Source organism: Plodia interpunctella, chromosome 11, assembly GCF_027563975.2.
Source record: "Plodia interpunctella isolate USDA-ARS_2022_Savannah chromosome 11, ilPloInte3.2, whole genome shotgun sequence".
NCBI lineage: Eukaryota > Metazoa > Arthropoda > Insecta > Lepidoptera > Pyralidae > Plodia > Plodia interpunctella.
Window position 1 is genome coordinate 4,972,737 of NC_071304.1, and position 144,179 is coordinate 5,116,915.

At 34.0% G+C, this 144,179-nt stretch overlaps 9 protein-coding genes and 1 long non-coding RNA gene across 19 annotated transcripts in view; 3 read left to right on the forward strand and 7 right to left on the reverse strand.

Annotated features, from left to right (window-relative positions):
* Positions 1–8,408: 8,408 nt before the first annotated feature.
* LOC128673636 (uncharacterized) lies at positions 8,409–11,201 on the forward strand. Its single transcript, XR_010370032.1, has 4 exons — positions 8,409–8,621; positions 9,115–9,263; positions 9,714–9,968; positions 10,344–11,201. It is a non-coding gene; the product is annotated as an uncharacterized LOC128673636 (long non-coding RNA).
* Positions 11,202–17,788: 6,587 nt separating this feature from the next.
* LOC128673564 (4-galactosyl-N-acetylglucosaminide 3-alpha-L-fucosyltransferase 9-like) lies at positions 17,789–21,045 on the reverse strand. Of its 4 annotated transcripts, none has more exons than XR_010370025.1 (5): positions 20,358–20,504; positions 20,104–20,249; positions 19,716–19,970; positions 19,363–19,608; positions 17,789–18,935 (listed from the first exon to the last, which is right to left on the reverse strand). XR_010370025.1 is itself a non-coding variant. In XM_053751501.1 (5 exons), the coding sequence occupies exons 1-5, from the start codon at positions 20,892–20,894 to the stop codon at positions 18,482–18,484; spliced, it is 1,344 nt and encodes a 447-aa protein (XP_053607476.1). In that variant the 5' UTR covers positions 20,895–21,045; the 3' UTR covers positions 17,789–18,481. The 4 variants fall into 4 exon arrangements, 1 of the variants encoding a protein (XP_053607476.1); XR_010370026.1 differs by having other exon boundaries at positions 20,316–20,503; XR_010370024.1 differs by having other exon boundaries at positions 20,354–20,501.
* A 93-nt stretch (positions 21,046–21,138) lies between these two features.
* LOC128673563 (uncharacterized) lies at positions 21,139–41,562 on the forward strand. 2 transcript variants are annotated; one of them, XM_053751499.2, is made up of 12 exons: positions 21,139–21,296; positions 22,139–22,200; positions 22,338–22,519; positions 33,622–33,791; positions 34,293–34,471; positions 34,872–35,063; positions 35,919–36,055; positions 36,532–36,786; positions 37,936–38,067; positions 38,373–38,474; positions 38,854–39,026; positions 39,309–41,562. In XM_053751499.2, the coding sequence occupies exons 3-12, from the start codon at positions 22,517–22,519 to the stop codon at positions 40,141–40,143; spliced, it is 2,178 nt and encodes a 725-aa protein (XP_053607474.1). In that variant the 5' UTR covers positions 21,139–21,296; positions 22,139–22,200; positions 22,338–22,516; the 3' UTR covers positions 40,144–41,562. The 2 variants fall into 2 exon arrangements, with proteins under 2 accessions (XP_053607474.1, XP_053607475.1); XM_053751500.1 differs by lacking the exons at positions 21,139–21,296; positions 22,139–22,200; positions 22,338–22,519 and adding an exon at positions 33,164–33,331.
* Positions 26,174–30,101, reverse strand: LOC128673565 (alpha-(1,3)-fucosyltransferase 7-like). 3 transcript variants are annotated; one of them, XM_053751503.1, is made up of 5 exons: positions 29,737–30,101; positions 28,770–28,903; positions 28,161–28,358; positions 27,148–27,390; positions 26,174–26,690 (listed from the first exon to the last, which is right to left on the reverse strand). In XM_053751503.1, exons 1-5 carry the CDS (start codon positions 29,986–29,988, stop codon positions 26,249–26,251), a joined length of 1,269 nt encoding a protein of 422 aa, XP_053607478.1. In that variant the 5' UTR covers positions 29,989–30,101; the 3' UTR covers positions 26,174–26,248. The 3 variants fall into 3 exon arrangements, with proteins under 3 accessions (XP_053607478.1, XP_053607477.1, XP_053607479.1); XM_053751502.1 differs by having other exon boundaries at positions 28,095–28,358; XM_053751504.1 differs by lacking the exon at positions 26,174–26,690 and having other exon boundaries at positions 26,925–27,390; positions 28,095–28,358.
* A 54-nt stretch (positions 41,563–41,616) lies between the features above and the next one.
* LOC128673566 (uncharacterized) lies at positions 41,617–43,986 on the reverse strand. The gene is made up of 5 exons (XM_053751506.2): positions 43,746–43,986; positions 42,990–43,174; positions 42,596–42,698; positions 42,044–42,231; positions 41,617–41,769 (listed from the first exon to the last, which is right to left on the reverse strand). The coding sequence occupies exons 1-5, from the start codon at positions 43,800–43,802 to the stop codon at positions 41,673–41,675; spliced, it is 630 nt and encodes a 209-aa protein (XP_053607481.1). The 5' UTR covers positions 43,803–43,986; the 3' UTR covers positions 41,617–41,672.
* Positions 43,987–45,187: 1,201 nt separating this feature from the next.
* Positions 45,188–47,263, reverse strand: LOC128673567 (uncharacterized). The gene is made up of 3 exons (XM_053751507.2): positions 46,951–47,263; positions 46,155–46,322; positions 45,188–45,397 (listed from the first exon to the last, which is right to left on the reverse strand). Exons 1-3 carry the CDS (start codon positions 47,080–47,082, stop codon positions 45,188–45,190), a joined length of 510 nt encoding a protein of 169 aa, XP_053607482.1. The 5' UTR covers positions 47,083–47,263.
* Positions 47,264–47,853: 590 nt separating this feature from the next.
* Positions 47,854–53,994, reverse strand: LOC128673632 (uncharacterized). 4 transcript variants are annotated; one of them, XM_053751607.2, is made up of 4 exons: positions 53,408–53,994; positions 52,141–52,260; positions 49,765–49,925; positions 47,854–49,458 (listed from the first exon to the last, which is right to left on the reverse strand). In XM_053751607.2, the coding sequence occupies exons 1-4, from the start codon at positions 53,410–53,412 to the stop codon at positions 47,981–47,983; spliced, it is 1,764 nt and encodes a 587-aa protein (XP_053607582.1). In that variant the 5' UTR covers positions 53,413–53,994; the 3' UTR covers positions 47,854–47,980. The 4 variants fall into 4 exon arrangements, with proteins under 4 accessions (XP_053607582.1, XP_053607581.1, XP_053607583.1 ...); XM_053751606.2 differs by having other exon boundaries at positions 52,141–52,353; XM_053751608.2 differs by lacking the exon at positions 52,141–52,260.
* A 543-nt stretch (positions 53,995–54,537) lies between these two features.
* LOC128673631 (mucin-22-like) lies at positions 54,538–81,940 on the reverse strand. Its single transcript, XM_053751605.1, has 5 exons — positions 81,664–81,940; positions 61,127–61,268; positions 60,344–60,516; positions 55,482–59,984; positions 54,538–55,398 (listed from the first exon to the last, which is right to left on the reverse strand). The coding sequence occupies exons 2-5, from the start codon at positions 61,221–61,223 to the stop codon at positions 55,126–55,128; spliced, it is 5,046 nt and encodes a 1,681-aa protein (XP_053607580.1). The 5' UTR covers positions 61,224–61,268; positions 81,664–81,940; the 3' UTR covers positions 54,538–55,125.
* A 4,544-nt stretch (positions 81,941–86,484) lies between these two features.
* LOC128673768 (28 kDa heat- and acid-stable phosphoprotein-like) lies at positions 86,485–89,886 on the forward strand. Its single transcript, XM_053751853.2, has 6 exons — positions 86,485–86,648; positions 86,928–87,018; positions 87,234–87,333; positions 87,843–87,973; positions 88,140–88,325; positions 88,981–89,886. Exons 1-6 carry the CDS (start codon positions 86,639–86,641, stop codon positions 88,982–88,984), a joined length of 522 nt encoding a protein of 173 aa, XP_053607828.1. The 5' UTR covers positions 86,485–86,638; the 3' UTR covers positions 88,985–89,886.
* A 5,827-nt stretch (positions 89,887–95,713) lies between these two features.
* LOC128673602 (uncharacterized protein) overlaps positions 95,714–144,179 on the reverse strand; it is a 99,463-nt gene continuing 50,997 nt past the window's right edge. Inside the window, exons 3-6 of the mRNA XM_053751556.1 lie at positions 101,162–101,358; positions 98,588–98,819; positions 97,544–97,621; positions 95,714–97,283 (exon numbers count right to left, since the gene is read on the reverse strand). Coding sequence (XP_053607531.1) covers positions 96,971–97,283; positions 97,544–97,621; positions 98,588–98,819; positions 101,162–101,358 — 820 coding nt within the window. The 3' untranslated portion in view covers positions 95,714–96,970. The remainder of the gene's footprint in view (positions 97,284–97,543; positions 97,622–98,587; positions 98,820–101,161; positions 101,359–144,179) is intronic.

Genomic DNA, 144,179 nt, shown 5'->3' on the forward strand with positions numbered 1-144,179 from the left:
AATATACTATACCTACCTATAAAGTCAAAAGTATCAAAGACCGGAAAATATATACTTAGATTGTTAGATACCTACCTTCCTAATTTCAAAGTGCTGTCATACTCAAAAATTAAAATCGAAGATCATGGATATTGAATTTTATGTTAGTAAATGATACGGTACTAGTTTATGAATCTGTTTATTATTATGCTAAAAGCGATAATGAAAAAATAGAATAGATGGATATCCCCGGAAAATATTAAAATAAATAAGAGTTTATATAGTTAAGTAGGTACATACCTAGTACTTATCTCAAGATATTTATCTCGTTTTTCAAGATAATTAAATGAACCTCTAATAAGTAGGTAAGTATTATTTATTTCGCCTTGTTCGGTTTCGCTTGAGCCCTGTAAATAAATCTCTTATAAATTACAATGTAAGAACATTTCCAGACCCTTCTTTCAAGAGATCGGTTCCTGGAGGGCCATTTATCAACCTCAGATTATATTTCCGACGTGCCGGCATCCTAAATTTATTTATACCAGTACCTAATTGCGGTTTTAGGTTACCAGCTGTTTTCAGCATAATAAAAAGACATAAGGTTCAGAAGAGTCTTCATGTAATACCCGCTTTATATTCATGAGATCGCAAATAAATTAATGAGATCTCAACATTAGTACACATGCAGCATGTAATAAGTATATCCGGAAAGCTCTTTGAAAATGTAAGTGATTACACTGATATTATTGCGTAATAAAGATAAAATTGTTGTCCCCGGACTTTTCTTATTTTTACTTAGGTGATTTTTACTTTATTTTGGAACTCCCTCTGAGAAATTTGAACGAGTCCAGCGAGTGCCCTTACTGTACGCAAGTAACTACTCTTTATTATATAGTGACGATAATGCATCTCTCATAATCTTCTGCATCCTCTCTATTGTACGTCGTCGTAGACTTTTGGTAATTAATGATTGCACCGTTTGCCGCCGTGATAGCAAGCCTTTTCATTTCCCTTGATTCAAAGAAGGTCGTTTATAAAACTTAGTAACGGTTTATTAAGTGTTTTGTATTTATCTAACACTCGGACTCGAAATACTGCGAGGAAAATGTTCTGCAGGTTTCACAACTAGGGGCTGATCGTGAGTCTGATGCAGGGGCTCCCAAACATTTTCAGTTGTCGGAGTCGGAGTGAATTTAATTAAAAGCATTTTGTTTTAGTATTTTGTTCCGGTCTAGGAAATAATGTACCCGTCCAATGTTTCAATGCCTATATATGTTTGTAGGGTACCTACATTAAATATGATGCTAAATCTTTTTCTGATTGGCCCGGGGCCAATCTGAAAAAGATGTATTTGTTATAAAATATAGTATCGTTGAGTTAGCATCCCATAACACAAGTTTTGAACTTACTTTGGAGCTAGCTCAATCTGTGTGATTTGTGCTAATATATTTATTTATTTAATTATCTATAGTAAGTACCTACCTAAACTTGAAAGAAATATTTCTATGTTTAATTATATGTAGGATACATAAAATATGATGCAAATTTTTAGTACTCGTGAAGATAGGTACGATTTTCCAGGTTTCTATCGCACCGGACGCTGCAGATGAATGGAAATATGAGTAGTATTAAGATATGGATAATAAGATGAAATATCTTTGCATTAAAGTGACACCTTATACTACATATATATCTTTAGTTGTATACTCGTTTTTTAAGAAATGTAACAATTTGGATAAATGCCATAAGTCCCTCTTAAAGCTCAAAAGCTGTTCTTGTTGAAGGTAGGTAAACCGGTTCCATTCGTTTGAGGAGGCAACGGGAGTTGGTAAATTGACATATACAATTGCACACACTGGACTGGCGGATATCTGCGCTACCCAAATTGAAATGCCAATCATTGTCCCCTCGTGAATCCCTGCCATAGAATTTGTAATAAGTCATAATAATAATAATAATAATAAGCCCGCAGGGCAGCTTGTGGCGAGCTGTTGGGGAGTAGCGACCCCACGGACCTGAGTGCTCCCAGGGGAGGCCCCTGTTCCTCACCTCCGCCTTCCTTCCCCAAGGTCGGAGTGGAAACCGAGAGGTAACAGGACCCCTACCTCTGGCTTGCCTTCATCGGCCGGCCAGAGTGGAGTCGCGAGAGCTATATGCTCGAAGGGTGGAAGTGTAAAATGTCATAACGCCGGGGGCGTCTGACTGGATCACCATGATTTCGCGCCCCGCAGACTCACCTCTCTACACCCTTAGCCGCCCACGCCAATGTTGCCCCTTTGTCGCCAATCGCGGCGACTGATTTGAGGGGCCCATCCAGTGAGCGGCGAGTCACCACCTGCCACTGAATAGTCAGTTATCATGATTATGGCAGGTGACCGAACTCTTTGCAATAGCCCATTCTCAATTCATCCAAATTTCATTCTATAGACCAGTACTTCTATCCATTATTCTGCAATAGTTCACACTCCCGCCGAGACCTGCTCATGGGCATATCATTTTATTGATATATCCGCGAGCGGGTTTTGGCGGGAGACCTACACAACATCAAAACTCTCCAAAGGGCCTCTACGTGTTGGATCCATATCCCCACGCAAGCCTCTCAAAGGACCGGACTTAGTGCCGTGAATTCCAAAAGAGGAGAAACAATAATAATAAGTCCACTTTGGTTCTGCCTGGCCTTAAACCCACTCTCCAACCTCCTTAAGGATAGTAATAAAGGTTTTGAGATAAAATCCAGTAACGTCAATCATACCTTGTCTCATTTAATGTACATGGACGACATTAAGCTATTTGCCAGTTCATTAGACGATATACATACTTTAGCACATATAACAGAAACATTCTCATCAGATATCCGAATGGAATTTGGAATTGATAAATGCAAAATTCAATCAGTATACAAAGGAAAAATAGAACACAATACTTGCATACTACAAAATAAAGAACAAATAGACCCAGTTGACCAAACCGTAGGATACAAATATCTTGGCTACCAACAAACACAACAAATTCACCAAAAAGAAACCAAATTTAAGTTAACGAGTGATTTTCAGTCTAGACTCCATAAAATTTTCAATACCCATTTAAATGCCCGTAATACAATAAAAGCTATAAACACATTTGCTATCCCCATACTAACGTACTCCTTTGGTATCATTAACTGGTCTCAAAGTGATTTGAAGAACCTACAACGGAATATTAACACCCTTTTAACTAAATACCGGAAACATCACCCAAGATCTTGTATACAAAGATTAACACTACCCAAATATGAAGGTGGGAGAGGGATTATTGACATACAAAACCTTCATAATAAACAAATAACAGCTCTACGGTCGTTCTTTTATCACAATACACAAACATCACCTTTAATAACGTCAATTATACAAGCTGACAACAGACTGACACCCCTTAATTTGAAAGACTCGTCTCCACAAAAGAAGGAAATAATCACCACAACACAACAGAAAATAGATACTTGGACCCAAAAATCTCTGCATGGCCGACATCGCCTCGATTTGATGAACCCTAATGTTGACAAGGCTGCGTCAAACGCCTGGCTCAAGCGAGGAGAGTTGTTCCCAGAGACGGAGGGTTTTATGTTGGCTATACAAGACCAAATCATAGATACTAAAAACTATAGGAAGCACATAATTAAAGACACCCAAAATGATAACTGCCGTCATTGCCACAGTAGTCCGGAAACCATCCAACACATAACAGGAGCATGTAGATCAATAACACAAACGGATTATAAACACCGACACGACCAGGTTGCGGCCATTATTCACCAGTATCTCGCAAGTAAATACGATTTAATAAAGGATAAAACTGCGTATTACAAATATTCACCTCAAACTGTTTTGGATTCCCCTAACTATAAATTGTATTGGGATAGAACTATAATAACAGATAAAACTATTCATCATAATAGACCAGACATAACATTACACGACAAACGAAATAAAACAGTTTATCTGATTGATATAGCCGTTCCTAACACCCACAACCTCAGCTCCACGTATACAGATAAGTTGACCAAATATACTGATTTAGCAATAGAAATTAAAACACAATGGCGTGCAGGAATCGTTAAAACTATCCCTATAATAATTTCGTCCACTGGTGTCATACCCACATCCTTACACACTAGTCTCAATATATTAGATATACATCCATTAACTTTCACCCTACTACAAAAAGCAGTTATACTAAACACTTGTCGTATAGTTCGCAAATTTCTTTCTTCAGACTCTTAATTTCTTTCTTCTTTTCAATTGGTTACGTTTGGCTACGAGCTCGCGTATCCAATAAAACTCCTCAAAATTAATTTTGAGTGAAATATAAAAATACAAATAATAATAATAATAATAATATATCTTTATTTCTCTCCACAAACAAGATTGCTTAATACTAGTTGACAATATTGAGGTACAATTGAACAACTTGAGTTTGTGGGAGCTGACGCTTGTACTAGGTATAAACCTGTCCTACAAGTCATCAGGCCCCGCCTCTTAATTAGTGAAAAAATATTGAAAGTACCCAACTAAAAACAGTGCTAATACAATATTGAAGTTCCTAAACTAGAAAATATAATAATAGTAGATTGTGAATGCTTATGTAACGCTGTTACGCTAAGTAGGCAGTTTACTTGAAAGGGGCGTGAGATGTCATGTATTGGTGTCAATTTAAATGTAGATGTGAGATTACGATTTCAGAAAGTATTTAAGTGTTACAATTATTTACTGATTTTTATTGTAAAACTTGAAGTAAATTTTCTGTCTCTTCATAATTAAGTTTTTGTAACCATTCCACCAAAATATATTTAATTTTGAAGGTGTTTAAGTGGTGGATAGATAGCGATTTGTGAAGCTTATTGTATAAGTAAGGCCCTAGAAAACACAGAAATCTGTGGCTAAATTTAGTGTTAAAAAGTTTTGATTTTGCTACTAGATGGTTGCGTCTAACATTTTCGCCAATGAGGGGAGTCAAAGAATGTTGCTTATTTACGGTATGAAGTATAAACAGTTGCCGCACAGTCAATAACTTAGTGACTTTGTAAAGCTCTTCTGTTGAGAATTGAAATGGCTTAAACCATGAAACCTTAAGTATAGCTCTTTGTGCTCTTTCAACTCGTAAGAAGTACGTTTTTGCAGCTCCGCCCCATGAGATGATGCAGTACGTCAATATTGATTGGCATAACGCGAAGTAAAACATTTTTATGGTGTCAACATCTGCAACGTGCCTTAACTGTTTAAAAATATAAATGAGCTTACGTACCCGAGAAGATAAAATAACTATGTGTTGTTTAAAATTTAAATTTTTATCTATGATTATCCCGAGATATTTTATGCTATTTGTGTGTTCGATAGTGTAGCTTGATTGTGAATCATTGGCAAATAATTTAAGATCGAGGTTCCTTAGATGACTAGAATCTTGGATGGAGAATTGAATATACTTAGTTTTTTCTAAATTAAGAGTAAGTAAATTGTTGTTTAACCAGTTCCGGACTATATTGAAACCCACCTGTGCATAACCATATGTGTCTGTCCAGGATATTCCAGTAAACAAAAGTACTGTGTCATCGGCGTAAGTGATGATCCTGCCATTCTGAAGGAGTAAATTGCAAAGATCATTTATGTAAGCGAGGAAAAGAGTAGGTCCCAGTATACTACCCTGGGGGACTCCAGAAGTAACGGGTTCGTCCACGCTTACATAAGAGCCAATCTTAACTCGTTATCATAAATGTGACATAGGCATTATTTTGTCATACATGTCTCTCTCTTCTGAAAATTCTGTGGCACGTAACCCTCAGAGGATCAGAGGTCACTCATACTCAGAAATACTCAATCAAAATCAGATTTGTCATATTTGGAAATATTTTTTGATGTATTGGGAAAATTTAGGCGGAAACTTGTATCGATTGTCCGCCACAATCAATCGAATCGAATTCCCGTTTGAAGTTGTATTTTTAATCGTCACATACTTTATATAGGTATATGTACATAGACTTTTTTTGATGAGCGCGATACTTTTTTATAAAAACAACAGATGCCACTTCTATTGCCATATTATTACAAATTCTGATATGCCTGCTTTATAGGCTTTCGCTTCGAATTAACATGTTTCTTTTGTTTTCAGGTACGTACTTGATTGAGCCTTATTTGCTGTTGTGCTGTATATTATGTATGTATACATATACAAACACACATACGCATACACAGTTTGCAAGAAATATTAATTCATTTTGTTTGTTCGTGGTTTTCTGCTAATAAACCGTATCTTAATTAATTTGACGACGCGAAAATTATCCGCAGAGCTCACAATGAAAGTAATTAAGATTATATTAATTCTTAAACGGTTAATTCTTAGACTGAAATTTTCACAATACGCTCAGTGCAATAAGAAAGGTCTAAAATTTCCCTATATATTGTTTGGGAGCTAATTTAATTTATCGGGTCTCATTGAAAAATGGCTCTGCGTCGGGAACATTTTCGCGCTATGATTTTTTATTATTTCAAGTGTCGCCCGCCTGAAACGCCCGTCGCCCGAACGTATCATACGATAGACTTCAAAATTCATAAATAAATGCTATTGAATAATAGTGAATATATGTTGTTACTCATTACAAAATCTGCTAAATAGGTAGTCCTGAAATTATTAGGGGGCAAAGTCACGGGTCCAGTTACCTAATTTTATATTATTACCTTCAGAAGCCAAACATAAAAGCAATGATAACAGGTCTGCCAACATTTCATTATGATAAACTTATTACTACTTCATTACATGCGCCCTCGTAAATCAACCCCACTTTCATAAGCAAGATAAAATGGAGCGATAACAGATGCTTGCTGCCTCAGAAAATTGCTCGACACTGTTATCAGATGTACAGTCACCACCACATCGTAGGTACGACACAAATTCAGGAGGAGAGGGAGGATAAAAGAAATATAACTGATCCCGCTTCAGCAATTTTCAGCGGCTGTAGTTGACAGATTGTAATAGAGTTTTTTGTTTATTAACTGGCTACAGTAGAGGCCCGGGTGAAAATATAACAAATTTTACACTTAAACCTTTTTTAATTGTACACTAAAACACTATCTATTGGTGAAAACTGCATGAAAAGAAAATCCGTTCAGTAGTAACGTAATAAGTTTATCAAACAGACACACATACGCACAGAGGGTTTTATAATATGTAAATAAATAAAGAACAAGAAAGGAAGCAGTATTTTATGTCTTAGTTATAAGTATTTTATTATCTCAGTTATTAGTAATTTTGGTTCTGTTTCACCGCTTTCTGATTAAGCATCAGATAGCCAAAATGTAACTTATCAAATATTACAGTAATAGTTGAATAGGGGCTGATTGGCTAACCACATCAGGCAAATTTATCTAACAGATCACAATATGATATTTTACCAGAAAGTGGTGGAAAACGTGATAAATCTTCTTCGGTCGCCATCGCTACACTTGTTGTTGAAATTAAGTATATAAGTAATGAATTAAGTTGCACTAGTTTAAAACTTCTCATTGTAATACAAATATTTTTTTTAATGAAATATAGGTCTTCTGAAGGAATAAATTACGTTAAATTGGACGAGTTTGGATTGTGGTTGACCTTTGCATAGGAATTTAGGATTATGGGCGTTAGAGGGAACATTGTGGTTTACTTTTGTGACATCAGGATATGTATGGGAAAGAGAACATTGTTCACGGGCTTAACAGATATAACGAGGCCGAACCGAGGTCATTTGGGGGATTATTTTGGCCGTTAAGTTGTGACTTTGTGTTTTGGGTTCAAAATAAATACTTAGTCGCAGGTAAGAGAGTTGCAATATGTTGCTTATGACATTACGTTTCTTATGACGCCCCGGGTCTTAAAAAGAAAATCTCAAAATTTTGAAGATTTAGCTGTGGTTTTACGATCGGCTGCTCTGCCGACATCTACCTGAAGTCTATTTTCTTTAAAAATTATGTTATATATTTGTGTGTAAAATTATGTTATATATTTGTGTGTAATTTGTATTTATACTTAGCTCTTATAAAACCAACTGTAAATGTGGTCTGTTTTATTTTTAAATCATCGTCTTTCCGTACATATATACTCATTATGGAAACCGGGGTAAATACCGCGGACTTCAAGTCTGACGTCAATTGAGCAAGTATGTTATTTTCTTTTGTTATGGAATACAGTCTTGCTGATTCGTTCCAAGTTTGGGAAACAATCTACTGATACATTGTACGCAGAGTAAATAATGACTGGCATAAGAAAGCGTGTGACTGACTGTAAAACACCATTGAGATTTTAAATCTTAACGTCTGAGGTCTTTTTCTATTCTATAAAAAAATTACTTCATCATATTATTCAACGTTTTAAATTTAGTTCAATAATTGACTCTAGAACAACATTTCAAAATACGATTACATTTGAATACTTGGCAAAACAATTAATTTCTTAAGCCAAACTATTGTATATTTGCAATGTTTAATTTAATTATTATTCTAATACTATTATTTGAAAATTCTCGAAATGGAAACAGTATAAATGTATTTCCCTTAAATTATCAATCGATATTATTACCACCGATCTCGTTAAAAGAACATTTTATTATAGTGGCGAAATATTTTTATGATAGACAGGTTACGTATCTCTGTAAATAATTAAAACAACACATTAGGTATATAATGTTAGGTAATAAAATTATTACATAATACATCGGTTTTAAATAATACGTTGATTTTATTGATTTTAAATAATATAATTTTGAGTACCTACTTGTTCTTAATTAAAGCTATAATAAGCTAGATTATGTTGGATTTATAATTTATCAACAAAAAGAAATACAAAAATGAATAATCTAATAAAATACATAATGACTAAATTAAAATAAATCGAGAGTAAAGAGAGAATTTTAAAAGTTAAATTTGGCTAAGAACAAATTGGAATAATTTATAAAACCATACAATGCTACGATGCTCTTAGTAATTATTACACAGTCAGTGTCTTTAAAGAGGTATTTCGTCGCTGTGTTACATAAAAGTTTTAAAATGTTCATCAATCTCTTACCTCGTATACGAATTGATTTCTTTCATTCTTTCGAACCACAACAGACTGACAAATTTATATTTTCAGAAATGGAAGACTTCACATTTAGGAGATGTCATCTTTAAAAACTATAATCAAGACGTATTTGAAAAGAAAAATAGAACCTATGAGATATTAGTGTGGAAACACTGGGATTGGCTCAAAAAACGACATGTTTATAACTTTGGGCGTACAAAGTAAGTACAACAATTCAGCTTAAAATTAACCGAAAATTGAATGTTTGATAATACCTAAGTATATAATATAACGCTTGTAGAATTTAGTGCCTCTATCGCGCCTTTACGATTATAGATAGTATTTTGTGCAATAAAGTTTGCACAAATAAATAAAATAAATCTTATAAGTTTTTATTCTGAAATGAGCACAGTCAGAGACTATATTAGTAAGGAAGTCTAGAAATCATTTCCTACCATACTTGAATTGAAGCTGATAAGTTCGTTATGCGCAATATTAGGATTTTAGGGGACATCCTTCACATGTACATATAGATACATTAACGTAGACCGGTGATTTTTACTTCCAGAAAATATAGTATACCATAATATTTAATAGAATTCGTTCAGTCCTACAAATGCTTGATTTTTAATTTGATTTTGTAAAATTATAGTGCAGTATTTCTTTTGCAGTGACAGTCAAGATATATTTACCGATTGCAGTGTTAGTAATTGCATATTTACAGGAAATGACAGCACAATAAACACGGTTGACATTGTGATTGTGCATCTCATGAAAAGGATCTTCCCCGTGGTCGAGAAACGGAATAAAAAACAGATCTGGGTTTTCCTCAATGACGAGGCACCCACAAACGCTTTCCAAAAAACCAAAAGCCTGCCAATGTTAGAGAAATTGGCGAACATTTTCAACTGGTCCATGACATACAGGTACGTAACTTATAAATGAATTTTCTTTTGGAATTCCATAAAAGAAGACAACATCGGGACTGTTTGCAAAGATAGTATGTATGGTTGATTACGTATTTCGACTAAAAAAGGTTGTTGCAGTAACAAGCAACAACAACCTTTTTCTTTTTCATCGACAGAACTAGAGGTGTACCTAATAAGAAAAATAAATCATCGTCGAGTTCAGGAGAACCCGGTTTCCTACTTTCCCCTCTCCATATCGCATCACGATCTTCGGCACTTTTTTTGTTAGACCATTGGCACATATTTCCTTCTTGACGACAAGCAAGCTAACCTGAAGGAAGTTTTTACAAAGTCACTATTAATAGGTATTTTAATGCGTAATCGTTTTTTCAGAACTGACTCCGACGTCCCCGTGCCATACGGTCGTACTGTGCCATTAAAAAGGCCCAAATCTTTCATAATCACACACGAAAGTATTGCGGAATTGATACCGTACTTAGATGCGGGCGACATAGGGCGGCAAAGAACGCAAATTTGCCTACGAATAACATTTTACCAGTTTTCTGAGAAACATCTGGGAACAAGCAAATAGCACGTACAAAGTAAGCTTTATAAATAATAGCTATGCTCTCTTTGATAAAAGACTTTATTAAGACTTTAAAATTATTGGGACGCCTGATCTAGTTTGGTATATTATATCTATATTACATTCTATCTGCTTAATGTTCTATATGTCCATCAATACTGCTGGTTACCTTTTTACGGAGATCGTGGCGCATCGAAGAACATTGCTGGCTTTTCCTTGCTTGATACGAAAATTGCCGTCGATTACCCGTGATCGTTGCCGTTAATGTATAGTGTCAAAATATTTATAACCGTATACTCGAGCTACTTAGATTAGTCTAATCTAGATCCACGGATTTATATTTTTTTTGTCTAATCATTGGACTAATAATAATAATTCTATTGTGTAGCGTGCCTCAAACCGCTTGTGGAAACGAATTTAATTAACTTTCTTATGAATTATTCCCCTCCATAGCGGTGAGAAGTTCGCAAATCCCCAGTTTAATTATATAAAAGTTTGCTGAAACAGATTTTACTGAAAATACAGGTTTTATTATTTGCATAATTAATTATTATGTTTGATGTACCTATATAGATTTGTATTGTTTTTTCTATCAGTAGTTACCTCACAGCATTTTGGCATCTAATGTTTAAAATTTATTAAATAATACTGCTCTTAAACATGGCTTACACTGCTATTTTGTTTTATTTATAGTCTGAATTTCCTTAACATTTCTCATTTCCACAAACCTCGTAGCACTCCTTTGCATATTTTATCATGTTTGTGATTTGTAGGATTTGTAGTTATACGGTTATAATAAAGGGAATGTACAGATACAAATATTCACTGTACGCTACTTAACATGTGATATATCGATGTGCATTAATATGTAAGTATATGTTACGGCTGAACCTGGCTAAACCTATGGGTATTTAAGAAATACAAAATGTAACACAAAGGTTCTTCACAAAGCTGTTATCGTTCAGACCATTAGCATTGCAGATTGCAACAACATAATAATCTCCATCTCACATGTTTGTTTCACACGACACGTACATTTTAGTTACGTCCCAAATTAGCATGAGGCCTAGAGCTAGCTTAAGTTAATCTGGCATTTCTACTTTATCTACACACTCTATGAACGTTTAGATAAAACGAGTTTTAGTTACGTAAAAGCGTATTAAGGAATCCATACTTTCGTAGGTACTAATATTACGAAGAGAAAAGGTTTGCATTTTTATTTGGTTTATAAATAAGATCAAAATCTACTAGACCGAATTTGATGAAATTTGACACAGATACAGTTTCGTCTCTATATATGTATGTAACATTTTTAAAATATGCGTTATTCTAGGTTATAATCTACCCAAATTATACCAAACATCATAACAATCCGTCCAGTAGATTTATATACATAACATCCACACTCGTTTTTATAATATTAGTAGGATAGTATTTAAATGGTCGAATAATTTTCATGCTTAGGTAATTTCATCATTATCTATAAATATCATAAACTTGTCCTTTAATATATTTGGTGAGGTCACATACATTACGTTATGTACCTATTTCATCTAGATTTCTGATCTTCCAAATGGCATAAAACATTTTCTTCTTTATTCGTCACGGAATAGACAGACTCAAGATCGCGAAACTCCGTGGTTTTGTGAAATACTAACTGTTCGTAAAACCCTGGGGGTATTTATAAATTCAGGCAGCATTTATTTGATAAAATAAATCCCTATATTTTCAATTTTCATTTTAATCACACTAGAAATTACAACGCAAGCAAGTAATGCTTAATTGTGCAAAACAAAACCACTCTGGGTGAAATACTTAAGGGTGAACTAACACCTCCGCGCTCACCTTTCGCCACTAAGCTGATTATTTACTTTGGACAATCTTGTTTTGTCTTTGTTTGGGCCCTTTCTCTATCTTGAGTTTTACATCTGGGTTCTAAGTAACTGCGCACGTAATCTCCTTTCGCAAAAGCCTCGTTAATTTTGTATGAAGTGGCTTTAGCCGAATATAAAATATTTTCTTATAAGTACAATTTTTGGAAGCGATCTTTGCCGAACATAATTCATAATTCAATCTTAAATTTTACTTAGTTACAAGTTAGGGTTACTTAGGTATTAGGTACAGGATTATGTTGAAATACTAAGTTTTTCTAACAAAATGTTATGGAATCAAGCAGAATAAAAGTAACGCTTTCAGTTAGTCCCATACGGTACATTCTTCGATCGTTACAAGAATTTATCGTGACGTTCGTACGAAAATGAAATTCATTGTATTCAAAAATCGTTTTCCGTGCGTCCCGTAAATCACCGGATTAAAAAGCTGAAAATGGAACGGGATCGGGTCAGCTATATATTATCAAGGCGAAGGTTGATCGTCCAAGGGAGAACACGAGGGCTGGAAAATTATCTTGTGGCGCCATCTGCCGCTGTGAATAGGTAGGAAAAATTAATAAAGACTCCAAGAATCTACTTTAAGTTGTTTAAAATTAAATATAATTATACTCGACTCGACAAAGATTTCGAATATGCAAACATACATAAAAAGTGTGGTAAAGTGTTTGCTTCTGAACCAAGAGGTCCCGGGTTCGATCCCCGGTCGAGTCATGATGGAAAATGATCTTTTTCTTGGATCTTGGATGTTTATCTATATATGTATATGTTATAAAATATACTATCGTTGTATTAGTCTCCCATAACATCCCATAACACAAGTCTCGATCTTACTTTGGGACTAGCTCAATCTGTGTGATTTGTCCTATTATAATTATTTATTTATTTACATACTGGTACACCCTGGTACTTTTCATAAACAAAGTTAGTTGCGTGTATATTCGCAATTATCGGCAATTTTGTACTAGTACCAGGCATCAGGCTGATTTAACGATAATTCGTATAACGATAACAGCTACATACTTACGTTACACTTTCGAGAAAAGTGTGCAAAGGTTTCCTCATAATGGTCATGTGTTTCATTCTAAGTACATAATGTTCTTGTAACAGGTAGAATTAATATAGTTGATGAAAACTAACGTGAGATTGAAAGAGACATAGTTATATACCTACATCATTAGGTATTCCCTGGCGTTGACACATAGGGAGTAGCGGGTGGCGGCGCGTGTAGCGGAACCAGCTGACAGTGACTCGTCTTGAGAATGAGCACTTTAGAAACTAAATACATAGAAACTATATTCGTTATCTCTATCAATATAACTCGTAAATATTTTTCAATATAACTAATGTATAAACTTTATTATTATGGGAAGATAAGAAAGTTTCATTTGAAGTTAAACATGAGAACACAGCTAATCATTCGGGCGAATGCCGGTGTAATTTCTGACCCAAACACAGCCAATATAACTTGAACCCGCATGTCAACAGAGTTTAAGGTGCTATTCTGTTGGTTCCCCTTTTTTCGCCCATCCAGATCATCCGCGTTCCCGAGAGTATGTACGGTACGTATAATTATTTTGACAAGATAGTGGTGCCAATTTTAATTTTCGAATTTATGATGTACACTTTTCCAGTACGACGTCTACGAGTACGTTAAAAAGTAAGCAAGAAAGTGCATATTTGTGCATTGTGCCTTGACAAAGACCGTAATGTCTGGAAAGGCTCAGACGTCTCACACTGAATTTTAATGATGGATGAATTTTAATGGTGTGTTTTTATTTTTAGTGTCATCTTCACCATGGAAATAATCTTAGGTGGAATTCGAGTTTCAGTCCTGGGAGAGTCCCGGTTGATGATCATTACTTTTTTTATTCATTATTCAATATAATAAATTTATTTCAGTGTATTTTTATATGTTTTGGTTGTTTATTAAATAGAAAAATCTTCAGATAATAACTTGAATCTAAGTAGTTGAATCAATAATAAGAGTGACGGTTTCCTCACAATATTATGCTTCCCTCTTAACGTGATGATCTTGAATAACGTCTTCTATAATGCATGTATCAGATTGATATACAAACTCATATGGCAGGACAGAAATTGGAATCCTGAACGTTTAGATCGCAAGCAGGAAATACTTTAACCACTTGACTGCCAATGCTTTTCCATGAATTGTGAATTATATTATATCCCTGTTATTCATAAAAAATTTAAGCATATTTTAAGCTAAAATATCTGTTGCCATCTCATTTTAAAATATTTGACTTTGACAGAACGAGACAAAACACACAACCTTAACTAGGTACCTACGCTTTAATTTAGGGTACCTATAACTATAGAATACAGTCAATATTATAGCAATGTCACACACACAATAACCTCAGTAGACGCAGTGAAATTGTGCCTTATGCCTAGACATCGGGAATGAAGCAGATACCTATAGATCTTTTAATTTGGTGAGTTACAACCTTCGTTTCCGAGGCAATAACTATGTAACAGTCTCTTTATTGCATGTACTTAAAGTAAAACAAACATTCAAAGCCCTAATGAAGTAATTAGGTATTTTACTTAGGTATACAATTAGAGCAAGCAACATGGCTATGTTTCTGCTTCATAGTCATGAAAATTTAGGTATACAATCTTTAAAGAATCCACACTAATATTATAAATGCGAAAGTAACTCTGTCTTTCTGTCTGTCTGTCTGTCTGTCTGTTACCTTTTCACGCCTAAACCACCCAACCGATTTTGCTGAAATTTGGTATGTAGATAGTTTGCATTCATGAGAAGGACATAGGCATATTATTTTTTGGAAATTCAACCCCTAAAAGGGTTAAAAGGGGTGGCAAAGTTTGTATGAGAAAAATATTTTTATTGCACATTTTTGCATGAAAATTTGAATTAATGCTTTTTAGTACAAATGATGAAACACGTATTTCATGGTTTTTCGAAATTCACCCCCATTAAAGGGGGTGGCTAAGTTTGTATGGGAAATTTAATTCTATTTAAATATTTTGCGTGACACTAAAATAATGCTCTGCAATACAAATTATGAGATACATATCTAAGCGTTTTTATGAAAATCAACACCTATGGGGGTTAACGGGGGTGGCACAATTTGCGTAGGAAAAATATTTAACAGTAATTTTTACCATAATATTAAGTCCATAACAATGAACCACGTACATCAGTTTATCATTAACGAAAAATACACAAAGAAATTATGATACACATAGTAGCAAAATTGGTTAAAAATAGGAAATAAGTTTTAGAAAGCGCAGCAGCGGCGGCACGGCAGGTGCACGGCGCGCGCGGGCAAGCCACGCCCGCCAGCGACTGTACGTACGCTGCAGCGAGGCGGGTGGGGAGGTCTCATCACTAACTACGCTTACACGAACGTGCAGACACGTGAGGGCAGACGTCGTTGTCGCACGTTTGGAAAATATTAAAATTTCGACATGTGGACTGTCGAATCCTCAGCAATTGTGGGACAAGTACAGAAATGATATGTCAGACGATATATTATATAGATTGCAAGAATTGTGGGACAAGTACAGAAATGATATGTCAGACGATATATTATATAGATTGCAAGAAAATAATCCTAATGTCACATACATTGATTCTATTTATGACGAAGCCCTAACAAAGATTGAAGACCAAGTGATAACTATTACTGGTAAAGATTTATCAGATTTTGGGATGAGTAGACCACGTAGGACAGGGTAAGTTTGTAGTGATGTGTTACGCGAACTAAATTATGACCATGCTTTTTTACAACAGCAAATAACGGAGTCCGTTCCACGTTAAAACCCAGAACAAAGAAATGTCTTTAATAGTGTGGTGCAAAAAATCGAAAACGGCGTAGGTGGTTTGTTTTTTCTTGATGCTCCTGGAGGCACTGGCAAAACATTTCTTTTAAATCTCCTTCTTGCTCAAATCCGAAAAGATAAGGGAGTTGCTGTTGCAGTAGCGTCCTCTGGCATTGCCGCCACACTGCTCAGTGGTGGCCGGACAGCACATTCAGTACTCAAGCTTCCTTTAAACTTAGCTCATGAAGAAATGCCAGTTGCAATATAAGTAAAAATAGTGAGCGCGGAAGAATGTTGCAGCAATGTAAGTTGTTGGTTTGGGATGAATGTACTATGTCTCACAAGAGAGCAGTCGAAGCATTAAACCGGACAATGCAAGACATAAAAAGCAACAGAAGTATTATGGGAGGGATGGTTGTTCTTTTGGCTGGTGATTTCAGACAGATTCTACCCGTGATAACTAGAGGTACACCGGCAGATGAAATAAACGCATGTTTGAAGGCCTCTACGCTATGGGCGCATGTGCAAAAATTTAGTCTGACTACAAATATGAGAGTACAACTGCACAACGATTCACAATCGGGGCTGTATGCGGCCACTCTCCTGAAAATTGGTGAAGATCGTATGGCCACAGACATTAACGGTATGATCACACTAAATCACGAATTCTGTATATATTGTTGGCAGCACTGACGATCTAAAAAACAACGTATATCCTGATCTGCGGACTAATATGGGAGACCAAGAATGGTTGTGTGAAAGGGCAATTTTAGCACCAACGAACGAAATTGCTGGACAGATTAATGAAAATATTATGTCAGAAGTGGAAGGTGACGTCGTGGAATATCTCTCTGTAGATAATGTAATGGATACAGAACACGTAACATCAGTTCAACCCTGTCGAGTTTCTTAACTCTCTAGAATTATCAGGCGTGCCTTCCCATAACCTGAGGTTGAAAGTTGGTGTCCCCGTTCTATTAATGCGTAATCTTGATGCACCTCGGCTATGCAACGGTACTCGATTGCAAATTACGCACTTGGGGAAAAACATCGTTAAAGGAACAATTATGACCGGAACGGCAAAAGGAGAAAATGTTCTGATTCCACGTATTCCCATTATTCCAACAGACTTGCCGTTCCAGTTTAAAAGAGTGCAGTTCCCTTTAAAACCCGCCTTTGCAATGACTATAAATAAAAGTCAAGGGCAGACACTGAAGGTAGCAGGTGTACACTTAGAGAAAAACTGCTTTTCCCATGGGCAATTGTATGTGGCGTGTTCCCGTGTATCTAGCCCCCAAAACCTGTACATATTGTCAAAAGACGGTAAAACAAAAAACGTAGTCTATAGAAACGTATTGTAATAAAATATCGCGTCTATAAACATATGTATATTCCTACAATATACACGTCCTTAGTAAAAAATGACGCGGACGAAGTCGCGGGTAACAGCTAGTAGGTTATATATTAAAGAGGGAGACTGTGTAGGTGGATATTAATTACTTACAGTAATTAATGTCCACCTAACCTCTACAAACTGTATCAAAATAATTGACTAATATCAAGTTAGGTATCAATTTATTCTTAAATTATTTTCCCAGTAAAGTTCGTGTGGTGATAGCTACGTGTTACTCTACTTAGGTAGGCATAAATAAATATAATTGAAATGAACCGTCCCAATGTATAAAATTTTTACTCATCTACTGATTTGTTTCGTCAAGAATCTCAAGGGAACCTTCAAAACTCCCTGGAATAATTTGCGGGTTCAGAGTAATTGTTTGGGCTAAAGGAAATTTCCCTTTTGAGTTGCGTAAATCTTTCACTTAGAAATTACGACTAATTAATGAAACTACAATTCATTAATATTGAGACGATTCTATTCTATAAACAGTGAAACGATGTAAATGCACGAATTGAACACTACAACTGTTTTAATTTGCCCACTATCTTGAGCAGCCTTCTATGTAAAATTTGACATATATCTATACTTTCTTGCACTGTATATCGACCTAGTACTAGAATGACAAAACAACAACAGACAACTTAAATAAATAAAACTTACCAATTAATATTTTTAGTAACAAAAGGGCGGCCTCTGCTTGTTGGCTGAAAGGTCAGCTTTTAGATGTTATTTTGTTATAATATGTAGGTATAATTAAATACCTATGTATATCTACGTCACGAACCCATTGAATTGCAATTAAAATAATTATACATACCTAGCTAGGTACCATTTTTATATCTGCTATTTACAACATACATAAAACATTACTATCTAAAAAGAGGCGCATGTCATCCAATTTATATATCTTTCGCTTGTCGTCATTATAGTTCAACGCTTCACATAATCTACACAAATGGTAAGACTTACTTCCAAAGTATCCATGTTCATTTAAAACTTTAAAATGATTTCTCCAAAGATGATATGACAAGTAATCTTTGACATTGTTGATAATACTTTTGATTTTATCTGCTAGAACCTTGTATGATATGAAATCGTCGGAATGTATGAAGGAATTTGGAGGCAATAATGTTTTACAGTCGTGTAGAGAAGGTCCTAATATAATTGGAATCGCCCCTTTTCCATATGCGAGATGGAATGCTTTTTCTGACAAATATTGGCGGCACATTGAGTTTTCCATAACTAGATAGAAATAGTAGTGATTGATATCTTTGCAGTCTTCTCTAAAGTGACCTTTACATCTGGAAAAAAATACATTTTACTTTATTGCAATTCTTTACTTTATTCAAATCTACGTTGAAGATGTTTGACAAATGACTGATGCTCTCTAAGTAGGTACAACTAAAAATATCTAAGTGTTCGGTTTTGAAATAGCAGGTAGATTTTTTAATTTGTAGGACCTCATATGTAGTATTCGATGCGAAATGGTCCAGCTATTGGAATATAATATTATTAAAAATCCTTATTATTCTAGATATCAAACATTATCTTGAAACAAATGTTACTCAATGTTTTTGACTTTTTATGCAAAACGCCCTTCAAAGCTCTTTTTTTATTGATTAGATCAACACTGGATTGAACACCACATAAATTCTTAAGTATGATATTTTTCAAAAATGAAATTACACTTTCGAATCAAATGGAATAAGTTTATGTATAATTTCTTACCGCTCTTTACGGTCGGGCGAACACAGTCCATAAATATGAATTTTAATATACTTTTGCAGTTCTTCCAAAAACTTCATCCTATGTGATACGTGGCAGTTCGACATAACGACCGCTACAAGAACGTCAGAACGTTTGTACTGCAAGTTAGGAATCAATTCCGCAATGGATTCGTACGTAACGTTTTCTTTTACTGGCACGTCCAAAGCCACTGTGCGACCGTAAGGAACCGGGACGTCCGCATTACTTCTGGAATTTAATTAAAATTATTATTGCTTGAACTTAGTTTTTAATTTTGATTTGATACCTATTACAAGTTATCATCAGTAAACTTCGGCAATCTCAAGTCTTCTTACCTATAGGTCATAGACCAATTAAATACATTAGACCAGTTCTTTAGGTGCTGCACATGTGCGGCCTTAGAGAAAGCGTATTTTGGTGACTCATCATTGAGAAAGACCCACTTCTGATTTATACTTCTATTTTGGACTTTAGGGTAGATCCCATGCATTATGTGCACTAGCACAGCATCGACTGAGTTAATCAAACTGTTGTCTCCTGTGAATACACAGTTTTTAACACTGCATTCCTGTAGTATACTGCGCCCATCCCTAGAATAAAAAATCAATCGTTTAATTTGGTTTATTTATTTATTTTCCACCAATCAATTTAGACGTTAACTATAATCTGCATCTGCAATTTTATCCAAACTAAAATTCACGTGACGTGTTGAAATTTACTTACTTCCGGGGACCATAGAAATTGACATGTCTACTTTTAAGCCATTTCCAATACTTCCACACTAATATTACAAAAGTTTTATTTTGCTCCTGAAGGTCGAAAGTTTCATTTTTGAACAATAACGAGCCAAGTTTTGAAGTCTGCCAATACTGAAAAAAATAGTTTTATGATAGTAAAAAAATACATCGTAACTACTATACATTAGTTTAACCTACATTGATCTCTATAGGTAGGTACTTAGTATAATATATACTTGCAATATCGACTTGTAATTCGGTAAGTCGATTTGCTATCGACTGTAGGTAGGTTCTATACTATATATTTGTTCAAGTAGTTCTCGTAGGCACATACACACACAATCTTGACACATCTTTTTACACTAAAAATCAAATCATGGCAAAACAAATTCGAATATGTAGTAAAATTTATATTACGACAAACGATAACACTTCACTCAACTTACGAGTTGAAGAAATCAATGACTTTACACGTAAAGTAACTGATTTCTTGAGATTAAATAACGTAAAAATATATATTCTTGTAAATCTTACCTTTCTCATTTCATAATACTCAGAAACGAATAATTTGTGATCACTTAAACTGGACACTTTCAATATTTCATTGTTATCAGAATCAAAAGGAAACTTTTTGTTAGCACTGAAGTTATATTTATAAATTACAACACCGATTAAAGCTAAGCAGTAGATAATACAGCCATTAACTAAAGTCTTTCTTAAAATCAATTTTGTAAAAGTTCTTCTAATAACTGACCAATAATTTTTTTTAAACGCCATTCCAAAAAAAAATTTTATAGAAGTTATTTTCCAACGAATAATTATTGTAACTGGCTAAGTATCAATTTGCTATTGCTATCGATCACTGTTTTCAAAACAGCGGAATGGCGGTATCCGAAACAGCTAAAATGATTTCCACAAAGAGCGTGACATAATAGGTGTATAACTCTGACGTAGTAACGTGTACAGTTTACTCTCATTTGTTCATGGTCATTGCGACTTAACAAAGGGCTATTTAGGAGAAACTGCGAATTGTAGGTAATAATCGAAGTGTTTGTGCCACCTGACAAAACGAAGACCATCTAAACAAATGGATACGTCAGATAATAAACCATCAGCGACTTAACGTATACTCGTAAATGTAAATGCATTTTAGCCAATGGACCTATAAAATCATTTCAGGTATGTAATCAAACACACATTTTTGGTCATAAGGGATTTTATTGACTTTTGAGACTGCAAAAGAAAATCGTAAAAATTGCCTTACACTGACGGTTTTATTAATTTTCTTATGAGCGAAATGTTTTAGAGTACTACTATGAAGATGTTTATATACATGGAAGGTACTATGCAGGTATACATATACGTGAATATATTGTAGGATGTTGATGATGAAACAAGAGTTTGTTTCCGAAGAAATCTATGTCAAAATATCATACATTATTTTAATTTCCCACAAAACAAATTGTAAAAAAAAATATTAATCAAATACCTTATAAAATTAAATTAGGTAGTCGTAAATGTCACGTCAGAAGCCTTTCAGACGATTTGAATAAAGTTTGACCCCAGTTGAACGATAACACACTCGATATGAAATAATGATTATAGGTACATACTACGCCATACCTAATATTGTAAGAATACAGGTAAACATAACTCAACCTCCTCCCTCCAACCTCAACCTATATGTACGTACGGCGATAGTTATATTCACGTTACATTAGACAAATTGTAAAGATAAGGGAATTGCACCAGTGAATTTATGCGCGCCTCTTACGTAGACAAAATGACGTACTTTGCGACTTTGTGCACATGTTAAAATTAACGTCAAAGATGACGGTGCAACCCAATCTTAGTTTACAACATAAAATTTAATTATGAACATGGATGGCTACCATATTATATATTATTTTTTAAAGCTACAAACTACTCTCGAAACAACCTCTAGTGCTGAGAAAAAAAAACGAAAGATTACACGTTAAAGATTACAAAAATGTAATGTACCTATTTTTTTTTCTTTTCAGCAAGCAAAACTTGATGTTAAATATTTCAAATATAAAAACACGGAAGAATGTTTCTTTTCTACGTAAGTACTTTTTATATAAATACCAAAATGTACCTAATTAAAACTTTGCTAACAAATGCCCACAAATTACTACCGATTTATTCTTCAAACATTTTCCCAGTGAAGTTGTGTAAAAATACTTTATTATTTTCCTACAGAAGTGGAGAGGAGCACCTCAGGACTCGAAAGTTCGTTGTAAAAGCAATTTTGCAAATCGCTTGAATGAATACGCACACCCAAAAACTTGGGAAGTTTTCCAATGGCGTTTTAATGCCCTTTTAGTGGGAAATTGATTGCAAACGTTTCGCTTTGCTGTTCTTGGTGAATATTTGCTGTTATGGTAATTATGATTTTGAGTAATTTATATTTGTTTGAAAGTGCTGTGGATGCAGCTTCGATCAAACACAATTGAATTACTTACTGTACAATGTACTCATGTTTTTTCGCAAAAATATTTCTTACTTTTCTCTCTTTCTTTCTTGAAATTCACGATAGTTTTCTTTTGAGATATATTTTTAAACTTAGTAGGTACTATAGTACCTAATTATATATAATTAAACACTAACCCAGCTTGGGCATAAGGTCCACCTAACTAAAAGCGGACACAGCATTCATAGAGCAACAATTTGACAACAATGTATGAAAGTCTCCTTGTAATCTATAGAATCTAGAGTGGGTACGTAGTTTAGTTTACATACAACAGATATGGATGGGTAGCACAGATGGGTAGTCATAAAAGTCATATCAGATGCCTTGCGACGACTTGAACATTTGATACCAGTGTTAGCAATAACACACATTCTATAAAAAAAGTGTGGGTATCAATATAGTTCCAAAAAAGAGGTCCAACAATTTGTAGGTAATATAAACATTGTAAGACTGAAAATAAATTAAAAGTATTTATTATGTAATTAAGTCACAATCGCAACAACATTGAAAGAGAAGTTACTATACAGTCTTGTAATTATGTAAGTACCTATAATTTTAACTTAATATTCAGAATGGATGTTACAACTTCAATATCCGCCAGAAGTTTGACTCACGTACTAAATAAATGAACAAGTAGCAAACTTGGAGTTTGTGTCAAATGAGTTACTGTTACTTCGCGGATGAAACGAATAAAGTCGATCAAGAAGGTCTCGTTCCTTCTATACCTCTTTGAGTCGACCTCATGTAGGTACCTACTCTGTACTCCCTCGTCCTTAAAAAAAACGGTCAAGTGCGAGTTGAATTCGTGTGAAGAGGGAATATAATATAATAAATACAATATATAGAGAATTCTTACTTATATGGGTTCCGTTTTTTTATTATTGCACGAAACCCTAGAAACTGATATCCACTGGACCATCTAAAATGTACCTTATCGCCACAGTTATTTTGAGGCTCTAGTGGCACCGTCATAACTCGAGTACTTATAGAGGCATCATTACATAGTATAAAACGAAGTCGCTTCCCATTCCTGCTGTATGTACGCTTAAATCTTTAAAATTACACAACGGATATTGATGCGGGTTTTTTTTATTTAAAAAAAATATAAGAAAAGAAGAAAATAAAAAAAATTTTGATGTGAGAAAATGAAGAAGATGAAAATGAGAAAGGTTTGATACTCCTAAATGATGATCTAAATGGTTTGATGACCCTACTAAATAAACTATATGGCGTCGGTATTAGAGGAATGGCTCATAAATGGTTTAGTTCGTATCTCAAAACCAGAAAACAGTTCGTTGAAATTGAACACCTCAATCACGAAACAAGCTCAGTTCAAATTATTCGATCTAACTGTAAGCCAACCAATTCTTCTATCCCACAAGGAAGTGTTCTTGGGTGTATATAATAACCTTCCAAAAATCATGAAAGAGCATTATGTTCTTTTTGCTGATAACATTTCGATCCCAATGTCCACTAAGGATGATACAAATTTGCGTGAACAACTTACGAACATCCTTATAAGAACATCAAACTGGCTAAATGAGCACAATTTAGAAATTAACAATTTGAAAACAAAATTAATGGTCTTTCACACTTATCAAAAACCACCATTAGAGGTTAAAATTCGCTTCAATGGACTTGGAGGTAGTAAATGAATTTACTCTGCTAGGCGTAAACATCGATAGCCACATAAACTGGAAGTCGTATATCCAAAAGCTATGTTGAAAACTATCGCAGTTTGCGTATGCGCTTAAAGAGATAAAAATACACAAACATTGAAACGGCAATTGTCACCTATTATGCTTGCTTACGCCTACTCATGGCTAAGTTATGGTACTTGTTTATGGGGCAACGGAACCGACTGGGATAGAGTCTTCATCCTGCAAAAAAGACTACTGCGAATAATAGCCAATATAAAAGAGACAGCTGCAAACCTTTTTTAAAAAACACAAAATTCTGACATTGCCATGCATCTACATCCTACAAGTATGCACATTTGTTAGGATATATCCAGAATTTTTTTTAAGAAAAGGAAAGACATAGCAACAAAATATACAGTCAGACACCAAAATAGGCTGCAAATCCCTGTTTCGCGTCTCCAGCTCCATTCATCTAGCCCTCTAGTCATGTCTATAAAACTTTACAACAAACTCCCAAACGCCGTTAAAGATATAGAAGACACTAAATTGTTCCTGCAACATCTTAAAGAATTATTGACTAATAAATGCTACTACACAATCAATGAATATTTAGAAGTCAAATATAATACTTAAACATGAAATACTTACAAAATTTGACATTTATTAACTTATTATTAATTAACTAACTTATTATGACACATATATCGAAATAAATATAATAATATACCTAAATATACACGCGACAACATCTAAAATAAATAATAAATAACATAAACTTGACGAAAATATATAGCCCTTCTCCCATTGCAGGATCCTTAATTGTTACTATTTATTGTAAACAAAGACCTGTATGACATTAAGGAAGCAATAAATGATTTGGTTTGATTTAAAAGTTTCAAAATTAAATTAGGTACCTAATTTTACAAGGATTTCAGAAATATGGAATACCAAGGAAAAGTTGGGTGGATTGCGTCTAGTATATATGTATATATATATATAATATTGCAAGAACGCGGAGTGATCGAATCTCCAGCTGAAGTTTTACCGCGATTGGGGTTTGGTTGCAACAAAGATATCCTCCGATTTATGTAGGAAAACGCACTCTGGAGCTTGAAGCAAACATCGTGAGCCATAAAACAGCCAGATCATATCAAATTTTATCTTTTACTTAACTTGCAATGTTACTATGTACATATGTAAGTCTCTATAGATTCGGGTGGAATCTTCCAACTCAATTATAAAGCGGATGCCTTCAACCGATTGTGCTGTGTTGTATACACGTTTGGTTTTGATGACAATGCATTATTATATTGGTACACCTAGGAACAGCTTCAGAAGTGAGATTTTGCTGCACGGATATGATATTTTTGTCACACATAAGATATCATTAACAACAACAAAAGTTTTTGTCAAAAATTACATTTTTGTAAAAAACTTATTTAAAGACATTATTGTTCTCATTTGATAGAGATTCTTTTCGGCTTCAGTCACGTTTCAAAAAAAAACTGGATGAAAATTGGTTCAACCTGTTTGAGAGCAGCGAACACTTTAAATTAACACCCATCTGTTTGTGACGGGAGTTAAAAATTAACTGCCCCATTAACATTACCGGCTAGAGCATGAAAAATGAATATTCCCTTGTATTGCGGCTTTAAAAAAGCCAGCTCAGCACGTGTTAGCCGTCGTTAAACTTTATTATCCACATTTACATTCAGAATTAATTTCTATGAAGTGCATTCGCTGTATGCTAATATCGGCTTTCACATCGGAAAAATGTAAATGAAAAGACATTTCGATACACGAAAATCAAAAATATTATCTAATGATTTATTGTATTGTCTGTTTAACAAACATTGTTTTTGGTTATACGTTTTAACTAACAGTTCCAAAAAAAATTTAACAGCAATGAATTTTATGAGCAGCCAAGTCGTGTATTTCTCTAAGTAATAATATAATAATCAGTATGTTATGTTTATTTATGAAAGGCAATCCTTGCATGATCATTTCAACCTACACAAAGCTTTACTATCTAACATGTGGCGCATGTCATCCAATTTATATATCTTTCGCTTGTCGTCATTATAGTTCAACGCTTCACATAATCTACACAAATGGTAAGACTTACTTCCAAAGTATCCATGTTCATTTAAAACTTCAAAATGATTTCTCCAAAGATGATATGAGAAAAAGTCATTTTCATTGTGAATAATACTTATGATTTTATCTGCCAGATCCTTGTGTGAGAATAATTTGGCATGTAAGTAAGAATTTGGAGGTAATAAAGTTTTACAGTCGCGAGGAGGAGCTCCCAATATTATGGGGATTGCACCTTTTCCATATGCGAAATGAAATACTTTTTCTGACAAATACTGGCGGCATCTTGAATTTTCCATGACAAGATAGAAATAATATTGATTAATATCTTTGCAGCTATCATTACACCTAAAAGATAATATGTTTTATTAGTAGTCAAATCAAATCCAAGAGTCTTTAAGAGAGGTCGACACTCTCTACATCTTAAAAGATAACAAGAAGTTTAAAATATTTATTTTCTATTTATGTACCTATATTAAATTTGTTTCTCCGAAATACCTCTAAGGATTTTGATGTGTTTATATATATTGTAGAATTTTACTAAATTTTTTTTTCAATATCGAAGACGACGGGTAGCGGCCATCTCTGAGCCTCCCTTTCCCTCCTACCCACACATTTCTCATTGGCTTCCGGACTAGAAATGCTTAGAATTATTTAAGGAATCTTATACAATTGCTCATAGCTGAGTTTTTTTTTGTAAAATGCATAATTGTCTTTAAATTCTTCATTCGGAGCAAAGCTCGCTTGCCCAGCTTTTGAGTGCAAATAATGCTCTTTCCATCAGAAAATCACTATAATGTCTTACCACAAACGGTTTGGCGAACACTTGCCATAAATATCAATTTTGATATACTTTTGCATTTCCTCCAAAAATTTCATTCTGAATGGTACGTGACAATTTGACATGGCAACAGCCACAAGGACGTCAGAACGTTTGTACTGAAAGTTAGGAATCAATTCCGCAATAGATTCGTACGTAACGTTTTCTTTTACTGGCACGTCCAAAGCCACTGTGCGACCGTAAGGAACCGGGACGTCCGCATTACTTCTGGAATTCAAATTAATATATTGGATTTATTAAAGTTGGCTTTATAAACACCAGTTATTTCGGAAGTACTTATAATAGGTATACTATTAAACTTGATAATGTAATTTCATTGAAATAATAACTTTAAAAATATTTAACTGTCTTTCAAGTAAGGAAAGAGTAGGGACCACTCTGGGACCTTAGCGTATTCTTTTTAGTATTATTTATAACTAGCTGATGACCGCAGTTTCACCCGCGGTCTAGTCTATGATTACACTACTCGTACCTATTCCAAATAAGCAACATCGGCCCAGCAGTTTAGCCGTGACAGCGTAACAGACAGCAAGACCGCCAATTATCGAATTTATAATCCACTACTTGTAATATACTTTTCAATGCTAATAACAAATATCATATATACCAGCGGCCCGCCCCGGCTTTGCTCGGGTAGTAATATAATAAATTATACACCTAAACCTTCCTCGGGAATCACACTAACTATTGGTGAAAAGGTTTTTGAGTTTAATGCGAACAGACATACAGACACGGCAGAAGACTTTGTTTTATAATTAACAAGAAAGGATGCGAAAATGGAGATGTGAGGATGTTTATTACTCAATTTCGTAAAATCCACAGGGCAGATTTCCGAGATCGCGAAATTCCCATGTGAACAAAATTCCGAAGCCGAGATAATTCTTCCTATAGCTATTCTTAGCGAATCATACCTGTAGGTCATAGACCAATTAAAAAAATTTGACAAATCAAATATTTTTTTTAGACTTGAGCCATACATGAAAGCATGTTGTGGCGACTCATCATTGAGGAATATCCATTTCTGATTTATACTTCTATTTTGGACCTCAGGGTAAACTTCACGCATTATATGCACAAGAACAACATCAACCGAGTCAATTAGACTATCATTGCCAGTAAATACGCAGTTTTTAACATCGCAGCTGAGTAAAGTTGCCTTATCTTTGCTTTGATTCCTAGAATAAAAAAATATTAGATTAGTGAAAGATAGATAGAGATAAAAAACTTTATTTGTTACTATAATTTAACATAATAAATATACCTAAAAGAAATGAAATACAGAAGAGAAAGTAAAATTGGAAAAATATATATTTTTTAACTTTTTCAAATAATTTGAATTTTCCATCAAATTCTTCCATATATGGTATTCCATATCAGATATGATATATTTCTAATATCATATATACCCAAAATATGAGTATTTTTTACATCTCATTCACTTTTTATAACCTTACTTTCTTTGAGTAGGTAGGTCAGTTTTTATTTTCTGGCAGGTCTGTATAGTATAATAGTGCTTTTGTGAACTCTGTCATCTATTGATTAAGCTGCTTCAAAAAGACATCTTCGGCCTTAAGAAATCTACTTACATCAGTCGACCATGTCGTTGTCGAAGCCAATTCCAATATTTCCATACTAATATTATGAATGTTTTGTTTTGCTTGTGAAGGTCGAAAGTTTCATTTTTGAACAACAAAGATCCAAGTTTTGATGTCTTCCAAGACTGAAAATTACATTATCTACAAAATATAAGGGTATCTACTTATAACATTTATAGCTAAGTTCAGGTATTTCAAGTACCTGAGAATCTGTGCTGAGCATCTGCTTTATCTAAGCCAAGTAAGCGACTAGTAGACCATCTTTACAAAATTGGACTGTTTGATTTGGTAGGTCAAAAGACTTCATTCAAAACTAGCTACTCCCTGAGGCTTTGCTCCCGGGGAATTTCGGAATAAAATTACCCTATGTGTTATTCCAGGTTTTATTCTACCCATTTTACAAATTTTACTACAATCCGTCAATAGATTTTGCGTGAAACAGTAACAATTATACATACACACACATACATCCTCACAAACTTTGGCTTTATAATATTAGTAGGATTTATTTGTAGCATACTAGCTTTTAGTATAGTACCGACGATATGAAAACAGGCCTCATTCTCAACACTGAAAACTTTGGCTACAAATTCCTAGAGTCTTAACTTAACACTTTAGCGGACACTCGACGAACATAATTAATTTTTATTGTTATATCTACTGTCCGCCACAGTCTCTCTCTTAAGTTTAAGTGCTCACAGCTGCATACGGGGCTGAGAAGCCCAGATTCTGCGTAAAAAATAAACCTTAAAATGCTAAGCACTGGTTGTGATTTTATAAACGGACGCCTGCTTGTTGCAAACTCTCCTTGGGTATACTATTATTGCATGTTAACCTGCCAGGCTATGTATCCCTTAGTCTCCTCGTACGATATACCTACACGGGAGATATGGAGTGGCCTATTCTATGATGGAACTATGGAACCACAAGCCAAAGTGTTAGTTAATAACTATCTTACCTTTCTCATTTCATAATATTGAGATACGATCGACATGTGATCACTCAGATTCGACATTTTCAATATTTTTTTACCATCAAAATTAAGCAACTTTTTTTCCACACTGAAGTAATAAATTACGACACTGATTAATAATAAGCTGCAGAAAACACGACCATTAACTGAAGTTCTTCTTAGGACACACTTAAAAAGGTTTTTTCTTATAACAGAATAAAGATGTTTTAATGATTCTAAAAACCGTTTAGTCAACATATTGAAACTTTATTTTAATCACAAATTATCTATACACAATTTCATTTCAAACTGCTCGTACCATTACTAATTAGTTCTATAAATTTATTTTTATTCTAACTACGTAAGGCACCTCAGCGGTGTACCTAATAGTAAGTAGTTCTTTCCCAATTGTGTTCACAGACATAGCGTTTCTTTTATTGAAGTAGATACCACGTAATATTGTTGTAAGTATTGTACATAATAGTACCTATTCAAAATAATACCTAAACATATTTCAGTAGATAGGTGTGCATATGTATAAAAAGTGGGTTATATTATTGGATCACCTCGTACTTATATTCTGCAATCTTAGCATACTTAGTAAATGTACTTAGTAGTACTTACATACTTACAATACCTACTTCATTTCAGGTAGGCAAATGGGCAAAGAAATAAATTGAATTAATGATTAACAATTACATTTAATAGGTCGTTCACATTTTATGAACGCGAACTAACTATAGTGTGGATAGTTTGCGTCTTTCCGAAATATAAAAGTCCAATCTTTTCAGATCAATCACTAGTAATTTGATCTGAGTATCTAATTCCATGAGCGCATCTCTTTCTTGTTACCATGGATACATTAATACACCACATTGCTTAATACACACTAGCATTTGCCCACGGCAAAACAGACATGATTTTCATACAAACTCTCTTTCATAAAAACCCTCATAACAGTAATTTTAGGGTTGATTTTAGAAAAAAAGTAGCCTATTTGAATGGGGCTCTTTAACTATACGCATACCAAATGTCATAAAAATCGGTAAAGCAGTTTAGCCGTAAAGGCGAACAGATCGACAGACTGACTTTCGCTTTTGTAATACGTATTAGTGATGTACCAGCTAAAAATGCATCAGGCTGATCTAGTAGTAGTCTTTTCGACTGACTACTGACTGTTTTGTATCGTGTTATAAAATATGATACCGTTTGCGTCTTGTCAAATAAACAGTTCTTTTTTTTATTTTTAGTAGGAAAATACTATTAGAACTAAGTACATTGTCGGTTAAACCGATATGATAATCATATCGGTATGTATTGAAACCATACGTAATAACGTATGGTTTCAATACATACCTACTCAGTTATATCCACATCCAAACAAATTTAAATACTTACAATTGAAGTGTTCATATCAAAATGACCTACTGCATTTTTAAAATTGCGTAGGTACTCGTATAAGTAGACATGAAGTGAACATTTCATTTTTAGATTTTTTGCCTATCTCTGTATGTTCAAGGAAATCTTTGAAACGGTTAATCCGATTTTGATGGGATTTTCACTGGAAGGACGTCATGAACCGCAACGTATGGTACTTAAGTAGGTAGTTTTGGTCTTAGGTTAGGATAGATATCTTTGGTCGAGTACCTAAATAATAACGCATTAATTGAAATTTGATAATTTTTACATGATGGCATAAAATGGGTGCTAAGTAATTTATATGAAACATGTCATTTGTGGAATGATACGCACGAGTGGTTAGTAAAAATATATAATCATATAATATAAGTTTAAACCATGGACATAGTAGGTACCTACTCCGGAAGTACTTACAAAATCCATGGTTTAAACTTAAATTAATAAAGACTAGATATGTAGTATTCTAAATTTTGTGTGTATAAATTGGATTTAGAAAATTGTACCCTTAGGGAATGAAATGGGGCTGCGTAAGTAATTATGTATGATACTTCGACATTTTTGAAGTGAGACGGTCGTTTTTTAAATTTAGACACTTAATCTGAAATGAAATTTTTGTTTGAAGTTAAGTAAGTACCTACCTACTTAAAAAACATTTATTATGTTATTTACCACAGATTTATTATATTATTTACCTTGTTATACTATGGCATGATTGATTTACATAACTACGTGGCTATTACGTAAATGTTTGTTGTACGGGTCCTTAAATATTGCGTTTACAAATAGAATTTGCTATTACAAATACATACAAATAGTACAATATTTTGTTGTTATGAAGGCAACAGAAATACAACTGTGAAAAATTCATCTCTAACTAGGTGTCACGGTAAGAACCGGTGACATACCTAATGGTTTTGTTATATTTTTAATTAAAATATTTATTTTTAACCACCATCTCAAATAGGAGGTGTTATAAGATTGACCGCTAAGTGTGTCTGTCTGTCTATGTGATGGCTGGCTGTCATCATAGCTCATCAACGGGTGAACCGATTGGATGGCTGGATGCGGTTTTTTTTGTTTTATAGCAAATTTTTATGCGGTGGTTTTTAGATGTAGCGAAATGAATATTGAAAGTCGGCGTTTTTTTAATTTGTCTAACAAATAAACTTGTATTTTGTGAGTTTCTTTACATATGGCATTCGCGGAAGATCAACGTCGTGGCTCACACCATGACATCATGCTTAGCGAAGACTATTTTAGTACAATATTTAATACTATTACAATTAAATGCATCTCGTATATAAGAATGCTTTTTTTTTCATTTTGTTGATACTTCGTACAACGAGTACCTAGTTACCTACTAATTCCATGGTACTTAGGTACTTACTAGAGAGTTATTTAGATATAGGTAGCTAATTACATTGATCCAGCGAATGTATCCAGTAATTAAATTCAGTGGCAATAGATCCAGTGTTAGTGTTTTAATAAAAATGTGTCATAAAAACATTAGTAGGTAGGTACCTACTCCGTACAACCTATTAATTCTATGGTCACATACAAACCAACATAAATTTTCGTCGTCAGACTATTTGACATTATAAAATGACCAGGTGCATTACATGTAAATAGGACCAAATTTTCTTTTAACGTCACAATAAAATAATGTAAGTAGGTAAGTAAACACATGTTTGACACATAAATAATCTTTCTCTTTGTCAGCAAACAAACATGCATGGTCACCCAACGATTACGCACTGGCAACGACTGGATCATGGCTCGTTTGCATTTTTACACGCTTTCAGTGTCACTGGCATGGGATGCGCAGTGTGCTCCGTTTACCGGTCACAAGATGATGAATAGAAATATATCGAATAATATAATTATATTGCGATCCAGCGCTGGATCCTGAATGCTCCGGACAAACGTGTAACACGGATCAATGTAAATTGACCGGACTGTCAGCTGTCACTGTCAAACTGTCAAGAATGTTTATGGTCTTTTCTTGTCGGTCCAATCCAAGTCTATGTTGTGTACTTTCCGTAGTTTCCGTTTTCATTTTTCCATTACGCATTATTCATTGCTGTGTAGGTACCTACCTAGTTTGAGACAGAAATAGATGTACCGTTTTTCTGTTTGATCGATACTTAGGAAGCCAGAAAATAAATTTCGTCGCTCGCTTGCTGTAAGTGAAAAATTATTTACAAAATATAGACATAGGCACAACATAAACCCCAGATATTACAATGAGTTTCTTTGTTACAACTATCTGCATAACATCTATATAATTTTGTTTATCTGCTAATGATAACTAACAGCATAGTAGTTCTTGTAACACATTTGCACAACATGTTGTATTTGTGTCATCATAATTTCACTTAGCTTTACTTTTCTCAAATTCATTGTTTGTACCAAAATAAAAATTAAAACATTTAAAAAATACTTTATGTACCTACATTTTTTTTCAAATTTCAGATAATGGATCCCAATCAAGACTGCATTGGAATGCTGGCGTCCCCACATGCAGCATTGATACCGGGAGATAACAGTCCAATGGAGGAGTTGCCACCCATAACTCTTGCTCTAACTCCAGTACAAATACAACAGGAATATTATGAAAACCTGCCAGACTGTGATTGGGTCAAGTAAGTCATTATATAATTGACATTTTACTTGAAATGTTTATGGTACCATCCTAAAATATTGTCCCACTGTAACCAGAAAATAAGGGCTAAAAGGGTTGGCTTTATAGAGTAGTATAATTATAAAAAAAACTGAAATTAATAGATTAGTTTCTAGTCAGTTAGGTCAGGGTTAGCTTGTCACCATACCAAAATGAGTGCAAAACAAACCACAATTTTGTAATTTATATAAAAGTAAGGGCCACTCCATACAAAGGCAACAATATAGGTAGGTACTAATCATAATTTTCTTTCACTGTAATTATTTTAAAAGTATTATTGTTTTAAAAGTATTACAATGATATTCTTATTTTGGAACAATTGACCAAATCCTGATATATTGCTAGATGTTAATCTGTAACATAGATATTCATAGTTATTGCTCAAATTTTAGATTTTATGTAGAAGTGAGAAAGGCATAGGAGTGGACTAAATTATTAAATTTGTTACTGTTCTCCTTCACAGATATGAGAAATCAAACAGAAATCATTTGATGCAAAATATAGCATTTGCCCTATTTGGTGGGCCTAGTACAGAAGGCGAACTAGTCGAACTAAAAGGAAATCAGAATGCTCATTTAGAAGGTTACACTACTAGGCAGATGGAAAGGGTTATGAAAGTATATGATAAGTTGTGTGAGCAGAGTAAGTTGAACGTCTAATAATGTAATTTTCATGTGACAAACAGTAAACATAAGTACCCCAGTACCCCTATAAGATCACATCATTATTTTTTCTGTCAAGACTCTTTTTTTCTGGAATATATTGTTACTAATAAGACCATCAAGGTAAATTATTTTAAGCAAGTCACTATTTCATGATTCTGTCGGTCCACGGGAATTAGCTTACAAGTTTTGATTCCCTTGTAAAATCACAAAAATGGGACAAAATGTCCATTTATGACTGATAATTTTCCGTAACTTTGTAATAAATGGATTTACATATTAGCCACAGTACACAGAAGTTTTATATTGCGAGGTTACTAACAAATCAGCCCAGAAATAAGCAAATAGTGATTTTTATTTATAATTTCTATAACTTTCAGGTAAATATTCACAGAATGATGAAGACATTGTAATGTCTGTACTCCTCATAGTATGTGCAAAACCAAAACCAGTAAAGTTCTACCAGTTTGAACCATCTGATTATTGGGTAGATCTACACCTAAAAAACGACATTGATATTTGGTGCACTCCAGTTTTTAGACTTCGAAAATGCATCCCCACCACTGTTGGAGGTATGTTAGCTCAAATTTTACTTCCTAATTATTATCATCTAGTTTTAAAACTAGGCTTCCAATATTGGAATTGCATATTTTATCAAAGCATAGAAAATAAAACCAGTAAATTAAAAATATATATTAGATGTACATTTATTCTTTTTTGTAACATCCTAATTTTAGCTCTGAATTTGTATGTGTATTAGGAGACAGTGTATTATGATGATATACTATGCTAATTAAATTAGCGTCATGGTCACTAAAATTATCTTGATAACACCATATCTACTACCAGATTTATAGGCTCTCTTATCTTTGATAACTGATTCTATGACATTATGTGTGCAACATGAAGGTACTGTAATATATTTCTAGAATTACGTTTCTAGAATTCCACCTTATTTCAGTATTTCTATACATTAAAATATGTCATAAATTTTCTCTCATTTGAGCTTTTCACGGTTTCTTCCTCAGCCGTTAATTGTTGGAGCCCCGGGCCTTACATCATAAAGTTTAAATAGGTGCCTACTCATATTCTCTAGTCAAAATATGTGGCTATCTTGACATGGATAGAAAGTGAAGACTGTTTATTACTTTTATACTTTAGTTCTTGTAAACGAAATGGCCACATTGTTTTATTTTGACTAAGGTGTAGAGTTTGTGAAATTTGGACTTGTAGAGGAGTTGATTTAGAAGCTACTATACTTGCAATATGATAACTATTTGATTGTGTGTAAAACTTAGCTCATCTTAGCAATTTTATATTAGTTTGAGCCTGGCTATTAAGTGATAAAAATGTGATAACGGCTCCTTTCTAAATATTTTTTATTGCTGAAGTTCCCTTTTCTTCCTAAATATTTTCTTATTTCACAGCTAACTCATGCAAAGTGTATATAGATGAAAATGCTCGAGTTTATCATGACTGGCAATCTTATTTGACTAATAACACACTACCGAAATGTGTGCTGGTCGTGCCAGAAAATGGAGAATACAATGGAACTATTATTGAGGTTAGTAATTACTATAGTATAAAACAAAGTCACTTCTAGCTGTTTGTCTGTTTTATGTATCCTTGGGTCTTTAAAACTATGCTACGGATTTGATACTTACTTAATAGTCATTGTTTACGCTGACCCCATGCCCCCACCCCAAAGCCGAGAAAGGTCTTCAAACTGATACAACAATACTGCTGTTGATTACTTTTGTACCAAGATCTCTTCTATACAAAACTAGCTTTTGCCCGCGGCTTCGCCCGCGTGATTTTTCTTTCAGTGAAATATCTTACTAATCTGTTTTCTCCATGCAAACTTTGAACCCCGTTTTTACCCCCTTAGAGGATTAATTTTGAAAAATCCTTTCTTAGTACACCACTAGTTCATAAGGAACCTACGTGCTTGTTTCTAGACTTAGTAGTTTGGGCTGTGCGTTGATATGTCAGTCATTCAGTAGTAATACATAACGTAAAATATACAAATGTAATTCTCAGGGGGAAGAAGCGTTCGCAGTGAAGCTAACAGTGGTCCCGTCGCCCACGTTGGGTCTAAAGGCGCGGGTGCTCAGTTCCGCGGACACGGTGAGCACTGTGGCGTCGCTGGGCGCGCTGGGCGTGCTGGGCGTGGCCGCGTTCACGCCGGTGGGGCCCGCGGTGCTGGCGGGCGCGGCCGTCGCCTCCGTCACCACCGGCGTCTACGGCCTCGTCCGGTCGTCCATGCATCTCAAGGACAGAAGCGTACACGAACAGGTATGTTGGATTTTATAGACTAGCTGTTTCCGCGACCCGCGTGATTTCATTTATAATATTAATTAGGATACAACCTTTTAGTTTCACAACTCCAATGTTTGTCTGTAATCCGCTTGTAACAGAGTTAACCCTTTCACCGCCAGAGTCGGATTAATCCGACCAATGTTATCGTGTCCATTTCGCCTAGGTCGTATATATCCGACAAAATAGCTGTGTTTGTTTTTAGTGGCTTTTCCGACTCGTCATGTTTTATATTGTTAATATATGAAGATATATTACATAAAGCAATCATTTGTAATGTCGTACACTTTTGGCTCGTATTAAAAAGCCATAAAATTAAGTAAGAAGTTAGGTGAAATAGCTGATAATATTCTCTTGTAATTGCATAGGTGCCATACGCCCGCGTCGGAAAAATCCGACACTAGTGTCGGGACATTCTTCAAAGAGTAACATGTAAAAAATATGTACATCAAAGCAGTTCTCTTAATATTGACTTATTCAGAGAACAAGAAATAAATTAATTACTAATAAATATTCTACATAGTTTTATTAAATTCTTTTGAAAATAAGCAAATAAGTTGTCAAATGTCGACAATTTTTATATTGAGAATTAATAAATCATTAACAATATTCAATGGCTTTGCATTCAATTCTTTCTACTACCAAAAGTAAAAAAAAAATTTGCCCTGGGTTTAAGCACAGATTGTTAATTAACATCGCGCTGCAACAAATTTCGATATTATTTATCGATATTTAAATAGGTAAATTACATACAACCCTCTTTGTAGTAGGTATTTTTTTCTGTTGTACTGAGCTGGGCGCTGGGGGCACGACAGCTGATAAAATGCCAAGCGGTTAATAGGTTAAACTATTCCATATCGCTTCAATTTTTATGACAATGCATTATTGTCAATGATAAGCATGATCGCGCACTCACGCTGCCAATGAGGGAACTCATCAACGGTATACTGCTCTGACATGATTATAGATTTTTGCGTAAAAGCATATTTAAAATCCTTCCTCAAATTACAAAATTGAAAAACCGATAGTATATAATAAGAAGGTGGTTTACGTAATACATTTTGACTTTTTACATATATACAAACAAAAATTTGATACTGGTTTCATACGTAAATGTGTTGTTTTCAGAGCATAAGCCCTACAGACGCGGAGGCCCGAGGCAGCTGGCTGAACATAGCGGCGTCCAGCGTGGGGCTGGCGGCGGGCGCGGCCAGCTCTCTGCTGTCGCGCTCGGCCGCCGCGGGCTCCAACCTCACTAAGGTAATGTTGCCGAGCAGCAGCACTCACGTGAAACCCGAAACTGGTTGTCTCGGTCGTCTGCCTCGCTTCAGCGTACCTCAGCCCGAGCTAAATGAGGCGGTGTCATAAATATACGTATTTCTTTATGAACCTGAATTTGAGATCACTACATTGGCTTGATATCTGATTTCTAGTTGGAAATTAGCTAGTCAGTCAGAAAGGGATTGCAGACGATTTCCATTCGCACATTGTGATAGTGACGTTAGTGAGCAGGTAGGCTCAGTTTTAATATAAAAGCCATTGATTTATAACATATTTGTTTACAGACGGGTCAAGCTCTGGCCGTGTCCGTGGAGGTGCTGCGCCGGGCCAACATAATTACGGGCGGGGCCGGCGTTGTCAACAGTTTGGTGCACATTATACTCAAGGTATGTGTAGAGACACTTATGTAATTATACATACATATTGTTTTTTTTTTTGCAATATTCAATATCCCAATTAATATTATAAATGCGAAAGTAAGTTTGTTTGTTTGTTACCTCTTCACGCAATATCTACTGGACCGATTGTTATGAAATTTGGTGCACTGGTAGAAAATAACCTGGAATGGCGCAGCTAGTTATTAAATAATATGCATTAGTTGTAATATATGTATAACCCACATTTGTTAATTGACTTCTTTGAAAAAAGTCTGCTGTGAAGATTTTGCGCCACTTCACTTGCGCTCTGAAGTCGGCAGCAAAAAGCATCTATCATAGCAGACTTTAAAAAATCTATATAGTGAAAATATATAATTTATTTTTCCAGTATCGTAAGCACGGCGAGAAACCAACAAAACTAGAGCTGTTCCAATTCACGGCCGCCACATTGTTCTTCTGCAACGCGGTGATGTCCAACAGAACAGCTCAGAACATCATCGAGGAAGCTCAGGCCACCACCATCAATAGTTACCGAACTACGCTGAGGAGCAACCGCCACAGGTATTGTATTGTTGATACTTATATGGTAAGGCGATGTCCAATTGAACTGCTCAGGAAATATTTCGTTGTGTACTACTAGCAGGAGTATTTTTGATACTTCTCTCATGTTGTGTATTTTGTATTCATGTCCAATTTTATGACTCTTATCCTATTCCAGTTTACATTCGCGATTGCTGCGATAACCCAAGCGGGTATTGACCCGCTTGAAAAAATGTACACATTATTTAAGATTTGAGTTTTAGAATTGGTTTTTCAATAAACAGAAAATGCTTCTCTTTTCAGGAAAATCTTTGACAAACTCAGCGCAGAATCTCGAAGAATCCAAGGCAACGTTCAAGGTAACACCGAAGTCATCCGGGGCATCAAAAACATCGGCAACAAAGACCAGTACTTCGCTGACGTTCTGAGGATCAACAAGGACGTCAACCAACACAAGTTGAGGATATCCATCACTGCGGATGGCGAAGTTAATCTGAACGCACAACATAAGTTTAATCCTTCAGAGTTATCTAGCCTTGGGAAGGAAGGTAGGTCTCAACTGTTCAGTACACTAGGACCAGCTTCGCTAGCAACTAGGAACGTGCCCACTCGGCTAACAGCGTCCTCGCCGGCTGTGGGTCGATACGAAGAGGAAGACCGCAGCAGCATCATGGTTGGCATACACCCTGGAGAAATACTACGTATCGGAACCCTTCTTGTACGAGTCAGCGCATCTGGAGCAGAGAACGTGGCTCTGATGTTAGAAAACTTAAGCCAAGATGTTTACGCCAATTTAATGACGGTCACTTTCAATATGCTATCCAAAATGCTCCCAGACGAGATATCGAGGCTGAGGCTGCTTAGTCCTGATGAAGATTTGATTGTCCAGATTGTAAAATTCGTTTTCAATTACATGAAACATGAAAGGCCGCTAGGAGAAACCTCTCGCGATGATAACGGCATTATGTTGGTACTTAAAGAGTTTTTCCATGATGGAGTTGTACGCCAAGATACTATATTAATGTTGAAAGACCAGCTTATGATGTGGATTGACGGGGAAATCGATCGCAGGAGGGTTCTGTACCCTAACAAATGTCAAATTATTTGCACGACATGCCAAGGAGTCAGGTTTGCTTAGTTTACCTATTGGTATTATTATTATTATAATATACTTGCAGTATATTAACCCTTGCATTTCATGCCGAACCATGAACATTTTGATATTGCCATGTATATTATAGGTATATTTATGATCATATAGTGGTTGCAAATACTAACAGAGATGGGTTTCGCCCAATATTTTCCCAGTTTCTTCCCAAACAGTCAACAGGCGTAAACCCATCTATGTATCCACTGGAACCGCGCGCGGGGCCCTTTCTACATCTATGGTATACACTTACTTATTTTCAAATCCACTATCTACTAATAACTTTTTAGAAGAATGTATCAAGAAATGCCAACTATAAACAGACATATCAGCATGTTACTTTATAGTATGTACCTACTTAGTATGTAAGTAAAAAACTATATATATAATTATATATATTTTTATTAAAATTTAATAATATAGATGAATCTTCAGTCAAAAAAGTCAAAATTATTGTCACTACAACACAATACTTATTATTGTATTATGACAAATATTTGACCACACTTTTATATACTTCAGTGCAAAATGTTAATTATTAATTCATTTTAGTAATATAATAAGTTATGTGTAAGTAATATTATGATTTCAAGATATTTTATTCGGATTGTTTATATTTTGTATTTTTCTTGCAATGCCTTTTCGAAAAATTCGGGCATAATGTATCATTTAAATATTTTTACAAAATCCGTGCAAGTCAAATATTTTAGTTATGATTAATGATATTATCTTGATTAATGTTTTAGACTAATATTTAAAAAAATGTTATTGACTGAGGCAGATAATAAAAAAAAATATAATCTATTCACTAATTTACACAAAATTAGAGAAGTTAGCTTTGGTGCACAAAACTGTGATATTGTTAGATCATTGAGTAAAATTTTTGAATCTAATCTTATGCAATATATGGGCCAAAACCTAAAAAATGTTGTAATATTTTGTAATATATTTAATTTCATGCACTATATCGTGACATCCTAGTAGGTCACATGTAAAAATTCCTGTTTAATACTGTGGGGCCGCATTATCGCATTAATGTGCGCACAAATTACTTCGTGCAACGCAATGTCTTACAATGAATGGCCATAGCTTAGAGCGTTTTGATTAAAACTTATAAAATGAACATACCACTATGTAAAAGACTGGTTTACAAGGATAAAATAATATCAAGGATTTAAAAATTTGGCAACAAACATATTGTGCATTTGTGACGCAATAATGCGGCCTCAGGAAAATACTTCGTAGTCGTAGTCGTAGTCATAGAATGGTAAACTTTTGGAATAAACACCTTTATGAGACTTGAATATGTATCGCATTAAATGCATAATTATTTTTAATTTATAATACTGTATAATTTTACAACGTGCCTTGTATTTTGTTAAAAAGCTACACTAAATTTATTTTTATCAATCAGTGTGTTTTATTACAAACCCAAAACAATATGACAAAGTTTCAGCCGAAAAATAAACTTTAGAGAATTATGTATTTATTCAATAATTACTAAATATTTTAATAAAAAATCAATGGTCTAGAGTTTTAATATAGGCTTCTTTTTGTGCTGTTCGCTGGTCCGGGAGCGGCGGTGGATTGTACTCGAAGAATTTCGCTATAAAGTACCTGCAAACAAGATATAACAATGAAACAGTCTGCTAAATTCACAAAACGGTGAGTTTTTTAACAATATGCTCAATAATTGTAGCGCTGAAATACATTTGGCTAGGATTTATGAAAAACTTGGTCATTCAATTTCGTAATATTTTTTATTACTATTTAGAAAATAACTAACATAGCAGCTGCCTTTTCCCACCTGTCCGTCGGTCATCATTGAAGCAGTCTTTGCCCAATAGTGGGCAACACAAACCAGCACTTAGGTATTAGAAAAATAAATTACCAAACAAGGATCTCGACAGTGACGAGCACGGCCGCGGCGATGGTTTGAATGGCGACCTTCGCGGGCTCAGTGGTGCCTCTGAGCGCGGCGGCCAGCATCGCATCGCCCGCGTCCGAAGCTGCCTCCAACGCAGCCACCAGCAGCGCCGGCGCAGCTAACCAGCGCGCGCCGCGTCTCCACCATGATTGCTGGAAAATTAAGACGAGGGTATAGGGTAGTTTCAGTTTAAAAAAACATCTAGAAAATACATTTACGCAATCGCAGCATCATTTTCAAGAATCACGAAAAAAAGGGGTTACGACGGCTTGCAGTAGTGCAACAGCCTTGATACTGTCTGTTGATCTGTCTATGACCTCCTGAATTTTTATAGTCCAAAAATAAGTCTTGTTAAAAAAATTGTACATTGCAAGTGTAGGTCAAACTGAAAGTATACCAATATGTCGTGGTCATATGCTCATAGGGAAATTCAACTGGCATTAGACTTGAAGCCGTCTGTCGGTTTCCCAATTCTAATCTAGGATGTGGATACCTAACTAAGACAATAAAAAATACCTTGGACATAACGGCTACGAGAAGAAGCAATGAGCTGACTGCAGTAACGAAAGCGCTCAATTTTCCGTAGCCCATCACAAGGCGTATGGTTGGTTTGGTGATGCTGCAGTTATAAAGTTAAATTAAATCTTCAATTGCAAGTAGAAGACTAAGTACAATTTAAAAATAAGTGTATTCAAGGGTATCGGCGAGGGAGGCAAGGAGCAACAACAGCATTTCCAAAGAGGGTTGAATTTAGATCGTTCAAATTACAGTTTAATCATAAAACTAGAAATGTTTTGCGAGCTTTGGATAGGCACTGCCCCTGAGAAGGGGTGACACTCCAACTCGACGGGATGCGAATGCGCAAGAGCCCTCAGATGATAGAGAGAGAAGGGAGATACAGGTGATTTACCGTCGAGCAAAGCTGACATTGCTAAGTTTCTGTGCCACCTCGTCATCTTCCAGCTCGAGCTCGACGGGCTGCGACGCGAACGCACACGCAGACATCGACACTCCTAGCAAGGCCACCAGAAGGGCGCGCAGTTTCATACGTACGCCGTCACTGGTATCTTCTAAACTATCTATTGCGCTAATTTGCTGTTAAAATCAAATAAATCCTTTATACTTAAGTAGTAACACTAATAGCGGTTTAATTGCTACACGCGACTTTAAAAAACAAACCAAGTTTCGGGTAGAACTTTTACTGTGATAATATTCCTCGGTAGGACATCATGTGTCATTATCATTCATATTTTCTATTATTTAAATATGAAGAAACAACAGATCCAGGGAGACCGAGGAAAAACCAACTAAAAGAAGGCATAGTTGTCGTGTTGCGACCTTAAAACGTTATTCTATTCTGTTATACTTCTTCTAAAAGTAGACGAGGATAGAAATGAGGCCATAGTGTGGCGAATAGGTAGGTACCTACACCGACAAGAGCGTAGCTCTTAAGACAATTAATACTAACCTACTTGTAAATGATTCCGGGAGGATTCTGTCCGCTGACCTTTACGATCCTTCATCCTTTTTAACCAAGCCAAGAATCAATTTTAATTACCCGACTTTATAAAATTACTTCAAGGAAACTTGAAAAAAGGCGGTTGATACACTCCCGGAAATATCTAGATACTTATAACAATTAATTTTAAAGTGTGAAAATTATTGCCTGATATTCATGCTTAAAACGGAGTTTATCTAGGAAATTTGCGCTCTCCGTTTCCATCTTCTCACAATCTAAGTAGGTACCTTTAACCTTATGACATCGTGGTTGCTGGTTCCACCTGCATTTGGGTATCAAACATAAATGTTTCAATAATCTTGTTTTGTTTGGGAATATTTGAACCTTAATTTAATTCACACTACATGGTAGACCCGTAGACGCGATATCGCAACTGTGTCAATCAAAAAGTTTATTTTTATTTTGAAAAAAGTATCTAATGGTGATTTCTAATGTGGAAGTCATCGATGTAACGAGTTCCAATCAAAATTTTATGAACACAACAAGATATTTACTTTGAGGTCCCAGCCGCACTGCGATTTTCATCGTACGCTTTATTTCTAGAAATTCTGAACATCACCATCAGTGTCAAAGGTCTAGTGCTAAGAATAAGTGATCTACCTTCGGTCTCCGTGAGTTCCCTAATTTTTTTTGTTATGTACAATCAAAAGCACATCAAGTTACCATGCATTAACCTTTATGGCGCGCTAATAGCGGCAAGTTTGCAATTTGAGTAGGTTGATGTGCTGTTGACTGTACCTACATAATAAAAAAAGTACACATTTAGAGTATTACGGATTTTTTCCTTGCCTTGCCAAATTTCATAATTCTAGATCAACCTCTCTCAAATCTTCGCACGTTCCCGGTTACATACGCGTTCGGCCCATGACGTCCTCGGCCTTATGGGCCAGTCAGCGTAAAAAAATATTCTGTCATGTCACAACACAGGTCACAACCACGGGCCTGATATCAACCCTCCTTGAAAATGCTATAAGTAGTATCCCTTAGTTGCCTCGTACACAGTCATCCACTGAAAGATATGGTCCTATCTAGGACGGAACCACAGGACAGGACAGGACAGGCGGAACCTAGATTCTAGATTAACTGACACCAGGCTTTTAATTCGTTTGTAAAAGCAAATATGCGACGTTGATTTATGGTTAAGTATTTTTCAGCTAAAAGAGACCGCACATCAGAGTGATGCTCTACCCGTTCTTGATAAAAAAAATGTATTGATAGACGGACAGATACCTGGGTTCCGTTATTATCTTTTGAGGATACCCTAAAAATTTGAATATAATTGTCCCTTAATTTGCGCATTAAGAACCTGGAACACCTACATCCGTATTATAGGTAGGTAATTCAGAAGTAAATCAGAAGTTGTCAAATTATTTTTGTAAGAAAATGTCAAGATGTTATGTCGCGATGGTCGCCTTGCAAGTAACCGGACCTAAGAAACTTCTGTGTTCATTGCCAAATGCAAATTATTTTTTTCAAAATGTTGACTGCCCCTAACTTAAATATTTATAGAAAACATTCTTATTGGCACAGGGTTAAAGAAAAAAGTTGAAAAAAAAAACATTTTATTTCATGAAATCCGACCGTAATCATTACAAATCACATATGCATAAAAACCTGCGGAAAACACAGAATTCTTGAAGCCAGTTGAATGTCATCAGTATTAAGGCAGGAACCCTGCGCTTGAGTTGGCACAGCGACTTGACGTTCAGCTGTGCTATTATGAGAAAGACATTTACTAACTCTATGGTGACCAGAAAAGCTTGTCCTGCTATATGTGGCAAAAATAACGCTGGATTTTCCTGTAATAGGAATATTTATTAAGAGGGCGCCCGCTGCTCACATAGCGTCACTATCACATTTTTATCAATTTCGTATAATCAATAGGGAAAACTAAAAAATGGGTGCCACATGAGACTAAATTTATGCTTTATTATTTAGGATTTTATTAAAATATTATATTATATTTAAGATTTTATTAAAATATTATATTTTTCCTTTATACTAAACTAGTTTTTATACACGGCTTCGCCCACGTTAATTTTCCGAGCTAAAAGGTACCCTATGTCATTCTCCATACTTCAAACGACATGTACTTACTTATGCAAAATTTCAAGAAGATTGTTTGAGTAGATAGAGCGTGAAGAGGTAACAAACTTACAAATAAATAAACAAACTTACTTTGGCATTTATAATATTAATTAGGATAGTTAGGATTAGGATGAAACAACGATTTCAGTGGTCGCTGTTTTCTTTTTAGTAAATTGCGGCAACTATATCTAATATAAAATTTCTAATAAAACTCTAACAATTTCAAGTGGTAAGTACTTTTTTTTTAATGTGATGATTGCGCTAGTGTCCGCGGCCGAGTATTATTCCTGTCCCATAATTACATAATTCAGTCAATTCTTCTTCATCTTCGGACCAAATAGAGAAGCTTCCGGTGACTAGACAATTTCAGCGGTTTATTGCATGGGCATTATTCTTTGTCACATGTTTAAGGCAATAAGAAATGTTTATTTAACTTACTACTAACTTACTACGGATATGGGCACTTACCGTAAAACAGCCTATAAACATACAAGAGTATTGAACTAATCCCATAGAAGCAGCTATGATCTTCAAATCATGAACAAGCATGAAATGGTCACAGTCACAGTCGGCAATGTCTGCTGTCTTCATCGGGATTTCTCCGAGATGCAGTCTCAGATGGTGTAAACTTAATACCTAAAAAAATACTTTGTTGGTAAAAAACCACTCTTTATATTATGTGAATAGGTAAGTAATGTAGTTGATAATTTTGTCATCTACTGAGTGAAATGGAGAAGGCAATAGCAAACTACTCCATTAATATTGCCAAGAAAAATCGTTGTGTATTTCATTTCTCTTCATGGCCACGATCCTCAGCTATGAGGATCATACGATTGTAAGGAGGGAAATTCAAGAAAGAATTACTCACAAGTTGTAATTATTTCTATGAACATATTGGCATGTCTTTGAATTGAGTTGTGAGTCATACATCATCATAAGGCAAGCAAATCCTAGGCTCCTACGTTCTATGGTTGTGAAAGTAACTGGGAATACTCTCAATAAGAGTGATTTATACCAAACGAGCGAATCCTCATCAAAAGCTACTCTGGCTGATCCATACCAATGACAGGACATAGTCTGTGGCCAGATATTGGTGGACAGCCAGAGTACAGGTATTTACGTGCCTTTGAGGATTGGCCAATATAGCCAATATGACCATAACCAACACGCGAGCAAGCTTAATGCGGATTGGTGGGCTTAAACTGCAATCACAGCAGGCAGAGGAACTTGCGTTGTCATAGGAATATAAAAATATATTACTTACAAAACCAAGAATTCCATAGAAATAAATATAATATATGCAGCCCATGAACGCGGGATGCTGACAAAAATTCCTAGTTGTTACCATATGTGGTTTAAGAACTGTTGATATCACCCCGTTAAATGGTAGTTTCATGGCTTCAAATTTTTCATCAACCGGGCATTTTGAATCTTAACATAGAATTACGTCAAATGTGCTGTTTGAAATAGCTACGCCATGGAATTCGGCCAGCAGAATTATAATCAATATTTTTCGTAGGTTTTGGAGTTATATTTACTTTTAAGTGACGGTGATTTCGATGACATAATATATATTTTTTAAATTCCAAATTTTTATCTATGAGTGTAGGATTAGATCGTGGAATTAGTATGTACTCCGGTTGTACGTAGTACCCATGGAATTAGCAGGTATTCCGTGTACGAAGTACTTACTAAATCCATGGTAGTAGGTACCTACTAATTACATGGATGAAATTAAAATCGACTTAAAACCATAGATTTAGAAAGGGCCCCGCGCGCATATCTCTGAATCTATGCATAGATTTAGAAAGGTCCAATCTATGCCTACCATAAATACACAGATATTAGAACATTACATTGAAGCATACATCAAATAAAGAAGTACCTGCATACTTAAACCTATCGACAAAAGTGGGATGAGACCTCAGAACAATTATGCTAAAATTTAAATTCAAGAAAATGTGATTAAAAATGGGCTCCCAAGCACCTGTTCCTATACTATTGGAAATGTACAATTAAAAAGGTATTTTATTAATGTGCGGTCCAGGTCTTTTGGACTACACACATCAGACAGGTGAACACTGGATTAAAACTGTAGATAGCAATGCTGCATTTGGTAGTGTTCAATGCTACCTAGGTAGTTGGAAAATTAAATATTATAAAAACATTGCATTTTAAAAATTATATTTGATACCAAAAATACGAATCCCGATAAAAACAAATACTGACTAAATCTAATAACAAGACAGATTAAAGAAAATAATAACGAATAAATACCGTAATTTTAAAAATAATTAAACTAAATTAAGTAAATAAATATTATCACAATAGACATCATTCTTAGGTGAATCAGCACACTGACTTAGGAATGCTTCTTGAATAGCTAATTTAGGAGTAATTTTTTTACACCCACTAGATAGTAAATGGCCCAGTAATGGGTGCATAACTGATGTTGAAGCCACAAATGAGCCCTCTGTAGATAATGTTAGGAAGTTAGGGATATTTTGATGTGGCTTGTTCATATTGATTGCGTTTTCACGATCAACAATTTTTAATTGCTGATTTGCAATTTCAGATGTTGGATAACCAAGATACATCAAACCTAAATCGTCAGAGAGAAGTGATATTTGATAACTCATAAACATATTAGGTGCAACATAGTCAAATTCATCAATGCGGTCAGTCGAAATATTATACCTCTCATCTAATTTCAAAGTCTCATTTTGTTTATTTGTAATAATTTCTTTCTTTTCCACGCCTAAAAGCATCTTGATAAGATTGTTTTCCGTCGTATTTGTTTTATTTGACAACTTATTATAATCTGTTATATGTTCAAAATTATTGGTGGAGTTTAAGTTGTGAACAGTCGCAAGTTTATCTATATTTTTATTATCGTTGTTACTTGTATCAATAATAATTCCTTTGTCGCTCGCGTCGCGTTTATCTCTGTGTGTCCTCACGATGGAATTACTTGTATTTGATTCTTTTTGTGATGCAAACGGAAACCAATTGGAACTGTTAAAGAAATCTGCAGTATCTTTCACCATTTGATTGACTATTCCACAGATTACAGAAATGAACTCGCTTTCTTCATTTCTCTCAATTGTTTCCAGTACTCTTCTATAATCTTCCACTTTTATGCCATCGTTGTGTTGTTTCAAAATCATCTCTACTCTTTTATCAGGAAAGTAGAGCTGATGGCTGTGTCTGTTACTGAATATAGGCATACCTATGCCGATTCCTCCGGTTTGCCAAACAGAAGATATTCTAGCATAAAATGACAAGTAAAACAATGGAAGAGTTCTCCATTTATATTTCAATTGCGTACGTGACATATACTCGCTGAGAGGTATTATTGTTACATTGACATTCTGATATTTATGTACAAATTCTCTTATTTTCAAACTATTGTGATTTTGAAAATTATTTACTTCTCTTCTAAGATGAAATGGAATTAATCTGCCATAAACGTTAACATGAGGAAAACCTCTTCTATTAGTTTGTAAAGTATCGTCTATCATGAAAATCATGTTGAAATGTAAAGCAGGATATGTTGTAGCCATTTTTGCTAAATAATCTTCATATAAGGAAAATGATGGGGGTGTCTGTCTTTGGATTATTTGATGATAGTAGACCTCGCTGCTAGGCTTCGAAGCATTGCATTTGAGGATAACTACTGGTTGCCTCTTCACAGTGCCGATTGTCAATACGTACATCATTAAAAAGGATATGGCTAGTAAAATTCCAGTCATCCAACATGCTGTCAAAAATTCTGGAAAATATAGAAGTGAAAGGTAAATAAATGATTGCCTCTTACTTCGAGTTAAAGAGTCACAATTAAATTAACTAAATGGTGTGACGATATTAGCACAGGTCAATGGAATACATTGTCCGCAGGTTTCTTCTATAAGGCATGTCCAACATTCGATATTAATAAAAGACGCAACATATGCCATCAATGATACGCGATCTGCCCGCGTTTCTACACGGTGATAAGGGCGTTGTGTCCGAGACGATTACAAGATATAGCTTTAAAAAATATTTAAAAGCAATTTAATTAGGAAACATATACCCATACCAGGCCAGCGGTCGAACCAGCATCGCTTGGTGCAGGTAACGGTCCAGGCCGAGTCGATAGGCGGCACCGGCCGGCCATCCCCACTGCCTCCTTCCACCTTCAAAAGCGGTCGCTCCTCCTGGTTTTTAGTTTGTGGAGCAAGCTCCACCATTTCCCTATAACTGCGAAAAACGATTCATTAGATGTAAAGGTTTAGGTAAATTACTTATGTGCATTTATTCGCACAACATTAGATATTTAATACGAATAAATGGGGGGCGCTGGTCTTGAGTAAACAGCAAAATAGAAGAACATGTGTGAGTATAAGAAATCGTAAGCGAATTATTTTTTCTTCTGTCTTAGATTCCATCATACACAAAAAGGACTTTATCGCATGTGAATGTGATGAAGTTCTGGCGGGAATATAAAAAACATACAAATATTACCTACAAAACCGTCACCATATCATAAACCCACAAAACTTGACATTCTATGACATCGTAACAAAAATAATTCTACTCATTAGAAATATACTTGCAGGAGAGTTTCAGACCTCACACCAATATATGTTATGAAGAAGACCTCCACTGTCATGTCTAAAAATATTACATTAGTACCTATTTACTAAGTTTTATTTTATTGCAATTTACTTACCTTCCAAATACGATTTATTATGTATTTGATTTTTGATGTTTTGGATACCTCGGATACCTATTAAAAATTGTGACATAAAATTTTAATCAATGACAGCTGTTCTAATTTTGAAAATTAAAATGTGTTGAACAATATTTTTTATGGATGATCCCCTGATTATTTTTTAGATTCATACTCACCTATTCATAAGGCTACCTTTACACTAGCATCTTCCAAAGTTTCTTCATAAAACTAATTAACTAGCTTTAAAGATGGCCTATTATCAAACTGTACGTGCATTTACAGAGGAAATGCATCAAATCATATTGACAATGAAAGTAGGTAGACACGAAAAATAGAATGGGATTTTTTGAAAAGGAACCATTTCTGAATCCGCGTTAGCAAAATTGAAATTTAATCCCAGTAGAAAAATTGAATGTTCCTAAGGATGATAGCAGTCAGGATGGATGCAGCGGTTTTCAGGCGGTTCCCTTAGTTACATGTCTCATTGTATGACGAGGTGAAACTTCTAGGCTGATAATTAAAAAAGCATATAAAAATCTGTTGTGTGGTTTTAAAGATCTAAGTAAGTATACATAAGGTCATGCAGACAGCGGGAAGCAACTTTGTTCTCTACTACATACGTAATGATTTTAATGTAAACGTTTATGGATCGTATAATGTGAAATACTTATTTATTTATTGTGGACGCTTATACACTGACGGTTGACACTTTAAATTAATAACAACTTAACCTTGACATGAATATTAAAGAAACAGCAGAATTACAAAAACTACGATTAATACTTACTCTTGAAGTCAATACGTGAGACGAATGTTATGTTGATTCAACAAAATTAATACCGGTGAGATATACTTACGTGCTTCTCGGTTGAAAATTTCTTTCTCCATTGTTCAGTTTAGTATTAGTCATAATGCTAAGTATATCGAGATCATGTGCAGTGAATTAGTGTCAAAAAAACAAAATATAGGAAAATAAATTAAAAAAAGTAAGGTAAGTATGTAAAAAAATCTTATCCATTATAATACTGAATTTTACGAAAAGGTAAAAACGAAATTCTTATTCCTCATATGCGTCTGTCCATCCGTTGTGAAGATTCTATTTTTAAGAAACTCGTGGAAGTTTCGGATTACGGCGTCTATTAGGTGTGAAAAAACTAACTTCAATGCACGTTAATCAACGTATTATTACCATTCATGTTGCATATTTTGCGTTTTCACAAGTGAATCAAAACTTATAAGGTACTTTCCGTTGACCTAGAATCATAAAATTAAGAATCTAACAAAGGCTTACACAAATAAGGAAAATAATCTGAAAACTGTAAATATGTAATATAACATAAAATATATTTAACTTATCAATTCCTGCGCGCGGACTGATCTGACGCGATTTATTCAATTGTTTTTATTATCTCCAGGATAAAGAGTTATTAATAAGTCTTGTGCCCAGAGAGTTCCGTAGAAATTCCGGGATAAAAAGTACTCTGCTATCACTATAATCCAGGTTGAATTTTACCCGTTTCATATATTCATCGAAATTCGACCAACAGATTTATCGTGATTGAGTATCTAATAAATACACACGCTTTTGCGATACTACTTTCAAAATTATAAAAATAATCCACAATTACCTAATGTTTATTGCTGGTGCTCTATGGTTTTTTTTACTTTTGACACTCATGACATTTTTTGACGAGATCATTATTTTTGAGTGATATTCCAATCAAAGAATTCAGATATTACCATTTAGATATAATTGTGTGTCCAGGCATGACTGCGTCGTGTCGAGAGCAGTTTCCTTTGTTGCACGACGATCTTTCTGAAGAGGAGCACTTTACTCTGCAGAGGCGTGGGCGCATGGCACTAAGGAACCGAGTGAGACATAAAGTCAAAGGAGCTGCATTCATCTTCAGGCGTTGGCCAGGTACTAGTTAGAAACCTCTCTGGTCTAGAAAGCTGACATCATGGGTAAAGTTACCATATGCTAGAATTTTAATTGTTAGAGTTAATGTGAGTAGACCTACGAAATTGCTGTATACTTCTTGTGTTACTGTAACCATATTTGAGAATAATTATTGGGTTCATGCCCGCGATTTCGTTCGCGTGAACTCTTCCATAAGATGCCAAGAGAGCTTTTGCTCTTTAATAATTCGTATTGTTGTTCGTAACACATTGTTATGATTCTCAGATTAAAAATTGAACTATCCAATTTTTTTTCAGGTTATTGGTCTACAGCTCTAACGTACATGTGGATAGCTTTAGGAATGATTGCAATTGTTACATTGTTGACATATAACGGAATAACTGTTTTTGCAATGATACCATCCGAAACTGAAAGTCCTTTTTACAGTGTGAACAAAAATATTGAGAAATTCTCTGTTGAACGTACTTCACCTTTACCAGATATATTTATGCATGTACACATGAAAAAAGGCGATACATTTGATATAAACAAATACCTACCATATATCGAAATTTTATCAAAACAATACAAAAATTATAATTATCATTTAGTTATTGTTATAAATGACAAGTATATCTTAAATGATGATGTACCTTTTCCTGAAGACAGCAAATTTAATGAGATTGCTCTTAACACTATCTTAGGCAATTCAAATGGCCGTCAAAAAAAAATAAATGGCTTGAACATCGAACAAATTTATCTTACTGAGTATTTAGATTCATCACCCATAAAAAAACATTGGAGGCATATACCAGATATTTTTATTGAATTTTTCGTAAGAGCTGTATCGATATGGGATAAAGGAGGTATAGCTTTCAATCCTATCATATTAACTCCATACTCTCCGCAAGCTTTTTACATAGATAAAATAAAAGCCATTTTAAAATCATACCCAAATGACACTTATTCCAAAAACGAAGAAAATGATTCAAAACATAATGTTATTAAAGACAATGGAAAACGAAAATTAAACAATATCCGTGATATTATTGATGCCATGGAGCAAAATGATGAAAATGATGTAATGAAAAAAGATGTGGAACTTACTTCATTGGAAACAGCAGAGACTAGATTTCTCAATCCTGTTATTCTTAATTTATTAAATGACACTAAAATGGTTTTAAATAAAATATCCAGCTCCCTTTTACACAACAAAGATGACCAAAAACTAAATGATACTGAAAAACTAATTTCTCAAGAATCCGAAACATCCGAAAAACAGGCAATTAATTCTCAAAGCTACGAAATTGTTCGCGTGGGTGCGATATCAGAAACAAGCACTACGTCAACAAAGAGTGGATTGCCTTTAGTTTTGAAAAAAATATTAAATGAAAAGAAATTAAATGAGAATACGACAGGCAAAAATACAAGAAATCGTAAGAGTGTCATAAATATAAATCAAAGAAATACTCATAATAAACATGTAATCAAAGATGATGTAATTATGAATGCTGAATTTGTAAATGACACGTACAAACCATTGATTGTTCCCGCAAATATCACTAGTAATAATTTGTTAACTGTTACAAAGAGTTATATAACTAGTGAAACTAAAAATTATCCAGATCAGTTAACAATAGATATAAAAGGAAATATTTTAGCTACAAAGACGCCTTGCCATGCTTTTATTGGTACTTTATTTAGCGATGTGGTTCATTTCGACCCTGATGAAAGTGTAACTATGTTTTTAATACGTGAATTATCTGTGTTTTGTAATGGACTACTTTCTTCTTGTAACGGAATTGATGTAATATTTCTATAATTTGTTGTTTTTTTTAATGTTAATATATATAGCAAGTAAAATAAAAAGATTTGACATTGTTTAAAGAAATATTTGTTATTTTTTGTTGTACCTGCTTTTGCTTACTACCTACAAGTTAAAACCCGTTTATTACGATTTCCCAGGGAACCCATCAAATATAGGTACGTCGCTGGATGGGAAAAATGGTCTCACACTCGCTGGATTGTTAACGTTTCAGCACTCAAGCGCAGTTGCAGAAATAGTCCCAAAATTCAGGTTTTGATAAAAATCCCACAAGAGGCAAATTCCCACCAATCCTGTCTAACTGGAAGAATTACATAATCTGTGCCCATGTCCTTCTTCGTACTCCTGTATAATATGTATGCGAAAGAAGATTGGACATGTATAAATAAAGCGTGAAAAAGTAAGAAATAAATTTACTTTTTATTTTTCATATTTATTTGTTAGGAATAGAATACAATTTTGACATAACTGTAAATATACTGAATTTTTAATTCAACTTCTAATTTTACCACTGTGCTTTGCAGGCGTAGAAGAAAATATGTCTTAACGACTGACGTAAAATAGCCTAATATGCAAAAAATCCTAATAAGCGTGATTCTATTGTACTTACTACTTAAATAGGTACCTTATAATATCGTATTTTTTATATCTATAGTATCTTATGATTTATTAAGTCGTGATCAAAATATTGTTCTTATTTTTTGCAATATCTTGTTCACAAGTTACCTATATAAACTTCTTAAGAGTATTTTAGACCATATGGCAGCGTAAATTACTGTCTCATTAAATGATACTTGAGAAGACTAGATTATATTACTATTTAAACTAATTACATTGTTTTTCACGTTCGTGCCATGATAAATACCAAAATATCTTAATAATATTAACATATGGTAGTGTTTTGCGGTAGCATTGGTTCGGCTTGGAGTTGCAGTAGTCGATTCTTATCAAAAATTTGTTCTTAACTAGTATATACCTAGATTTACATTAAGAACAAATTTTATAATGCTATATTTTTACGTTCTACGGGTATTTCCCATCTTCTGCTCCAATCATTGGACGAAGTCTTGCAGTCTTTTAAATTTTCCTTCCTTTCACATCTCTTACTGATACTCCAGTACAAATAGCCTTCAGGACATTTATGAACATATCCACGCAAATGACCAGATTTTGCTTTTTGGCACTTAAAGAAAGCTGGTGAACATTCACTAGTTTTCTCAAATGGGTAGTTACCCGTAGTCGAGCAAGAAAACCTTTCCTTTCCAACCACAATCTGAAACAAATAATACAAATGTTAAATGCTATTTAATAAATGTGTAGATCAAAGAAACAATAAAAAAATAAAAAATATCTTACTGGTTCTTTGTAATATTTTTCAAATCGTTTTATTCTTCGACGTTGTGCTATTTGTCCTTTGCATTTCTTTTCCGCCTTACTTTCTTCAACACATTGTGTTTGACTTTCGTCATATATAGTATTATTTGGACAAGTAAATACTGCAATTTTCGGCTCGTGATTTTCATCATCCTCTGTACATTGATAAAACATGTTGCAATATTTAGGATGCCTTCTGAAAGATGTAGGACATACATATAAATATTGATCTTCATCAGTGTCAGGACATTCTTGTTCTGAAGATGTTCCTTCAGTGCTACTACTCTCTGTAGTTGACTCATCTTCTTTCTGTTCAGTTGTTGACGTAGTCTCTGTAGTAGATGAAGGATTTTCAGTAGTTTCATCTGTGCTCGTACTACTTTCAGTAGTTTCAGAAGAATCTGTTGTACTTGTCTGACTTGTAGTTGACTGTTGCGTAGTACTTTCTTCAGTCGTGGATTGCTCAGTAGAAGTCGTACTTTCAGTCGTACTGTCAGTAGTCGTCGTTTGCTGCGTTGTTGAACTCTCAGTAGTTGTCGGTTGAGTACTTTTTTCGGTAGTTGTAGTTTGTTGTGTTTCTTCAGTTGTGGTACTACCTTCAGTAGTTGTCGACGTAGTGGTCTCTTCTGTTGTCGTAGTTTGCTGAGTTGTAGTACTTTCTGTTGTAACAGGTTGTTGAGTTGTAGTGCTATCAGTAGTTGTCTGTTTTTCAGTTGTCGTACTTTCTTTTGTGGTAGATTCTTGAGTTGTTGTTCCTTCTGTTGTCATTTGTTCCGTAGTTGTCGACTGTTCTGTTGTAGATTCTGTTGTTTGTTGCGATGTAGAATTTTCTTGAACATTATTTTCATTTTGAGATTGAGTACCACTGCAATCTCGTGGAGGATATACAGACTCTTCGTGATTGCAAGTATCTAAATTTGGATCCCATATAGTTCCTTCTCCACATTCAAAATGATAAACAGAAAATTTTTCACCATTTCCATCCCAATCTACGCATCTGTAGAATTTCTTGCAGTCATTTGGATTAGCATAATAACCCGCTTTTTCACAAGTAACATTTTGATTATCTGGTTTTTTAGTTGTATTTTCTTGGGAGCAATTTGTCGGTGACTGACTTGTACTATCAGCATTACTAGATTGCGTCGATGAAGAAGATGGTGCCGATGATGAACTCGCTCCAGATTGTTGTTTACAAGATGGGTTAACAACATCTTGTGGATGATTACAAGTTGTTATATCTTGATCCCATATTGTTCCTTCACCACAATCAAAGTCGTATTTTGTGTAACCTCCATTACCATTGTCGACACATCGATAGAATTTTTTACAGTCTTGTTTGTTCCCAAAATAACCTTCAGATTCACAGGAATCTGTACTTGATATCCCATTGCTTTCTGATGATTCTGTAGTCGTTTTATCAGTTGTTGGAGCATTACTTTCTGAATTTGGAGATACACCTTCATCTTGCATGGGTTTATTTTGAGTTTCTTCTTGGCCCCCACTAAGACATCTCTCTACTTCACTAATATGATTACATGTTTGAATATCATTATCCCAAGCTGTGCCTTCGCCACAGCTAAAATCATATTTTGTAAAACTTCCTTGCCCATTGTCAACACATCTATAAAACTTCTTGCAATCGTTCCTGTTTGGATAAAATCCTTCTGATGAACAATTGTCATTTTCTTGTATCGGTTTACTTGATTTGTTTTCTTGGTATTCATCATGAGGTTTTTCAGTATAATCTGTCGTCGATGCTTCAGTAGAGATGGATGACGATTGTTGTCCTGTAGTTGAATGATTATCTTCAGATTGCGGGGGTTTAGAAGTATAACTTGAACAATTTGAATCAGCATCTATATGATCACATGCCTGTATATCCTGAACCCACATCGTTCCATCTCCACAAGTAAACTCATATTTAGTAAATCCTCCTTTTCCATTATCAACACACCTATAAATTTTTTTACAATCCATAGAATTCGCATAAAAACCTTCTGAGATACACGTATCATTGTTAGAATCTGCAGGAGATGATTGAATTTGTGTTGATTCTGTAAAAGAAGACATTGTCGTAGTTTTAACAGAGTTCGTAGTAGATGACAATTCATTTACATTTTCAGTTTCATTACTATATTCTGGTTCTTTGGTATTAGACTCATGATTTTGTTCGGTACATGAGCGACCATTGTCGTGATTACAAGCTTGTATTTCTTGATCCCATATAGTTCCTTCGCCACAAATAAATTCATATCTTATATAACCACCGTTTCCGTTATCAACGCACCTATAAAACTTTTTACAGTTTTTCTTGTCAGCCATAAAGCCACTGTCTTTACATTCACTTGTTGATACTTCATATACTTGGGATGGACGTTCAGTTGATGATGCTATGGTTGACTGACTGGAAGACTGCCCATAGCCTGTATCGATCTCATTATCGTGGCTTGTAGTTGTTGTAGTTGTAGAATAAGTCGTTGTTACAGAACTAGTTGTTACTTCTTCTTTATTAATATCATTGTTCATATTCCCCCCACAATTTTCAACAGCCCAAGCATGATTGCAGGATTGTATATTTGAATCCCAAACAGTGCCTTCTCCGCACGTAAATTCATAACGCGTAAATCCACCATAACCATTGTCAACACATCTGTAAAACTTTTTACAGTCAGATTTGTCTCCAATAAAACCAGTAGATGTACAGTTATTGCTAGAATTCTGCGGTTGTTTTGTTGTTGTGATAGACGTAGACGATGATAATGAATCTTCTGGCGGTGAAGAACTTTCGTCATGTTGTATACCGTAACTAGCATCAGATTCATCATTTTGTGTTACTTCTATGGACTGAGTTGTGTAAATTTCTTTTATTGTAGTTGATGATGGTTTCGTTCTTTCTGTTGTTATTGAAGAACTACCACCACACTTTTGAACCGCCCAAGGATGGTTACATGCTTCTATTTCAGAATCCCATACAGTTCCTTCACCGCAAGAAAAATCATAGCGAGTGTAATGACCATCGCCGTTATCTACACACCTATAGAATTTTTTGCAGTCATATTCATCTCCCATAAATCCACTAGATGTACAATCATTTCCTGGTTTATTAATAAGCGTCGTTGTACTGATAGAAGATGGTGGTTCTGTCTTTGTTGATTCTGTTTCTTGATTTTGATTTCCATATCCATTATTATCATTTTCCTCTATTGTAGTTTGCGCTATAGATATATAATTTGGAGTAGATTGCGTAGATGTAGAAGTAGTGTTACCTGGTTTTGATGTTATTGCCGTAGTGCCTTGAATAGGAACTTTTGTACCTTTTTCTCCACATTCTTTAACAGCCCAAGCATGATTACAAGATTCTATACTAGTATCCCAAACTGTGCCTTCTCCACAAGAAAATTCATATTTAGTATAACTTCCCCTACCATTATCAACACATCGATAGAATTTCTTGCAATCATTTTTATCTCCCATAAATCCATTTTCAGAACATTCGATGGAACTAGATGATTCATCGTGTTGCCCTTTCCTATTATAATAACCAACATCATCTCTTTCATTTTGAGTCGAAGTTCGTTTGTCAGTACTAGACACAAATTCTTGACTTTGCCTTATGTTAAAAAGGTGATTCGGCGTTATTGGATTTTTAGTTGTAGTAGTTGTTGTTGTAGCCGAATTCATGACAATAAGTAATGGGTTATTTGTACTATAACTACTGCTTCCTTGAGTTTGTAACGTTGAAAAGGTTTGTTGTACCAGATTGATATTTGGTGTTACTCTGCTTGTTAAGTCATCATTATGTATATCTTGGTTTTTATTTGTTTCGTCAGAAACATCATTTATATTGCCTCGACCACAACGTCTTTTTTTAACAGCCCATGCATGGTTACAAGATTGTATATCATCGTCCCAAATAGTAGATTCAGTGCACATAAACTCATACCTAATATAACCTCCACGTAAGTTACTTATACACCTGTAGAATTTGCGACAGTTTTCGCTATCTCCCATAAATCCTTCAGAGGAACACAAATCACCAATCTGTGCGCTAGGTATATGAGAGAGTGGAGACATTCTAGGAGTAGTCGATCTTTGTTTCCGAGTCTGTTGCTGTCCTGAAACAGTATTTTGTCTTCTGATTATATCATTGGATGTTTTATGCGTTGATTGCTCCGATGAAATAGTGTTAATCTGGTTATGATTATGCGCAGAAGTAAGCCATGGGATAGAAGTTGATAAATCTTGTCGCTGCGAAGAGGTTAACCATAGAGGTGCTGCAGAACTACCAAATAAATTTGTATTAAGTGGTAACTTTGTAGTAATTGGTGATGGAAGTTCTTGTTTGATGTCTTCTATCGCATTGTCATGTATTTGTTCGTGTATTGATACGACATTATCAATTCCACAATTAGATCTTTTAACAGCAGATGGATGGTTGCAACCTTGAGTATCTGGATCAAATATTGTTCCCGGTGCACATTGGAACTGCAAACGTGAAATTATAAGATTATCGAATTGTTCATTATTTTATAACATACAAACTATTTAGATTTATATATAGTATTTTATAAATGTTACAACCTAGAACTTGATTAAATTTATTTAAATATTTTACTGTATGTAACTAACACGATATGGTCTTTTAAACAAAATAAATGAATATTTTTTTCCTACTGATACTATAAACGTGAAAGTATTTTACTCTTTCGCGCAAAAACAGCTTGACGGATTTTAATCAATTATCGAGTCAAAGTATACCTGGAATCCGTACTTTGTAACCAGAAATTCCCATGAGAGCAAATTCTCAGAGTGCAAATAGTATTAGCGAATCATTACAATCGTACCTTAAATGACATATATCTTCCTCTGCCGGACTTCATACACCGATAGAAAACTGCGCAGTTGACTGGGTCTGATTGCAAACCTTCGCCGAGACAGGCTATAGGCTCAGGCCTCATTCCAGAATAGAGCCTGACCACTCTTCGGCTGCTCCGTGGAGCGCGACTGGATTCTGTCTCTGGAATCATTGAATCAAATCAGTCCATTATTAAGAAATTAGACCTTCACTAGCACTTTTCCACGTCATACTCCAAATTGAATAATATTTACAGAAGCTATAGACTACTAGCATTTCAGAACGACCACTGCTAAGAAGAAATGCCGAAAGAGTAAAAGGTAAAAATAAAGGGTTTACCAATTTTTTTATAAACATATATTTTATTCTCAGCACTCGTACATTCATTACAAATACTCTCATTCATTTTTTTTAGTGATATTGATGCGTAACAATATTACATATTTTTTTGTTTCTGTAAGTTAAATGTAAAAAGCACTTTTTAATGTGTAAAAATGTAAATATAATGTTTTTTGCATTTGCATCGTTAATTTGAAAGTGTTATCAAAACAAGATATAATATACATATAACAAGATGCATGGCTTTTATAATTAGGCAAGTGAATATCTGTTTCTGTTTAACTATGAAATATCAATATATCTTTATTATAAGTACATGTTAAACAAAAATAGAGAAACATAACTGTATTTTTTTATTCGAAAACAAATATTTTATAAATAAACATCTTCATATTTATAGGCATTATTCTAGTTTTTCGCAAATCGTACTTACCACTAGTATTCAATTCGAAGGCTTCTACGGCTAAAAGAACCAGCAGAAGAGGCAAGTAGTGCATTATGACGTGAAGTTCCATGTTGGCCATGTACATGTTTCTGTAATAGATGTTCTTCTATGACGAATGCATTTTTTCAACCTGTAAATAAGTAAATATGGTTTCTTGACAAATGTATAAAGATAAAAGAGATGTCGTTAAAAAACCTCGTTGGTAACAAATCGAAATATAAGATTGTTTTTTTTTGGGTCTATAGCCAATAGATGGAGTCGGTCGATTGTTTATAATAATCATAATTTTATTAATTTCCTCTCACAAAAAAAATACAATTAACAAATAGTTATGACTAAAGGATAAATAAAATAATTAAATTTATTTATATCCCTACGGATGAGCACTTTATACAAAACTAGCGACTGACTCCGGCTTCGCACGAGTAAAACCATAATAAAAACTAGCCTATGTGTCACTCTTGAAGGTCTCGCCTATCTCTGGGTCAAATTTCTTCAAAATCGGCCCAGTAGTTTTTGAGTTTATTCATACAAACAAAAATACATATATTTCCTCTTTATAATATTAGTATGGAGTAGCGACTTGGCCCGGCTGTGTGGTTTCAAGATGAAAGCTTAGCAACAGATGCGGTGGGCGACTTTGTTTTACACTATGTAGGTAACTATTCGGACCGAAATAAAGTACAGTAGGTCAGGCGATTAGTAAATCGACACTTGTCAATTACCCTGTACAGTAACAGAATCATCTCACGTGCCGAGTACGGTACAGCTTCGGGATTTCTGCCAAGATTGTTGTCTTAGTGTTCGCATTTCACTTGCACATGGTCGATAATGACCCGTTTACGGTTTTGTTTATAGAGGCCTTAACAACGGCCTCGGATTATAACTAATATATTTTTTTTAATAATGTATTCAAATTTATAATATAAATATTATTCCACAAAATTACAAAAAAAAATTACAAATGGTGTACTTAACGCCTTATGCCATTCTCTACCCAACAGATAATACTTTAATTATAGCAAAATTTTAGGATGATTCAAATTTAAAAATATCCATGTTTTCATTTCCATAAGTTTTATTTTTCTTCTTTTTTTCCAAAAGCATTGTTCTGTCGTTGTAAGTAATTGCAGCATTAACACTTTTTCAAAATCAGTATTAAAAACATTGGATAATGTGCCTTTTTTCATGATAACAAATATATAAATAGCTCTATTTTCGAAAAGTTAATGTTGTATATGTCCCTTTTACTTATAACGGCAGTTTTAGTTAAATGTCAGACGTGCTTACACTTAACACCCGTAAAACTTCATATTATAGGTACGTTCAACCCTTCCCAACATGTATGTATGTAAAACTGTACAACAGATATGTAAAGCTTTTTATTTATTCAGATAAATATCGTATTTACAAAAAATTACACTGTACTTATTGCAGTGTTTGTAAAAAGTAAAGTGATTTGTGTTATTGTATTTTCATATTTCACATTTTCATATTTTTTTTTCTTTCTACAAACAAGTCGAGTAGGTTCGAGAGACCATTCCACAATGCAAAGCGTTTCAACATGATTGCTTATGCTATTATGCATTTCATTACATCTATTTATTTTACAGACAAAGTACTGTCGACCACATATCAAGTTACCCTTCAGCGGATCTTTACGTCGCGGTAATAGGTACGAATATGCAATACATTTGGGTGGCTTTATGTGTTGTTGTACTAAAGGGCCAACCAAACAAACTTTATTTATTTTCACACGAACAACAAATAATAATCGTTGTTTCATAATATATTACCGAGATAGCGAGCTTGTAGGTCACGATCATGGCCGATGGTAACGACCTCAATTGGCCTTTTGTTATTTAAGCCGAAATTGAAACTTTACAATGTAGGTGCGCTCGTATTTATTTGCGTCACTAACAATGTATGCTTATAATGCATTTACTTTCGTGTGAGTTCTTTTAAAAATTACTTAATGCATTTATGTTCGTGTATCTTCTTATGGTTATCCTATAATATTAAGAAAATTATATAATAATAACAAGTAAAAGTTTAAGCTGAAAGATGTGACGGCTTAAAGTTACAACCACCAAGTTTATATATATATATATATATATATATATATATATATATATATATATATATATATATATATATATATATATATAATAATTTTTTTTAGTTATGCAAATAGAATATCTAGGCATAGACTGTATTCCCTTGTGTTTCTCACATTTGTATATATCCAGACTCTAAACAATTTCGTTTACTTATAGTTGACATAGATAAGTCCCATATTTGGTTACATTTGTTATTCCTTATATTCACCGAAACATTTTACAAAAATGACCTGACCAGATATTCTATGTTTATAAGTCGAGAATATCAATGATTTATATAACACGTATGTGATTAATTACTAATGGTATTCTCTAACTATATAGCAAACGAGCCGTGCATGATAGATAAGAATTAACATTTATTTAGATCATACATACCTATGTTATCGGTATGTACAAAGAAAAATCTTAGGACATCTAATAAGTATTTTTATATGCTCGTTTTATTACTACTAATTGCTTACATAAATTATTATGTCATCAATTTGTAATGATAATTATCTTATTACAATTATAAAAATATTTTGTAGTAATACAAAAGATACAGTGCATGGTCATTGTCGCTTACAATGCAATAAAAACAAAAAGGTAAATAATCATTGTGTCAAATGTTTTAACTACCCATCCAAAAACGCAGTTCTCGCTAAAAAAAAGTGAATAACAGTTTTCCTACAGGTTGATATTTGGACTCCGATGTTTAACGAATGAGGACTTAATCGGTGAAATGCTCAGATAAGGCAGAGAATATTTTCCTTACACCAAAGAATTATAAATTTCAGAAGTAAGTCCGCGGCGTTATACATAGGTACATGTGTCTCATATCAATTCACCTAGGTGAAATGAGGATACCCAAAATTCCATTTTGTTCACCCAGGTTATATTACCCAGGTGCACAAAGTACCATAGCTATAATCTATAATAACCGGCCGTAACCATAACTACAATATTTGTTTTAACAAGTTCGTATCGGAGCAAATTGAGATAAGTAAAAGTAATAAGTCACGTAAAATATTTATGCGACTTGAAAGAATGCCTAATGACTGACGATGTAGCTAACAGTGTAGCTAACTAACATTACATCGCCAGTCAAAATTAGGTTTTATATTACTTATTTAAAAAAAATAGTGCCAAAAATTAGTCTTATACAAGTAACAAATTCAAGACTACAGTTTAAATGACAAAATTCCAATTCCAAATAAAAAAAAAATATTAAATTACTTTTAATTTACATAAGTATTCATTATTTTATAAACAACCGCCAATAATAAAGCTACGCGATATTTGCGGTTGATTTGTGTAATTTTTGATACAAATACTTATTATTAATTTTAATTCTCCTATATTTACTGTGTATAAGTTATTAACATTAAAATAAAGGGACACATCAATCACTTTTTATGGTAGTTCGTCTACAAATTAAAACTTGACGCGTAAAGTATCTTCGACGTTCAATTACACTTAGTAACGCAATCTTCATGTCCCTTACAAAAATAGCCGCATCTTATTCTGTAAAAGCTATAAAATACAAAAAGCGAAAATTGAGCGTACAGAGTCATCTTGACCGTATCCTATGAATTCCCTGCGCATCTTCGGGTTATTTTCAAAAGGTCATACGTGAATAACCACGCAAGCTTCGTAAGAAAAAATCGATACGCAAGCCTTCTGGTTCAATGCCACGAATAATTACAACTCTTGGACCACAAATAGGACAAAACCGAAGCTGGTTTGCGGAGACCCTAGGACTGTTCGTTATGTATGTTATGTGAAACTAAACGGACTTGTAGCTATTTGTTATACGAGATTGTTGCTAGTATCGCCGGTGTATCTATCTGTTAAAGAATAAGTATGTTAGTTTATTTTTATTCGCACGATACTAGAAATAGAAGTTGTGTAACATTATACATTTATTTATCTATTTTTTATTTATATTTATATAACAAATTATTATTAATCTTGCCATAATTTTCTTTACATTCTCCATATCTAAATAACCTTATATTTTCAGATCGATTGATAAAATGAGCATGATAAAAATGTATTTATCTATTTAACTGTGCATAATTTAAAAAATCTAATAAAATGTGGCATTATTCGTTGAGCGGACAATCCACTTTATGAATATCGCAAGTGAAATATATGATGACTCTATTACCTTATAACTATATAGTATCAAGTAATTGCATGTCATTATCTGGTAGCGATAGACCCATTCATGGGAATATAGTAAAAGCACTTTTACTATCAGAAGTGAGTCTCATAGGCAGGTGATAAAGACTGGACGCTTATAACAGGTTCTAGAAGATTCCCTTTTCAGAAGTAGCTGGAAGCGGCGGCGTAACTATCGGAAGGCTGGACAGTCGCGTGTACCCAGGCTCGCAAGCACAGGGGCCCTTGATTTTTTTTTTGTCGTACACTCATGATTATAATAAAACTTAATTTAGCTTTGTTAGGGTGATGCCTGGGATCTTTTTTGCCCCAAACCTGTGAATATACTAATATACTATATAATAATTCTTAAGACTAAACTTAAAAGGCTCAATGGGGCATAGGGGATCGAAACTCACGAAAAAAGTCATTTCAAAAATGTTCTTTAATTTTATAGTGATTTTAAAAATCATAATAGAAAAAGCTCTAAACACGAGTGTAGTTTTGTCTATTGTGAATTTGCAAACCCTTCGAAAAAAGTCGAGAAATTGTTAAAGTGAATTTAGGCATGAAATTGCAAGAAAATAGGGCCCCAGGTTTAATTATCACCAAGGCTTGTGTAGGTAGGCAAGTGAGCTAGGTACGCCACTGCTGGGAGGACGGCATTCTTGTGGTTGTTTGTGATGACTCCTGATAATGCCTCCTAGGAATAAATTGCACTCCTGCAGAGCCGACGACTGGTCATTTTACATAATTGCAAAAAAGTCAAGCGTGACTCGTTTTCTCAACTTTTTATTTGCAGACAAAAATGCGAAAATAAGAACTAGTTCTCTTATTATGTAAGCAGTTACGATTAAAGTTTTTTAAAATAAAAATATGCGACTCTTAATAGTGCATCAAAATATGCCCCAATTACTGGAATGTGGTAAACAATGAATGAATAAGACACGTACGCCAAGATTATACAACACCTAACTACTTATACTTAGGTAAGTAAATTAGAACTTTTTTGAAACAACAAATATTTCTAACGAAATGAACTCTGAATAATAGTTCGAATACTACTCGTATGACATGAGTTTGTATATCGATCTGATTGTTGGTAGTTTTGATTCCCCTCGCTTGCTTCCGATGAAGGAAAACATCATGAGGAAACTGGGTGAAAATTTAAGTTCACTAGTGTGTTTACGACTATATTGCCAATAGATGTCGTAAAAGTCATATCAGGTGACTTTAGGAGGTTTGTATAAAATCTGACACCAGTTTTAGCAATAATACAATTAAAAAGAAGTCTGAAAATACAATGTATACAATTTCTAAATGGAACGATGGGCAAAAAATATAATCACGTCTAGGGACCAAAAACCGAGATCACAGGCGACAAACGAACTTCAATAACGAAATAAACACTTTCCCCACATAGTTTATCTTTTTGTTTATTTCTGGAACGAAAAACCGTATTTTAAAAAGCTATTTGCGTTCGACAGCTCAATTATTGAGATAATGGCTACTAGCTGTGCCCCGCGGGTATTCTCATTCAATATGCGGCATGAAAATCTATTATAGTACTACTCATTAAATTACAATTACCACAAATCCTTTTAATCGATTGGTATTTAAAATAATACGATGAAATAAATGCTCTGTTCATAAAACTAAGGAGTGTTTTAATTTTTATTTTAACTCGATTTTATTTCACCTGTTTTTTACATCTGTGGCGAATAGATAACATCACAGGAACAATTTGTGCAAAACCGCGTATTTTCCCTGTGGTTTCCTGGGGATCTGAACTAAAATGAGACCTAAGTACATTTACATCTATCTCGATTTCTTTGGCCACGTTCCCGTGGGAATTTCACGTAATAAGTTTCATAGTACTTAGATCCTATGATAAATCTAATTTCATGCTATCGGTGTATTGTCCATATTATTATTATTATTATTTGTATTTTTATATTTCACTCAAAATTAATTTTGAGGAGTTTTATTGGATACGCGAGCTCGTGGCCAAACGTAACCAATTGAAAAGAAAAAACAAATTAAGACTCTGAAGAAAGAAATTTGCGAACTATACGACAAGTGTTTTAGTATAACTGCTTTTTATAGTAGGGTGAAAGGAGAGAGACTTGTGTGTGAGGATGAGGGTATGACACCAGTGGACGAAATTATTATAGGGATAGTTTTAACGATTCCTGCACGCCATTGTGTTTTAATTATCATTATATGTATTTTTTGTTTCGATAATAAATGTGAGCTTTTTATTGGCAGTTGCATTTAGGCATTATAATAATAGATATAACTTAAAAAAAGGTCAAAAGGGTGAAAATATTTAGCTTATCTAAGTAAACAAATACAACTGACATATGTATATATATATATATACATTTTATTAACTTTAGCAATCTAAGTTATTTATTACGACATTTATGTTATCGCATGCGTTAACTCAGTGTTCCTATTCTTAATAATCATTACTAGAGTAATAAAAATATCAACTAAGTTACCACAGGAAACCAGTAATATGAACATAATCATCCGTAATTGGTTTAATTGTTACAGATAAATATCACTGTGTCACTTCATCATACTTCTTATTAAGTATCCTCTATATTAATACTTGTTATAAACATTTTTCTTGCTATTTATCAAGGCAAAGATTTGGTCCTCCCCCCTACTCTGTTATTCTGAAAAGTTTAAATATACTTTAAGTTAAAGTATATGTTTTGTCTCTTTTTGTCAATGGAAAATATTATAAAGTGCCATAGTTACAAAATAAATTTTAGCTCAAATTAATAAATAAAACAAATATATTAGGACAAATCACACAAATTGAGATAGCCCCAAAGTAAGTTCGAGATTTGTGTCAAATTCAAATTCAAAATTCAAATTCAAATCATTTACGAGTATGTGTTATCGGATACTAACTCAACGATACTATATTTTATAACAAATACATATATAAACATCCAAGACCCTCATAATGACCGGGATCGAACCCGGGACCTCTCGGTTCAGTGGCACGAACTTCACCACTGCGCCACCGAGGTCGTCAAAAAAAACACAAAATTTATTGATATGTATCGCTTATTTTCCGATTTGGGAAGCAAAAGGGAAAATAGATTGTGCCAGCTGCTTCTCCTCCCGGGCAGTTTATATTAACCAATCAAAGGAAGGAATTATGAACTTGATATACTCTTCATAGCAAGCTATTACTATTTCAGAACCTTAATTTCGACGGCTATGTCTGCCCCTACGTCTGCCCCGTAAGAGAAAAAGACGTGTATTTAAGCCTTAAAAAAAAACCTAAGGGACATATTTATGAAGTTACATTTATGCATTTATTCATGTATTCGTATCTTTATTTTTATAAATCTCATCAAAGAAGCTCATCCTGCAAGTGATTGATGATAGATGTAATCTACTTACCCATTTATAGCGTATGCCTTATATAATATTCCTACTATGAAACAAACTACAAAAAAATGTATAACAAAGGAATGATTTACCTCGGTGGCGCAGTGGTAAAGTTCTTGCCACTGAACCGAGAGGTGCCGGGTTCGATCCCCGGTCGGGTCATGACGGAAAACGATCTTTTTCTGATTGGCCCGGGTCTTGGATGTTTATCTATATATGTATTTGTTATAAAATATAGTATCGTTGAGTTAGTATCCCATAACACAAGTCTCGAACTTACTTTGGGGCTAGCTCAATATGTGTGGTTTGTCCTCATTTATTTATTTATTTTATTTATTTATTTATTTACTGTAACGTTCTATTTGCAAGTACAAAACGCATAATTTAATTGAGTCATACACTTATGTATTTTTTGCAATAAAATATGGTCTTTATTCTGTCGAGAAAAACACAAGAACATATAATTTACTTATATCCGTTTAATTTCCTGTCAATTGTTATTTATAATCAAACTGAATTGTTTTTTCATATGTACCTAGTCAATAAAGTACATCTACCAATTTTTTATTTTTATTAATTTACATAGATCACAGAAATTTGATTTATTTCTTGCCCCTTAAAATAAGAATAGAAATCTGGAATATTCATATATGTATAGGTACCTTATAATGATTATATGTTTACTGTTCCAATTTTGGTTGTTTTTTTTTTCTTAGCAATTTTAGAAATCTCCTACAACCAGTTCGGAATATTACGGACTAATAATCGGCTAAATAATATTACTTGAGTCTTATATAATTACGCATCTAAATCCTCCGGATTCCGCAGTGAAGTCATCGCTTATATTTCCTCACGATGCGATGGGCGTGCATGAAAATCGTGATTTCAAAATATAGGAAAATTGACTGACACCTCAATCATAATCCTGCGCAGAAGCTCGACCATGGCGGCCAAGGTGAAGCAAAATTGTCTGGCTAATTGTTTTCCCAGAACACCCTACTAAAGCAAAACCATGCGGTGATTTTCACCCGCCTCCAAGTGATATAAAATAAGCGTAGCATTCATTATATTATAAAATATATATTGATTATAATATTTGTTTTATTATTATAAGAGCATATAAGTTGGCTATTTGAGAGTAAGGTACACAACAAAGGTATTTAAAGAATCTTACAGGATAAATTAAAGCCACTTTAATTCATAAATCGATTTAGTATTATTTTTTGTTCTGAAAAGTATCATATACATTTTTTAAAGTATCTGATTTGACTATAAAAAGGTCATTTGGAAAGTAATCAATTAAAAATAAAAATATTTTTAAGTAAGTATATTCGCGAAATTTGTTATTGCCTAATTTGACAGAGCTAACCGACTCTACCTTAACATGAATCATGATTGATATATACCTTGTTTTATCATCTAAATAAGTTTATAAATCTTGCAAGTATGTAGTTTATAAAATTATTCAAAAAAATAATCTTCACAGGAAAAGCCTTTACCAACAACTGTTATATCATGAGTGTTCTGTGTCCAATTGATTTTCAGTAATACAAGATAATATATAATGACTTCCTTTGTATTCCAAGATTTACATTCTTTTAGCTACTATTAAGATAAAATAATAAATCACGTCTCCATAAATCCTTTGGTTTGGCAACGATCGTCACGGGCCGTTTCCAGCTGATGATATCGGGTCATCCGGCGATTCTCGAGTCTTATCATTGCGCAATCGATATCTCACTTTCTTATTGTTTCGTCTTAATTATATGGAGTGCTTAGACAAATTTGGTTCAATGGCAATAGAAGGCCATGTCATAAACAATTCACTAGCTAATCCAGCTGAAAATCACTATAAGTAATTATACATGTAAACAATAGATAATTACCTTTAATTTGGAAGGCTAAGTCCTGGGATGATTTGTGCTTAAGACTTACACGCTTAGAATGAATTTGATAATGCTTAGTTGAAACTTAAATAACTTATGTGAAATGTCAGGCCTTGCAAAGACCATTGCTCTTATTAAAACTTATTGCATGGAAAACACATTTGATTTTTAACTGTAATAAATTAAACATAAAATAAAAAGATCAATAAACTGTCTTTGGGTCTGGGCAAATTATTTTGTTAATAAAGTAAAAGGCCCATTAAATGTAATAAAATTGGAATTCCTTGCGGTACTTATTCTAACATCTTCGTTCGAAGGTGCGGCTTTCAAGTTTAATAGGTGTTTCTTTTCAATTTGTTTTTATATTTAGATGATGTTTGGATATGCAATACGATACTGTACATCACAGACCATAGATCTCTCTTTATTATATACATATATTTTTTAAATTTTTTGCTGATTATTATATATATGACTATTATAACTGCGACTAAATACTGATTCCTAGACCATCTTTTCATTTGATACAATACTGAGAAGCATTATCTATAATGGGATATAATTACTTGTATGGATGTATGTATGTATAATCAAACAAAGCTGTCTTGATTGTTCTTATATTGCCTAATTAAGCAGAGGACAAAAAACACGTTACATGTACATTGTTGTGCGCCATATGAAATAAGCCATCCTCATTCGGTGTTCCGATAGTGATCTAAGTGTAATTATATTTTGGAATTACTGCCAGGTCACTGAACTGTATCTGGATAAACAAAGCGTGTTATTATATCATGATGACGTGAAATTGTGGTCCTTCGTCCTCAAGACTGGTAGCAAGAGCGGCCAGGATCTTTAATACTGTAATTAGAGACGATTGGACCAAAACGTGGTACAATTTTTACCGAGATACGATGATAGGCATACAAATGGGTCAAGTCCCATGGATGCAGAAAATTCATCAGCATATATAATTAGAGTTAAAACTCTGAGAATGGCCAAAGATAACTGGGTTCACTTTAATCCTGTAGTATGTTTATTCTTTATTTTTAGTGCAGTCCTAACCGATCTGCCTAGCAACTTCTCAGTATTTATATATCCCTTTTCCCACCTGCCCACTATGCCTGTTGGCAGTTTCTTGATTATATCGACGTAGGTAATCATAATTTTGCAGCTTGTAAGTACTATGGAGAGCGGGGCTAGTCTCTCCGCCAAGTTAAATAAATTATTTTTGACGACTTTTTGTATGTTGTTTACAAACAACCGGAGATTCTTTTGGATATTTATTTATAGGTATTAAAGAAGAAGTTTATAACGTCTCTATATTTATATCTTTCTAGACAGTATATTGTCATAGTTGCCAGTATGTATAATAAAAATAAAATACATGAAATATAATATAAATGAATTCACACAATGAAACACTATAAACAAATATCACTTTAATATATAAAATTTATTTATAGTAACTTTTCGATTTTTTTGTTTGTATAACTAAAATAATAAACTATGATATCAGTTTATTATCGTAAGAAGATATACTGGTTATATGTCTGACTGTATCTACATGATCAAGTCTGTCCGAATCTTAAGTGCCACAAGTACAATACAATTCACAGAATGCCACTTAATTAGGCCTAAATGTGCAAGTAAAAAATCCATAAAACTTGTTTCGTATTTCATAATTAGGATAATAACTTGTCCGACTCCCAACAACGGTGAGGAATTACGGATTGTAAAATGCTGTTCGAGTTATATAATTATTGGAAAAGAAAAACACATTAGTTTTTTACTTGTAAAGTTCAATAATCACATCACTGTCAGTCTTGAAGTAAACTTGTTGAAATAAACTTATACCGGTGGGGGGAGTTTTATATTATCTATAGGTTGGTGATAACTATGGTACCGTCAACGCTCCAACATCTTCAGATTGGCAAAGTCCATAATATTAAGACCATACCATTTTTATGACTTTCTTTTTCTCTTGTCTGTAGGCATTGAGTGCATGTTAGCGTAAGCACATAACTGACTGGGAATATCTTTTGTACCAATTAGATAAATAATTTGAATAAATAAATCCGATGAAAGAAAACATCATCGTGAGATAGTAGGTTCCTACTGTAATTGATGAAGTGTATCAGCTTGTAATTGAGTTTTAGTTGTTATTTTTTTGCTACAACATAAAATAAATAGTGTGTGAAATGGAGAAGGCAATGGCAATCACTATTGCCGTGGAAGTAACGCATAATATACTCATAATCTAATTATTCACTAATATTGAAAAGCAGTATTTATATCCATAATTAATATATTGAAGGAATTAGCTTAATTTTTCTCGTACCTAATGGTCCTACCCGTTACTTTTTAATTGGCTACCATTAAACCAGAGAGCCACTGATTGCTACCAAAATTGCGAATTTGAACCTGTAAATAAAGCTGTGTAGATACCAATCTGTGGTTTTGATACTTGGCATGCGGTACAGACATGAAAACATGTAGAATGTAGTGTACGAGTACTCATTGTTGATTTACTCTATCCTTGTTTGAATAAATCAAAATTATTTCTGAAAATATTCATAGCACTAATTTGAAAAAAAATCGGTACTATTCTAATTATTATCCTTTCTCGTCTAAATTTATATATTTTTTTAAATGAAATATGTATATTTATTACATAGTTTTTTAAAAATATTTTTTCATGCTTTGGATTATGGATATAGTATTTAGAAACAAGTTTATATAAAATAGCAACATATAGAAATGGAACTAGCACTTTCGAGTAAATCAACGTGAACACAGCCTTACAATCACGACAATGACCCACGATCGATCAGTGACAAGGGAAGTATCAATGTGTGACACCGCCCTGCATGTACCGTTGGCTTGCTGTCTGATTGTGCTTCCATAATCGCGGAATTTTTGATCAAACCCGTTCCCAGAGCTGTAATAAATCGTTTTGTTAAGCTATTTATAACCGTCGCTGTAATGGATAAAAAAGACTTAAAAGGTTTATCTTTTAATAGCTTGTTCAATTAAGACGATATATACATACAAGTAGTAGTATTATATTCTTATTAGTAGGTAAGTAACAAGCTTTTTTAAATCGTGCGTACGATGTTCATAATAGTAACAATTATAAAGAAAGAGAATATTAGTGTTTTGCAGGAGTTCATTGTACAGTGATGTTTTTGCCAACTCTACTGTAGAAGCAAATTCTTGGCATTGAACTTGAGAGTTGAGAGAGACCCACTTGGCCCTCGCGCCAAATGTGCCTTGTGTCGCTCACAAATCGACACGCAAACATGTCGACATCACCAATCTTCAATGCAATATAGTTTATCAGGAAACTTCGGTGAGATTTTGAGATTAGAATCATAAAATAATTATTTTCATGTGCATGTCTCATAAATTTGATTGTGTTGCAATGCAATTGGCATTACTGTATAGGTTTAGCCAACATTCTTTCACATGAAACTGAACAATATTTATGGTGCAAATAAAGGCTAGAATTCTGAAAAAAAAATTAATATTCCTGTACAGTCAACCCAAGACAGTACATTTTATTTGTTGCCATAAGTTACGCGTTTTATGATATGGCTAATTAATTAACGTGTATAACAATTTAATCATGAGCCTTCGTATTTGCTTACAGGGAAGTGTTCATCTAAACAAAACCCTTCCTTATATCTTTTACGTGATCAATTTAGGAAAAGGTAGTTACCAAACTGTTTAATTGCTGATGAACCGTTTAATTTATATTTATCGATTGATTCTTTTTTAACTCTCAATAAATTTTATTTATAATTATAGATGTCAGATAAGTACAATCGTGTACCTTAAAATAAGTAAGTATAGTTACTTCTTCTTGGAGTCCCTTTTTTGCATAATTTATTTTGTCCAATTGTACTTTGGCTTACCGATTTTGGCATAATATGTCTGAGACATATTTTATTTTTGGCATACGGGCATTAATTCACTTTTAGGTTAGGTTAGTCATGCGAAAACCGTTATGTGTAAGAACGTTATGCTTAAAAATTATTATGCCATAATATAGTATACTATTACGTTTTTAAATTGTAGATACCCTTTCTTCTTCTTCGTGTGATGGTGAATGCGTAATCGTCTTGTAGGTGAATGTGTAATCGTCTTAGCTCTTATCAATCAGTTTAGATTACCATAAACACAAATGTTAGATGTTAATTCCAAAATGATTAAATAGATCCATTTATATATTTTATCTAAAAAAATTCTGAAACGGCAATCTGGAAGTAATAAATTGTATTATAGCGTATTGTTGACGAACTATGATATATTTCCCCTTTGACACGCCTACGAGTTAGATCGACCGATAGCCTCAGAACTATAATTTAAATCATCATAGTGTGAATAGCAGTAATTTGCATAAGCCAGGTGCGTCAGCGCAAAAACGCTTGAGATAACTCGAATTAGATAGAGGGAGATATGTAAAAAATAAATAGTACTTCGTATCGAATAGTTGTATCCTTGTAGGGGACTCCTATGCGTGGAATGTAGAGTCGTGAGGAGCGAACTGGATATTCTATTGTTTTAGTCTGGAATATTATCCTATCTGATTTACTACCTACATTTTATGTTATGATACTGTTAACATTCCTATGAAAACACTGATACATACTTGTATCATATATACTTGTAAAATAAAGATAAAATGAAAATGAATAAAGGTACTCCTTTATTCATTTTCATTTTATCTTTATTTTCAACTGTCGTCCAAAAACGGAAGTGGTTCTATGTTCGAGCATACATATTTATGTATGTTCGCCGATTTTTCAGTGAAATTATTATTTATTTTTTATACTGGTTATTTTTACTGTCAGTTCATGAAAGAGGTCAGTCTCCTGTAAGTACGAGTGGATGATATACAATATACATATACGTATCGTCCAAAGGTATTACATATACACACAAATATCTCTACTTATTCCTTAATTCATATTTTCTTTATTTATACTTTTATCAACAACATTCTTAGATATTACAATAGTCAAATGACGAGCTAGAAGTTCTACGATCGAATGGCTAATGTGGCAAAAGTTCTAAAAATACCTTGGTCATAAGTTAAAATCAATGTATTGCTCTCTGGGTAACAGTACAACTGAGTTGTGTTAAAAAAATGTTATCTAAAGTCCCCTGCCATGCCAGCTTTATTGACATAAAAGACCACCACTTGCCCACGGTGAAGGAAAACATCGAGCGAAAAAATGCACTTTAGTTATACCTACGATACAACGACAGCTGACGTGAATATAATAGCAGAAAAATATATCAAATATCCGCTAAGTTCTCCAGTTTTAATCTAAATCTTGAATGGCACTAATCGAAAAAGTGCTACCTAATTTTGTTTTGCACACTCAGAGACGAGATGCCTGCATTAAGATACAATCTCACGTCCTCACTGAACGGCTGAGAGTTGCACGATACGATAACATGCTATGCGTGTATTACAGATTACTGCGACAAACATGACAAGTTCACAAGTTATGCGTAAAAAGATACATACAATCATTGCGCAGCGTCGTCCTGCTTTGTCGCTAAGTTATAGCTAAGCTATGACGCCGGGTAATCTGAAGACAACAGCGACCAACCGAGCGACCTATCCCATGCCACACCCGCCTCTAATTGGATTACGTTGACAGTAATCTTACAAAATCTGCACATGCCTACCTAATTGACATTTTAGTCAACCAAAAAGTTCATTTCGATTTTTATAGCATATATAGTTTTTGAAGGGCAACCATTTTTTTGAAGTGTTAAAATATAATACAGTTATTATAGGACAACAAATATATTTAAAATATAATATAGTTATTATAGTATAAAACAATGTTGCTTCACGCCATCTGTCCGTATGTATACTTAGATCTCTAGATTTTTTAGCAGATAGTGTGATTTTTGAAAAAGGTTTAGGTGCATAATTTATTAAGGTTTTACCCGAACGAAGCTGCTGCTAGTGACGGGCTAGTATTAGATAAAACATATAACTTGATAGAAACATAAAAAAGTGTAAAATTAAGTAAAGATTGACAAACTTCATAATTTCTCAACAAAAAGATTTCAACGAGCGCGTTTTCAATAAATCACTTCTATTCAACATTTTTCTGAAGCTGCAAATATGTATACGTTTATTTGGGAGTTTCACTCACTTGAACACAAAACCTGTACTTTTTGTTATTTATTTATGTATAACTCTTATACTACATACAAAAAGCCTTACAGGTTTTGTATGTACCTCTGTTATGTCAGTGAACTGATTTTGATGAAATTTAGATATGTAATCCAAAGTTACATTAGTACATCTCTTAACTCAAGTTCCAACGTTAGGGTTATTGTGTGAATGATCTTCCATTCTAGACTAAAAGTTATTGAAGTGTTTACTACAGTAATAATTCACGCGTGTTATACCTATTAAGAAATTAATTTGGCACAATTCAGCATATCGTTAAAATTACTGACGATGCACGATTGTTCACATAACTGAACTATCAAATAGGAACTAATAAATAAATACACACCGCAACACCTTTTTATTTCAATTTGTTCGGTCATTGACTTTTATATTATGTTTATGGGGTTCCGTATTTGAAACAGTTACATTTTATATGATATTTCGTAAGCATTTTAAATGGATAATATACCTCATGAATATCGTTATAATTCAATTATTATTATTTTAAAATCATCACATACAATGATATACCTATTTTCCAGGATAAATTATAATTTTTACTTAAGCTTTTGCTACGGACCCCTAATATATGTTTCATCTAACACTTCATAATTCACACTTTTTTCTGTGCACATTTGACACAATCTATAAATTGCAGTGGACATAAAAATTAGCATTAATATTAACTTGCCTGTGATGCCACTGAACTTAGATTTAGTCTTATTCTTTTTATACTTTCGGAAAATATATTATTTGGCTGGATAATTTATTGTTACTATACCCAAAAACCTCTGGAGCGGAACCTAGAGCGCAACTAGTGAAATATTGCGCCTTTAACACCGACCTCATATTATCTCCAAGAGGACACAATCACCTTGTGTCCAGTGGCGTGGCTATCACAGAACTAGACGGTGCGGTGTAGCAGGGCCCATAATTCAGAACGCCCATTTCTAATATATTATCGACTACCTGCCACTAGATGGCGGTAAGTAGCCGTCAAAGTTATGTCAGGTGCCTTTAGGCGACTTGAATAAAATCTGACACCAGTGTTAGCAATAACACACTCGATCTGATGATGATAATATATTATCTGCTTTTATAGTTCCATTTCTCGACGAAGATTGGCAACCATCATAGCTGACTTTTCAAACTGCTGTCATGAGTTATCACAGCTTATTTGGATTCGGGTTGGGATCCCCGTTTTTTTTTCACTTGGACATACTCATAATGTTACATAATATACAACAGACGCGGTGTTCAAGGTACCCGCTTGTAAATCGAGAAGTCCCAGGTTACAATCCTGTTCGTGCAACATGAGTTTATACACCAATATGACTCGTTAATAGACTATCACTTGCTTCTGGTGAAAAAAAGCATCGAGAGGAAATCTGCACTCTTGTAAATAATTTATTAGTTAGCATGTGTAATGGAGCAGGCAATAATAAACCATTCCATTAATACTGCCGAGAAGGTCGTTGTTATTGTGAAGTAACTGTTACATTCTACATAATTGACACGTAGACACCGTAGACACGAGGAATACGACTATAAGAAAGTAAGAATGAAAAAATAGCTTGGGTGCAGCCCCAGATTTTTTCGTACCAGGGTATAAGGTACCTATAGCTACGCCACTGCCCGTGGCATCTTATAAACGCAGAGACAGTTATGTCATTGAGATCTTGATCACACCAGAGTGACAATACCGATGCAAATCGAACAGATCAATCAATCTTACAATTCCCAGCGCACCGCTACCTGACCGTGAATCACACATATTACTGACGCGTGCATTTTTGGTCACCATTACGTGTAATTTATAAAATGAAGTGGTGTTGATAACATCGTATGGCATCACAGAGACTCGTACGGCACTCGTGTGGTGCGTATGGCAAACAGAGAGGGATCTAGACTCCTGCGAGAACATTTATAGCAATTTTTGTTTTATTTACTACTAGCGCCCCATCCCGGCTTCGCTCAGATATAACATAATAAATAATACATCTAAACCTTCCTGAATCACACTATCTATTTCTGCATACCAAATGAAAATTCGTGCAGTAGTTTTTGAGTTTATCGCGAACAGACAAACAGACTTTGTTTTATAATATGTAAGCATAAGGTAAGACTATTTCAAAGTAAGACTATACATATATCATATTATTTACTATATATAATTTCATTCGTATTCGTGTTATATAATTTCATATGTTAGGTATATTTTAATAGAATATCCGACATTTTCAGTCCTAAAATATATGAATAGTGCCCCGTTTTACCTTTGTTGAAGTTTGTCAATCTTTACTTAATTTTACATTTTTTTATGTTTCTATCAAGTTATATGTTTTATCTAATACTAGTGGCCCGCTCCGGCTTCGCTCGGGTAAAACCATAACAAATTATACACCTAAATCTTTGAATTTACTAGAAATGGAATGACTGTGACAATGATAGTCATAGTCATTCCATTTCTAGTAAATTCATCACATTCGCCCTTCGTCCACTTTAAAATAATTTCAAGCAATCGGTAATACCATGCCCACTTTTTGGAACCTCCGAATATAAGATCTAGATATTATACCTCTAGAGATAGACTACATAATACTTCCAATACTCAAATAATAAAAAAGGACGAGACAAATAGCTATGAAAGAATAGAAAGTATGTAACTTACTAAATTTAAATAATACTTAATTAGTTTGTCTTTATATTTTAAGAAAATTATTTAATAATAACCTTATTGTAAACCCGTGTAGTTTTCAGTGCGTGCCTAAAATTTTATAACAAAAAATATAACATCAGACGATCCGACCCTAGATGGTAATTACGTTTGATACATGTAATCAAATGTTATTACATATTTATTATGTGCTTTAATATGTAAGATGCTTAGTAATTTAAACGTGAAGCTACAATTTGCGAGTATTTTGTGACTCACTGATGTTTAGTTTGTAAGGAAAATAATAATTAGAAGATTTATTGCGTTTTCTTTTAGTTATTAATGAATCTATAAAACTAAAGAATTATCACATTTGTTACATTGTATATTTTTGGATTTTTTAATGGAATTTATGTAAAAAATAAGTTTTGTACATACATTTATTAAATTAGTCGCCAGTGCAACGTTTACTTTACTCTCTCTGCATTATTGTGTATTTATGTTTTTATAGACATTATTATGAAGTAATCAAATTCATTATATTTTATAACATAAACTTCTGTGCTAAAATAATGATCAGAATTTTATTTTTGTTTTTTATGTTGTTTTGTATCAAATTTTAAGTGAAAACTGAAGTTAGATCTAAGTACGAAATTAATCAGCAAATTATACCTTAATAACACTTTGTACCTTAAAAAAACAAGTAACATCTCAAAGGAATACAATATAAAATGGTAAAATGGTAGTCGTTTGCGGTGTAGATAACCATGTAGAGGTTAGCCACCGGTCTTGTTCTAGGGTTACCAATCATTGTTTTCTGATATTCCCGGAAGTTTATTATATTCCTTTCGGATTACCCACAGCTTCACCCGTATTTATATCCCTAGGGAGCAGTTGAAATCATTGTCTTTCAAGCGTTCAGGAAAACTGAATAATAATCGAGACTAAAACTTTCTTTTTAAAACTTCTTCTTTTAAAAAGAGCGAATACGTATGTAACACAAAAAGTAACATACTTATTTAACATTTAATATTCGAACTATGCTAATATTAGCCCACGAATAGGTAAAATAAGGCTTTAATATTATTCATATCATTTTTTTAAACAGATTTCCAATTTACAGTTTTTTTACCTACAAGTATACGTTTAGATTATTTGATCGATTCAGTACGAGGTTTGTCTGCGCCCGCGCAGCTCTGTGCCGCAGCTATCTGAGCATCTTCGGTAGTGTACGCTACTTGTACTCGTAAAAGCAGTCTTAATTCAATCCGATTGAATAACAAATTAGGATGAAACAGGGAACAACAAAGATTTTCTCGCTAAATATTTTGTTTACTGTTAGAATTTGTTGTAGTACCTAAATAGTTTAATAATTGTGCATACATAATGAAACTGTATATTTTTGCTCAAAAAAAATTATATTATACATAATAATTATTAGAATATATTTTTATAAAAACTTTGATTATGAATTCATAAGGGATATCTTTAACTAAGTGTGTTAGTTAATTTTATTATTTATTATTTTGTCTAAGCGAGTAGGAATAAGATCAAAATCCGTTTATGGTTTTTAAAAAAGAAAGCTTAAAAAGATACAGACGCAGAGGGCGAATTTGTTTTATATGTGTAATTATTAGTATTATTTATACTTAGGTACAAGTTACGTAATAAAAATAAGTAAGATACCTATAAGGTAAATTGAACTATTTACTTACAATAAGTGTAATAAGACTTATTGTAAATAGAAATAAAATTGGATAATATACTCGTATCTATACATCAATAAGTACATCCAAAAACCACAAATGACTGATTTGTATCATCGACATGCTATCAACACTTGCCTTGTGGCTTGCTAATTCCAACAATGCTTACCCAGTTCTTTCAGGCATGTTACTTAACTAAGTACATTTCTTAGCCAATATTTAAAATTCATACTCGAAAGGATTTCACTTTTTATGTTAATTTTTATTAGAATCGATATGTAGGTAGGTACTCGTAGTTGTTGGTAATTTTGTTCCATATTTTTTGTGCAAAAAATAATATTATAATAATAAAAATATTTGTTAAATCTTACACTATGTTATATAATAAAAACTTACCAATCTGAAGTTTCACAAACAATTTTCCATATCACTTAAACACTTTAGAATTAGAATTTTTTTTTTATTAAGTTTAATCTATTGGGAGAACTTTCTTGCCGGCCAGTCAGTTTGAAAATGGCGGGAGGTTTTTCGCGTAGGGGCTGCGATGTCCGTGTCCTTGCGTGGTATACAAGGTCTCGGCGAGGTTATATGTGGACGCGGTGCGCGGTTCCTTCGCCTCTTATAGGCATTCTTTGTAGGTACAGGCTTTTTCGCAGACGTATAGTAACGGACTACCATCGTAAGGATTTATCAAAGTGGACGCCATCTGCTAGGTCTCTGTTTTAACCCCAGAAACATAATTACGCCTTTATTGTGGATATTATTTGTACTATCTAAAATGCAGTTCGTTCATATCTGATTTCTCGGGTAGTCATGTGTGTGTATTTTTATAGATAAATAGAGCTCCATCTATCCCGGTGATTCTCTATCATTTGAACGATTTCTCTCTTTCTACGGCAGCCATAAAACATCATAGCCCAACGTCTTATTCTTTCGTCTCCACTTCGCACGGCCTTCAGCATAAATCATTGTTACACATATCCTAACAAGCATGCTCTGGATTTTCCCTTTCTGCAACAAGTAGGCGAAGTGGTATAGCTTGTTGTCTAAGTTAATTTACTGTCATCTGTGTACATGTCGGTGTATTCTAATATTTAAGTATAGCTGAATTTAAATTAGGTAGATGACACTGCGATGTGATCACTGCTAATGGTGTCAGTAGTTAGTCTAATAAAACCTCTTATAGAACGCCGTACCTACCCTGAACGAAAAGTATCGTTACATTCATTTTGAATTAAGTAACGATTCTCATCAATATGCTATAATTTAAAAAAAGAAGTAGGTACCAATTAAAATGCAAATTTCTGTTATCCCAATTTTTCTCTTCCGATGCTCGAGCAAGCGTGTAACCAATTCCACACTATAGTAAGTGAAATGCAGTTATATTTTGATCCAATCCAATCCACACAATTAAATTTTGATCCAATCAAAAAAGTAAGAAAAAACAAAGAAATCTAGCATAAAATATTATTTTTTCCTCGCTCATACTGATCGATTAGCGTTGTTTTTCATGTACTGCTAAAAAGGCTGGTGATCTTTACAAATTGAATTAAGTAAGTCATCATCATAGTCGTATTCTCATGGCTGAGTGTCAGCACCAGTACCTGTGACTCTCTCGAATAGGTTCGTCCGGGCCATACGATCTTGTGCCTGCTTTAAGTTCTAAGTGAATAATTATTTAAGATTCGCCAATAGTTTATAAAACATTTATCCTGTGACATTCTTTTTCGGCCATCTACAGCAAAAATTCAAACTCCAAGTTGACATTTTATATTGATAACAGATGTCTTTCGCCTTTCGACAACTTTTATTACTTTAAAATTACCGAATTTGCCAGTTTTAACCATCCCTAAGATTTACGTTTATTGGAGTGATACCGTTATAATGCGGTTTATCGTGACCTTCGAAGAACATTAAGTATCTGCATAAGTCAAAAACAGTGATATTATTTCCAATAATTGCTTGAAATTTTTCTCTGCATACTTGTTTGACCGAGCTTTAACGCCCCTTGAAGTTATTTATATTCCTTAGTTTTATATCGATGTGTTCGATACCTGCCTTATACCTATCAAATTTTTATCAGATAAGAAAGAAACTAATAAGATTTTTTTTGCAAGCTGACTGGTTAACGGTGGCTATTTTGTTTTTACATCATATACTTTTAGTAACTTGTTTTGTTATTTTATGGACATGATAATTTTACTATTCTGTACGCGATGAAAACAAAGTTACTTATTTAGTATGTTATGTTTGTCAGGTTACCCAATATTAAATTTCATAAGATGAAACTTAGACAAGTTTATAACAAGAATTGTTTTGTTTACAGGAAGATCAGTACATATTAGGAATGTATCCCAAATATAAATGAAAAAATAGTTAAATACTAAAAGATAATTCAGGATTATCAGGTCCTTTTTTGCAAACAACCCAAAAAATCAATTAAAAAATTTGGCATCATGTTTTTTCTAAGAAATCATCATGCTTTTTCTAAGAAATCACATTTAAAATTCACAGTGCAGGAAAGAGACCTACCTAAGGCGTCTCATTTAGGTGAAGCGATTGTGATCCGCATACTTTCGTGTGACAAAAGAAATTTTCCTTTACAAGTAAGATATTAAAAAATATGGTAAATCTCAGATTATTCTGAAGGTAAATAATTTATGATCTGTACGTTTAGGAAGTATAAAGGAAGAAATCATTTAACTGTTTAAAAATTCAGGCTTAATTACCTACATAATAACTATCCGTCCTCCGTTGTCGCTTAACTAGTATCTCGGTTCGACTATCATAATAGGTATTTCCCTATTTTTGTAATTTACAACGGCAACTACTAAGAATTTTTGGCATCATCATCTTTTTGTATAATTTTCTCTTCCTTCTGGTGCTATTCGTGATGTTATCACGATACCATTACATTTTAAAAACCTTTTCGGAAAAAATACGATTGCCCTCACCTCATCCAAAGAATTGATTATAAGGCGCATCGTTTCATACTCTGGTTTTTATTCGATTTCGCAGACAGTTTGTTCGACACCATGTTTTCGATTTGTATTGTTTTCTAAAATATGTGTCAGTGGACCAGAGATGGGCATTGTTTACATTAAAAGTGAGTGTCCTCATGACGCATATGGGTAACAATTCGTCAAAAACACCCGCTTTCCGTGCCGCAAGTGTGTTGTACATAGTAATCAGACGATTAGCTTTGTCTCCATAGTAACCTCTTCGATATTGAGGTGAATGATCTCATTAAGAATTAGGTGTATTCCTCGTAACTGGATGATCTCTGGCCAACCTAAATAATTCAGCAATACAAACTGGCAGGTAATCACAGGATAAACTCAGTTCGGGTTTTGGGCATCAGTTCTCACCGAGAACTGATGCCCAAAACCCTGAAAGCATACCGATGCTTTGACACATTCTCAGCCTTACCTAAATGTACCTAATATTAAATCTAGGGGCAAACCGCGGATGACTCTTAATAACCAATTATTTGTGGACAGCTCAGCATGTTATACTCCATCACTCATTTCGGGTTTATGTCATCTGCTTTTTACAGCCACATACTAATATGTTTATCGTATCTAAGTTATTATTATTTAATTACACTGTCTTAGAACTGGGCGTAGCTTTCTCCCTCTTCCACGCTCGGTCTGCTACTGTTCTATATCGCAGTTCATCACTCCAGCGCTACCGTGGTTCTGTTGTTGTTCGGAGGAAACCAATCTGTCGTCGAAAGTACCTAAGAATAAAATAAGAAAGAAATAGAAAGAAGAAAAAAATAAGAAAGAAGAAGAAAAATCGAGCATGTGTAATTTTTCATTTTATATCTACTATAATCATATACCTATGTTATAACCTTTGGTCCGTCAGTTTTCGTGGCTTATTTACGCGTCTTGAGAATGGCATTTATTTTACGTCGATTTAGGTATTTCATCTAACTCAGATTTATCTAAATGACCTAACTTACGAGAAATTCCTACTTACAGTATACTTCAGCTGTCAAAAAGTACGAAAAATATGCTACTTAGTTAATCGTAAACACGATAAATCAAGTGAGAATTAATCATCCATTTGTGCTTATTTAAGTGTAGTTTAAGTTATCTTATCTGAGTAAGTAGGTGGGGATTCCATGCTTAAAAGAAATCGTGACCGTCGTGCAAAATCTTCTTATTCACGAGACATCTTAAAGGTAAGCTTTTGTACCTTCCATTGGGTTGACGTTGACAGCCATTTTACGATGACGATCCTAAATAAATTACATACCTATATTTTTTTCACATATGCTTTTCACAACCATCCCATACCCTTAGGTAATGTTTAAGCGTGATATTACAAGTTTATATTTAACTTGTAACTTCTGGTGAAATCTTGTAACTCAATAAATTATGAAGCAGATATCTTCAACCGATTGAGCTGGTTTATTTTGTACACAAATTTAGTTTAGATGACAATGTATTATTATGATAAGCATGACCTGAAACCGAGGAAGGGCTCCCGATGAGGAAACTCCTCAACGGTTACTGCACGGTCAGAATGTTTTGGCACGCATTGTCTGTAGGTACCTACAGACTGCACCTATGTACGTAATGTGTGTACTACGTAAGTAGTGTGTAAGTCTGTATGTTATTATTTATATATTATGATATCCTCTTAACTGTTTTACCTTTTAAAAGTTATTTTGTATAAGTAGTAGTAGTAGTAAAACTTCACCATGGAATTAGTAGGTACCTACTCCGTACAACGTACCTACTAATTCCATGAAATACACACATGTTCGTTCGTCTATATGACACATTATGGTAGGCTCCACACTATCGCCGAACTTGGACAGATGCCGACGCGAATGCATGAACATTGCGTTGTTTGTATAAATACAATAAAAAATCAGCAATGTATGCTGGATGCGCTAAAGTCTGGCGAACTGTATCGCGATAATGTATTGCCGGCATTAGACATCAGCGCCATCTAGTGCCGGTGCTGGCCGATAGATGTTTACTTTCATTTGCGCCATCTTTCGGCGAGGTTAACTTTAGTACCTACCATTTACTTTTTTTTTCAGTGTATGTTTCATCGATATATCATCGATCTCTTGATTAATTTATTTCTTGAATAATATTTACCCATATAATATAGAAAACAAATAATAAAGAAATACAGAGTTATTAGAAGGGCAATACTTTATTGCAGTTTGAGTTTGACATTTATTTATGATCTGTATTCAGGTTTCCGGCTGTATACGTCAATGCCAAATTTATCCGATTTTTACAATATATTTTGCTGACTGCTGGCCTAACTAAAATCTAGGCATTCGATCACCCAAAAATTTATTCTAATTAATTAATTTACGCACCTTCACATATCTGAATTCACAATGCCTCGTGGTAAGCACCTTTTTGTATTTCTTTTTCTCAATGTCGACCAATGTTATGAGAATGTGCTTTGTTGCAAATCACTATAGAATATTGGTATTTTTCACCCATTGGTGTATAAATTCACATATATTTTATATAATTTCAGTAAATTATTGTACTAAATAGTTAGATTAGTTAAAATTCTAAGTTTTTAAAGCGATGTGAAACGCGTTTTAGGTACGTACATACATCCAATCTAACCTGTTGTTTGTCTTGCACTGTTTGATTGGTATACTGTTTCTGTTTTAGGTAAATACACGAATCACAAAGGTCGCAACCGTAAATTTACCAGTCCCGAAGAGCTCGAAGAGCAGCGAAAGCAGGAAGAACTAAAACAGAAGTAAGATTCTTGTATTTTTTCTTGGTGTTATGCTTTATTTTACCACTGCTTGTCAACAACGTCATACCTATTTAGGTTAACTTCATAAATGTTTCAAATTTAAGTATATTAAATTATAACTAATTACTAAAAAGAGCAAAAATAATGATATCCTAAATCAGTAATATAGAAACAAAAAAATTTTTTTGAATTGTGTGATGTGAATGCTTTTTTAGATGGAGAAAAGAGCATGGCGGAGAAAGTTCAAGCGAGGAGGAATCTGCCGATGACAAATCAGGATCTGGTAGTAGTGAAGACAGTGATTCAGAAGGAGACGTAAGTTTACTAAGGGTGTCTTTTCACAATAAAAATATCTTTCAATCAATGACTAGTTTCGAACCAGAGTGATTTAGATGCTATACACAACAGATATTGCTGCAGGTTTTTTAAATAGATAGTGATTTGAGAAGAATGTATTTAATATGCATAATTTTGCATCTGTGCGAAGCCAGGGCGGCTCGCTAGTTATTGACAAAAATGTAATTCTGGTTTCAGCATTATCAAAGGATCCTTTAATAAATAAAGTTGACTAATAAACATTTGGAAAATATGTATGTTAACTCTTCAATCACATAATTTCTTTTAAATGATCATTGGACAGGTGAAATCAAGTTTCCAACTATTTAGTTATGAAGAGAATATTAGATATTGTTCTATTATAATGGGCCTACATAGTGGATTCATACTCCTTATCCATTCATAAGGAAGGCCAATGCTCCAACAGTGGAAACATTAAAATGGCTGATGATGATAAATTAAAATTACTTTCTATTTATCAATTTCAGCATCCAGTAAAAGCAAAAGGTGTATCCGGACTAATTGAAGTAGAAAATCCCAATCGGGTAGTAAAGAAAAATAAGAAACTCACTACTTTGAATACTTTAGGTGGAGAGGGTGAAAAACCTCAGTTGTCAAGGTAATTTTGAAATGTATTTTCACTACGACTTAATGGTCAAAATTTCAAATAGATGATTCTCAAAGCAACTTTATATTAAACACAGCGTCTCGATTCTGAGCGATAGACGGTCTAATCTAACCCGTGGCACGTCACATACAATACAATAAGCTTGTATGTCGTCCAGACGCGAGCGCGAGGAGATCGAGCGCCAGCGCGCGGCGGCCGCGTACCAGCGCGCGCACGCGGAGGGCCGCACGGAGCAGGCGCGCGCGGACCTGGCGCGCCTCGCCATCATCCGCCAGCAGCGCGAGGAGGCCGCCAAGCGCCGCGAGCTGGAGAAGAAGGCTAAAGACGACGTGCCCAAGAAGAGGTCAGTTTAGATGCTGTCTGCCAACTGACGCTTCACATTTTTGTCAGTTCACTAGCTGCGCCCCGAGGCTTCGCCCCCCTATGTTTTATTCAGGTTATATTCTACCCTAGTAGATATTGCGTGTAAGAGTAACAAACATCCTCACAATCTTTCGCATTTATAATATTAGTAGGATAGTAGGATTTTAATTATTAATAGCGAATACGTAAGGCGTCGCTAGTTCCATCTGTTTATGTTCTGCAGGTTGGCTCAGTAGCAAATTATTACATACTTGAGCCTAATTCGTGATATTAATGACGCAATAATTTCGTTCATCAATAATTTCACATATCAATCAAGTTTTACACTGCATATGCACTGCATGAAATTTTTCATTGGCACTTGAAATTTTTGACCAATTTAATCTATATATAATCTATCGTAACGAATTCTAGCCAGTTTAAATCACAGAACACAAACTAGTTATGCACACGGTCAATGTTACACATTTTCTTACTTCAATGGCTCACCGAACCAAAGTGAATCTTGGCTTCCTTAAACCAAAATCAGAAATCATTTAATGACCTAGTAAATAGAACTTGTGTTAAAATTTTCCACACTACTATTCATTTCATATGAATTGCAAATCTAATAATTAATATTTATATTGTTTCAGGTAGACAAATGTCCAAAATACAGACTGCAAGAATATTCATATTTTACTGTTTACAAGCTCGTTATGTGGGCTAGGTTTGGTTTTCAAAATCACTGATTCACTAATAACCGCGCAAATAAAAACTGTTAAGCTATGCATAATAAAAACATTTCAGCAAACGATTTTGTTAAAGCTCTCCTAGCTACAAATGACATTTAAAACCTGTTTTTCATGACGATTTTTACGAATTTACTTGGGTCTAAAGAGCTATAATTCAGATTTATAATTAAAAAATTCGAAACTACCTATATTCAAGATTCATATTTTTTTCTAAGTTATTCATATTAAGTCCAACAGCTCCATTACTAATGTAATTAGTTTGATAGATAGAATTATTCACATAATATCTACTTTTAATAATTTTATCTGTTGCAATATTACCTTTGGTACGCAACATAGCAATATTTGTGCATGATTTGTTTGTAACTACATATGCTTAGATAATTTTATGAGTCTTCTAAGGACTATTATAAAATGACCGTTTGTGGAGTATAAACATTCTTTACGTACTTTATACAAAATGACGTTTGCCATATTAGCTAAAAATACAACATTGGGTTTATAATTCAAATAATGATAATATCCACTTTTAAATTCCATCGGAAACCTCCTCTACCTGAGATACAGTCATAATTTTTAAATAATTATTATGTAATGAATTATTATACAATGTAAAATGATAATTAAATGAGCAAATACGTTAAAAAGGTATATTGTAACTATTTTCAATTCCACCAGATGTACCTAAATAATAAAATTTATGTATGAATCTAGGTCTAATTTATTAGATAGTATCACTCTCATATTTTATATGCCAATGTGTACCTATCTATAAATAAAAATTGGAAATGTTTTCTCAAAAATGTATTTACTTGTCATTTATTATTTCATCGTCTGAAATGTCTAAGATAATGTAAGTTTCCATAGTCAAAAAAAGTGGTCCAATTTTAAAGCGGAAGTAGCGCCAGGTTTCGCTGCGAAACCACATAACCCAAACCCAATAAATAACAGTGGCTACCTATAAATTTTGCTACTTACTACAGCACCTAGGTACGTAATACTTTCTTCTAAGCAACGGCGGCAACCTAACCTTTATATTAACAACATAAATTCTGGCCGTTGTCGCAGCTTCTCCCAGATTTGTCATAGATATGACGTCATTAATTTGATATGCGCATACATGAAAGTTTCTCTGCTGAATTGCTAACTATATGCTATACTATTGCAGTGGACTTTATTTAAATCTAAGTTATCTACTACACTATTTATCTACACTGTTTTATTATTTATATCCATATAAGAACCACTCGTAATCAATTTTAGTAATTTGAGAGTGAATTCATGAGGTCGAAATTAAGAGTACAAAACAAACCTTCCTAACAAACATTCTGTCATTCCACTTTAACTAGCCCAACGTTTTTCCAAACTTCCACATATTTCATATTATTACTGTTTATAACCTACCTTAGTACATAGGAAATTGTTAGAATCTCCGTGACTCCCGTTGGGAACGTCAAAGTTTCAACCAGGATAGCGGCTGTTTTAAAAATAGGTATATTGTCCTTGCTAATTTCAATACCAAATGATGACGAGTGGACGAACTCGCACACTTCTAGTTGCATGCTAGCATTTCATCGTAAACCCATGGATTTTGTAAGTACTGCGGAGTACCTACTAATTCCATGCGTAAACCCTCTTAATCATTACATTAGCTAGTACTTTCCAACTAGTCAATATAAATACTTTTTTCTAATGTCAAAAACATTATATGGAGCTTGTACGACGGTAACGTATTGTGACGTCACGGATTTCGAAGTCAAACTATTTCTATGGTACTTAAATGAGACCGGAAGTAAGGGAAATCTCGTAAATAATAAAATATTTTGTAGCCAACATAAGTATGCTTAACTTTTTTATGAATAAGGAGCTTCCCTTTTATCTAGTTTTTAGTCTAGTAGTACAAATGGTCGGAATTCCCAGCTGGATTTATTTTATAGCCGGCGATATTCTGTGGCATCAGGGTGTGCGGTCAGCTTAGCTAACCGTACGATTTACTTATCGGGCATGTCGTATTCGCAGATTTAGATAGAGCAGTATTTTGCTAACTCCTGGCTCTCGAAAGCGGAGCACATCCTTGGGGATTCTGGGGAATTCACGTCTGAAATGTTTGGAAGTCTCAAATTGTGTATGTCGGTAGCTACCTAACGTACGTACGTTATACCGTAAATTTACAGTACACAAAATTGATTATAATATTTTGATTATCGTCTTCACCTTTTTTTAGTAGTAGATAGTAGATTTTATTCAAGTCGCCTAAAGGCATCTGATTTTTACGACCATTTAGATTAAGTACATAATACTTACTTAAATATCAGATCATCTGAAACTCATTTAACTTTGTACAGAATTTTGGAAATTCTCTGAAACTGAGAGCAAATCACTGTTTACCTAACTAAACACAACAAAGTACCTAACGTGACATGACGAGCAGTAAAAGCTCAGAGCAAACAGTGTAAATTATGATTTCCGTACTATATACAGGATCAAATAAGTACGTGCCCGAATATTTTAGAATGCGTTGGAGACGTCCGTGCGAGCCGTAAATCCTCATTACGCTGCCCTGCACAGCCCGCGGCGCCCGAACTCAAACTATGCTAATTTAACATACACCTCCCCTGCCGACCTGCTGGCGTGGGCAGCTTCATGCTTTTCAATTTTGGTAGGTATGATTGGTAACCCGGAGCCGCTTGGCGTAATTATAAGGTATCTAACCGTCGAAAAGCAATGTCCCCAAAAATACAAGGTCTACTTCCAAGTAATTTCTCTGAAATTGTTGGTGTCGTATCATCATATCGGCCACCAAAAACAAGTCAAAATGTTACAGCTCATCTTAAACGTAATTTCTTTTAGTACCTATAGGTATGTAAGGTGATAAAATAAATATAAACACTCTTATTAATTTTATCTATGATATGTACCTAATTTGCGAGTTTAGAAAAAAATGTAATGGATGGGTCTAAAGATTGCTTACCTACTCCTTTAGAATTGTTAAAAATGTACCTACGTACTTACATGTACCTAAGTATGTTACCTACATTAATTTTTTAAAGATATGATACGAGTGAACTGCTTATAACGATTAAAGAAATATTTAATTCAGGTAAATAAGCTAAAAACAAAACAAGCCAATAAAAGGAGCTCCTAACTTGGCGGAGTACGATAATAAATAATAGATAAATGAAATGGCCTGAAGCGCGCCAAATAAAATTAAAAGTTTCCGGTGGCCCCACCTAAATCACATCACGCTGATTTATTTCACAGCATCCGACCGAGACTGCGATTCCTGACTCGTCTGAAGCGAACGGCTTATGGAAATTATGTTGTTTGGTGCAGCCATTTCAATTATATATGTGTATGTTGAATTTTCAGATCGAATAAATAAATTCAACGTGAAACTTTTAAAAAATGTTAGACAAATTACTTACAAAGTACTTCCACTGCCTACTATACCGACTACACACAATCGCCGAACAGATAAGTAGATACCGATGCGAAGGAATGAACATTGCTTGAATATTGTATGAGAATTTTTATTAACCGCAATGAAAAGCCAGCAATTTGACCTGTTTGGTTTACCTAAATGTAACTCATTTGTGCAAATGTTCATCTAGGTACCTACTTCTAGTTACGTAAACTCAGCAACGTTGTCGTACCTATGCAGGCTTGTATACGAAATTGAATAAAGCATTATTAATGGAATTTCGCTTTAATTTCATAACATTCCGGTTCATTTGAGCCCTATAACTCTCAGATAGTCTGAGAATGCACACAAGATCTTGTTTGTTCGAAAACTCGCGAACTAGAGAACTAATTGAGCTTTGATTTGACTTCCACTCGCTGTTAGCATAATGAAATGTTGGAACGTTGTGAAGGAAATAATTTCTGCAATTCATCTCTTTAAATTAGTTACGTAACAATTTGCCTTTTTGGAAATGATGTCGCTTTTCGTTGTACAATCTAGATTTGACTGTCCTTAATGGTTATAAACGTACCTAACAGTCGACTGTGAATCCCTATTAGTTTCTGGATGCCCCCCCCTCTCTCGGATGAAAATATAAAACATAATTTATATTATATGCTTAATTATTTCAATTATATAGTGAGTACCTTCCCTTCACTCATTGTTCAACTTCTAGTTTTACATGTTTGTCAACTTAATGAACATAATATTTAAATACCTTCTCTCTCTCTTTCATCTGAACGTCTCCGTTGCTGCCACAACCGTCGGAGTCCTCCGTTTTCCTACTTTTTCATCTCCACTTTACGGTTACAAGTCGAACAAACACCTTCTACTACTACCTTCTGCAATCTTCTTCCGAAACGAACAGCTTACCTACCGTTTTTCCATTTTGAAGTCTGTTTTCTCAAACTCTATGAAATGAAATAATTCCACATTGTAACAATCTTGTAAATAAGTAGGATTATTATGTAACGCCAACAGCTACTTTTAACACCATTTCCGATTTTCTCTTGCACGATTATATTTGCAGGCGTCAATAAGATTAAAAAGAAAAACATCCCGCGCTTATTCAGCAGCCATTAGCGATCCGAGTCGAGTCAATAAATCATTTCTCGCATCTCATCGATTCAGCTCAATAGATATAGGGTTGATGTCCACCAAAGCGGGGAAGAGAATTAAGAGACGGTATATATAAAACAGTAAGTAGTATATTGTTAACATTTTCAACTTGTTTAAGAAGTGGCCAATGCTCTTACCATCATGTTCTTCCTGCCCTTAGGCAGGAAGAAGACTCGAAAAAGACTCTCTCTCGTCTTAACGAGAGAGAGTCTTTTTCGCCCAGAGTTGCATTTTAGCCCAGTGACCACTTTTTTACTTTTTCTTCTTCCCCTCCTTTCCCCCTTTACTAAGTAGTTTATTTCCCTTTTCAAAACGCACAGCTTCGGTTGCACCCTAGAAAATAAATCGTACGATGTCGCTTCACACATCCTCTCTGCGCTCTATTGAGAGATCAGCCCTTATTCGAGTAAGCTCTTTGGATATGAGAACTATGAGTAGGCAATAATCGATGCGATTCGTCTTGGAAAAAATGCTTGTAATCTCACGTAACAATTCTATTGTTTGAGAGGATATATCGACCCTCTCACACAATAGACTGTTTGATATTTTCATTCCATAAGTATCTATCTAGGTAGTCAATAATTTATGGAATGAACATAACATGGAAATAATATCTACTTTAATTATAATTGCTTTGCAGTACTCTATTATTATTTTAGGTTTATTTTGGTCATGTCCTTAGATCAAAATTAACTTAATACGTACTTACCTCTATTATAAGTTACCTATACGTGCTAGTACCTCCTCCTACGAAAACAAAAATATCATGTCACTCTCCAGCTTTCCCACGTACTTATATCCACACCAGACATTACTTCAATCCGATGCTGTTTTGACGTGAATGAAGGACAAACAGCCACACTTTCACATGTATAACACAGGTCAACAAGAAAAAAAAAACAAGTATAAACTTTGTTCGTTTCGTTTTTTAATTTTCTTACTTTTATTATTAGTACGTAAGTATGAACTAGTAGCGTATTAGGTATCACTATTACATATAGGCATGTACTAAATTTATACTGGTAGGTAAACTACACATATTGAGAAGGCTAGTGAATTGCGATATGGCGACGGGTTCCGCAAAGGAAAGAAGACCTTCATCAATCACCGATATCGTAGCCCGTATGTCTCTACACGATAAGTACACGTGTGCTGGGTGAAACTGAACCGTTGTTGAATAGAATAATATTAGATATATGAATTTATTTTTTTAATCATCCTATTCAATTATCATAGTAACATCATACAGATCACCATATCCACATTGAAATATATGTACTTTTGACCAACACCCTGTATAACGAAAGTTTTATTAAATTTGTTTTAAATTGGCATAATATAATAATAACTTCGACACAATTAACGTATTAATTTTCTGATTTTAAGGCGGCAAAAAAATTAAAAGTTGGAAAGTTTGTGTCATAAATTTATGTTTCATTGCGGTACACTCTCCGTTTGCAAAGCGTTTTATTAGTCCGACGCGATTTTCATTTGTACGGAACCCTGGGACTCAGGGACGGAGGCAAATTGCTTCCCAATATAATTATGGACGAGCATAGTCGGATCGCTTGATCCGATTTACATTTTTGAGAAAAGAACTTATCAAAATCTCATTTTCTGGTATGTCTCTCATATCGATGGATTTTCTCGGATATTTCATATTCTCTATATGTCTACTTGTATCGGAATATATAAATACCATTACTTAATTAAAATATCATAAAGGACACTTTTATTATTCTTTTTTTTTAATAAGTAACTTTTTCGTTTTTGGCATAAAATTGCATAGTGATGTTACAGACAGAACTGAACAAGTAAAATTAAGAATAACAAGTATACCGTTTTTAGATTCGATCGTTGGTTCTTACTGATATACACAGCTTGGCCCAGCAGCGATCAAAATTGTTGGAAAGTTTCAAAGACATTTTGAATGTACCTATTCTTCTTCAATAGAAAAACAACAGCAATGCCATCATCAACTTGTGCTATGGTCACATCTGTTTTCTGAGAGGGTAGACGGATAAATCAATATATTAAATACAAAAACACCACCAATATATTTTCACTAAACTCTTTATTGATTTCTTATAATACAAATAACGTTATGTACATTTAATTACACTATTGTTACATCTATTAACAGTACCTATGTTTTATAAAACTATAATCACTGACAACATGTGAGTATATAATACAGATCGTAGTTGTTAAATTTATACACAGCTTTATGTACCTATAGAAACAAGTTCTTTGACGAAATGAAAACGATTGTAATTTTATTTTTAGATAGGTACAAAAAAAAGTAGCTCTCATTTTTCTACCAAAAAATTGAGCATGTAAGTAGTAGATAGATAATTATAATTTTAATAGAATAGTGGAATTTATATCATTATAACCACCTTAGTTATCACAAATAACTATCAAAATAATAGGGAACTGAATATTCTTCCAGGATGGTTAATAAAATTAGAAACAAAAAGAAAGGACATTTCAAAAACTAGTTTACACCTAGGTACTTAGACCCCGCATAAACAGTTTTTTTTTTAATTAGAACAGTAGGTATGTAATGTATTAAACATGTTACAAATTATATTTACATGAATTAAGTATATTTATAAAAAATCATTGGCACTATATAAATTAATAACAAGGATACGTTGTACATCTCGGCGAAAGATTTGGTTTAAATAAATCAGCATTCGTTGCTAAATCCGAAAAAATAACTAAAATTTCTACATTTATTTTGTATTTTACTCGTATGTACACGGCACATTTTTGTTAATTTAATACCTAAGCAAACGAAATACTTCAGTGCTTTAAAATATTTACACAAACTTATCTACATTAATAAAATAAGGTACTCGATGATCTGAAAATATTTGATATACAAGAGACTGTAAGTCTATTCCCGCCATTTTAAATTGCGTTATGGCGCGGCGGAAATTTAATAAATTTTAACTTTTTATTCCGTGTCGGAATTACCTAGTTGCTGCAAATTGAACTCTGTTCTAGTTTTTAACTATCAACATTTCGTTTTGTTTGCATTCATGACTGAATAGTGCGCTGTTTCGACAACATTTATCGATGATTGAATTTGTGAAATTCAATTTATTTTCGTATTGCCAACAACTCTTGCCTAGTCTAGTAACAGTCATTTCCATCGATTTTATGTTGAAATATGCGGATCTGTTTTACATCGAAGAAGAAAGCTATATTTATTTTCTGGCGTATTAATTAGTCAATTCTGCAGACACCGATCCAGAGATCGTAATATTTTTGGAAAATTCATAATATAAATACGTAGTTAATTCGTTATAAGTGCGCCAAAATGTCGATTTCAGAAGGCGGTTGGGTGTGCGTCTCATTCAGGGCAGGGGATCCAGAGACTGTGACGATGACAGGTTGGGCGTCAGTGTGCACTATGGTCACTAGATGTTCGTCTGGGTCTTTTTCCTGCTCTGTGGGTTTGGGAAGTGCTTCGATGGCGTCACCGGCGTACTTCAGGTCGAGTGGTGTGAGCGAAGGGAGAGCGTCCGTGACGGTGACAGGTGGATCCACGCGCGGGGCGCGGTAGGACGGTGGACCGCTGTATTCGGAACCGCACCAAGCAGCCCCCGTCGTACCTCTGTTGGGGAAAAACGATTTTTTTAGTAACCTAAATTAAGCAATTCAGAGACATTGCAAAATAACTTTCTTCGAATATATACAGTATAGCTTTAAAAAATTACGATATAAGATATTTGTTCTGATAAGAAAAAACTATATAAAATGTCTTTCGTCTGTTAGTTTTCTCTGTTTTTTTTTAATCTACGTAAGCCACACGGTTAACTCAATCACTTAGCTTTGATCAAAACATTGAATAAAGTAGATTAAGTAAGTATCTACCTGACTAGACTGGCTGCATTTGATCTGTACGTGGGGGGTGGGGACACCGCGGGCGCACTTCTGTCTAAGAGAAGTAACCTGAAAAAAATACAAAATTTATATAAAAGCTAAATACAAACAATATAATATAATATACTTATGGTACTTTTTATTCCAAAATTCCCGGGGCGCAGCTAGTATATTATAATTTTATACTTCAAATTGTAAATACATAAATATTTAATTAATTTATTAATAATCGAGATGCGTCGTAGGTAATACTACATATGTAGTGTGTTGCCGAATCGACTCATTTTCAGTTTTTCCTTGCGTAGTTACCTAAGTTAAGCTCACATTAGCAACCTAAAGACACTGATTCAAGTCTGTCTTTGCGAAACTATCCGAAAGATGCAGACAAAGGCGTATAATGTAATAAAATATTTACTAAAAGCAACTGAACATTCTGTCACCACAGATAGGCTCAGCACAGCATTGGATTGGATCTCACTTCACTGGATTTTCATACGGAAGATTTTCCTGCCACGATCCTTGGCGTATTATAAAAGCCAGTGCAAAATGCCTTAGGGACGTTTGCTGCAAAGTTAGGAGTCGAATATTTAAAGAGAGTTGGGTGTCCCTAAGCATTTTTCAGCATTTGCTTAACATAACTTGTTACTTTGTTGATAACGTATTTACGCAAATAAAGCGTGGAAAATGGAAATAAGGAAGTATTTGAGTTTTTTACCACCTACCATCGTTTGATTGGGGAAAGAGGAAGAATGAAATAAAAGATTCGGAGAAGCTGATCTTATGGTGTCTCATTGATTTTATACAAGCAAGAAGGGTTTATCCGGGTGAATATTTAATGTTTTTATAAAATACTGCTGTATGTGTATATATAGATGCGAATAATTTTATTATATTCATTTAAAAACATGAAAAATATCTTGACTGAAAAATGACTTAACTTGATACAAAACATCTGAATCAAAATCAGGTTTACGTACGACATTCATGGGTGGATATTAAGTCCTAAAGCTTGACCGTACGCAAAGATACACGTACCTGAGTCTATACTCTTGCATAGAAGCTTGATAAGTTGGAGGCGGTGGTCTATAATGGAACTCTGGATACAGCATGGCCGCGTACGGATGGTGAGGCCTGGCGTAGCTGGGGGGCAGCCTCGGAACCAGACGGCGACAGGACGCCCTCCGCAGGCCCAGCAACGCGCAGGGTGTGTCCCGGGCCCCTAGTCGCCATGCCAGCCCGGCTGCCGTCACTAACACCACTCCTATACCTGGAACAGATGATTTATACAGATATTAATGTGTGCATAATATTTTCCATGTGAGTGATCGTGGTTAAACTACTAAGGAGAGAGAAGGAGAAGAACAAGAAAATGTAGGAAAGCGGTCCTTAAGATCCGATGCTTTGCGTCTGATGAAGAAATCTAGAAAACGCTCAAATAAGAGAATACAGCTGATAATACTTAAATTTTCAAAAATATATAACGAAAATTGCCTCATTAAATTTGTTATCTACATTATTTCCGATAGCAGATACAATAAATACCTACATATTCTTCTTAACCGTCGCTCAGATTTATCTAATACATGAACGAAAATTGGATTCCGCAAATACGAAAGTTTTCCGGTAATAGAAAAGACCGGTTCGCTCGTTCGAAATTTTCCAGATTTTAAATTTTTCGTTATGAATCTAACATTTTCCATTGACTCATAGTTTCAACATAATAAATAACAATAAAAATATAAAGAACATAATAATATATGTACATTAACACAAATTCTTTAATATTGGTACTTAGTTATGTTAATTAAAATTTCACCACGGATTTTCAGCGAACTAAGTATAAAAATCGCGTCATTGTTTTCAATTCGATCAAAGAAAATATGTTACTTCAGTTACTAATCCATTTTTGATAGCATTATATCTTGTAGATAGTGTCTGATATTTTTTATTTTATGTCATACCGATGGATAAGTCGATGATGACGGATTTTATTTTACTTTTCGAGGTATGATGAACCCCGAAAAATAATGGTATTATTTCAAATATGTGCAATGTTTTCATAATGTCAATACGTAATATCTAGTGATATATTAAATTTATATTTATATTGTAACTAATGGTGAAGTTAACAAATTATCTTAAGGTACTAACAATAGATTGTATACAACAACATCATTTGTCCCTAACGTAATGAAATCCAATTAATTCTACTCCGAAACTCATTTGAAGTTTAATTGAAAACTTCGGGCGGACACGGCTTCGTGAATGATGTAATGAAAATTTGGACAGTCTTGTTATTGTCATATGCATAACGAATACCCAATGAGAAAGCAATAACGAAAGTACAGAAAATCTCTGATAAAACTCTTAGTCTCAGTTCCAGTTTAACGTTAACTTTAACCTGCCGTGCGAATTAAATAAGGGTGAACTTTGCATTGTTGTGCGGAGGTTAAAGTTATGTGTGAGGTTTAGGTAGTTATGATACGACCAGATAACAGGCACATTCGTTACGATTTTTTTTTCTGAGAGAACATTCCCTATCTATCTTATATCTTCAAAATTATACCATAGAAAATTGTAGATGTAGGGATTTATAAACCCTAACTAAAGGGTTTTGGTATCCTAATGTCGTATAAATTAGCGACTAGACTAGACCGACTGATATAGTACTTTTCAGAGTGAATGAAACGTAATATCTGTACCTTTTTATTTTGTGGCATGAACGACCCCGCAGTTTCATGCCTAATTGCCACCATCTGTTACACATAATGCCGTTTTGGTCGGATTTATGAATATTAGAATGCCAGGATAACATTTTTTTAATGTTCACCGCATGTGCTTACTGTACATACAAAATCTAACCTTGTTATAATATAGAAATTTATGGAAATTAATTAATGAAGAAAAATTATTTTTATAGCTTGATGTATGGAAAGTACGTAATTAATAGGAAAAAGTACGTAATTAACTTCGATATGTTTCCGATTTTCCTATCGCTATCAAAAGTCATAATGTTATTGAAAAAATTAATGATTATAGGAATCTGTGTATTAAATAATCTTGACCGTAATATTAACTTTAATTATTAACAATAAATAAACGATAACCGGTAGATTTTCCTAATAGGAATGGAAATGTGAAGTTTTTAATCGATAGGTACACTCGATGCACAAAATTATAAAATTGTTTCATACTTTAAAATTAGGTATATATTCGCTAATTAGACCGTGTTACTAGGTAGAAACTCCATCAGGTTTAAAAAATAATGTTGAACATGAAATGTGTCGTAAATAAATTCTCACCATCAAAGCTTCTTTGGAAATGTTATCAGAACGTTTTAGTTTTTTATGTCTACTGTTCGATTGACCAATTCTGGATAATCTAGATCTAATTTCTAAACATATTTTACATATATATATTTATATATTGTTTCCTTTTCTTGCCTGCAGATAAAGCATAACGAACATTTTTGAAGGCATACTAGCGTACCTTTATACGATACATATGGCACATGCGCCTCGTGGGTGATCCCTGAATGCATCCTATAATTACCACACTAACAATATTAAGCGTCCGAGAGCCGTGTCGAGAACAATGGACAATGCTTACCTATCATGAGCAGTAACAGCGTGAGAGGGGCCCTGGGGTGCGGCCTGAGGGCCCCTAGGACTGCTCCGGCGGCCACGAGGCAGGCCCCCACCACGCCAAGGAACAGCACACATAGCCTCAGGGGGGGTCGGCCACAGCACGACTTGGGGGCGTTCCCTTCGCCTTCTGAACATGCGTACGCTGCCCCGCGACCCGATCTGTAATGGAAAATTCGTGAGTGTAAGACAATGAATATTTTTGTGTTAATAGCCAGTACTAGCCTGACTTTATTTTTTTGATGAATTTTTAATGATGGATCATTTAGGTTTAAATTTGAATATTAAAATCTAAAAGTGAAATATTTTTAATGAAACTCATATCGCGAAAAAAGAGATATTCTTTATAGACATTCATAATAATACTAACAACGTGGCCCATATTATTTATTCGTAAAAATACTTTATCATCACCATCATCATCAACCAGTACCGGAAAGTAACACCTTAATAATATTGCAATATTACAAATTGTAATGTTATTAACGTCATAAAAGTACGTTTAACCCAGTTGAAAATCGACATCTAAGGAGAGTGTATTCAACTCGGGTTTATATTCAAAATTTTATGAGGTTGCATGCTCTACAAAGGAGTTCAAATTTAGGTAACCGTTTGCGCAGGCAATCGACTGTATACTGTAATACAGTTTGCTAAAATGTGATCGTATTTGCAACGAGGACGACGCGCGTTTATGTTATGATCCCGTTGTTTTGAACGACCTTTATGTATTAGACATAGATGTCCTTAGTACTTACTTATACATATATGATCAGCGTCTTTAATAAAATTAGGTTTAACGTCTACATTTATTTTGCGTCCTAATCTGTTTTATGATAGTATTTTTTCGTAAATACTTATTTCGGTCTTGCTCCAGCTATAGGTTGAACGTTTTGGTAATATCTACATTTCACAGATCATATTAGCAACGGTCTAATTCTACGCTTGAGTTGTGTTTCCATGTGATATGCAGCTTATTACTTATCTAAATCCTATTAAAGCCGTGCCGTCTGTCTGTACAGGGTCTGTTAATTGGATGAGCAGTGTCAAACCATTTTAAACCATAGGATCGAAGGTTTATTACAATTAAACTTATTGTTGGTAATGTTTATTCAAATAACTTGATAGTACTGTAGTATTTTATACAAACTTTATGCTGAATTAACCTAAAGCGTTTATACAAAACTAAAAGAAAAGAGACATTTTAAGTCAACAAAAGCATTCAGTAAAAACTCTTGTACTTCAAAACTTTGATATTTCATGGAAATTTAGTTTTTCTCATGATGTTTGCAATTGAATGTTAAATAGTATTGACATTCACAAATAATCTTGTAGGATTTCCAGAATATCTGACATAAAAAACGATTGCTCCGTAAATAAAACTCAGAGGTTTCATAATGACACTCGAGAGGTTGAACCTCGCTAATTGAAATTAACTTTTTTCATGAGTGATCGCGGCGTTTGGTTAACCAGAGCGTCCGACATTGTGCATAATGCGGGGACCACATCAATTTGTCTGGCTACCCGCATGTTATGCTAATGCTCTTTCTGTGTTCCCCACATTTTTGCTCGTCCTGCGACGTCCTGGGTCACTTTTTATCATTTTAATTTTCATCTAGCATTCTGGAGAGCTTTTAGTATTTTAAATAATCACGTTCTGAGTCCAGACGGGTTTTAACATTGTATTTTTAATGCTAATTGCATTATTACACTAATTTTAATTTTATGGACGTATATCGAATTATATACCAAATCTTATTTAACATATTTACTTTGGTGTTAAATCACATTTGGTTATAAGTATTCGTTTTATAGTTAGTTTTCTTTGTGAAGTGTTACTCTTATTCAGTTTTAATTTGGTCTGTTAAAAAAAAATAAACAGATATGTGTAGTAAATGCTAGTGATTTTAATATTCAGTCACAAATCGACTTGTCCCGTATTCGATCGCTCTGGTACGGCTGAATGCACTCGAGTTTGTCGACCCCATATCAACTGACCCCCAAAGGAAGAGGGTTCTTATAATGTTAATGGCTAATGCTCTACACACGGACAGACAAAACGCACACGCTTTTATCTGTGTCACGCTCCAAGTCTTTTCAAACTATTCATTAGGAACATTACTGCTTTCTGAGACCCTTTCCTTATTGGATTTTATTAAGAGTTGGAAAGTCAATATTAGTATTCCAGTCGGGATTTCATTCATTTCACATACTATATACAAAGATCTATTTAAATTTGAGATTAAATGTTTATTGAGTTAAAGATATCCAGTATTAATATTTTAAGTTAGGTGGCTACATAAAACCATGCTTAGTATAATTATATTTGTTATTCCGATGAAATAAGCATATGTTTTGAAATAAACGTACAACATATAATAATAGCTATAAGTTAAGTGTAAATCGACACATAACATAAGTAAGTAGGCGATGAGAGATAAAAATAATCTCGTTATTATAAAAACTTACATGGGGAGAAAAAGAGAACAAAAACTACAATAAAGGCCATTAAACCATTTACTCATCATCATCGTATTGTAATAGATTAGTATCTCGGCTCCGAGTGGAGCGGCTCTCAGGCGAGTTTCGTTTACGACTGGTATGGTCGTCAGACTTAACACTGACGTTTTGATAAATTACTCCGACTATAATATCATTCGTTACATACTCTCTCGATTTTATACTTTTTTTGTGATCGTTTATTTACGTCTGGACCCATAATATTGTCCCGAATTTTGCTCTATCATCTAAACATACGTATTATTGATTATTGAATCAAATACTATAAGATATTGAAATTACAGCAATACTTTTCACCTGGTATAAATTCAATAATAGCTAAAATACGTGCATATTTTAAAAAACTGTACAAACTATAAACTGAAAATACATTGGAGTTACTTATTAGTGAGGTAGGTAGGTGATTAAAAAACCTACCTCTGAATGTAAACCGGACGACTATCAGAAATAGAACTTGGCGAAAAACCGAAATGCAATAATAAAGGTTTTGGGTCACGTTATAAATGATAAAATATGAGGAGTCATCGCGACCTCGGCGCTAAGTTTTAAAACTCTTTCTACATCAGTGGAGGCCTTTCAAGAGTTTTTGTCGTTGTACTACCATTCTCCGGGGATTCTGTAGTTGTAATTACCTACGTTTATTTCCTGGCTTAATGAACTGAAACTGCATCCAATAAAATAAACAAATTGCTGATTGTAAAAGATCTCGTATGTATACGTATGTCTATTTTCTAGAATCTTCGAGTGAATGTTATGAAATTCATAACACGTACATGTTTTCCATTTCAGTATAAAATCATAATATTTATGTAAACGATTCGTGCAACGGTAAACTGTATTTATATTTTTGCTTCATGCGTCTTTGGTTTTGTTTGAAAATGTTTGATCAGTAGAATCAGTTACGTAGTCAATAGGTATTGCATTTAATTTATTAAAATCAATACATTTAAAAAAAATTAAATTAAATTTAAATGAAATATGTCTTAATTGTGTAATTACGTCGCAACGAAGTTGTGTTTGACAATCTGTGAGCGATCACACCCATTCGCCCCACGTGTTGCGTCACTCAAAAGTAATAAATGTGATAGTGCATCGTATGCCATCTGCGTTTGCGATCAGCGATAAGGGAGGGATGCGCTCGATGACTCACATTCGTGCCTCGAATCACACGCGAGGTGAGGCTGATTGATACTGAAACATATCCAGGACTGGATTATAAACAATAAAGGATTAAAATATTATTACCGTTTGAGAGTTATTTTTATTTTCTCTGGAAATGTTGATACAAGTCAGGATGTTGACATCCTCTGTTTTAGCTCTTGACTTAGTAACATATACGTCTATGAAAGGATGGATTCCCTTTCATAGATGTATATACTTTACCTATTTATTATACAATTTAAATTAACATATAATATCTATTTATCATCTATGAATATATCAAAATTTCTTTACACTTTTCTTTCACGAGTGGGTAGCACTTTTTGTTCAGATATTCCTACGAAAGTGAAGCCCCAGGAGTTAGTAGTTACTCGTAGGTAGGTATACCTACGAGTATTTATAGTCTTATTGATAGTTGACATTTCTTTGCTAAATTCTATTAATTCCAAAGATTTTGCTGAATACACAGTAGGCCACGAACTTAATCCGCCCCTGTACAGAACTGCCTTCCACATGACTACCTTTTATGTTATTACTTATGCGCAGCTCCCGATCAACTAATCGACTGCATTCGAATGAGAATTTCCAGTACATTGCTTTCTAGGTCATCGGGGAAACTTGCCAATTGAAATATGAAGTAGGTACATTAGGTACTTACAATTGTAGCTATACTCTTTATTTATGTACTCACAAAAATTGTAGAATGTATATAAAAAATAACTGGGAATGCTATTGTAGCCTACCAGTTGCCAAAACATCGTCATTGAGGTCAATCTCTATCTAGCCTGATGGAAAGCAAAGATGAAATCTAAGATCTTGACTACACGCAAGCTCAAAAATGCTTTAGGTACACTTGCGGCCTTTATAGTGTAGTAGTAGCAGATCCTTAAATTGTAGGATTCGGGAAATATTTTCCCTTACACGCCTCGTAATTAGGGCGGAAGTAAATGCCGCAAGCTGAATCGTCTCTAAGTCAATTATTTATGAATTAATCTGAGACAAAGCCGTGACACATGCCTAGCAACCCCACATATGATTCAGTCTTATCATAAACGTTACGGCTCTTTAAAGCGGGGGTCTCTTTTCAATTATGCATTTGCATAACGTAAACAAGGACCGTGGATTTTCAACGCCTTGTCCTCACCCGCAATAGCTACATTTGGGGACCCACAATACCCACATACAAACGCTTTTATCCTGAGTATCACCGCGCGTTATGGGCATGGCGGCATGTACAATGTACAACACTTCAAGCTACCAAAAATCACTATAAATCACTCGTATTACCACCGCACAGTGGTTACCATGACGTGCACTCGACTGTACCAGATCAAAGATCAACCTTTCTATAGAGAAAACAATGGCACAGTACTTTCAGTTCCTAACTAAAGTGTAATATATATTTTTATTAGAATTTGTCATTCTTATGGTTTTTATAAAGCTATAAACGATTAAATAGACGTGGCTACAAAATAATTTCAAAGCAATTAAGTATGTTCTATTATGTTTAGTTTTTCTAATCAATAATTTATTTAGTAAACACAGATTTTTTATAGCTTGAAAAGCTGAGATTGGTGGCTTGCATCGTGCACCTTATCATTCTACTGATTTCTTCCGCAGCCGTTGAGCGTTAGAGCCCAAGGTCCGCTTTCCTACTTTTTCTTCTCTATTTCACACGTTCGTCGGAATCTAGCTGTAAGATCATTATTGACACACATATCTTCTCATAACAGTAGATTTCTAGTTTACATTATCATATTCATAGCCCTTTAAAACATGTGCCAATCAATAAATTATATAGTAATACATATTTGAATTCATAGTTTGAACCAGTCGACGATGGTAATAGGACTTTGTTTTTTAACATGGGAAGATATTTTCGAAGAGGCTATATTATAACACAACTTTGTAGTCTATTCCCGTATGACGTCAATACAATGCGCATATTAAACCCACATCGGTGTGTTGCGGAGCGCGAAATTTATGTCGTTAATAAGGGCTAGGAGGGTTAATTAGCTGATTTATGTAGCCCATATTGCGGTGCTCTAGCACACGCGTAGTTATGACCTGTCATTGACAGTTTAATAGGCCCTTGCGGTAGGGCTGTCATAAAGTTAGTAATAAAAGGGCCGCTGATTATAAACACTCACAATTGATTATATTCATTCATATTTTCTGCATTATCGTACTTTTATCTAGCCAAATAGGTTCCTTGATATTATTATTTCTTTACTGAATTTTAGGTATAAGTAAAAGCATATTTGTACAAGTCCTTCCCATAGGACATAAATATACTTTTGACTTGTTATATACAGATTGTTACATTGTTACAAACATTAAAGTCTTAATCACAACTTAATATAAACTTGACATTGAGGCGTGAAAATTGTAAAAACTTTAATAATAGTGCGCAGTTCATACGACTTAACAATGCGAATGATGAAGTCAAAGCCACGATAATATTACACATCATTAAATCATAAAAATGGCAATTTGAGAACAAACAATCGTGCCCCTATCCTTAGCAGTGCCAGGCAGGAGGAAATGCATGCTCCATAAACTTTGAAACGCAAAGTAGAGTACGTGGAAGTTTGTAGACTGGATGTCGAAAGAAAAATTTGACTATAAATTACTATAGTGGTGACTACGGGGCATAAAATATCCAGTAGGAAAACCACAAATATGCGATGGAAGAACGACATCAGAAAGACGGCGGGAAGCAAATGGATTTTAACAACCATAGGGATAACAGGGAAAAGTCCTTTTTGCCTTGCTGCAGCACACTAGTTCTTTTAGCATTATGCTTGTATGTACATGTAATATCAATATTGTTTAAATACTTTGTATGTTATTGCTGTTAGTGTCTGTGGCAACACAAATAAACATTTTCTATGTCTATGTCTAAAAGTGGCGGGAACTGCAGGAGGTATACGACACATATTTAGGTAAGCAATATCATCATCATCATTATTTCATCATTTACAGCCTACATCTACCCACTGCTGTGTATAAGGCCTCCCTTTTTTACGCCTTTTTTCGGTCCTGTGTCATTTGTAAATCCTAGCCTAGAATATGACCACTCCATATCCTCCTGTGGATCGACTATGGAATAAAAAACTTTACCAGATGTTTGGTGACATTACTAAACAGGGTTGAAGTCCGGCAGACGACCTAATCACCAAGCCAACAGAGAATGAAAATGGGAATATTATGAAAGACATAATTTTTTCCTATAGTTACCAAACGTCTCTACGATTCTGCTTTAAAAGACATTCTTAAACTTTTCTACCACATTAGACCACATTATAATGACATAATGAGTAATTACCAAGCCGCGACCGCAATCCTTTTCACACCAAGTTCTGGGCTAATTGAGCTTCCTCACAAGGTAATTGATGGCATATTTCTCCATAGTAATGTTAGTACTTACCTACTTGTTTTATAAGTTTTTGTCCTCATGTTGGTGCAATTTACTGTTTTTTTATAAGGCCATAACAATTGAGACAAAAACTGTGGACAAAAACGTCCCGTCCAAGTGTCAAATATTTATCTAATACATCAAAATGCTGACTGCCATTCGAAGCTGCCTGAGTTTTACTGAACACTATAACTACAAGCGGCCCGTCAGGGCTTCGCTTGTGTAAAAATATAACAAATTATACACCTAAACCTTCCTCAGGAATCACACTAACTATTGGTAAAAACCGCATGAAATTACGTGCAGTAGTTTTTGAGTTTATCGCGAACAGACAGACAGACGCGGTAGAAGACTTTGTTTTATAATATGTAAGGATAAGCATATTTGTGTTATTTGAATTTCGAACATTTTAATGCTCTTCGAAATTCAAACAAGCCGGGGTCCAGAATCGAGTATTATTATTAGGTAAATATTTGAATTTTGAATCGAACCTCCGTCAAAACGGAATACAACTAATATATGTTACCACAAATTACAATAATAATTCCAGGTTTGGGCAGTTTTTATCCCAAAGACAGATGGTTATGACATTTAATTTTTCCTTCCAGTAAGTTAAGTCTTTGTATTCAAGTCAAGCTACAATGTGGAACGGTACCGCTCCGTCTGGCATTGGCGCTGCGCCCTCAGCATCCTGTGTCGACAGTCTTCATTGTGTGCCTAAGAGATACCATTAGATACTGCCTCCAAGCGATGTCACAACATGGAGACTGATCTGCTTCAACTGAGATTTAATTGCAATTACATATGTGAACAAATTTATGTGATCTAATCCCATCATATCTCTCTGATACTCGCGTGTCTCTCAGAGGATATGGGGTGGTTCTATTTTAGGGCGGAACTACACACCAGTCACATGTGAATCTACGACTATAGATAATATACGGTATGAGGTAATATATATTTTTTAATCTAATAAATCAACCGATTAATTTGCTTTACGCAATCTCATATTCAGCGTCCTTGTCTTTACACAATCCTGTAACGTATATTCGTCGTCGTAGTCCTTACACGAGCCTGCGGCATATTCCTTTCAGACACATGAAGAGAGATCGAATATCAATATGGTAGCAATTACAAAGGCTACATCGTACAGCTATGATATATATATATGTCTGTGTGCCATGAATACATAAGGGCCTTTTGCAGATGGACACTTCGGCTTGTTAAGTAAATATCACCTACAGAGTTTAAATTTTCATAGTCTTTGTAGTTTCCCTAATGTTCATGTTCAATATTATCGAATAAAACGACAAATCACGCACTAGAGTTAGCAATAAATAATACACTCGATATGAAAGAAATACTTAAAATATATTGTATGGTACAAGCCAAGTTATTGTCAGCATATACGTCGTTCACTCAATTTAGACCTCTGTGTTTTCTAGACGCATACGAATTGGACATAAAATCAAGATATGAAATAATTTACCACAAAAAATATTAGAAGTACCCACACCTATATTATAAATTCCACTTGTACACCTGGGTGATATCAAGAGAACATTGTCATTTACGGAATTCCTTCGAACGTCAGTCGTCGATTGGTTTAATTCCACAAATATGTTCTACTCTATGAACGATATCGTCTCTGATCACAGCACCGTCAAAGATTAATTGTCATCAAATCCATGATGAAAGTACTTAGAACTTCTCGAATTCTGAAGTAAGTTAAGCAATGATATTGCCTAAGAATCATTATCGTTTAACCCTCTATGCATTCTCGTATGGATGTATAGATGTAGCAATTGAACTTGGCATTGTTGGCAGTGTTATTGTCGTAGAGCTAGCAATAACCCACTGATTTGTATGCGGAGTTCACACGCGTGGGCCTCTGGTGGCGAAGGGCACTTTTTATTCAATTTTCTAACAGGTGTGCGTATGTAAGGTTGCATACTCAATACACACTATAAAATATATCGGGTAGGTATTTTAAAGTATTTGAAAAAGTGGGATTGTAATTGTGGTCGATCCAATTACCATTGTTGTCATTCGCATTTTATGTACAAAATTACTAGTTGATTTAGATTGGATTAACGACAACGATTAATCGTTGTCGTTAATCCAAGTTTAGGTCCTATTGAGCCCTCGCGAAGTTTCTGCTGTAATCTAGCAATAATTAAAAAACTTACACAGCTAATTATCTACGCATTGGAGACACATCTCAAATAGACTGGTATTATGCCGAAGTAGGAAGAGGAAGCGAGCAGATCACGACTACTCACGACTCATATCAACGGTCGTTCTCACGCGTGCCCGCACTATTAGTTACACTATGACAACGCATTGTACGAGGTAATACAGCAAACAAAACACTGTACATTTGTTCTGTATATTAAGCTGTATAATTTGCGTATTACTTTGTTTTCTTACATCACTTCAAGCGTTTCTGCTTGAGGACAACGTATCTTATGTCACAAAAAAACTTTTATATTTAATAATTTGTCTGTTTTGTGTTGTGGTGTTTAAATTTTTATTACTTGAGATTATTTATTTATAAAGATACAGATACAGACAAATTACAATGTTGCATTTTTATACTTCAGAGCTATACATTACTGAACAAGTAAAGTGTCCAAATTTAGTGTACATGAAATTATTCGTATTGATCATTGATATCTGGCCATGAATTCACCTTTAAAATACCACTGAGTTCGGTTAGGTCTATTTTTACATGTATATTATTTATTTGATATTAAAAATAATACTATTAAGCTTTTATAATATCTTTATTTCAAAGCTATGTAACAATGTCATTTACTCTACGAACACTTTAAAGCACAAACAGTAATTTATTTCAAAGTGTCGATCAACTATCTGCTCGATAAAGTCAATAAAACCAAAGCTGAGACTTCTAAATGTTAATTGAAGTAAGTTAAGCAATTTAAATCGGGAATAGCGCGGTAACCAGGATCATCCATCTCGGACTTCAATTTATCTTATATTAAAGGATACTTAGAGTTTACCGACATTAAAGTCTAACAAATAAACAAAAAGAAGTAAAAAGTTCTGCTCATCAACAAGTGAAATCTAAGGCACACCTTACAAGGAAATTAAATATTAGCACTTAAGTTCACACGAAAAATTTTCATTTTGACATTCCATTAAAATTTATAATTTAGATTCAGCTCTTAAATGTAAGATGAAAGTGTTTTTCAGACTTTGATGGTAACTTTTGTTTTACAACCAATCAATTCCCATCATACATTACACGAGAAGCATTGGAAAACTTAGTATCAAACTTCAGATAACACTGAACATGTCAGTCAATACTGGAGTTGTTTTGGAAACAATGCGTCTGTGGGAAGAACTCGAAGGATCAGAAATATTTATTAAAACAAAGATATTTGAATCTAGAAAACCGCTGGAAATTACAGTAATGGTTGTATATATGAAAAAGATAAAAAATTATGACAAAAATCTTGTAGTTTGGGTTTTAAACAGGAATCATTGTCCCACTATCGCTCACCTAGAAAGATGAAACACCAAAGCTAGGTTTACTGAACTATGAAACTTCATCCATCATCAATCTGTATAGACATGGTCTCGCCACATATCGGAAACCCTTGCAAAGGTCCAATCTCCCGGTTTATTGATGCGTATCCCTATAATTTGTCCGGGATCCAGCGTGTGGCGATGTAATGACACGGCTATGACAGTGTCACGTGGAAATCCCGTGGAAATAAATTGGGAGAGGCGATAAGCGCTCCCTTTGACGAGCCCTGTCTTCGGATTAGGCCGTGAAAAATGATAGCTTACATCGTACAAGGGCTTGGGCTTGCAAAACGGGATAATAAGAACATACGAGGCGTCTTTTAAAGTTCATATGTTCATGAGGTGTGTTATACGTCATTTGTTTCTTGTTTTATCTGCACGCATATACTATTTTTGTGATATACCTATGTACATGCAGATCTGCCTATACGTAGAATGAAACGGTAATTAGGCTATGTATGTACGTACATAGAAGATATTATATATAGAAAAATAATTATGGTACTAATTTAATCCTAAACAATCTTTATTAGAATTTTTGTCTGTCTGTATATTTGTTCGCGCATCATGCAAAATCTACTGAATGGAATTCAAATTATATATTAATATGTATTGTGTAAGTACAGTCTATAAATAAAAATTATTCTCCGAGTGGAAAAGAGCTATACGTAGCTTTTTTTCGTTTTGAACGTGAAATAGGGCTAAATAAAAATACAAAGCCGGCTAAATCACCACACACCGTGAATTTTACTGAATCCGAAAACCAAGAGGACATATACGAATTGTGACATGTGTCAAATACCGAGTTTTTAGGCTTTGGTCTAAATTTATGATTCAGCGAGAATTCTATCATCAAAAATTTTGATAAGCTGTTTTGAAAGTTCATTATTATGAGTTTGTATTACGTATTGTCAAACAAACCCGAGTACTTTATTAATATACTGCCGGAGAGTGCAACTGTGTCGTAACATTTATTTGAATTTACATTTATGTGTAGGTGATTTATCTCAATTTCATATGTCCTTAAATTTATGTTTATTTATAGAATCGTGGCGAACTGTGCGTTAACAAAATTGGACCGGGCCCAAGAACGAGAAAGACAGAAGTATCTATCAATCTTGAGTACAAACGTCCCTAAGATTCCCAACTTAGTTTGATCATCGTATTTGAAGAACTCTGAGGTAAATATTGTACACAATTGATAAAATGCAGCATCTGTTTTGTCTTGAAGCGCTTTATTAGTGACAGGATGTTTACATGGGAGGTTGTTTACGTTCAGTATTAGAGATATTGCTTTGAATAAAATGCGTGTAGAACAAACAGGTCTAGCTAAATCTGCGATGATAAACACCTGAATCATGGCGTAAAAAATTTAAATACAAAATAAAAAATATATTTTTCAGGGAATCAATTGAATATTAATGCAACCGATCACGTCAAAATTGTTCCTTAAATGTTTATGTAAATTAAATATTCAAAGTTGTGTTAACAGAAAGCCGATAAAGCCCGTACCTTATAAGAAACTTTGTAACAGTCTGATTCTTTATTCATTCAGCGATTTCCATAGGAAACAGGTCGAGCGATATTTGAATTTCTTATAGGAAATATTCTCTATGATACGAATATTTGTTTTCTGCTCAATTCGAAGTTCCCAAATCACAGGGGATACATTTACAAACAAGCGTTGAACGTTTACGAGTTCACTTTTCGGTGCTCGCACATGTTGATAGCAATGAAAAATAAACTTTACTCCACAATAAAGTCCTATTGACCGACTGAATTTAATTAGACAAGTAATTAGTTATATAATTCCAACACTAAAGAATATTGTGGAGATACATTTTTTCTTCTTCGCCTGCTTTTTGGAAGTCGGCAATAGACTTAGTAAATGTAAGTGATGTATTTCTTCCTAAGATGAACAACGAATTTTGAATTTAGTGTAGTACTTGTATTCCAGAGAAATCGTCATATTTCAATAATCTGACTGTCTATATTCGTACATACAACAAGTTAACAATAGTGAACAAAACAAAATTGTTCATTTGATAGAAGCAAACAAAGTACAATCACGCACAATGCTGCAAGATGACAGTTTATTTTTGTCCTAAAAAGACTCAAAGCGTGTCAACTGTAATGTGTCGCATGAAACATTATAACTTTGAGTTCCCTCGACTTCACAACCTCTAAAACATTTTGCTTTTTTACATCTTTAATTCTAAAATTTCCATATCCTTTTGTGTTATTACAATTACGTAGTAGGTACTAAAAATCACAATAATCATAGAATTAGGTGGGATGATTGTGTAATGTTTCATTGCTTCTCTCCAAAATCTGTGACCATTTTGACTTCGTATGGTCGGTTTTGAGCAGTTTCAATGGCAGTTAGTTTTGGACATTATTTATGTAGTTTCTGTAACTTTTTTACTTCGGATCAGGTAAAATTCTATAGTAAAGCTATCTGTATGAACGAGAGCAGCGAATGGAGTCAGTTCTGCCGACCCGAGAGCCCTATTCACCTTTACAATTTGGTTTTTGCTTGCATCCATCTGTTCAAATTACGAAAACCAGATGTCCCACGTTTATAAAAAAGAATATTTGTCTTCAAGCATTATTATAGATCCTAGTATTGCAGATGTCTTATTATTGGAATATTTTAAATTGGTAATTGTTATACTATCGCCTATTTATGGTAGTTTTAATTTATCTTATTGTGTAATAAAACCATATGGATTCTATAATTGTTTTACACAAAGTAATATAAAGTCATAAAAACACTGAATAGCTGCAATTAACTTTATGAACAGCTTGCAATATAAATTTTCATTATTAAACATTACGTGATAAGAATTATAAAGTACAATAGGCGAGAGAAATTTACGACATAATTAAATTGATGAAGCGCGTGACAACGGTATCAAATTCATAATTTGAAAGGGAAATTTTTCATCACCCTGAAGCGTTATGCCAAATTGAATTGAGAGTCACGAATATCCCGACAGGCGTCACTTCACGTGGAATTACTTTAGGCGATGTTTTCTCGAATAAATTCGTCTGAGAAACAAAATAAGGAGAACTTGGAAACAAAATCAAAAATAACCAGTGAGATGGCCAAAAATTGAAATATGTAACTGCATATGCCGTTTTGAAAAACCACACTACATTGATACAACGGAATACATATTCACGAGGTTTATCGATGAATTGATCACAAATGATGCGTATTTCTACACATCATGAATTCAGTACATTGGCGTACTGTATTCATGAAGTGATAAATTCTAACATATAACCATCAGATATTTTTTTATTAAACAACTAAGCCTACAGACTTTAAATAGGTATGTTTAATATTTTTGCCAAGTGTTCAAACGACGTTTGACGACATTATTAAATCATCCTTCTGCACTTGCTTTATTTTGTGTTGTAAAAAAATCGAAGTCGCTGAAATTCGAGATGAAATTATTGTCCTACTCTGCGGTTGGAGCTCCAGTTTATTAGGTTATTATTTTTACAGCAAATATTTTTTCAGCCGAAGCTACCTCATTTAGATGGATAATATTAACTCAGTACAAATTGCTACCGGCAATGGGTTAACTACTAGATTAGAGAGTCGGGTTGTGGTTATGAGGGATTTTATTAAATTATATAAGTTAGTTAATATTGTACTTACCTGTTTATTAGAGTATACATGGAGTATGCTTATTTCACAATCGTTTTGTATTTTATTGATATCACGTATTTTGGTTCGATAACTAGCCAGTAAGGAACCAAAAACAAATTTGTTTAATATATTTTTTTAATATGTTGTTCAGAGGAACAATACACGATTAAAAATATGTATCAAACAAGTTATCAGCCTTCTACACGAAATCAACATGCACAATTTAAACTTGACTAATTACGTAATAATCTGCACATTAAATTTAAAGATCAAATTTTTGTCAAAAATTCAAGTACTGTTTATTTACGTCCTTTCCCTCGGCTAGCCCTTTCCACAGATAAAGTAGGAAAGGCGTATAAACGTCGGCAAATTGGGCTACCCTCGTCTAGTCCCCGCTAATGCGATCCCAGCGAAACATCCCTGGAGCCTCGGAGCCCTACGCTGCGATACGGGATCGAACTCAAAATTAGTTGGGAAATATTGGTTAAACGATACTCATATCCTTTTTAAAAAAGTAAAAAAGACTTTACTCAACGACTTTTTTGACAATATTAATGGAGTGGGCATGGCCATTGCCTTCTCCATAGACTAAACTCTAGGTAGGTACACAGATTTTAAATACAGACTACGATAAACATGGCGTTAATCCACCCTATTTAGGAAATAGATGTCACAGTCGATCCAATTAAACAATCTACACCAGAGCGAGATAATAAATCATACATACTAGCAACAGATTATTATATTATTAAATACTACATAGACAATGTGACATTTATTACTTTCAGGCTATTTTTTTACGATTAATGTTGATAGTCACGGCAGGCTCCAGACCACTTGAGAAGTAAAATTAGTGGAAAGCCATCCAAAGAGCTACAGTGGCAGCTAATTGGCAGGCAATGGCAGCCCAAATCGGGATTATTCTGACGCAATCCACTCAATTACGATACAAAAGGGCCACTACGAAGCGCTGGCGCAATATTGATCCAATCCGTGTACAATATTAAATTGATTAGGCGAATTCATTGCGATCTTAAGTTGATTTCGTTTTAAGTTTGGTTGGAAAAGATTTAGCAATAAGCCTGCCATTGGTAAATTAGTATACACTAGCTGGGCCTCCAACTTCGTTAAGTAAAAATTTACATGAAATCCCTAAACAATCTCTTCAAATGAAAGTTTATTTTGAACTTATCTCTGGAAGACATAGTACTTAATAGATACATTATTGTATTATTTTTTTATGTTCTTATTTTATGGGCAATAAAGATATGTTGTATTGTATTTTTACAACTCCCACAAAATACGTTGAAGTTGTGAAATACAATTCGAAAATAAAATGATTCTATTACTGACGAAGAAATCTTATTACAGTTCAAATATGTGATTTATCATAAAGTTGGAAACTTGGTAAATATGTGTAAAAATATACCTATTCTTAAATGAAATTCTCCAAACCGCGTCTAATATTTTAATGCATTTTCCAATGAAAGAGAAAAATAGACGTCTCAGCAAACCGTAGGCAGGGTCCTGTGGGATTATCTGAAAGCTATTAATCATCCCTAGGTATTGACGCCGCGGGTTCCCGGCCTGTTATCCAGTGGATTACACCCTTATACCTATAGGAAGGTAATTATTTCCGAGCAGCCATAATTCCTCACAATTTATTGCATATTGGCTATTATTATACTCATGTTACATAAAGACTAAATAACCGTTTTGTTGTCACAGACTAACGAAAACGAAGAAATTACGAAATGTGTCAGAAACCTAAGTCTCATGAATATAAGCAATATCCATATAGGAAATTTACACAGTTTAAACAATATCTACGTAGTTAAAAAATAAACAGAAAAATAATCATATTCTCAAGCAAACGTTTATATTTTGACGTAAACAAAGATGCGTGCACATCAAGATAACAAATTGAGATGTAAATATTAACAAACTAGATGCGGAGATAACGTTTAAAAACCAAAACATTCATATTCATTGGCAACATCATTATGAATTATAATGGCGGCCCGCACGCGGATTAACAGTGTTAATTATTTACGTACACGTAAGGCCTAATGAGAACATTATGAGCTGTTACGTGGACGAAAACAAAGACCTATTAACGTTGTAGACAACGTAGCTACAACTCGTAACCTAGATATGAAATTACCTATATAGGCGTCTAAGGCGTCATATAAAAAAAAATCTGAAACTTTTTCAAAAACGTACATGTATGTACGTTATTCGGAATTATAAAAAATACAATTGAGTTTATTAAATACTATAATAATTATTTATACAAATATTCTTTATTTATCAATTTCACAAATTGTATTATAAGATAATAGTTTTCACAGCTTAAGTAAAACTTGTACTTCACTTAACTTGAATATTTCCTATGTAGTATTTTAAAAAGGAAAAATCTCCGAAGAAATTAAAGATTAAGTACTACAAATTTCAATATCTTTCTCGATTGAGACGCATTTCCACCACACTATCTCCTATGAACTCTCGAACGGAGTTTACTGAACAGTAGCAACGATCTATGATTATGAAATTTCCGTAGAAGATTTATAACAGTTGTAACGGTACAATTACTATTATGAAATACTTCAGTTTCAACTATAAATCATAAGCAAGCTGTAAATGACAAGGACTTACTATATCATACTGATTTTACTAGCAAAGATCAAATAGTTAAATGTGATATAGAAAATATCAGTTATACATATTTATACTTGCATATTATAAAACAAAGTCCTTTGATGCGTATGTCTGAGGAAAAAAAGAGATACCCTTTGCCCAGCTATTATTGGACACACAGACTAGAATTTTTAAAATCATATAAATCCTACATAGATATTGAAATAGAAAATTATGTGCCTAATCGTACAAAACCTGCCATAAAGAGTATGCGTTTGTTTACAAAAGATGGCCTAAACTCTTATCATTTGGAACAAGGCTTTTTGTTTCACAATAACTTTCAAACAGTTTTTGAAAGCATAATGTACCTTAATGTGACCTCAATGTAAGATGAGATTCAAATAAAATTTAATTTTATCGTTTTATTTCGAATATATTGATATATATCTTAACAAAAATGGTATCTGTCTGATTTTTCGGGCGGGCACTGAAGAAATACATGTCATCCACAGAGACAAATAGGGATAATGCTGATATCTATGTTTATATCCATAATTACATGTAATTTTCCGAAGCTAATATTTAAATAATGGACTTGTGCCGGGCCGACAAAGCATACATCCTGCGGGCAGTTTGCGCAGGCGCAGTCACCGCAACCAGGGCACCACTTCCCGGCACACTGGGCGCGGATGTCCCATCAACTCAATAAATGTCCATAACTGGGTTAAAATTTATGGTATTATTAAGTTTTTGATTCATTATGATTTGATGCGTTGCTTATAAGGCTTAGGTTGCTACTTGTGCGAGTTTTAAGGCCACAATGTTATTTAAAATTTTAGATTATAATACCTATAGCAAACCGTATCTACATTCATCTTAGCCACAAAAAGTTTACTTTTCGACAGAGTCTTTTGTGTAGGTACCTAAAATATATGTAGTGTGTATCTACTGATTACACATTCATTCAGCAATTTTAAAAATTGTTAGGACACCATACCAACTATAGCTTTTGTAAACATCGACACATAATTTAAATATGAAAAACTATAAAAAGTAAACGAATCAAAGGCTGTTGTTTGGTGACTGACCAAATACAAAAGGCGCGCGTTTTGCACATTGGACTTGACAAAAAATCGATATTCTCCACGGTACATGGAGCCATGTGTTTGACATTCGGCCCTTGAAAGACAAAAGCAGGCTATTCCATTGATCTTGACACCAATATACAACCTATAGACCATGGGCGAGACATTATTTTGTTAAATTTTTCCATCGACTCGTGACAATGGACAATGGATCTACACTCAACGCCAGAAAATGACAACAAATGCTCAAGTTCACTGAAAAATAATATTGTTCTAAAAATAATGATGCATTGTCATTAAATTCATAATAGCGGAACCGATAAAACCTTGATTATATGTAAAGCAAGCCATTCTAATACAAAAAGAGATTTATGATGTAAACAACATAATTCTTGTGTCATCATCCCTAAATGAAAAAAAAATATTTAGAAAAATATTATTTTATCAATAGAGTAGTAATTTTAGCAGGATATTCAGTAAGTAATGAAAAGAGACATTATTTCAAATGACGTGCACGAGCAAATTTGGTATGTCACGATTATATTAATTATATAACCACATATAGTTAACAATAACCCATTTTTGTTGTAATTTAAAATTGAATATGATCTAAACACTGCTACAACAAGAAATATACAAATCTGTGCTACGACTTACCCACCATTTTTAGATGACTGTCCCTAAAATTTATTTCGGTTTTATTTTTTGGGTTCATTATTTAAGTATAGTTTATAATAAAATACTCTACCTAACTCTAAGTCACAAAACAACAATTCTAAAATCCTAGTTCGTTTTTATGTATGTCTAATATAATTATACTCTGCCTAGGTGCTGCGCTTCAATAGCCACGTGACCGTGGACTTTTCTTAACATTGACAATGATCTTGATGATTTTTTTCTAAATTGATCTCGATGACAATGGCTTTGTCAGTAAATAATAACAAACAAGTCTGGTGAGATTTTTATAATTATTGCAAAAAAGTAGGAATTAACGTCTCAATTCGCTGATGAATATTGAAGGTGTACTTAATAAAAAATGAAGGTTATTATTATGAAATTAGTAAGTAATTCCTGCCTTGAAAATGGATTGAAAATGAATATTTGACAATTGATTTAAAATAAAGTGAGTTAAATGTTTTAGCTATTATTACGGGAAAATGCTATTAAACCACTTAATAATTCCAAAAAAAATGTGTTTTATTAGGACTTTCAACCTACAATGTAGTCAAGAAACTTAATTTTCCCTAATAAGTTTTAGCACCTGCCGACATTTCGCAATAAATTGCTCATCTTATCGACCGCGTGTTATTACGTTGTAAGTAAAAATCATCCAGAATGGCTTAATGTTACTAGAACGTGTGACTGTCTGTCTATATCAGGGTTACCATAAAATCTAGTAACTAATACAGGACATTTTCGTTACAAGGCTGGAATTTTTTAATATCTATTTTTTGAGGTCACACAAGACTACAGAGTCGGGTTGGATACGTAAGTTTGTTGTTGCAAAGGAGAATATTTTAAGTTACAACGTCAAAGTTCGGGACAAATACAGGACCGAAAGGCCGTATAGGTGACAGTCCCGAATATATATGGGACGTATGGCAACCCTATCTAAAATTCATTTCAATTTTCTCATGTAGTGTAGCGTGGCCATTGAGAGTGACTTGCCGGCGGGCCGCACCGTGCGACCGACTCGACCTTGCTTTTATTAGTCTGCGCACTTTGTACTAGTTTTTCCTTAAATCCTTGTACTTGGCTGAAGTATACTAATTATGCTTCAATTTGAACGAATTGTAATTGTTACTAATTTATCAACATGGTACTACAATTACCTACTGTGAATATTTAAAATGGATTTAAATGCTGGTATGGACTTCATAAAATTCCCATAAAATTAGAGTAAAAATTTAAAGCTAATGAAATTAGAGTAAAAATATATCTAAAAAAAACTGTAGTCTATCTGTCCTATTGAAATAATATTTGACTATATATATTTTTACATTCATTTCATATTCATACACTTTACCACAATTCGTACCTACATTAAATTACGCTACTTATAAGCATAGTAAATTAGTTGCTAAGCAATATTTATCCGTTAGTAAAATAAGTACTTACCTACCCACTAAAAAATTTGCATAATAAGTAGATGTAGTAATAAATACAATATATTGAATCAGTTTAGTACAAATTAACTTTGACCTAAGTATACTATTTTGCACACGCACACAAATTAACCTTGGCCTCCCTTTGATTCGTGTTAGCAGTTTACCATTACTTGGTCTAATAGGTAAACAACATCTAATTATAATAACGTATTTATTTCGTTACTATAATACATACTATGTCATCTCACCGCTTACCCAGCTATTTCCTCAGCCACAAAGCATCGTAGCCGAGAATCTGCTTTTATTTCCTCCGTATCACACGACTAATTATACTTCTCAATTATTATCTGCCCATATGTACTAAGTGTACATGCCTATATGTAATGATTTTCTGACAAATACGTTCTTGAGAATTAAGGTTTGACTAGCAGAGAATGCTTTATGGCATTAAGTCCAACGATTGATAAATTTTATATTGTGCTATGAAGTTTAAATAAATAAATAAATAAAAATGAACTCGAATTTAGCTTAAATCGATATTTGAGCGCGCTTATGAACGTGGATTATACTTGACGACATCAAGTTAGACGAAATAATAACTATTGTTTATGTAAGTGAATTATTTTATTTTTTCTTTTTGTCTTACAGACAAAAAGAACTACATATACTATTTGTCTTCTTAACTACATATACTATTATTGTGTAATGGTACTTAACGGTCACTCAGACTCGCTCCTTTCGAAACTTTAAAACGAACATTGGTGACACACACTAATGTTCTATTAAACTGCAACCTTTCTAAAAATGAGAATGATATCATCGTCATTATTTTTATAGCTTTCAATAAATTGTACTTTTAGATAGAGTTCCCTCTTAAATAATTGCAAGCAGAAGATTTACTGTTTTTATTTCTTAAGCGGTCTGCTGAACCCCAGTCGTGTTTAAGTATCACACAAAATATATTAAGCTGCAGAGCTCACTATGTAAGTACATAAATGCTTTTTACCCGCTGAAATCAGAGGCAAAAATCTTCATTTATTGGCTATTCACAAAAACGGCCAGATTCTGGCCGAAACGCCATTAAACGCCGTCCGAAATCCCATAAAATTTATGTTCGCACATGACGTCGTAAATGCACCCGAAGTGTGGAGAAATAAAGCAGTCTATAAAAAAGAAAGGAAATTTCTTTCGAATACAGGACTCAAGCGATATCGTTGTCTACGTACCTATGTATTTTGTTACAAATTAAGTACTATGAAAAACCTTTTTGGTTATTTGTAGAGTTGTTTATGATGATCACAAATGTACTTACAACATATTGTAAGTTTTATTTGTCCCTAATTTGCTATTGAGCTCAATTTTTCAAGCAATGCAACTATGACTATGATCACCTACTTACTTATTATACTTATTAAAAAGAGACGAATAATGAAGTATAAAATAATAAAACTATATAAAATTATAATCACGCTGTTGTATGGAAACCCTAGAAAACTCTACCAGTCTTTGGGGCGAATGTATTTCTTGCGGGACACTTTTTATTAGTGTTGGATCTTGGAATTAAAACGTACATTTATAATTGAAGAAGAAACTAAATGAAGTGGTTATGTTTCTCAACAGGCAGTATAGGAACAAAGACAGTCCGTATCCGACCGTATTGCAAGATATTGGGAGGATTGCGACACACTCGTGACCACTGCTCGCGCGTGCAGTTGCTACATAGCGATAGACCTAGCCTAGCACCATAGACCTGTGATTTCTCAATTGTGACCTATATAACTTTACTAATACGACTTATTTGTTATCATGTGACACTAAAATGTAACAATTGACAGTATATTCTAATGACACATGATAAAAACATATTTTAGCGTAAAACAATCTTTAACTTTTTTATGAATTAGAAGAGAGTATGTATTCAAGGACATAGTCTTGCATACTTACTTACCTTCATCTATTGTTATCTAAGACGTTAATATTTATTCACAAATGTTACAAAATACAAAAGCTTTGTCCAAAATTTAGACCTAATGCCATATGGCAATTATGTGGGAAATCTACTTGATTTATAAATACTTATATATTGAGCCGATTTTTTATAAGATTAGCATGTTGATTTCAGGAGCTACTTACTACTACAATAAACTACTTATACTGATTTATAAAGCTAACGGACAAATCGCAAAATTGCAAGTCCATAATAGGTTATGAGAGCACTGACGCAATATGCATGCGTTTAGTCAATCAGAACGTTTTGAGTACATAATCACAGGGAGCTGATTAGATCGTCCACAGGCTGAATCCGAAATGACGGCTATTAAGCAAACAAAGCTGTTTGCAATCATCACAGCTGCAAGCGTGGTTCCGTACTGCAGCGGCTCATTGACAACTCAGGTCACTGACACTAAGTCAGTTCAAGTACCTTTCATTATCGACTTTCGTTGGATTCGATGATGATTGATAGAGCATAACAATCTGAATCTGTACGCAGTGCATCAAGGAATGAGAGAAATAAGTTATGATTTTTTTACGATCTTTATCAATTCTTTCTACCTTTTCGAGTCTGTTATTACTAACAGATTTTATTAAAGTCTCCTGAAGGCATCTGACGATTACCTACCACTAGTAAACATAAACTATCAAGTGTTCAGGATTCCTCACGATGTTTTCCTTCACCGGAAGCATGTGATAGTCAATCAAAACTACTACGTACGTGATGGTATGGTATAAAAACTCATGCGGCACGAGCAGAATTCGAACCTGGGAAGCCTCTTGGGGACGGTCTTAACCAAACACCGCTATTACCCACCACCTATTTTATAACGTTATTAAATAAGATTTTTAAGAATTATTTATATAATATTTGAACATTCAAAACAAGACAAGCAAAATTTAATCAATTTTGACTCACGTTGTCGATAAAATGAAAGCTTCATACTGTTTTCATTGTTTCATATTTCCTATATGAATTATTATTGGATTACACAAACATTACCACAGAAACTGTAGATTAAGCCTGAATCACCGTTTTTTAAATTACCCAACTAAAATTACGAAGCAAATAAATTTATCTACCTAGAATTTAATAATCTATTAATGCAGATTTTTGCGTAACAAAAATGCATAGAAAGCATGACGCTAATTGCAAATATATTGTATAAAATTATGTAATCGAAACTAATTTTGCAAAGTAAGTAAGTAAGAAATTCGGAACTCGTTACATCTAAATGTAAGAATTCTAAAACGTAATGTTCTGCATCTGCAATTGATAATATAATTTATATATTTTTTTAAAATAACTATTTCGAAAAAAAAAGTTGGAAATAGCGAAAATGTATTAACTAAATATGGTGCATTTAAGATATCCGATGCACAAACAAAAACATGGATAACTTATTCCGACACTGTTCTGCGAGATTTCAACTTATGGGAAGTTAAATCCATTTTATAAAAATATTTTGTCCTTAGCGACAATGTATAAAAGGCCAATTGAACTATTGCGCATTTTTGTTAACAGTTTTGACAGCGCAATGAAACACCACATACAAATTTCATGTTAGTGTTTTGTTTTTATCAAACTGTGAAATAATCTCCATGGTAAAAACCGCATTATTTATTGTTAACGTGCGATCGATAGGGCTGCCATGCGCTCAGTTTACACTGTCACGGTGACAGTCCCGTGACCATATTACGATTACAAGTGGATGTTCCGTATTTGGGCATTACGGTTGCTACCTATTCTGTCGACCTAAAAACATCCGCCTAAATAATAACATTTATCTGGAGAATAATCAACACACATTATGGAGACATCACATGGAAAATCACACATTATGGAGTGCAAGTGTGGAGTCGAGTTGAGACGTTGTTGTATATGGCTACAACCCGAGGCAAGACCTAGATTTAACCGGCTAGACCTACCTGCTGGTTGCAGGTGACTAAAATTAGGTATAGCCTATTTATCTTCAGCTAAACCTAGATTTTTGTCGTCACCACCCCGGCTAGACCTAAGTGGACTCAAATGGTTACACCTAGGTCTAACCGGATTGCTAAATTCTGTACCTGAGCATAGCCGAAGATAAGAAGGCTACACTACACTACTACTCACTGCAGTAGTTGGTCTTGCGTTTATAAATCCCAACAGTTTAAATTTAACCTAAAATTTTATCTAAAAAAATTAACCAAAATTCCTGCTTTTTATTCAAATATTTGGGGTGTGGGCATCGAAAACATAAACCGTACTGGTTACTATATTGGTTACTACTCGTATGGCATGGCAACCCTAGCGATCGGACCTAATTGCTGTAAATTGAACGGCCATGAAACACATTATTACGATACAGGCCAACCATGAGAACGTAAATAACGCAGATTAGACGCATCAAGCTTTATTTTTGGTGGAAGTTATAAGTCATACGAAATATTATGGACAATCTTTACAGTTATAACGATTGAAGGAGGCTGTAGAAAAACACTGATACAACTTGACGTTAATCAATTATGTCACTAATTTATATTATAAACAATATTTCCTGTGTAAATCTTCGAGCTACAGTTGCATTTTGTGTGAATGCAGTCACACACAATCATCCCAATAGCCTATATAAGAATGAAGACAATCGATAAAAAATATTTAAGTATTTTTTATATCTATAAAAAATAATAAAATAAATAATATTAAATTTTGTTTATTACATCTGTTATACTCGTTTGAAACTAGAGTTAACTTATACTCACAGCTAGCTCCGCTCAATAATTTGTCCAACTTAATTGTTTGTTATTATTGTTTTATTTCTTCCTAGAATTAATAGTATCATTGTTACACCATTAAAATAAACACGCATCTTGACTAACTATAATTACAGTATTGTCACGTTCTATTTGAAATACATCGTATAAACCTTCACCTATAAGATTGTCCTCACACCATATTGGGCCGCAGCCTATCAGTGGCATCCTAATGTGATTGCAATGTAAGAATGAGGACGAGGTTTAGTACACTTAATTGTAATTTACTTAGGTATCTATATAAATTTTATGTATAACAATTTAAGGCTCAAAATATTTCAGTTATCTAGTTAACATAATACCTAAATGCACATACATAACATATATTTTAATTATGCGCGGTTTCCATTACTATTAAATTTTCATATATTTTATAACTATATTTTCATATTTGAATTCGAAAATTCCTTAGACCCATATAGATTTCCAGACCTAGTTTAAAAATAAAAATAGTAATGGCATATAGGCAATTAATTAAATAAGTATAACAAAGGTATGGATTGTTTAAAAATGTTCATGTTTTGGATTGTTAAAAAATGGTAATTATCACCATAACACTTACACAAACTAATTCAAAGGCAGATAACATCGAACTTGGATTTACCTGTAACAAAAAAGAAATAAATTATTATCTTTATGGAAAATATTTTAAACATCAATCACTCACATGGTTTTGACGTGAAGGTGATTTATCAAATCGAATCTTCTCGGTTTGCCCAGGCTAAAACACCGGTGTCTCTTTATTGGAAGACTAAGCTACCCATACCCATCCATGCTTCGCCCAGTTGTAAAATACACCACTAAGAAGAAATTATCAAAATAATTAAATCCATTTTTTACATTTTGCAATTTAAATCTCAACAAAAAGGCTGCTTTGGTGTTTCAACAGTACCACCACAATTTCCACGAAAACTCTTAATTAAAATACTCTGAATACTGCATAGTAATTAATATTCTGAAAAAACATACATAGCAATATAAAGTATATTCCCTATTTAATTAATCAGTTGATTTCAATTCCATTTTCTTAGAAGGCAGATTCCATTTTCTTGGATGGCTGACGAAGAAATCGGGAGTGCGCACAGATGAGAGAGAGCTAACCAAACTCTTCAAAATTTGAAACATCAATTTCTAGTCAATGATAACCTTGCCCTGTAGAGTGGACACCTGATTGCGGTGTAATTAGTTTGGGATAGACTACACACGTATACGGGGCACGTACTGTTACCTACGTGTTACGCAGTGCAAGTGACCGATCTGAATGATAACCATGATTAGTCTAATTGATACGGGCTCGGTTCGTTTGACGAGCAAAACTTTATTTTCCAAAAACATATAGTTAGGTATTTAAATATTTCTTGGTACATATGTTGTTACTTGGGCACTTTTGACCGAAGCACAGGATACTTTTATTTTATTTTTCTGGCAATATGTGAAGTGTAACAAGCAAAGTCACGCAAATCTGAACTATTCAATTGATTATTAAATAAAAAAATCAAATGTCTAATCTCAAAACTTTTAGCAATTTTCAGCCTGTATAGAGACAAAGAGATGTTCAACAAACCCGGGCTTGAGAGAATTCAGGTCAAGTGTGTGGCGTGTATAAGCGGTGCAGCAATTACTCAAACAAGTTTACACCAAATTGTGACGCGACTGATGAGAGCTGACCTTTCACCTCTACGTGATGTTGAATGCTAGCTGTGATTATATACCTCAGTCTTATATACTGTCTTTAAACAGGGAATATATGATTTTTAAGATTTGACCTTGTCATGTGGTGTTTTGCATAGAAAATCCTTTTTAAGTGTGTACTTTACCTTAGAATTTGATACCCGTAACATATAAATAATGTTGTAGAAAATAATAAATACAATTAGAAGATATTACTTTCCCATTGGAAATTTTCATACGCAGTTTAATTTCTATTTAACATTACTTATCTTAATCTATGTACTACCACATAATTTACCTCCAAATCAGTTACTACTATTGATGAACACCAATAGCCAAAGGAAAAAAATATCCTCATAACAGAAAAAACACGGGATTCTCTTTGGTAGAACACGATGTTTTCCAGATAAGAAAATTTTAATCCTTATTAGGCAAAGTTTATGTTGTATTGTTTCGATTCAATAACTCTAAACGAACGAACTAGAGAGATTACGTACCAGTACACATTGTGACTAACAATAAACAGGGCTATCTCCTGGGAAATCTAATGCCTTCTTGCGGTCCGGAAAAGTATCAGGAGAGAGCCGAACCGGAATAGATAAATAATGATCAACAACTCACATTTACGTCTTCATATGACATATTCTCTATTCTATATTCTCACACTATTGCACATGGTTACAATTTTATGATATCATTATTTTGTTTTAAACTTTTTTATAAATAAAATAGTTAACTGCAAGAAATCCTTTTCTGGGATAAGTGCGCCTCATGGATTTAGTAAGTACTGTTGTACGGAGTACCTACTAATTCCACGGTCCGCCTTTGTACGTGTCTCTTTTTTTATTGCTTTCTCTGTGTATCTTGTATGTCTTTGCGCAATAAAGAGTTTACAACCATACAATAAAGATGGCATAAAGGCAAAATCTATTTATATTAAGTGTAAATTTTAGTGTATAATAGAACGATATGATAGTTAGGTACCTACTTTAGTCTTTAATATGATGTCCCTAAGATTATTACTTTCGGAAGGTGTGTCCTGTTTCCGAAAATAATAGTCTTAGGTAAGTACTACTAGTAAGTTATAAAACATTTTAGAGTACTTAAAAATTGGAAACCATCACATTTTTATCATTTTCGGTTATCGAACATTCTTTTGTAAAAACTGGAAAGAAACGAAATATCGCCATTGATACGTTATTCCCTATACAACTACAATCTGTCTGTTTGTCTGTATATTTATCTGTCCAGTCTGCGAAAATCTATTTTATCTAAAGTAAACAAGAAAATAATCTGTGTTTGCTGACTAAATAATTACAAAAGGTTTGTCCATTATCGATTTTAGAGCACACATTTTGTTGTTTGCTTAGGACATGTCGCCCAAGTTGTCACATCTGGGTCAGACCCATCACGTATGGCAAAAAGGGATTAGTCGCTCAGCAGGCGCTATAAGTAACGTAGAGTGACAGTCACCCTTAGACCTCAGTTTCTTGTGTTTTAATATAAACATTATTTCGTCAGTTCGTTTTTGTAAACATTGTCCACGCCATTGGTCTAATTCTAAGTTCTTATTCTTAGGTCTAATTCTTTGGTCTATTTTAATCTTTTATTCATTTTCAAGTGTCTGTAACCGAATCTTGTAAATTTAATTTCACCTTAGGTATGAATGTAGGTGAAATTAAATTAAATTAAATTAAAAATGGAAAATTTTAACTGTAACTAGTGTGTTACAGTTAAAATTTTCCATGTCGCTTCAGTTTCCTGATGATGCAGAATCAGATTCCAAAGAGGGAAATCAATGATAACTACGGTATGTACCATAGATAAAAGAACGGATATGATTTTTTTTCACTCGTTGAATACAGCAAATGCCAAATACGAATTGAAAAAACTATTTTGAACGTGGCACTATTTGACTATAATGACTTATGGAACATACTTTAGAGTATTTTATGTTACGAAATCAGTAATGTAACGCCAAGATCGTAACAATTTTCTGACAATGGCTTCCCGTTATGATTATTACTGTTATAAATATCGATTACCTACAACAAAACGATTGAAACCCATTACTATTTGCAACCAACAACGGCAGAAATAGGGCTATCGGTCTCCGAATCCCGAAATCTAGGTGTTTCAAAACCTACATAATTTTCCAAATTCGATCCCGCAACGATTACTAATAGCAATTTTAATAAATATAGAATATGTATATGACTGAATCTATGAGAACTTTGTATCAACGCAAAGAAAAACCAGAAATGTACAACGAATTTCCGCAATGGACAGGATTTTTTTTCTATATGCAAGATACCGCTAATTAGAATCGAATAGAAGAACCTGTGAGATTGAAAAGTCATAATCCCACAAAAAATTGTATACATAAATGGAAGCCTTCAGAAATATTATTTATTTATGACTGGTAGCAAATTGTGTGCATTGATAGTGACGGACGGACTTCAAAACGGTATGAAAACTAATGTGTTTTAATACATACATTATTTATATCGACGCTGCATTAAATTACCCAATTAAAAAGATCCCCCAAAAAAATTTATGAAAAGAATAATTATATCCGGCAGTTTTGTTTAATTTGTTCCGATTTTTCGGTAAACTTAATCAAAATTTGAAGAAACTAATCAAAGATTTGAAAACGAGCAAAGTTTTGTTTCCGTTTTTGCCCAATTCTTTTTCGTAACAGTACTCTTCGTTTCTTTGGTTCTACTCATGTGGAATGAAACGTGTATAGCGATAATTTTATGAGGAAGTCAATAGTAAAGTGGGACAGATGTAGCATCGTGTGAGCTAGGGCCGTTGGGTACAATAAACCGCACGTCAAGTTACCCTGTATGTATCTAATGCGAAGGTAATATAAGCGAATTTGCAATGATTTTTGGTCGTGAAGAGAGCAGAAGGATGCAAATGTAACACAACTGAAACTTTATTGAAATGAGTATTCGTTATCTTCATTATACACAACAAATGCTCTGATTCATCCTGATTTCACATGGGCATAAAACCTATATGATATTTTAGTTAAGTTAGTTTTTCAGAAATCGCACTCAATCTCATCCACCAATAACCTCGAACCAGCTAAACTGGACTTTTAAGTGTATGTATGTGGTTTGTGTCTACTCCGTAAGGGTTAAAGACGTTGACGGTATATTTATGGTGTATTTGTATCTGTATAAGCTTACTATAACGTAAATCGTATAAGCTTAACAGGTATAACTGGTCCCGGCGTAGGAAAGCTAGTGGCGGACTGGTCTGCAGGTGTACACTAACCACCTGACCTGGATCCGCACTGCGCTTTACTTTTAAAAAATATCAGTGCAACGATTGTTTTACAATGAGATTTTTCCCTACAGACCCTGCCCATATGGAACAGAACTTTTTTTAAATATTTAAGAGTAAAAGTTAAAATTGTATTCTATTTTCTGTTTTTAGCGAGTTTTTATTTAAAACACTAGGGCTTGTTTCATAGTCTATAAATAACATAGCGTTACAGATAATAGATAGCGTTAAAGATTGTTTTTCACAAGGGTTGGATAAAGCTAACTGGGCCAAACATATCAAACAGATTTATTTAGCAGTTATGATCTCTGTCAGATTACTATCTATACTACTATATCTTATCACAAAGTGGTAAAACAGGCCCTAAAGCTTATTGATTAATTGTTGGGAATATATTTTCCTATGATAATTTAAATTAAAACAAATGTATTTCAGTATACAGTCGGCTTCGCTATCACAACACAAGTTTCACTATACTTGGTATACAATACTTGAATAAAGTATCACAGCCTAAGGTAAATTAAATTGTAATTGTAAATAACTAGTACTAACCTCGGAGTTTCCATGGCACATATACCCAGTACGGGCTCGAGCTAAATCAAGATTTTATTGCATTTGCCACCATTTTAAAACTATATTTTAATTTAAAGTACTTCACGAATACGGACGCACGGACTTATTGTACAGTCCTAAAGGGTATTCGGTACATAGTGGCACAATACTGGCCTGACGATAATACAAGGTAAATTTTAAACTTTACCTATTTAAAATTGTTTTCAGAACTGCATAATTAACTAATTTTTTTCCTCAATTACATGTTCAGTTCATGTATACAGGGAAATAAATAGGATTGATCCGAGTCTTGGATGTCTTGGATGGATGTTGTTGTATGTAAATCTAAATTTTGAATATGTAAACCTAAAATGAATCTTTGAGTGAATAGCAATATTCCATAACATACTTATATCTTAACGGCTTCGGCCTGTCACAATTTGTATTATTTTTACTTAAAAAAATGGTGGTAAACCAAAATAAAAACTAAAAGTGCATTTGTAAGTGGAAATAATAATGTAATAAATTGTCTGAAAACAATTACTTACCTTCAGAGCAAATAAATCGCTAAAACATAATTAAATATATTTTTGTACCGGTGAAAAGAATTGCTATAAATCCCAACAGAGTTCCAGGAGTTTATAAAATTTTAGATGTGCTTTCATTGGCACAGTGACAATCGCTCCCAAGGGTCTAGCGGACATCACTCACATACACAACGGATTTTTTATCTCACCTGCAGGAAGAGATTACCATCGCGTAATATTTACGGAAAATAGCAAAATTTCCTTAAAGGAAATATTCCTATATTGATTTAAAAAAGCAACAATAAAATCAGGAAAAATTATATTCCTGCAAATTGTGAAAAAAAACTTCTACTATTTTATAAACAGTTTTAACAACAGTTTTTTTAAGTATCAAATGATCAGAACCAGTGAGAATATACTTGTAAGGAACCCGACTCCCAGTTAATTACTTTGTACCCTACAAACGAAGTGCTAACTTTTAATGTGTACCTATGCATTCAAAACTTCCATTTCATAAATTGGTTTTAAAATCCTATATTGTCTTCATTCAATTTTTATAGAGACAGTAACAATATGTGACAATTAATTTTTTGTGATTTTTCCGTCCGTAAACTTAAAAAGATTTTATCTCGCTGCCTACAATCACCAGATTTTTAAAGATTTAAGACTATCATCTGGTGAATTGTGGACGGTTACCACGGTAAAGCCATGATTATGGCGACCAATCCAAGCCGTACCACGGCTCAGGATCCTTAACGTATGGGCAACGCAAACAGTCCACTCCCGAGCAAATTATTACTGGACCGAGGACGACCTGTCAGCTTGTAACATTATAAGGGCCGCATGAATATAGTCTGAGATGATTAATGTCGGCACATGTCAAATTAGTTTGTGGCTAAAAGTGACATGCTTTAATGTTTGCGGATGTTAGTATTTATAATTTTTCTTTTAACAGAATATAGCTCAGCCGCAGACGAATTAGAAGGATGAAAGAAATAGTGTTGGAATTTTTAACGAATTTTGTTGGTAATTTTTTATTATCTATTAGAGAAATAAATCGTATACTCGTATATGAAGGGAATTGGGTAGATGTGAGTAAAGTAAGTTATTTTTTGTAGTAAACTGTATGTCTTAAATAATTTAGACGATGACAAAAATAGTATTCAATAATAACGAAAACAATATTTTAATGATTCCAAAAGAGACCAAAATAAATTAAGTTAATAACTAAGCTGAATATTTCATCAACCCAGCCCAGAGGAGTGTTGTCACTCTCATGCTCAATTAGGACAAGTTCAAGAGTTGAAAATTCCACAATTTCGCGTTGTTCTGCCAGCACGCCATTTATCATACATATGCCTACACGCAAAGTTTGCCCATTTCACCCCATTGGGAATATAAACAACGTTCCGTTTTTCCCTTTTTGTATCGAGAAAGAAGATATAACTTTTATTTACGTAGCTGTACGTACTTATTAGGTCCATGCGAGTGGATTATTTATCCTGCCCGCCATATTATACATATCTATGGCCACTCAGGTAATTATTCCTTATATTCAGAATATACAGGTTAACGTAAACTTAAACAGTATCTTAAAGCTATTTGAAAATTAAGAAAACAATGATATTTACTCGTTTTAGTAGACATACATAATCTAAGCGTAATATTTAACTTGATTACTATTGCCCTGGCAATAACGGTAACGCTTATCTTGGGCACGGTCCATTGCCTTCATCGCATCGCTAAACGTTTGTAATAGGAAGGTACAATTCGGATTGCCCATTACAATGCGGCCTGTTGTTCACGGTTACGCCTAATTTAATAATTTTTGATTACGTTTGCAGCTTAAAACAATAGACATTACGTTGAAGTAATATCCAAAAACTGAGCAACAACGGTAAGCTTGTACGGAAACTTGTTTCGTCATACTTTCCTTAGATGATTTTCATGTCACATGAACGACCTCGAAATTCTTAATCTCAGTAAAATTTCTGTAATTATGTGCACAAAGTAAAAATTTAAACCCAGTTATTCGCTGTTAACTTGCTCGAAACTTTGTGGGTACTAAAGCCGCCAGCGAAGCATCAAAAATGTACCATTTAATTAATTGACAGCCATTTTGAACTAAACTTTATGAATTTAACGCGTAGCTTCAGAAATTCCAAGTATGATATTAAATGAATAATTAAGATTTTTTTCTAATCAGATCCTTTCCAAATAAATAATTCGTCAATTATGATATTCATTTGATAAAAAAATAACTGCATGTAGTTCATGCGAGCTTTTAAAGTTATTGCAACTTGGAAATCTCTCATAACTACAGGAAGTTGTTAGGTACCTACATCTCGTACTTACAAATAGTTGACTAATCATAAAATTATAATCCGGGAACTGCTTGACTAACGGCCGACTTATTTTTGGTAGTCGCCGAGGTGGCGCCACTACAAGTAATAAAGGATACTCTCGCGTCCACGCCACCTAATAATTTATGGCCAACCTACTTTATCTGTTCCGTAAATTATGTTGTTTTAAATTAATTCCTATTTCCGTTGAGATTAGTACAATGAGTGTAAAATGTACCATTCGACGTGTGTTATTTGACATTGCCATTTTAACTTTGTTTTAAATTGTTTATTTCGTATAAATATAAATATGAAAAGTAAACTAGCTAGAATAAAACTTTGATTTCAATTTAAACGACATACGCGCAGGTTACAGTTAAAGTCAAAGTGGACTGGTGCAACCCACTCTAAGTAACCGAGAACAATACAATGATCGAATGTCCGCTTCTCAAATCATCAACAGTAGAATTCCTGTCAAAGCATTTTTATGCATTCTTTCCTTCATTCTTTCCCAACAGGTAGCTACCAAATTATTTCGATACAGTTGAAAAGGAAAGATTTCCTTCACATAGGGAGGAATGTTTAATTTGGTAAGAAAATAAAGAGAATATAGAAATGTAACTATGACCACACTGACCGCGGTCAACTAATGCCAACAATGAACGGATATTCTGGGGCTATATGTGACTATTGTATATTTCTTACAAGTACCTACCTACCTATTATACTTTATAAAACATTCCACTATTTATTTTAACGTAAATGTCGAAAGCCACATGTCATTGATCAAAGTGGCCCATCTGTACACTTTTCATTTGCGAATAGATCGTGGATCCTAATTGGTTTCGGGAAGATTGTTAATTTTTCAAACGCATGTTTAAACGCAGTTTACAGTTTACAGTTAACGACAGTTTACAGTCCTCAAGGACTATATTCACTATGGCACTGTATCACTATCGTTTATACTACACAAACGATAAACAACCGGTTTACAGTTATCTAATGTATGTATTTATAAGAGCACAAGGGCTTCAATAAAATTGATTCATTTGAATACATAGAACATAACCTGTCGTATTAGAATGCTTTTTGCAATGGTTGGTCAAGTTTGGTTAAATAAATAGCCATGTAACCGGCCAACAGGCATTCATATAACTAGAATTATTTTCATTGCAATCTAATACATAGTGTCACTTAAAGTAGTACAGTCATATATTTAACATTAAAAAAAAATCAGAAAAATATTTATTCTGATGTTGAAATACAAAAAAATATGCATACAAAATCGATTCAAGCTAGACGTAACTTACAGCTTTTAGTTGCTCAGTTAATTTATCTGCCCAAGGTACTTACTCATTCAGTTAAACGGTGTGAATGCGAAGATGACTTAGAGATGGTGAAGCGTTGCATTAGAGTGTTCCCCATTAGAACCACATGTGCGCAACGTCACCTCATCAAGCATATTTAGAAGCCACTTCTTCTCAACATTAGCGTAACCAAAACGACTCCAAGCCATCAAAATAAATTCTGTAATTAGGTCCGAGAAAGTACTCTTTGCTTCGTCTTTCTTAATAGGCATATTTGACATTTAACGACATTATTGATTGTAATTATAATGAACATATTTCAAGAAAGTAATTAAAATGTTATCCTCGTTGTAGTCTCGAATCAGATGAAACTGTGGTGAAACTAAAGATAAAGTTAATATACATATAAATCGTCAAACTCTGCCAGAATTTGAGAAATGCGTCGACATTATTTTAAGTCCCCATTTTTCTAACAGCTGTCAGTAGAAAAATCTCGGTTATTTTGATTAAAGACATTTCAGCAGCCTGGTTATTTCATTAAAGCGAAGGGATGAGATATTTCACTCTGCAATTTGTCTTAATGAATTCAACTGGCGACCCAATTATGTCACAATAAAGAATCCACCATCATTCTTCGTTGTTCGTAAAAATATGTTAGTGATCTGCGGTTGTTGATGCAAAATTACATGACCAATAAAACGTTAGCAACACTTTTGAAATAGGCACGGTAATAACATTAATTTGTGTCACTATAGGTAATAATATGATGCGTTTTATAGCCTCTAATTTTCGTGGTTTCAACATTAAAGCACCAGCTGTAACAACAATTTAAATAAACTAATATATCTATTCTACTTCAAAGGTAAAATTAGCTAATATTTGCATGTAATGGCAAATACGTAGGTCCTACTCCTGACTGACATGCGCTCACCCGAATTTGTTAATGTGAAAGCAAACACAGTGTGAGTAAATAAACGATTGAAACTTTGAGAAGCAGTAGCTTCCACATAATTTGTTTTCCAGAGCTGCGCGTTCATGTTTATATTACGTCTCATAATATTTATTTTAAAGATTAACTATTAATATAAGATTAAGTAGCACCTAAATAGTCAGTTGGATTAACGGCTAATGGCTCTTTCGCCATCAATTATTTCGTTTGCTCTATTTTTTAGACAGTTTTGTTTAGATGGCGGAAAAGCTTTCTTTTGTTTATTTATGTTGAAATCAAACCCAACTTCCAAAGTTTCTAGCTCAATATAATGATCAGTATTTAGTACATAAACAGGAGAAAATTGCTCTCAAAAGACATCAAAGGATCCAAATATAACCCACTTATTTGAACAGTTGGTAACGCGAGACCATCTGAATGTAATAAAATAGACCGAAATAAACATGATTTGTCGTCTATGGGTTGTAGTTATGTTTCTATGATTGATAGGAGTTCTGTGTAATTAACAGAGATAATATTTAACTGGAAATGCGCTATTTATGTACTGACTGATTTGCAGCGCAAAATGGATTATGACAATAGCCTCAGGGCAAAATGAGGCCTGATGAAAATGAGCCATGTTATGAGACTCGATATCACGATATTTTAATTTTTTGTTAAACTTATCTTTAGCCTTGAATCTTCTTTGATAAACCAATTTTATGGCAGAAATAAAAGACATCACCAAAATAAAAATTACCGAAAAGTTTCCGCAAGGCCAGTTTATATTTGTAATTTGGTTTACATGTAAAAGTAGTCGTAATTGAGCGACTCTTAACCCAAATTGACGAGTGGTGGGTTCCTTTTTGATGTCTTTACCGCGATCCTATTAAATCTTTTATCGGCTGTTAGCCGGTGCCAGGCTGAAGTGCCTCGTTAATATTTCACGTCGCCGAAATCGTGAGTTTTGGTGAACTTCACGAGCCCACCTATATAAAGATCCCTCCTAGCGTAATAGCTATCTATCACGCCGTACATCACTCTGGCAGGATCGATCACCAGTGCAGTCAAATATTTTTATTTCCACAGTTTGGTATTTACGCTGGGCTAAAGGCATGAATTTTTATTTTCCGTAACCTATATGGTGCGAAACGCACCGGCCGCGATCGAGTGATTTGGAGTGATTTGATTTTATAAACCTAGATTATTGTCTTCGAAGAGAGTTTAGAATAATAAAGTTTTTGCGATTATCTATATCAAATTTTACAACTATCCAAAGGGCTTGGCAAGTGATTTGTAAAAAAATCCAAAAAATTAATGTAATGAAATACCGGTGTACGATAGTGGTTTGACTCCTTATCTTTTTCAAAGGAAACTATTTGCAGATTGTTCTTACCTGCTTTCGAAATATACACAGTATTTTTTACTTATGTACTATAACAAAGATCTGGCTTTCTCTGGTTCTAGATAAGTGAGCAAGAATAGAATTGTTGAGCATTTTAAAAATGGAATTAAAATCAACAATATTGTTTTTCCAATGCCGTACACATATGACGGAAGTATGCATTATACATGTATTTAAAAAAGAAGTTGATAGAATTTACGCTACAAAAGATATCGAAACGTGACGTGAGCGATATTGGCATTATTATCTGCGAGTACGTGTTCTTAAAATATTTTATTCATATTTTCGTATGAAGACCAAAGATCTCATATCACACACTCCTGCGCTCCAGCGAAAATGAGAAAAGTATAAATACTGTAATAAAACTCGTACTTATTTTAACATATCGATGGATGTTTATATAAATGCAATCTAAAAGTACGTAGGTAGTAGATTAGAAGTAGAATTTTATGAGCCACAAAGGCAGCGGCAAAATTAGAATATACACAGGGGTGAAAGTATAGTTCCGTAAACAGTCACCATTTATTTCAGTTAGAACATCTATTGAGAGGTGTCTATTTACGAAGTGTTGAAGATGCCATACCTCTTAACTTGGCAGTGGGGTTTTGTGGGTTAGTTTGGTATTTGTAATACCAAACTTTAGTAGATAGTAATTTTATCAAATAATTTCTCAAAATCAAAATCAAATCATTTATTCAGAAATAAGGCATTCACAAGCACATTTTCACGTCATATTCTAAATTAAATGGCATTTCATTCTCATTTTAGTTTATTTATTTTAAGCCACCAACTTACTACATCGGCGTCAAAATAGCATTAGGTACATAATGCAAATCTTGAAGGAAATGCTTGAAAGGGAATGAAAACAATATCAAACGGCGCACTCGTATTGCATAAATCTAAAAGCAGTCTCTAATTGAATATTCCCTTTGCGTAAAGCCATCTTATTTCACCCTTTAAAAATAAAATAAAGCCTGAAAGCGAAACATGTAAATTTTATCGTGTCTGGGCGGCCGGCCCCAGGGACTAGCACAGATTTTTTACCAGTCAAGGTAAAGTAGGAAACTTGGCTCGTATTTTCCGCTAAAAGTTCGCTATTGCAATGTTCGCGGAGAAATACTTTTGACTTACGGAGCGAGTTATAAAAGAGCGGCGTATTGTGTCGAGATGCTGGGAACCAACAAATCATTACAATCGTCGCCCGAGGAATTGGGACGGTCAATGTCGTGCTGCTCAATGGAGCGTATTAATATCACAATGATTGTTGCTTTGCGTAATAATGCGTGGTTACTTATATATACTTGAAGATCCTTCAATGTAAAAAAATTACAATCTGCAGATGGACATAATCTCAAAGTATTTGAGGAAAAAAACTGAGATCAATGTTTATAATATAAACAACTCTATCCCTCTATATTGTTCCTTAATTAAATCTCATAGTTCAAGTACTCTATAAAATAAACTTGAAGAAATTTCATAGGCTTGTTACGGTAAATGAAAAAACGTACAAGTAACTTAAATTTCACTTACTATATTTGAAGAGAAAATTTGAAGAAGTGATTGCTATATAACTTAAAGCACTTTTCGAAATCAATGATCGTAGAATAGAACAGAATAGAATAGAATTCACCGACACGTGTAGGTCGGTGAATCCTCTTTCAGCAGCTCAATATCAGACAGACAATAGTTTTCTCATCGTCAACTATTTTTGTTCGTTTTCCAATAAATTATCTCAGGTAGCTATATATATTCCAATTTTCATAAAAATCCACACAGACAGACAAAAAGACATACTCTCGTATTTATAATATTAGTATACTCTTTATTGCCACTAATTTGTTCATCATCATCAGCCACTTAAACGTCCCCACTTTTGGGGCACTGGTTTTCTAATTCTTGAAGTTCTATAGACAAATATCATATCAGGAAATGTTTTACTCTAACTTTTAAGTAATCAATTTTAACTTAGTGTACTCAGAAGTGACAAATATTATCATAAAATAGCAATCCCAGTTGCTCATACATACAATGGGGGAGAACTGAATATTTCACGCACTAGCGTGTACGGTTGAGTGGAACGTTTGCATTAAGGCGTCGGTAAATCCCGAGGGATCCAATTTACCCTGCCGGCTTGTAAACGTTGCGCCTACCGTCGCCACCTAGCTTGCACGTGTAAGGGCCAAACTCTACTAGTGATCTGCTATGTTGTGTTAACTGAAGCTAAGTTTCGAACAACCAACAGAACTTCATTTGTAAAAAATTGCGATATTCTATTAGTTTCATGCAGTCGTTAGTTACACAATAAATGAAGCTGAAATCGTCAGTTAGCACACAAACTGAACACAGCTTCTATCGGTTGGGGCCATAAAGCTCTACTTCGTAAGCCATACAAGCATACTCCGCATGATAACTAAGTCAATCAATCACCTCTAAAACAGCTGTGATAAATCCGTTATGCGTTACACTATATGTGTCAAATCAAGTGATGTCATGTAAAATAGCCATTAGATAGGTAATAATTATATCTGGTAATATGTAGTCGTTGAGATATTAGAGAGGTATACTGAAGGTGAAAGGAAACTAAGTTGTGGTTACTGTTTGGAGAGATGCCTGCATCTTTCTCGACTTGTACTTTCCATGCTAAATTCTTGCACAGCTATGGTTTGATATCTTTATATCCCCCAAGTTTATCTTGAAAGCGATGCAGAAAAGGCGTCGAAAACTCTTAGATGTCACGAAACTGTAAGCAATTTATCAAAGAGTTGCGGTTACAGCCTCGGGTCGATACAAGAAAGTCAACAAATTGCGTGTACAATTTGTGCGTGAAACTTCTCCATTTTGTATCATTTTGACAGATTTATTTACATAGTTGTTGAGCAGAGATCTGCTTTCGTATCGACTGTCAAATTCAACAGCTATAGGTTTTTTTTTTATTTATTTCACATATAAAGAACAAATATATATAGTACATAATATAAGAACACTGACAAAAACCACAGGTATTTGCGCAACGGTAAAATCTAGAAGATATTTGTTTTATTTCGACTTTGGGCAAAAAATTCTATTACTTCTATAGCTGTGGAATTTGATAGTCGATCAAATACATTATGTACAAAATCATAATATTAATAGTATAAAAAGGTTGTTTAAGTTAACCCTTTGTGCTTGGTTACGTACAACCAGGATGCAGCATTACAAAATCGACAGCTGTTTAAATAACATCGGAAGCAGCCTTTGTTGCCTCTGTATCAAATTGCCGTGGCGTATGATGATTGAAATCTAAACTTGATTTCTTTGAGCCATTTTCCTGTTTGATTGTTTAAATTGATATCAATTTATAGCGTCGGAGCGCGTAATTTGTAGTTTTTTGAGCTCTTGAAAATATCTGTAGCCTTGATCTCTATTTTTGCCTGATATGTGGTGCTGAGTTAATCTCGGTTATTTTGTTTGTTTCCTATTGTTACACGAGAGAATTAATATTATGTTCGCACACGCTACTAAAGCAATATTTACTGACAAATTCCATCCAATCAAGCGTCCTAATGTATCCGGTGGTGTTTGATGGGATGGGTCCATTACAACAGCAAACATCGGTGCTAATATAGCGGTTATTATTGTAAATATATCGGAATTATGGGTAAAATATTTTATGGCATGCGCTTTGTGTAATGTTGCATTATAGTTGGCAGCTACGTTATCGACGGAAGCCATCCGGCATTACATTAGGTCATGTTGTTGAAAATTAATGACTATTATTTTAGTACTAAGTATTTTGTATATCACCCGCCAAGTTAATTAACAATATAACAATGTTTAACTTGTTTGTATAATATATAATTTGTTTAATTTTACAAGGTAAAATGTGGAATGATGCTGTACCTATTGTGTTGTTTTTGGAACTACTACAACATTATCAAGACAAGTCTTTATTAAGCTAACGAAAGTCATCTACGTGGGTGACGTTTTTGCACTTGCAATGCAACGTCTTAAAGTAACACTTCGTATAAATCCGAACGACCTACGTACAAATCGCTTTAATAATATAAAGTCTACGGCACAAAATACACAGTTTACAGAGAGAAGAACGGCATAGATACGTTTTCTGAATAAGATGAGATATAAATATTTTTTTGTACAAAGATGTAAGTATTTAGCGGTAACCTCCATGTTGTAGTGGTCACCGCGTACTTCCGCCACTACCACCTCAGGTCCTGGGTTTGATTCCCAGCGTGAGTAAAATATGTAATGTTTTCACTGTTTGTATAGTTCTGACTGTATTGTCGTTATTTTTTTTAATGATGTCCATCGGACCACGTTTTAATTAGGTCAATTTATACGTATTATTTGAAAAATATAGTTACTTCCTATTAAACATGATATTATAATTTACATTTTTTAAAGTATGAATTTAAAAAATACAAGCAGACCAGCAACGCCAGTTCACAATATCCAGCGTCGGCAGCCATGGCATGGCAATACTAAGTATGTAAAGAAAAGATACTGATTATTTTTCGAGAACATCACTTAAAGAATAAAGATCTGTAAAAACATCTGCTGTGCTCTTTACTTTGTGATGGCAGAGTGAAAGGCAAACTGCAACCCACGACGTCGGCCGTCAGGTCTCATCTCCAAACTAAGCTTTATGACTTCACTGCAGAGTTCGCTTTATACCAATCTGCACTTGCTGGAAAATTGTAGCAAAACGCTGTTATTAACATTGTCGTTTGCCTTTTATCTGTACTGTGTTCCGGCGTCTGTTACAATTTAAGCGTTTGTGTGTCAAATCAATAGTTATGTAATAAAATGTTACTTAGACTAGCACTTAAAAGGATAAAGAAGTTCCGTTAACTTCTTATAACACAAAGGAACAAAGAAAATATCCAGTTCAAGCTCAAAATAATTATGAATAAACACGAGATTCATATTTTATAGGTCTTGAAGTAGTTTCATCTATTCAATTTAAATCTTATTTATTTGTAAGCTACGAAACAAGTAACCCAATAAGTGGAGCTATCAGTGAATCAATTGGCCACGTTGATGTTGTCAGCGACTGTATCGATATGCAAATTCTAAACTTATGTCATAACAAGCTTTCTTAGAATATAATGAGAATATTATTACTTGTTAGCTGATAGTAGATTTCCCTAATGGCAACTTATTTGGCAATCTGTTCTACATTATCTCTACGACTCAACTTGGGAATACTCGTTACCAATTTGCCAGTATGTAAGCGAGAATATTAATTAAATCTTTGTCATAATTACGTTAACTTTACTGGTATTATTTTTATTCCTTGTTTCCTGAGTCAACAAACCATTAATTGAACTAGTTTTAAACATAACGTTCTGAATTAAAATCCAAATCCAATGTTGTGAAGTGCTTCTTTATATTAAAATATTAACTTATATAGCTTTTTCTATGACACGATATAAATATCGGTCAGTATAAATACTAATATATAAAATAATATAATAATAACCTATTAACATTATAAATGCGAAAATTTGTGAAAATGTATGTTTGTTACTCTTTTACGCAATCTATTGGACGGATTGTCATAAAATTTTGGTAGTTACACAGGTACCTATAATAACACATACGGTATTTTTATCCCGAAATTCCCACGGGAGCGAAGCCCCAGGGCGCAGCTAGTTAGCCATATATGTGCATTCATTTTTGCCGAAGTAATATATATGTTTTCTAAAAATTTTGTCGCAAAGAAAGAGCAATAGGTACATTCTCTAATGTCAGGTCGAATCAAAGCAGTTCTTCACCAAAAAGCGCCGTATTTCCGAGCGATTTGCGCGACATCGGGCCGCACTACGCAAAACGCATTCGCCAGCGCCAGCGAAATACTCTGTGGATTCGAGCAGAATCATTCTGCCAGAATGTGTTTTGTTATTTATTATTCACTTGATGAAAACTGGAAAGTGGAATAACCGTCAGATTGTACGTGACTCGGCGCGCCCCATCTCACGTGGAAACCGCTTTATGCTTTCTTCTTGTTTCGATCTATGCCAATGCGACATT

Excerpts from the sequence above, each read along its gene's own strand:
- LOC128673564 (XM_053751501.1), bottom strand. The coding sequence starts at position 20,894 with ATGGCGTTTAAAAAAAATTATTGGTCAGTTATTAGAAGAACTTTTACA. Across the intron at positions 19,971-20,103 it reads AATTTCTATGGTCCCCGGAA|GGATGGGCGCAGTATACTAC; the intron begins GTAAGTAAATTT and ends TTTTTATTCTAG. Across the intron at positions 19,609-19,715 it reads AATTGGTCTATGACCTATAG|AAGTAATGCGGACGTCCCGG; the intron begins GTAAGAAGACTT and ends ATTAAATTCCAG.
- LOC128673563 (XM_053751499.2), top strand. Across the intron at positions 34,472-34,871 it reads TGATAAGTTGTGTGAGCAGA|GTAAATATTCACAGAATGAT; the intron begins GTAAGTTGAACG and ends TATAACTTTCAG. Across the intron at positions 35,064-35,918 it reads CATCCCCACCACTGTTGGAG|CTAACTCATGCAAAGTGTAT; the intron begins GTATGTTAGCTC and ends CTTATTTCACAG.
- LOC128673565 (XM_053751502.1), bottom strand. The coding sequence starts at position 29,988 with ATGTTGACTAAACGGTTTTTAGAATCATTAAAACATCTTTATTCTGTT. Across the intron at positions 28,359-28,769 it reads CAACGACATGGTCGACTGAT|GAATCAAAGCAAAGATAAGG; the intron begins GTAAGTAGATTT and ends TTTTTATTCTAG. Across the intron at positions 27,391-28,094 it reads AATTGGTCTATGACCTACAG|AAGTAATGCGGACGTCCCGG; the intron begins GTATGATTCGCT and ends TTTGAATTCCAG.
- LOC128673566 (XM_053751506.2), bottom strand. The coding sequence starts at position 43,802 with ATGGAAACGGAGAGCGCAAATTTCCTAGATAAACTCCGTTTTAAGCAT. Across the intron at positions 43,175-43,745 it reads GTTTTAAGCATGAATATCAG|CAAATTAGCGCAATAGATAG; the intron begins GCAATAATTTTC and ends TGATTTTAACAG. Across the intron at positions 41,770-42,043 it reads ACTGTCGAGATCCTTGTTTG|GTACTTTATAGCGAAATTCT; the intron begins GTAATTTATTTT and ends TCTTGTTTGCAG.
- LOC128673567 (XM_053751507.2), bottom strand. The coding sequence starts at position 47,082 with ATGAAACTACCATTTAACGGGGTGATATCAACAGTTCTTAAACCACAT. Across the intron at positions 46,323-46,950 it reads TCTATGGAATTCTTGGTTTT|GTATTAAGTTTACACCATCT; the intron begins GTAAGTAATATA and ends GTATTTTTTTAG. Across the intron at positions 45,398-46,154 it reads TGTTTATAGGCTGTTTTACG|GAAAATCCAGCGTTATTTTT; the intron begins GTAAGTGCCCAT and ends TTCCTATTACAG.
- LOC128673632 (XM_053751606.2), bottom strand. The coding sequence starts at position 52,304 with ATGAATGCAGCTCCTTTGACTTTATGTCTCACTCGGTTCCTTAGTGCC. Across the intron at positions 49,926-52,140 it reads CACACAATTATATCTAAATG|TTATAGGGAAATGGTGGAGC; the intron begins GTAATATCTGAA and ends CGTTTTTCGCAG. Across the intron at positions 49,459-49,764 it reads CTGGTTCGACCGCTGGCCTG|AATTTTTGACAGCATGTTGG; the intron begins GTATGGGTATAT and ends TATATTTTCCAG.
- LOC128673631 (XM_053751605.1), bottom strand. The coding sequence starts at position 61,223 with ATGTACATGGCCAACATGGAACTTCACGTCATAATGCACTACTTGCCT. Across the intron at positions 60,517-61,126 it reads CTTCGAATTGAATACTAGTG|AGACAGAATCCAGTCGCGCT; the intron begins GTAAGTACGATT and ends CAATGATTCCAG. Across the intron at positions 55,399-55,481 it reads AAAAATATTACAAAGAACCA|ATTGTGGTTGGAAAGGAAAG; the intron begins GTAAGATATTTT and ends TATTTGTTTCAG.
- LOC128673768 (XM_053751853.2), top strand. Across the intron at positions 87,019-87,233 it reads CAGGAAGAACTAAAACAGAA|ATGGAGAAAAGAGCATGGCG; the intron begins GTAAGATTCTTG and ends ATGCTTTTTTAG. Across the intron at positions 87,974-88,139 it reads GAAAAACCTCAGTTGTCAAG|ACGCGAGCGCGAGGAGATCG; the intron begins GTAATTTTGAAA and ends TATGTCGTCCAG.